This window comes from Homo sapiens, chromosome 13 (assembly GCF_000001405.40).
Source record: "Homo sapiens chromosome 13, GRCh38.p14 Primary Assembly".
NCBI lineage: Eukaryota > Metazoa > Chordata > Mammalia > Primates > Hominidae > Homo > Homo sapiens.
Genome location: NC_000013.11, coordinates 81,790,038 through 81,934,216, shown reverse-complemented (window position 1 = coordinate 81,934,216; position 144,179 = coordinate 81,790,038). Strand labels below are relative to the sequence as shown.

The 144,179-nt window shown below is 34.6% G+C and overlaps 1 long non-coding RNA gene across 2 annotated transcripts, besides 3 other annotated features; it reads right to left on the bottom strand.

The window, feature by feature from the left end:
* Nucleotides 44,641-45,141: an enhancer, noted in NCBI's record as "H3K4me1 hESC enhancer chr13:82463211-82463711 (GRCh37/hg19 assembly coordinates)". NCBI's record gives its function as "activates a minimal SCP1, AML or CMV promoter by ChIP-STARR-seq in primed H9 embryonic stem cells {active_cell/tissue: H9 hESC(primed)}" and the evidence as "EXISTENCE:reporter gene assay evidence [ECO:0000049][PMID:30033119]".
* Nucleotides 58,378-59,064: an enhancer, noted in NCBI's record as "OCT4-NANOG-H3K27ac hESC enhancer chr13:82449288-82449974 (GRCh37/hg19 assembly coordinates)". NCBI's record gives its function as "activates a minimal SCP1, AML or CMV promoter by ChIP-STARR-seq in primed H9 embryonic stem cells {active_cell/tissue: H9 hESC(primed)}" and the evidence as "EXISTENCE:reporter gene assay evidence [ECO:0000049][PMID:30033119]".
* Nucleotides 59,065-59,752: an enhancer, noted in NCBI's record as "OCT4-NANOG-H3K27ac hESC enhancer chr13:82448600-82449287 (GRCh37/hg19 assembly coordinates)". NCBI's record gives its function as "activates a minimal SCP1, AML or CMV promoter by ChIP-STARR-seq in primed H9 embryonic stem cells {active_cell/tissue: H9 hESC(primed)}" and the evidence as "EXISTENCE:reporter gene assay evidence [ECO:0000049][PMID:30033119]".
* LOC105370284 (uncharacterized) lies at nucleotides 85,379-129,251 on the bottom strand. 2 transcript variants are annotated; one of them, XR_942127.3, is made up of 3 exons: nucleotides 92,731-92,834; nucleotides 91,397-91,469; nucleotides 85,379-85,496 (listed from the first exon to the last, which is right to left on the bottom strand). It is a non-coding gene; the product is annotated as an uncharacterized LOC105370284 (long non-coding RNA). The 2 variants fall into 2 exon arrangements; XR_001750061.1 differs by lacking the exon at nucleotides 92,731-92,834 and adding an exon at nucleotides 129,174-129,251 and having other exon boundaries at nucleotides 85,468-85,496.
* Nucleotides 129,252-144,179: the final 14,928 nt, after the last annotated feature.

The following is a 144,179-nucleotide window of genomic DNA, read 5'->3' as shown; positions in this document are numbered from 1 at the left end:
ATACATGTGCAGAACGTGCATGTATTTACATAGGTATGCATGTTCCAGGGTGGTTTGCTGCACCTACTGACCCATCCTCTATGCCTCCCCTGAGCCCCCAACCCCTACCACGCCCTGGTATGTGCTGTTCACCTCTCTGTGTCCATGTGTTCTTAATGTTCAGCTCCCACTTATGAGTGAGAACACTCAGTGTTTGGTTTTCTGTTCCTGTGTTACTTTTCTGAGGATGATGGCTTCCAGCTTCATCCATGTCCCAGCAAAAGACATGATCTCATTCCTTTTTATGGCTGCATAGTATTCCATGGTTTATATGTACCACATCTTCTTTATCCAGTCTATGATTGATGGGCATTGGGGTTGATTCCATGTCTTCGTTATTGTAAATAGTATGGTAATAAACATATGTGTGCATGTGTCTTTATAGTAGAATGATTTATGTTCCTTTGTTTATATACTCAGCAATGGGATTGCTGGGTCATACTGTATTTCTGGTTCTAGATTCTTGAGGAATCACCATACTGTCTTGCACAATAGTTAACTAATTTACATTCCCACCAACAGTGAAAAAGTGTTGCTATTTCTCCACAGCCTCGTCAGCATCTATTATTCCTTGACTTTTTAATAATCACCATTCTGACTGGTGTGAGATGGTATTTCACTGTGGTTTTCATTTGCATTTCTCTGATAATCAGTGATGTTGCGCTTTTTTTCCTATGTTTTTTGGCCCACATAAATGTCTTCTTTTGAGAAGGATCTGTTCATACCCTTTGCCCACTTTTTGATGTTTTTTTTTTCTTGTAAATATGTTTAAGTTCCTTGTAAATTCTGGACGTTAGACCTTTGTCAGATTGGTGGATTGCAAAAATTTTCTCCCATTCTCTAGGTTGCATGTTCACTCTGATGATAGTTTCCTTTGCTGTGCAGAAGCTCTTTAGTTTAATTAGATCTCATTTGTCAATTTTGGCTTTTGTTACAATTGCTATTGGTGTTTTTATCATGAAGTCTTTGCCCATACCTATGTCCTGAATGGTATTTCCTAGGTTTTCTTGTAGGGTTTTTATAGTTTGGGGTTTTAAATTTAAGTTTTTAATCCATCTTGAGTTAATTTTTGGACATGCTTTTATTTTCCTAAACTTTGCATTGAAACTCCTTCATATTTTATGATGTGCCTAAACTATAGTTCCCTCTATCTTTGTTTACAAGCAGGGTCTCTCTTCATTGTCAAATTCTCTGCCTTGCCTTGCTTTTCTTTTCTTTCCTTCTTTCTTTTTCTTTCCTTCCTTCCTTTCTTTCTTTTTCTTTCTTTCTCTCTTTCTTTCTTCCTTTCTTCCTTTCTCTTTCTTTCTCTTCCTTCCTTTCTTTTTCTTTCTTTTCTTTCTTTCGTCCTTTCTCTTTCTTTCTTTCCCTTCCTTCCTTTTTCTTTCTTTATTTTCTTTCTTTCGTCCTTTCTTTCTTTCTTTCCCTTCCTTCCTTTCTTTTCTTTCTTTCTTTTCTTTTCTTTCTTTCTTTCTTTCTTTCTTTCTTTCTTTCTTTCTTTTCTTTCTTTATTTCCTTCCTTCCTTCCTTCCCTTTCTTTCTTGCTTTCTCTCTCTCTTGCTTGCTTGCTTGCTTGCTTGCCTCCTTCCTTCCTCCCCTCCCATCCCCTTCCGTCCCTTCCCCTCCATTCCTTTATTGCATTGGAGTGCAATGGCACTATCTCAGCTCACTGCAACCTCCACCTCCTGGGTTCAAGCAATTCTCCTGTCTCAGCCTCCAGAGTAAATTGGACTAGAGGCATGCACCCCTATGCCTGGCTATTTTTTTTTCTTTTTTTGTATTTTTAGTAGAAAGGGGGTTTCACCATATTGGCCAGGCTGGTGTTGAACTCCTAACGTCAGGTGACCTGCCTACCTCAACCTCCCAAAGTGCTGGGATTATAGTCATGGCTTTTCTTACCCACTGCTCTGCCTCTCAGTGCTTTTCTGATCTCTGTGCTGCCACTGTCCTTCCATACTTTTCCTTACTGATGAATGAAAGCAATGCAATTAGCCTGAGAGAAAAATAACTCAAAAAATGAGAAAGGTACAATTTAACGTGATGTATATTATTTAATTAAATGCATTATATTATTTCTCTGCTGTATTATATGATATTGCTTGTTGCTCTGAGATATCAAATCCCTGAAGGCAGGAATTATTCCATTTATTAATCTCTGCATAATTTATTTTGACTCTATAGGTGGTACATACCTAAAGAGCCTAATTTGGTAGTGACATCAATGAATAATACTGATTATTTTATTAATAATGTTATTATTGGCATTACCTATTCTGATATTATTAACATCATATTGAAACTGATGATATGAAGACCAGGAAAATTAAATTTCCTGGGACATTCTTGAGCAAATAAATAATACAAAAAATGACACACCAAAAGAAGATAGGTTATGAGTCAAAGTGAGATATTACTGAAACATAAACTGTTAGTCTAAAATTATTTAAAAATAAAAAAGTATTTTTATTCTCTATTATATGTAATTAGTTTGACACACAAGATTGGTTAAGATGTAAATGATAAGGTATTTTAGGAAAAAAGAGACAAGTCTTTATGTAACTCTTTCTAAAAGTAGATGTCCCTGGAGGGCAAATAGCTTAGCAAGGATTGCCAGTATGATCTTGGGATACCATTTTATACCTATTTCAGATGCTCTACATGCTGTGCTCATTGTTACAAACTTATAATCATGAAATGAGAAGATGCAATATTTTTCCTTACAAAACTTATAGTTATACTAACATCAAAACAGAATAAATTCAATAGACTTTAAGGAAAATCTGAGAGGAAATAATAGAAAATAAGTAGTCATAAAATATTTTTAGCAGTTACTGTAAACCTATACCATTAGAAATGCAAAGTTACTAAAATCTGAAATGTCACAATGTAACAGAAGAAAACACTGTTTTATTTGGAATGTATAACTATTTTGAAATGCCAAGGAAAAAAAAAAAGAAAACACGTAGAGCTTCTATAAGTAATGTAACCTTAAACACACTTTCTTGGAGGAAGTAAGGATTTGAAAATTTTGTTTCCAAGCTTCTTAAAACTGATAATTAAAACTTTAGTACTGGAAAAATATTAAAATACAAGATAACATGATCAAAAATGTGTTACATAGAAAGATTTTTTTAAATCTAAATTTCCCTTTTTTAAGAATAAGTGAATATTGGTTGCTTACGTCCATAAAATTGTGAAACATTTACATGATTTGGCATTCAATTATTCAATATAGAGAACAAAAAAAGTTCATATCTGAAGCAAACTTAATGGGCTTTTGTAAATATTTTAAAAGTTAAAAATGTGAACATTCTAGTGTTAGCATGTTAACACACTAATTAATTATTTAATATAGGTAACAAGTATATGGAAAACTAGATTAGTATAATAAATTAGTAATTATATTATAAAAATAGGTCATCTTTTAAAACTATTATAATATTCACTAATTATATTCATATGAATATATTTTATAATATTCTATCACTAATTGTATTGTCATTGTCTACCAAAGTGAATTAATATTATTATTCATGTTAATATTAGTATTTGTATTATTAGTCATTAATTCATCTTTCAGTAACATTCATGTTGTTGACAATTTATATTTCAATATTGTCTAATTTTCTCGTGAAACTTTATCTTTTTACCTGATGGATAACTAAATATGTAGATATATAAATATATACAGAAAAAAATGACGCAAAGAATACTAGGTGACTTACTAGTGATGATTCACAATATGAAAGATTTTATGCTTCAATTTAATTTCATATATACTAGAAAAGTACATTCATTTTGTTCAACAGTGTACAGAAAACTATGATGCATGTTTGAATATTTAAATAAACAGTTTTATTCAAACACATTAGAAACCAGCTGAAAAGAACATATAAGCAAATGAAATGGATAATGGCCTATTTAGCATCTGAAGTGAGCAGCGAGCTTTCATAGCAGAAGAAACCAAGGGAAGTACCTTTGGTTGAAAACTCCTTTTTGGTTACTGCCATCTAGAGGGCTTTAGCAGATAGTTGTAGTGGCTTCCGGGACATTCCAAATTCCAATTCCTTCTCTAAGTTTCTACTAATACCTCAGCCTTGTGATTTTGGTGTGATAATTCCTAGGTCAGTTGCATTGGGTTCCACACAGCCATCCACCGGAACACAGAGTTAGGATCATTTATGGTTATTTATCTCACATCACAACAAGAAGTATAGATAGACGAAAGTTAATATGGAACACTCTGAGCTTTGGGGAATATAAAAATTGCATTTTATTCTAAATAAGATTACAGTTGCTTGCAGCCTCAATATTTGTAGCATTATCTGGTAAACAAGAGAGGAGAGCATGCCGCAAATAAAGTGAAAACTTCATAAGGAACATAGAAATTAATTTGAACTCTGAAGACTTTGTTGTACCTAAGTACAAAATAATTTCATAAAATAAAGTCATAAATCTCTCATAGTAATTAGTCTCTCAAAGTAATTTGATGGTACAAACAAGAAGTTGCATTGATTCCCTTTATGTAAAATGCACTCTGTCCCCTTTAATAATTTATACACTAAATAATAACCAAATAATACCATGAATGATAAAGTGAAAATAACAATTATTTTGAAACCAACAAAATACAATCCTCATGAAAAATTGAAAAACAATGGAGTCAGCTGGTTGTCTAAAAGACAATTAAGAGCCCTAAGAACTAGAAATACACAACAATATGAAAGTATCCTCTATTGATATGTAATAAGATTACTGAGATAAATGAAAAGAAAATATTATGAAGAATAGGAAAAAGGAGAAGCAACCTAGCTCTAGAAAATAACTAGAAAAATCAGTTAGCAAAAGACAATGGTGAAAAATATTAATGACATTAAACTTAGATAGCTAAAAATCAGCCAAAAAGAGGTTAAGATACACGTAGGGAAGAATGAGAAGCTCTAACTCATCTGATAGTAGTTCAAAAAGGAGTGAATTGATAGAATGGGAAAGGAATGGTTTGACCTATTGGACCTGGCAATATATATAATCCATCAGATTTCAGAAGCAAACCAAGTCCCAGACTTATTTCTAGATTAATTTAAACCATAAAAATGTATCATAATAAAAATTATGCATATTTTAGAGAGATAGCCTCTCAAGAACTATAAAATTCAATCAAGACACCTTGGTAGAGATAAAAGAGACATACAAATTGCTTCTGCTTGCTTTTCTGTAGGCTCTTGACATTTTAGCAGATGAATCACTCACTTATAAAATGTGTAATATTCCAGGACTTTATTTTATCATCTAATTTTGCATCATTTCTTAAGAAACATAATAGAACTATAAGACGAGATATACTAAGAACTCATAGTTATTGATTAATAATGAACTGGCAAAGTGCAAATCAATACCACCATGAATTCAGTACAGATTATATTCTCATTGACTAAATAATACATTTTAGCTTTCTATATTCATTGGACTGTTCAGAGCATGTGGTAAAGCTCTTAAAACCAAAAAGTCTCACATGTATTATTCGACTTCTTAATTAAGGGAGACATACAGGAGATAATTTAGCATCAAGGATAAAAGGGAAAAGAATTACAGGTACAAATACTATTTGTTTACATGCTAATTTTGAAACTAGAATTACTTGGCTTCACTGATGTTTTCAGTCTCTCTAATATTTCTGTCTTCTTTCTTTTATTTGGAAATTTTAATGTATTTATTTATTTTGAGGCCAGGTTATGAGACTGGCTAGTTTTTATATTTTTGGCAGACAGGATTTCACCATGTTGCCAAGGCTGGTCTGGAACTCCTGGACTCACCCTCCTGGGCTTCCTAAAATGCTGGGATTACAGGAGTGAACCACTGCACTCCACCTTTGTATTCTCTTTCAATCAAACCTGCACATTATCTGTTTACTATGGCTGTGTAGCAAACTACCTGTATGCAGTGATTGCAGGCTTCATTTTTTTCCCCTTTTGAAAGGAATTGTGTGAAAGACAACAGGAGCAAAGACATTAGTGGCTAGACTGCCACATTATGGTAAAGACACTAACTACTAATTTCCATTTCCCAGTATTGCTGTGGGCGGCAATAAGCTGGGGCCAGTAACACCGGTGGTGAAAAGAATTTACCAAGACCATTGTAGGTAAAAAAAAGGCAGATTTATTAGATAAAGTAGGAAAATATGTTACAGAAAAGCAATAGGAAGATCAGCAAGAGAGGTGCTGACTGCAAACAGAAAAAGGCTTGCTGGGGATTTTATACGACAGTGCTTGTGCTGGAGAGGGCTATGTGTAGTACTGATAATGCCAAGGTTGCAGTGAGCTAACTTGAAATTTTCTATCAGCGGAGGATCTGTTGCAAGTCGAGTGCAGGAAGATTGTGAGTTATTTGCGCAGGAGGGCTATGTGCCCTGGAACATGAAGAAAGGCAGACTTAAAACAGCTTATCTGCTCTTTCTTTTTGCTTTCCTCTGCTCCTGCCAGCCTGACTCCTTTTCCCTTATTAGGGCTCCACAAGTATCTCTTGCAGTTATGTTGAAGCCAGAAGGACTTATCTGGCTAGTGAATGGTGAGTATGTCACTTCAGGTTGAGACTCTTAACCACCAGTATGCTTGGCCTTTATCTCCTCTCCCCTTGCAATGCCTATGGTGGCCATGTGTGGAGATGGTGGAGCCATAATTGTAAAACATGTTGGAATAACAGTTACTCAATAGGATAAAGATGTCCCATGTAGTTACCAGATCTAAATCAGTTTTCTTTAATGAGAAATATACTTTGGTTTAGTTATGTTACTGAGATCTTAGTATTTGCCATTAAAGTAGTTAACATTAACTATCTTCACTGCAAGCTTTTACATAGTGAAATCTTCAAAAAGTCCCAAATTTATCCACATTTATAAATAATACATGCAATTTTGTAAGCTCACAAAAGCATTATCTTTGTAAAACCTGCATATTATTTCTAAAGTTTTACATACATCCCTAAAGTTGCTGCATTTACAACCATCCTGAAACTCAAAATATTTTCTCTTACATTTGGAAAGAATGTAAAAAAATGCTAAAAAATATTTACTTTATCTTTTAAATGTTTTATTAAACAATTTCTTACTTTATACACAAAAATAAATAATTGATAAATTGCTTAACAAATATCTCCCAGTTGGGCACTGTCACTTCACAAGTACCCTGGTTATGACATAGAATATTATTCAACAACTCTGACCTTCTTTGTTCTTCCTCTGTCACTATCAGCCTCCAAAAGTAGTAACTGTCCTGATGTCTTAACACTGAGATTAGCTTTACTTGTTTATATGCCATATATGTGTATATATGCCATATATACATAAATAAATGTACATAAATACATAAATATGGATATATGGCATTTACTTGTTTGTGTGACATATATGCTAATCTAAATATAGCATATATAGAGAGAGCTATATAGCATATAGAGACATATATATATAAAGCTAATGTTTACATATGGACAAAGAGTCCATACTTTATGATTACACACACATATATGTGTATATTATATATACACATATATGTATGTATGCATATATACACATATATGTATGCATATACACACATATATGTATGTATGCATATATACACATATATGTGTGTATGCATATATACACATATATGTGTGTATATTATATACACATATATGTATGTATATTATATACACACACATATGTATGCATGCATATATACACATATACACACATATATGTATGTATGCATATATACACATATACCCACTTACCTACAGGTGTATATGTGTGTGTGTGATCAAAGAGTCCATATGTGTGTGTAATCACAAAGAGTCCATATGTGTGTGTGTGTAATCATGAAGTATAAGTTCTTTGTGTTTTGTTTTGTTTCTCCACATATTGAGAAATGTGTTTGTATTTTTCTATACAATTATAGTTAGTTCAATTTCTAGATTTTACTTGTTTCATAACTGTTTGTAGATTTCGTCATAGGCTCTGGGCTGAAACTAAAGAATATGTGCAGTAAGGTGGAAAGTCCAATTATTTTGCTTTCATAATGATTCAAAATAATGCTTTAGAATATTTGACATAAACTGGAATAAAACTTCAAATCCCCCTTGAAGGAATTTATTTTTAAGATCTTTCTCTAAGAAATCAAAAATATATCCATATCAGGTGACTCATTACAGTGTTGTTTTGTAATTGCAAAAGATTGGAAGCAACTAAACTCTAATACATAGAAGATTGCTGGAAAAAAGGTTATATTCACACGATGTTGTGCTATGAAACTGTTAAAAAAGAGAACAATTATATACATTATATATATATATATGTTTGTGTGTACATATATTATAATATGAATTGATGCAGAATGAAAACCCAAGGAGAAAAGCATATATCTTAAAATCTAAAGATATAAAAGAAATAATAATCTTGAACTTGACTTAGTAGGATTGTTTTTCACAGTGGTATCAGTGTAGCATTTACATAAAAGCTTTCTGTACATTGCAGAATGATGTTAGGGAAGAGTGGTACAACTATGAAATACAGGAAGGCTAGAAAGAGCTTGTGGGCTGTATTAGAGATGGGATTTTCAGTATAAACTCATGATTTTAAAACACACACACATACACATCAATATACATCTTTGTAATGTATGCAAACATACATACATGTGCTGTATATTTTGAACTCTATTTGCTGAATGGGCTTTGAAACAAGACTTCCAGTAGCATCAATAGCGATGAATATATCTAGACCCTGATTTTGATTTTAAATACCATTCCCTAATAAAAATGATGAAGGTACCTCAGAGAAGGACAGCTGATCTCAGGCAGAGATTACAGGCAACAGAAGCACAAGCTGCAACTGCGACATCCTGTTGTGCTAGAAAGTAAGGGAGTGTTCAAAGTATTATGGGGTCATGTAAATTAACACATGAGCTGTATTGAAGGGGTCCCTACCTAGCCAAATCTAGAAAAACTCGAACATTAAAAAAAAGGTGGCAGTTTGGGATTACAACTCACTCTATAAAAAGGAAACCCATGAGTCCATACAGATAATAAATAAGAATAAATAATAGATATATGATAGCTAGATAGATACGTAAATGCATAGATAACAGAGAAAGGTCAGCTCCCCGTTACAGAAGAATATCAACTAACTATTTTTTTCTTTTTTCTTTTTTTTTTTTTTGAGACGGTGTTTTGCTCTTTTTGCCCAGGCTGTAGTGCAATGGTGGGATCCTGGCTCACCACAACCTCCGCCTCCCGGGTTCAAGCGATTCTCTTGCCTCAGCCTCCTGAGTAGCTGGAATTACAGGTATGTGCCACCACGCCTGGCTAATTTTGTATTTTTAGTAAAGATGAGATTTCTCCATGTTGGTTAGGCTGGTCTCGAACTCCCGACCTCAGGTGATCCGCCTGCCTCGGCCTCTCAAAATGCTGGGATTACAGGCATGAGCCACCACGCCTGGCTCAATTAACTATTAAAACACTTAGAAATAATAAAGTTAAAAATCACATTTGAAACAGTGATAGTAATCATGGATTCATGCAAGCATTATTTACGGGTGTTAAAATTTGTGGATTAAACATTAATGAGGAGAATAATATTTACGTAGTTCCGAAGTACATGCTAAGTGTAGAGAGAGACAAAACAATTAAGAAAACATAAAAATGTACCAGTTAACTAATCTGGGTGAAAGTTGTAAATTTTGTGATAACTTTGCAAGTTTTCTTTAGGTTTGAAGTGATCTCAAAATAAAAATTTTTATAAAATCATTTTATGAACTTTGCCAGCATCAATTATAATTTGTATTAGAACCCAGGGTCTAAATATCGAGTGAGGTACAGAATAGAAAACAAAAAGATTTCTATCAAAGTGACATCAGGTGAACACAATCCAAATTGAAATAATAAATCAGGAATCGTGATGTGATTGCAAAAATATGCAGGAGCATGAGAAAAGAGTTTTCCATTTATACTCTGGGTGATGGGGTAGGACGGTTTCTAATAGATGTAGGCTATATTGATGACTTGCTTCTTGTGAACAGCAGTGATTTTCACATATTTGAATGATTAATATTCACATTAAAACTACAGGTTCAATAACACACTCTGTTAATTTTGTGCTTCACAAGATTTTAAATTTACTTTACGTCATAGTTTCTTAGTTTCTTTGAATTATTTTCTATTAATAGTAGTTTGTGTCATCAAATTTAATAAAATGGTTTAAGCAAAATATGTTCTTCCTGTGGAATATGTACATTCAAAAAGATTTATTAAAATTATATCTATCCTAAAATAAAATTCAGAATGTCATGTAAGTAATTATTTTACTGAAGTCTATAGTTTTACAGAAGCTTACTTGACTTTTTTTAAATTATATCATACTCAGAAGTGTTAGTTTTTATTTATCTTTGCAAATCCACTATTACACATATAAAGCAAATTATTTGCTACTTTCTCTTACAATTTTCAAAATCATAACCCCCTCCATTATAATTTATTATCTATTAAAATTCATATTGAATTTAAGTGCAGTAAAATCAACACAGTTATTTATACATAGTTATTTATATATTAGTATATTCTGGGTATTTCAACATTTAACATTTTCTTCTTTCCTTTTTATCTATTTTGAGTTGTCTAGAGGTAGGTGAGATATTCTTGTATATAATTTGTAATAATATTTTGAATTGCCTTATGTGGACCATGAAGTTGATAGGTGTATGCTAGGTAATTAGTTAAAAATCAGTTTTAGTATTAATTTTACTGTCTGATTATGAAATGCTACCCACATGCTTTGCTATTTAGTACTCCCAAATCATCTATGAATCATTGCTGTTTTTATATGCTAAGGAAATTGGGATAAATAAAATGCTCCATTTGTTCAAGATAAGTGGCAGAGATGAAATCAGACTCAAGTTCTGCAGGTGTTAGTGTGCAGTGCAGTAAGTTCAAGGACTCTGTGTCTAAATTTCTTCAAGGACTGAACACTACATTACCATCACATAGATAAACTTTTATTCTATTCTCTCCCATATTTCCTCTGCATGTTGCTGTGGGCTTTCTTTTTTTTCAGATAAAATTTTACCTTTCTATTTCCTGAATCTACTTACTATATACAATTCCCATTACATGGGTTTATACATTTTATGTGCTCTCACTGAATATTCATTTTATATCTTATTTTGAAATCTGAATTTTTATTGAGACAGACATTTCCAATGATTCTTATGTCTTTGAGCCATATGGTTTTAGAAACCGATTAGAGGGGTTCTAAAACCTTCTAGTCTGTCACATGTTATAACTAAAATTTATATAACTTATTTCAAAGATTTGATCTGCTCACAGCTTTCATTGCTATTCTAATTTGAAAATTACCTTGAAAGATTTAGAAATGAGTACAGTAGTTGACCCCTTAGTTTTTGGTTTGATCATTATCCTTAAACTTGCCACTGTCTTTTGTAGCTGGAATGATTTAAAAGAAGTTAACTTATAGGCTTTTGGCTAGATATCATGCAATCAGGAAATGAACATTCCTGAATATTATTCTATAATTGATATTTAGAGCAGAATATAAACTGTTAAAGCAAAATCCTTCTTTCATTGTTATATCTTCAAACTTAAGAGATGCATCCTTGGTCCATCTTCCCCTCAGTACTATAACAACTTTCCACTTTAGAAGATATATATTATCTGGAAGAATGATAGTTCCTTAAGGGTGTCTTAAAATATTATTCACTATAAACATTCTCTAGTTGTTAGCTACTGCTGTATAACAAACTATTCTCAAACTTATAAAGTAAAAACAGTGAGCTTTTACATTTTCTCCCAAATCTACCAATAGCCAAATGGGTGTGCTGATCCTGACTCTGCCCGTTTGTGAATATGCAACTAACTATTTGGTAAGGTGAGTGAGCCTAATGGCCTTAACTCCAATGACATTGCTTTGTTCTCCATGGTCTCTCATATGTCAGTAGGTTTGCCTAGGCTTTTTATCATGATGTTGACAGGGGCCCAAGGAAGTAAGCAGAGACATAACACAAATTTTCAAGCTTCTGCTTACATCCAATATGCTACTGTCTACTTACTGGAAAAAGAATCAGAAGGCTAAATCTGTAGTTAGTATGGCAAGGCACCATAAGAAAGATGTGTATATAGGGATGCATGAAAAATAGTGGCCAAGCTTTATATCAAAATCCTCCACTGGACATGTTTCTTGAATTCCTATTGCTAATGAATTAAGTTCTGACTGCTGGATTTGGATGATGAGATCTCTTACATTGGCTATTTTATCAGATTTAAATTAATTTCATTGTATCTACAGCACTAGAATTTGGTTACTAAAGATCATACGAAATCATGTAAATATTGTAAATCCAAGAATGTACTAAGTTGCTCCAACATTTTCTGTTAAACCAGCGAGAGGTAACTAAACCAATTTTGAGGTAAAGACAAAAGCAGGAAGGGTTTGACAGCAGGAAGATTCTGTAATTTACTTTTGTGTATGTAGCATCAACTGACATCCCAAATAAGCAGGGGAAAAAATTGAGAGCTAAGATGACCATAATTTTTTTTAATTAAAATAAACAAGAAGTCTAGGGAAAATTACATTTTCTTCATCATACCTTGGAATGAAAAGCAGAGTAAATTCTCTGGTTAAAATGACCAACTAGCCTGCATAAAGAGTAGAATGATGTGACATCCCAGCTTTAAGGGAAGCAAATGGCAGCCTTTCTTGTTTGTACATGTATGAAAGTGCTAAGTATTAGAAATGACTATTGATGGTAATTTTTGATGAATGTTATTGGCTATGACTATCTTCTTGTCAATGTAGAACTCTTCCCTTTTATATCATTTTTGAACCTCTAACCATATTGTGATAATCAGCTATATATGTTATTATTCGGCATTGTTCCCAAGTAAGAATCATTACCTGATTTTTCACCCAGAAGTCAGAGATCCTAAATGCCAACGAAGATTAAAATAAATTATCAGATAAAAGTAATAAAGGTTGACATATGGTATCTCTAATAATCTTAATTAAATGAAGGGCGAAAATAATCAATTATTGCTTAATTTTGAAGTATTTTTAACAGCAGTAGAATAAGGATCTCAGAATAAATCAACAATTCTGATTTTATCCAAATTCAGAATTATGTAAAATCTTGGCTCTTGGTTCCTTAATCTTTTCATCTTTATGTTTCTTAAACTTAAAAATTTATGAGTGGCCCTAACCTATAATAATAGACTAGACCTTATTAGAAGAAGAAAATAATCTATTTCTGAAATATTAAAGTTAGTCATTCAATAAAGCTTTATTTTGTTCCAAAATGTATGCTAAGTACTTCTACTATGTCTATTAATTGAACTTATCAAGAAATCCAATGGTGTTCTAGAACTCTGTTGTATTCCTATATTTCTTTCCCACTTGTCTTTATTTCCCTCCTTCACCCCTTTGTTGTGGTTCAAGTTATCACTCCTAAAACTCTTTGGAAAGGTTTTCAACAACTCCTATTACTATCTCTCATTTACACACTTAGTAAAATCCTAATGCAACTCAGTTCTCCCATTTTTTTCCCCCAAGCATAAACCCAGGCTGCTTTTCACTACTGTAGAAAATCATAAAGCCGTGATGAATTTCTCTAAAACTACTTGGCTCCCAAACTCAGTTAAATACACAGTGCGGCCTAGGTATCCTTATTCTACTAGACAGTCCAGGAGACCCACTGCTTATTTCAAAAGTTTTAATTTCTAGTTCTTTGTGTCTTTGTGTAAGTAAAATTTCCTGAATCTTATATTCCATATCTGTGAAACAGAGGTAATAACAGTGGTCTTAATGTTAATTATAAAGAGATATTTGCAAGAATGTATACACAGTAGCAGTTTTCTGTTTGTTTTTGTTTTAGGGATAGCTGAATCTATATGCAACAGAAAAAGTGAAAATATTGGAGATGAAGATGAGATTCTATGGGGTTAGAATTAATATACTTGAGTTATATAAGCAGAGCTGTCCATCTTCTAATTAAGAAGAAAATGGGTAGCATGAGCAGTGAAGATATAAGCGAGAAGATGAACTTTGAAGAATTACAAGTGGCAGCTAGTCAGACATGAACAGAGCAGGAGAGGGCTCCCTCGACCCAATAAGTAATGTCAGGCTACCATCAGGTGATGGTCAGGCAGTCGTTACACTGTTTCTCTAAAATAATAATTGGTCCTGCCACCGGCACCGGGAAAGGCAGTCTCCCAATAGAAAAAACCTGAAACTGGTGATCAGCAGCTTCCCGATAAGATCCCAGGAATTGGGTGAGTGGGCTCGAGCATGCACACTAAGAGGCAAAAATATCAGGGTTTAACTGGTTTATGGCCTTCCTCCAGGAACTCTCAACTGGTAAGGGAGGAACCCCTCAAGTGAGTGTGTGCACAACTTCAGTAAACGCACTGCGCATGCACCCCCGCTCTCCCCGCAAGAGCTGGCAGGCCACTGCACATATGGATAGCCAGCTCCAAGGGAAGAATCAGGAGAAAAGTAACACAAAACCCCAAAAACATGCCAACATATCAAATCCCAGGTTAAAAGGTCAAACCATGCCTTGATCTTTAAAGTCACCTATTTGTCCCTCTTCCAAGTGTACTTTACTTTCGTTCTTGCTCTAAAACTTTCTTAAAGCTTTCCCTCCAGCTCTAAAACTTGCTTCAATCTCTTACTGTGCTTTATGCCCCGTGGTCAAATTCTTTCTTCTGAGAGGGCAGGAACTGAGGTTGCTGCAGACCTGTACAGATTTGCTGCCTGTAACAGAAACAGGGAGGAGCTAAGCAACATAGAGAAAGTTGGAAAGTACTTTTGTGATTGGGCTGGTTGAGAATATTAACGGCAGTAATATCAACTTTTAATTGTAAATGTTGTGTGTATTTGTGGTATCATAGAGAGATTTTTAAAAAGTGTAAATAAAAAATGTGGGAACTTAACATTAGATAGTTCTATATTCCTAAATTTGCAACTTAACAGCATCATGACCTTGGAACCATATTACTTAAACTCTTTGAAGCAAAAGAGAAAATGGAAGTGAATATGCATTAAGTACATTTAAGGGCTATAAAGACTTTAGTTAATTTGATCTAATGACTGAACATCAACTAAAATAGAGCCAAGGAGAGTTACAAAAATCTATTAATTAAAGTTTAATTTATAGCTCTGTTAAGAGGCACACGTGCTGTGTGTTAATTTACGTAAAACTTATGTTTGATTACATAAGTCATTGAGAGAAAATAATGAATTTTCATCCTTCATGTTTACAGTTAATAAAACTGAAATAAAGGAATAACCCAGAGCAAATCAAGTATATTTAATTTGCTCATTAATACTTTTAAGAGGTAAAAATGTTGACAAAAAGCATTAAACAGTAAAATATTTAAAGAGGCTTATTCTGGGCCAAATATGAGTGACCAATACCTGTGACACAGCCCCAGAGGTCCTGAGACATTTGCCCACTGTGATTGGGTTATACCTTGATTTTATACATTTTAGGGGGACAGAAGTTAAAAGCAGACATCAATAGATACATGTAAGGTGTACATTGGTTCAATCCAGAAATGCACGACAACTCAAAGTGGGGGCTTCAGGTCACAGGTGGATTCAAAGATTTTTTTTGATTGGCAATTTGTTGGAAGAGTTATGTTATTAGCCAAAGGCCTGGAATCAATAGAAAATAGTGCCTGGGTTAAGATAAGGAATTGTGGAGGCCAGGGTTCTTATTATGCAGAAAAAGCCTCTTAGGTAGCAGACTACAGAGAGAATAGATGGTTAACATCTCCAATCATAACTAAAAAGATGCCATAGTTAATTTCTCCTGGATCAGGAAAAGACCTAGAAAGAGAAGAGGATTTCTACAGAGTGTAGACTTTGCTCACAAGAGACAGTTTTGGGCCTTTTCAAAATACATCAAATATATTTTGGGGTAAAATATTTCAATTTCCTTCAGTGCCTCCTATTTGACATGCATTTCTATACTTGAGTCAGGTTGGAATTTGGTACCTCATGGTTTAAAAGAGTCTGCTTTATTACTCTTAAGATCTCTGTTTTAATGTGAATGCTGGTCAGTTGTGCCTGAATTCCAAAGAGAGAAGTGAGGTGTGTCGGACCCTCCTTCCCATCATGGCCAGAACTAGTTTTTCAGGTTTGCTTTGGAATGCCCTTGGCCAAGATGAGGGATACATTCAGTCTGTTGGGGAGCATAGAATTTTAATTTTGGTTTACAAAAAATATTTTAAAAAATAAAATGGCACATACGTAAATGAGTAACTAAGTAATGAATTCATTAGTTTCTTTCATGAAGGTTTATTATTCTGTGTTTTTGCTGCCTGACCGACAGAAATGCAGCAGAACTGCTGTGAAAGTAAAGTGACAGTATTAATGATTTCATTTGATTTCACTCTTTGCTTTAAGAGATTTACACATATACAACCTAGGTTAAAAATCATAAAACATTTTCTTAATTTACTTCAGTAATAATACCTTTTTATAATTCCTAACAACAGATAGATCACCTTGAAAATATAATCTTGCTACTAGTAATCTTAACGAAGAATTTGAAAAACTGTTCAAAAGACCAATTCAGGGTCACACACATTTAATAGGGGAAATGTTTAAGTAACTGGTTCTAAGCTAAGTAGTGAACATTTGACATTGATATGTTGTGATTCCAAGTGATTTCTCAAAATCAAAAGAGTAAATAAAACATTTGTACATCAAGTTAAATTTTCTAAATCAGTTCTTCAGAAATATTTACCAGTCCTGCCCAATGCAGCTACCTTTATACTTAATATAAACAGCATATGTTTAAATGACGACCACTTGGCCATCCTGAAAAAAACGGGCCTTGCAAAGCTGTCTTAAGTGAGAAAAATTTGCCTCTGTAGAAATCTTCATTAATGCAGCCATGCCCCCTCCCTTTCTACCCCTTTCCCCAGGTCCAGAAGAGATTAAGAATCTGACACCTTTAAAATTCTGAAAATAGAATTTGCTATCTATTCTCCCTGAAGGAGGCTTCATCTAAATAACAAGGCCACCCTTCCAAGCCAGGCCTCTTCTCCTTCTCTCATATCCCATTTTACCAGAATCTAAGCCTCCATTTTTTCTGTAACCTTAAAATGGTGTATAAGTTTCTGTAACTCATTGGGAAGTTGGGTCATCATTCTCAAGACTCCTGTGTATGAACAATAAGTAATTTGTTTTTTCTAGCCATAAATAAATAATAGTATATTTCCAAAGTTGCCTCTTTTTCTCTTTGTGTCTTTCTTCCCCGCTCTCTCTCCAATTATACCATTACTTATTTTTTGTTAATCTTTGTTTTTGATTTATTTAAGCTGTCTGATATATTGGCCAATCATGAATCAATTTTGGTGGAGGTAGAAAAGTAAAATGGCTGAATATGCTGTTAAAAGAAAACTCCAGCCAAATTAAATTTAAAAGAATTTGATTGAGCAAAGAATGATTCAAGAATTGGGCAGCCTCCCAAGCCAGAGTAGGCTTAGATAGTCCAGTGCAGCCATGTGGTAGAAGAAAATTTATGAATAGAAAAAGGAAAGTGACATACAGAAAACAGAAGTGAGGTACAGAAACAGTTGGACTGGTTACAGCTTGGCATTTTCCTTATTTGAACACAGTTTCAGCACCCACCTTTGGTTGGCCAAATCTCAGTAAACAGTTTGTTTACAATTACATTTAGGTTAAATTCATAATGTACAGAGAAAACTTTAGGCTGAACTTAAAATACATAAGGAGGTAGATTTAGGCTAAACCTGATTTAACAGTGCCTACATTTTCTCTGGCATATTTTAATACCATGTTCTTATTTGAAGCATATTAATGACTCATCCTTATTTATCTTATTTATGCTTAATAGACATTTTATGTACTCATTATATATTTACAATTATCAGTTATTCTAAAGTGAGTCCACATGGCATCATCTTAAAGGGGGCATATATTATTTTTCTTATTGGCCTTCTTTGGTCATGCACTCATGTGTGCTTTAAATCTACTTTAATGTAATGAGAGGAACCCTCAGGAGGCATTTCATCCACTTTGGTCTGAGCCCCTTTATTTCAACAGTGAGGATAATTTCATAATTATAAATTGGGGTTATAATTGTCAAGATCTTTTTTGAAGGATCTTCACTGTTAGAAATAAGGGCACTTGGCAACTTAAAAATGTTATTCTATGAAATTACAATTTCCCAAGTTCTGACAAGGCATCATGACAATTAATTACTCAAAACCTCATGATTGCATGACCGCTTGATTGAATGATCAATTTTTCTGATAGTTCCATTTTACCAGCCTCATCTTCCTTTTGGGCAAATCTTGTCAAAAGTTAACGATCACCTTTAAGACAAAAGCATTGCAGCTTTTTTGGCCATGATCACTAAAAAGTACTTGAAAACTGTAACTCAACGTTTTTTTGTTTTTTTTTTTTTGAGACAGAGTCTTGTCACCCAGACTGGGGTGCAGTGGTTCCATCTTGGGTCATTGAAACCTCAGCCTCCTGGGTTCAAACGATTCTCCTGCCTCAGCCTCCTTTGTAGCTAGGATTACAGGCACCCACCACCATGCCCAGCTAATTTTTGTACAGGGTTTCACCATGTTGGCCAGACTGGTCTCAAATTCCTGACCTCAGGTGACCCACCCACCTCGGCCTCCCAAAGTGCTGAGATTACAGGCATGAGCCACCGTGCCAGGCCTGTAACTAAACTTTTTGTCACTCCAAAATAATACATTTACTATTTACTTCGGCCAAGAGTAAATATCATCCTCTACTCCATTGAAGTCAGCATTTCAAAATATTCTGAAATTTTACTTCTTTCTTATTCATTTTACATTGTAATATGTTTTCTATTTTATTTCATTCTTCAACAATTCTAGTGAATTTTTGTTTGCTTTTTGGTCAGCTAATAACAACCAGCAAAATATGCAAATTTCACAAAGTAGTCTTTGTATTATATGTATTAAAAGTATCAAGAATATGTATAACAATTCAAATTGGTTGAGCAATAGAAATTTAAAATGTTCAACTAAATGAATTAATATGCATTTTCTGTTCTCGGGATAATCTAGTGGACAATAAAATAAACAGAGGCCATTAGCCTTTGCTTAGGCCTTTTAGCTTCTATATAATTTAAAGCATTCTATTAAATTTTTGTTCATTAATGTTGAAATATCTTCCGATAGGCAATAACATTCAGCAGCTCTATATTTTAAAATAATTAATTGCATCATTCCTAAGTGCGGAGAGATTTATAAGAGGAGTGTTTTCATGATGACATATATGACATTTAGTTTATTTTCAATATCTTGTAAGGACAATGAAACCCAAGGACTTACGATTCTGTCTTATAAATTACCAAAATATGTTACATTACAACTCTTTTCACATGTGTGTAAATTGGTGAACGCAGGCTTACTGAGAAGATGTCAGGTTAGAAAACTCCTCCCACCATCAAAACCATTTTTATCAATTTGCACTACAGATTCTCTTTGACTTATGATGGGGTTCTGTCCCACTAAACACATCATAAGTTGAAAATATTGTAAATCAACAATAGATTTAATATGCTAACCTATTAAACATCATAACTTAGCCTAGCCTACCTTTAAGGTGCTCAGAACACTTACAATGGCTTGCTCTTGAGCAAAATCATCCAACAGAAAGCCTATTTTATAATAAAGTGTTAAATATCTCATGTACTTTATTGAATGCTGCTGAAAGTGAAAAACAGAACAATTATATTGGTACTCAAAGTACAGTTTCTATTGAATGCATATTGCTTTTGCACCATCATAAAGTTGAAATATCTTAAGTTGAATTATTGTAAGTCAGGGATTGTCTGTATTTATAAAAGCATATAAAATTGGTTATATCTTCACAACATTCTCCATACTAGTACTATGAATTATTTTAATTTAATAATGTTAGTTAAAATTAGTATGTGTAAACTTAATGTGCAATTACTAAATCAATAAATTGATAAACTTTTTATATATAGTGGCTTCCATAAGTTGGAAATTTATAAACTTTGGTCATTTTACTTCTCATTTTTCTTTCTGACTCATTTATAAAAACTGTCAAAAATGAAAGTTTTATTATAACGTGTAGCAGCTAAACCATGACAAGTTGTGAACTATTCTGTCCTAAGGCTATATGCTATCTTTAAAAAATTCTACTGTTGGTAAGTATTCATGGATTTCAATGCAGAAATATAAATGTTTTATATTACACATGGCTGTAATCATTGCTGGGGATTTTATATATAACTTTTCTAAAGCTCACCCTCAAAACTTATTTTGAATTCCAAAACATATGGTCACTGCATGATAATGTAACCTATCATTACTCATAGGTAAACATATAGCCATTAATATCATCATCCCCATTTTACGATAAGAAAATTAATGGTAAGATGTAAGCTAATGTTATTAATCAGAATTTAGATACATATTGCAGTGTAGATCTAGAAGTCATTGTTACTTGAATTTGTTGTTGAGTCTGTAATTCATGAAAAAGAATCAGGCACACTTAAGAAATGGATTTGTTTGCTCATAATGCATAAAGTAATAGATTATTAAAAAATAAGTTATATCCTGCACTTAAAAAATCTATAACCAACTTGAGCCACAAAATATAAAGTATAAATGAAAATATAAAATATAAATGAAAATTAGTATTTAAATAACAATTTGCAGTAGTGAAAGAATAAAAATAGAGAAGCAGTGTATGGTCAAACTATATTCACATTGCAAAGTGGATTGAAGTTATGTCTTCTTTTTTTTTTTCATTTGACAAATATTTATTTAGTGCCTGTTATTTTGGGGGTACCTTTCTTGGCACTAGGACTTGGAAGTGACCTGCAAAGAAAAATTCACTACTTTTTTAATTTTTAGGAGAAAGAGAGATGAACAATGAACAAATAAATATGCATGCAAACCATGATTGGTGTTATGAAGAAAGATAAAGTAGGGTAAGAGGATACAGATGATAAGGCTTCTAATTTTATATAGAGTTAGAAAAGTGACCCTTCTTCTGAGATTGCATTAAAGCAAAGGCATGAAGAAAGTTGAGAAATAACTGTTAAGGTATTTAGTAGAAGAGTATTTCAGAGAGCTGTACTATGGTGCTTAAGTATAGGAATTCTAGGCCAGGCAGCCTGTAATCAAATCTTGGTTCTTTCATTAAGAATGAATTTTAGAGTTAATATGCTTCTTTTCATCTCTCAAAATTATTCACTATGCTCAAACATGTAATATCTATTTTTTGAATATGGTGATTCATATTTTCAAGCATAGAATAGTGCCCTGCTTTGCTCAAGCAACTTTTTTTTACCTTTTATAGATATGCACTTTCTTGCAAGACCATTTTGATCATTCCAGCTTGCCAAACTATTTTATCAAATAATAATACAAGTCTTTATAATTAAGACTCTTGCTATCTTGGCAAGGGTTTTAATGTTCTCTGTCTCAGTTTCTCCAAATGGGCAGTATACCTTATGAGTTGATTTGCAGTTTACATTAAAAATTTTAAAGCTCAGTGCCTGTCACCTACTAAATACTCAGCAATTTCAGCAGTTATTACTGACAGAGAAAACAACAAAAGCAAACACTCCAAGGAATGTGTGTACTAATCCAGGAACATTAAGGAATCTAGCACCATAAAACAGGGATGGGGGAAGAGGTGGGTAAAAAGGATGAGAGAGAAAGAGGGAGAGAAAGTGAGAGAGAGACACCAGTAGGGATAGAATCAGACACATTACAGAGGCAGAGATCATTTAGAGTTTTGCAGGCCAAGGTAAAGATTTGGATTTAGCTTTGAATAATAAGAGAAAACATTGGGAAGTCTTTTGTTTTTTTTTAGACAGTCTCACTCTGTTGCCAGGCTGGAGTGCAGTGGCGCGATCTAGGCTCACTGCAACTTCCGCCTCCCAGGTTCAAGTGATTCTCTTGCCTCAGCCTCCGAGTAGCTGGGACTACAGGCGTGGACCACGCCCAGCTAATTTTTGTATTTTTAGTAGAGACAGGGTTTCACCATGTTGGCCAGGATGGTCTCGATCTCTTGACCACATGATCCACCCGCCACGACCTCCTAAAGTGCTGGGATTACAGGCATGAGCCACCGCGCCCGGCCAACATTGGAAAGTTTTAAGCAAAAATGTGACATGATCATTTCTGCCTTATGCATATGTGAATGGTTTTCACTGAGTTTTTCATCGTTGGAGTGTAATATAGGTTCAGTATATTTAAAACCTGTCATAAAATCTATAAACATTCAGCTTTCTTATCTCTGATAAGAGCACAGCTTTCTAAAGTGCTGTGTGATAGGCCCATTTAAATGACAAAATGACAGAAGACATATAATAAGCCAAAGGACCCCTATGATTGCTCCCATGTTCATGAATCCCTGCTTTGGTTATTGGTTTCTAAGGCCACTACAAACGTTAGTGACTTAAAACACTAATGCATTATTATCCGACTTACTTGGGCAGTTCTGCTGTTTTTGCCTAGGGTCTTTCATGTAGTTGTAATTAGATGGCCACTGGGACTGGGATGTCCAGGATGATTCCACTCATTTGCCTGGCTCTGAGGAATGAAGGGCTGGAAGGTTTGGATCATCTGGGAAGCTGTGAAGTCTGCATCTCTTTGTATGGACTCAGGACCTCTTCCTCTTCGCTTGGCTTCTCCACACAGTCTATCCATTTGTATGTGCAATAAAGAAGCTGAACTTCATATTTGGCAGCTCAGGGCTCCCAAAAGTGCAAAAGCAGCTTCTGCCAAACCTTCTTAAGACTTAGTCCTAAAGTTGGCACTCTTAGGTCTGCCATTCTATGACTTAAAGTGAGCCTCAGGCTCAGATCTATTGCAATGTAGGGAGAGATCACAAAAGGATGTGAAAAGTGGGCGATGTTTGTTAAGGCTCATCTTGGAACAAGAGCTTCTACAGTCACCATACACCTCAGGTTCTCTTTTTTTTTTTTTTTTTTTTTTTGAGACGGTCACCATACACCTCAGGTTCTCTTGTTTTTTGAGACGGTGTCTCGCTCTGTCGCCCAGGCTGGAGTGCAGTGGCGCGATCTTGGCTCACTGCAAGCTCCACCTCCCAGATTCACGCCATTCTCCTCCTGCCTCAGCCTCCCGAGTAGCTGGGACTACAGGCGCCCACCACCAGGCACGGCTAATTATTTTTTGTATTTTTACAGACGGGGTTTCACCGCATTAGCCAGGATGGTCTCGATCTCCTGACGTCGTGATCCGCCCGCCTTGGCGCCTACCAAAGTACTGGGATTACAGGCGTGAGCCACTGCGCCCGGCCTCAGGTTCTCTTTTTATCAAGACATATTTAGAACCTCAGTTTTTCATTAACACTGGGATTATCAAACCCCTGGGCAGGGGTTAATCCTTCATTGCTAAATGCCCATGAGTATTTTATTTTTATATGCTTGGAGGACTCATTCTTTGTTGATTAGATACGCTCAGAAAAACAAAGGATATGTCAAAAAGCTGCTTGATAAAAATTATTATGTAAGGAACAACAACAATAAAATAAAATAAAAAAGTTAAAAATACAAATACTTGCATCTCCATCTCTCCCATTCCATTCTTTCAAAATAAATGTGTCAGCAGAAGCCTGCATGTGTTAAAGGCCATTTGCTTAAAAAATTAACTTTACCACAACTAAGTATAGTTAGAATTGAGCAGAGGAGCATGATTATTCACCTTCATGCTGAATAGTAGATGGGGAAAATTAATTTTAGAGTTAATATGCTTCTTTTGATCTGTCCAAATTATTCACACAATATTTTAATTCTTCAATATGCTGATTCATATTTTCAAGCATAGAATAGTGCCCTGGTGTGCTCAAGTAACTTTTTTCACCTTTTATGGATATGCACTTTCTTGCAAGACCATTTTGATCATCCCAGCTTGCCAAATCATTATATCAAATAATAATAACAGGTCTTTATTATCACCCACAGTGAGCTACCTATGCCAAAGAAAGCTACATAAATGTATTTTCTTCTTGGTGGGTTCAAATAAAAGAAAACTGATATCTTCAAATTCTCATCAGAAGACTACTGCTGACTAATCTGGTGAAGGAAGGAAATCTCTGAGGGAAATGCTAATTGGAAGGGTAAAGCTCTCAGTAGGATGTACTATTTTCTTTAAATGTCAAGAGAGGGACTAACACATTTACTTTTTTCATGGACTGATGTGAGGGAATGGGAACAAATGGCGGATGTACTATTTTCTTTAAATGTCAAGAGAGGGACTAACACATTTACTTTTTTCATGGACTGATGTGAGGGAATGGGAACAAATGGCCACTGATCTAGACATCCTATTTTTATCATAAAAAATAGAGGTTTACTTGTTGACCTAGTTCAGTAAAGTTATTTTGTTCTGAGTGCTGAAATACTGATAGCCCAAAAAGAGCAGGACCTAGAGTATTATGATGCATTAGTATACTAGAAATAACTCAATTTATTTGTAGCATTATTTGCAATAAAAAAGAAAAGGTTAAATGTTTAGCAGAAGACAAATAGTTATGGTATAAGTAAATAATGAAATGGTAGGAAGCAATTACAATAATAAGTGATACTAATACTATCAGAATTTTCCACTTTATGTATCATAAAAAACATCAAGGCTGGGTGTGGTGGCTCATGCCTGTAATCCCTGCACTTTGAGAGGACAAGGAGGGTAAATCACTAGGTCAGGAGTTTAAGACCAGCCTGGCCAACATAGTGACACCCAGTCACTACTAAAAATTCAAAAATTAGCCAGGCATAGTGGTGTGCACCTCTAGTCCCAGCTACTTGAGAGGCTGAGGCAGGAGAATTGCTTGAATGCTTGAATCCAGGAGGCAGAGGTTTAAGTGAGCTGAGATCGCACCACTGCACTCCAGCCTGGGCAACAGAGTGAGACTCTGTCAAAAAAAAAAAAAAATCAAAATATAGACAAAATTATTTTAAGTTTCAAAAGATAAAACTGTATTATCTTAGCAATGTTAAATTGATGTGTGAAAAATAATACAGTAAAATAAATTGTAGGTATTAATTTTCTCTAAGGAAGAAATATAAATGTATCTCATTTTTATTTTTAAACGTTTTAAATATTTCCTAATTAAGAAATGACACAATAGAAAACAAAAGCTATTGTATTAGTTTTCTATTGCCACTATAACAAGTTACCACACATTTAGTGTCTTAAGAAAACATCTTATTTTACTATTTTAGATATCAGAAATCCTTAATGAGTCTCCCTGGGCAGAAATTAGTGTTGGCAGGCTGTATTCTTTCCTGGAGGCTCTAACAGATAATCTGTTTCTTTGCCTTTCCTAAATTCTTGCTCTGCCCATGTTTCTTGGATTATGGTCCTCTTGCTTCTTCAAAGCCAGCGATCCTGTCACTCTGACCTCTCCTTCCAGCATTGTATCTTCTCTAAATCTGACTCCTTTCTCTCCTTCTTTTACTTATAAAGGTGCTGAGATTGCATAGGGGCTACCTGGGCAATCCAGGCCATCTCTTCATCTCAAGGTCCGCTGATTAGCAACCTTAATTTCATCTTGCCACATAAGGTAATATATTCACAAGTTGTGGGGATTGAGACATCACTGGCAATGGGAAGGATTATTTTGCCTACCACAGCTATTAGCTGTGTATCCTAGTAAAGTTTTCCTAGGAAGGTTAATAGAACACAGTCTCATTTATTGTTTATAATCGTCCCTAAGAAATCACCTTTCGTGTAGAAAATACTTCCTTTTATTCCTTTCAAAATTTTGAATATTCCCTTCATCCCTTTAAATTTCTCTCTTTCCTTTTTTTTTTTTTACCCCATTTTCTTCTGTGGCTTTCATGACTTCATGCTGTTTGTTTATTGTTCATTACCTGTCTTGCCTCACTAGAATGTACATTCAGATAAGGTGGGGAAGAGAACAGCAGTGCAGTATATTGATTACTGGGTAATTTGTTTCCTCTATATGTCACTAAACCATTCGCTGAGCAAAACCACCTGACTTAGGATATCAATATTTGGTGACTGGCTTTCATATCAAATTTACAAGAAAAACATGTCTTGTGAGTAAATGCTTCAGGAGAAAGAACAGTGCACAGGGGTCAGAGCACCTGGGATTTTGTTCAGCCTAGTTTACTGGCTATAAGTAATAGCTTTTCAATGTCAAAAATCTCTGAGTCATATTCTATCTTTGTGCAATAAGGACTTATAATTCATGCCTACTTCAGATAGCACAGTTATCACTAGTATAGTAAGACTCCATTCCATGCTGGAAAAAAGAAGTGTTGTCTTTAAATCACATGATTACTTTTATTTTATATGTATCATCTATAATCTTTTAAACTCTAAGATGTGTTAAAAACATAAATGCGAATAATAGTTGCCATATATTTGTTTGATCATGCAATGTGATAATGATAAGTATATTTTGTTTAAAGTTCCCTATAACTGAAAGTATAAAGCAAGACAGAAGACATCTATAGAAAGGCATCTCTTTTACTTTGCCTGAAGCTACATATTTCAATGCCTTTAATATGCAATATTTTAAATATTTCAATATTTTGTTATAAATAACTTTAATATTTAATAATAAAATACCATTTCATATACTCTTAGTATGAAGAAAGCATAGGTGCTATAGAAGACACCCTAAATATTCAATCATCTTATCGAATTTTTAAGCTAAAAAACTGTATTATACAACTACTTATTGTGACAGTATGAGTCCTACATAAAAATGAAATTGAATCATGGTTTCATTTTATTCAACAAATTCGTATTGAGCCCTTACTATATGACAGGTACTATTTTAGGCATTGGATATAAATCTTTGAACAAAGTGAATGAAAGTCCTCCATTATAAATCTTATTTTTTGTGTCTAGACATGTAAGCAAGTCAGTAAATAGGTTAAGTATTATATAGGTAAGATGAAGATAGATTTTATGGGAAAACATTGCTTACAGTGATGGTGGATGTGGACGAAGACTTGTAATTTGAGTAGCCATAGTAGACTTCTTTGAAAAATGATTCATGATTTGAGAGAGATTAGGGAGCCATGGTGATTTTGGGAAACAAGAACATTTTAGGAAAAGGGAACAGCCATACAAAAGCATGTACAGAAAGTGTGAGGAATAAAGACAAGTCCAGTGTAGTGAGACAGAGTATGCAGTTCAGAGAGTAATAGGATGTGCAATCTGGGCATTAAAGGAAAAGGGTAAGATGCTGTGGAGACTTACAGGCCATTGTTAAGGCCTTTGATTCTAGGTGAAATGCAGAGCCATTGCAGGGAGAGCAGAGAAACGGTTTTCTGACTGATATTGTACAATTATTCTGGCTGTTATTATGATAATGAAATAGAAGGTGGAGAAAGATTCAAAGCAAGGAGATCAATTAAGAGGCATTTAAAACAATCCAGGCCAGAAATAAAGTTGGGAAGTGTTAGGGAAAAAGCAATAGAAGTAGGGAGAAGTAGTTGAAATCAGGATAATTTTTGAAGAATGCAAGAAAATGTTCTGAAATAGCACATGTGAGTTGAAAGAGGAGTCAAGACTAGCCATTTAAAAAAATAGACCCATTTAAGTGGAAGAAGGCATCATTATTGACTGAAAGGGGAACACATCAGGAGGGCAGGTCTGGGACTGAAGATCACTTGTTTAGTTTTGCCTTTTACAGTTTGAGATAGATCAAGCTTAACGTACACAACATCGAAAGTTTATGAGACAAATCAGAACTGTAACAAGCTGAGGAGTCTTCTATCATATAAATAGAACACAAAGTACTGACACTGATGGAGATCTCCAGCATATCAGGTGCACATATGAAAAGAAGTGCTAACACAATCAAGATTTAAGTCACTCCAGTGTACACAAGTCAGGGAGAAGAGCAAAAAACAATAAAGAAAAACAGGAAAGCTGCTACTACTGACGTAGGAAGAGCATAAACTGTACTGTACTAGCAGTAAAGAGTGAGAAAGATGGGAAAATCAACTGTATGAAAGGCTGCTGGCAATAAGATTTCTGAGACTAGACGACTGGACTTACCAAAGTGGCCACTGTTGGTGACCTTGACAAGAGCATTTTTAGTAGGATCAAATGCCTGATAAAAATGGGTTTTATAGAAAAAAAATGGAGAAGAATGAAGAAAGCAGTATAGAGGAATCTTTCAAAAAATGTACTATAAAGAAAAAAGGAAACATAAAAGCAAGAAATGATGTCGATGGAAAAAAAAGTAAAGGTGACAGAGGTACAGCAAGGTGACATGCTCATGGGGATGGCTCACTGTGTTTGTCGTAAGCCCTCTAAGCTGAGTTATGGTGCAAAATATTGTTTTGTTTTGTCATGTATGAACAAGGTAGGATAAAAGAAAACTGTAAATCATGAGTTGCCTTATCATCATTGACAATATAGAACTCAAATACTTAATGAAGGATATTCTAAGTACCTATAATAAATACATTTTAAATTAGTTATGTCACCGAGCTTCCATTTGTTATTTGTCATTAGATATTTAGTTTTACAACAATTGAGTCTAAATTTCTATATTGACCACTTTTTAACCTTCAAAAGTAATTTAATTTTATGGCTTAAATTCTTCATCTGCCAGATAGCAGGAATACCTGTTCTACCCAATTATTGTTTTTCTAAAGGAAAAATAATATAAAGGATAAGGACTTTTATTTTAAAAAATGCAAGGTTAGACACTATGTATTCAAGTGGTAGATTACCGTTGTATTTGCTCAAGACTAATCCAAAGGAAAATTGTTGCCAGAACAATCTGTATATTGGTTATTTGTATGTTTAATAGAAACCAAGTAAGTATGTTTGACCTATTCTGAGAATACATTCCTGTAATATGTTTCCTATCCTTAAATACAAACACTTGAAAAATAGCAGAGGCTACTTTTTTCAACTTTATTTTTAATAACTTCCACGGTATTGTTGAATCAGGATCCCAAATAAACTCTGTCACAGTAGGTTTCTGATGTGATATATGGCTGGATAGTAACATACTACAGGATATAAAATCTCTTATGGAAAGGGAATTCATTATATATTAAGTACTTACTATATTCAAGCACTGGGAAAATTGCATATTCTCTGCTTCCTAATATTATAAAATACAGTAAAATATAAAAGAACAAACATTGATGTTGCACAATGTAGCAATAACCATGGGAGAAGCAGCACTTAAAACAGATGACTGGAAGCAGAGGATATCTTTAGACAGAGCACCAGAAATAGGGGTGAGTCTCTGGCCTTTTCATTGAACCTGGCATCCAGATCCATGTAGACCCTCAGCCCCTAATGATGTGGTACTACTGTTCTCGCTGTGTTCTTAGTCACATCTACTAAGGTGCTCAGGTGTCTTTTCTGAGGTGCCCAGGTGTATTACAGGCACCTCATACAGTTGGCATTCTGTATGTTTTAAGATATTTTTTAAGAAGCCTGAAGCTGCAAGGGTCTCTGGAAGTGGTAGCCAGAGGTGAGGTTAGCCTCGTAATGCTAAAAGGGACACTCTTGCTCAAATTTTCTCATGTTCTAAATGTATACTTTTTACTTTAGCTCTGACCTTAATTGTTAAGCCAGAGAGAATTTCCCCAAGATGAAGACAGGAGAGTTGCATGAATCAGTAGATTCAAAGATACAAGTAAATTTAAGCTTGCCAAGTCACTGTCATGATTCTCTTCCTCTCTCTCTCTCTGTTTCTGTTTCTCTCTCTCTCTCTCTCACACACACACACACACACACACACACACACACTTCAGAAGATACATAAGCCTATATGTGCCCCCAGAAGGGTGGATTTATTTCAAAGAACAGATCCATTTTATAACCAAATTATTATTTTTTCTTAACAGCTTCTACTAGAAATAAACCCCATGAGGCAAGCAATTTTGTCTCTTTTTTTTTTTTCATTACTGTCACTCACTTTGCAAATTAGACCAGTGTTTGATGCCTGCCTAATTGTTTCTCAATAGATATTTACTGACTAGACTGATGAAGAAATAGCTAAGAGGAGCTTAAAACAATGTACTCTGGGAATGTAGAAGGAATGTAGAGACAGAAAGACTCCTATCATCTGGGATTCAAGGAGTATTTCAAGAAAGCAGCTCTTAGAGCTTGGTTTGCCCCTTAACATGTATTTAAAACTTATGTTTACCACTTTACATTTTCTTATTCAACTTATTCCACTCTTAACTATTGAAAGCTTCATTATGTATGAACTGCTTAAGCATCAGAGATTCCATAAATGTTCAGATTATTATGTCCTGCACTAGAGAATGTCACCAATATTTGCATTTTCTCAAAGTGTAATGGGCTTGATATTTGTATTTTACCTCTTTACTTCCCTACTTCTACTCCCTGTCAACTTACTACTTATGCTTTTTACAGCTGGATTCTTGTTCAATACACTGATTGTATTCATCCAAGAGCTCCAATGGTTAAGCTACACATCTCTGATTCCTTAATCAAAACTTAATCTGGATTCACAAAAAACCTCATACCTGACTCTTAATGGCACTTGTGTGTGGGAGAATGGAGGTAGGTTTTGGGTGGTTAAATCTTATGAAATTCTAACTAGTGAAAATTTTGTGTAATTTCTGGAATATATTTCAGAGAAGGATAATCTCCACAGAATGTATGTTCAGTGTTCTCATATTAGCTATTAATTCAGCCCAGAAAGCACAAAAATAAATGTTTGTATTAACTACCTCCCCATAAGACCTTATTATCATGTTATGCAAATATATGCAATTTGCCAGTAAAGATCTTATGTTTATACTGACTCTAAATGCTGCATTATTAATATACCTCACAGCTTTCAGTAATAAGAACAACATTAATCTATCCATTAGCCTAATTGTTGAGAGGTCCATATGAATTTACTAGAAATGGTTTACACCTTTGTGGGTTTTCATTGGACAGTTTCTAATTTTCTGCTATGTCTTTTCACTCAAGAAGAAAAGAAGAAAGAAAATTGTATATGTATCCAAAATATTGTAATATATTTCACTATATACATACATACACACGCGTTTCTGTTCAAACACTTTTAGCTATCATTGTAGAGGTTAACTTTTAATTTTTTCTCCTGCAGTCACTTTATTTTAGCTTTTTAAACTCTTTACTCAAAAGGAGACACAAAGCCACAAAGAAGTCAAAATCTATTATACATTCTTCAAATTTCAGTTAATATTCCACTCTAATATGCATTGGGCTGTCAGTTTTAATCTGCTTCTCCAGATTTGAAGAAATAAACAAAATTAAAAATGAAATATTATAAAATTTAATTTCAGTTGATTTTCAGTTCTTTCCTTCTGATGGATCTTGATACCATTCTGAGTTATGAACAATATTATGTCACTAATGAACGATTAACAGATATTAAAAATAAAGCACAGATAATATTTCTACCAAATAAAAAGTTAACATATTTGACTTAAAGCACCATATCTTTTAACTTGCTAAATGTATGATTGGTATTTCAGTCATCTTTGTTTAAAGCAGGCAAACAAATTAGAATTATATTTGACAAGCAAGTTAGGCCTTTTCCACCTAGCCAAGAATTTGTCTCTAATAGCCCTAAAATAATTTGCCAAGGAGGAAAAAAAAAAGAAATGATGAAGAGTTTATTGGCTCTTGCTATTATTGTAGATAAGAAGAATTATTTCTTACTAAGAGTCAATTAGTTTGAATTAACAAATTTCTTCATTCTTTGCCCATGTTTTAGCTGCCCTTGCCCCACTACCCATTGAGTTTCTCCTCTAGATCTGTTAGTGAAAACTGTCTTATACATAGTCAAAATTTAATCAGTAGTAAGCCATTAGCTTTATATTGTTTGTTTGCTTATTTCACTAAACTTGCATATGCTTGGGGCCAGCACGGTGGCTCACGCTCGTAATCCCTGCACTTTGGGAGGCTAAGGCAGGTGGTTCACTTGAGGTCACTGTTTGAAACCAGCCTGGCCAACATGGTGAAACCCGTCTGTACTAAAAATACAAAAATTAGCTGGGCGTGGTGGTGCACACCTGTAATCCCAGCTACTCCAGAGGCTGAGGCAGGAGAATCACTTGAAACCTGGAGGCAGAGGTTGCAGTAAGCCGTGGAGGTTGCAGTGAGCCACAGAGATCATGCCACTGCACTCCAGCCTGGAGCAACAGAGCGAGACTCTGTCTCAAAAAAAAAAAAAAAAAAAAAAAAGCATATACTCTATGGATACACCAGTAAGTGAACCGTGAACAACAATTGAACTTGATAAATATGCAAAAAAAATTTTCAGGTTTTTCCCAAATCTGAGCCCTCCAAATTATCAAAATGGATAGCTGGAACAGATATTCTGTCAAAATATGTGGGAGAGATTAAAGAGAGAATATGTGGGAGAGATTAAAAGAGAGAACATGTACTTAAACAGAATTTTAAACAGTAAAAATACTGTGATGCTATTACTGTTGATTAAGCACATATTTTTTCTGTTTAAAATGGTATAATCTATTTAGTGAACAGTAATACGATATTTTTCAATTGTGACAGGTTTCTACGTTTGTAATTTTTATAACAATTTTATGTTAATCTGTCATCCCATTGATGGTATTGTTTTCCTTCAAGTTATTTCTTCACCTGCTAAAGAAATCTCAACTATCACTTTAGGTTAATTAATAGAAATAATAAGAAGAAGAAAATTAAAGACCCCTGTGAATAGCCAACCATATTTTCAAATTAGAACCTTAATTAAAATGTTATGGACTAGTAATTACAGACTCATTAGTTAAATCCCCCATAGCATTCCATAATTGTTTTTGAAATTATCATTTTTATTTATGTAATTCATATCTCTTTCACATCTGCCCTTTAATGTAAGGGAAAACATAAGATTATCCTTCCATTGAATCATTATTCCACAAAATGTCACATAGAAACCTATTATTTCTTTTCTCATTTATAAACAAAAAACACTTTGAGTAACAGAATCACTTACATTAATTTAAAAATATCAACTAATTATCTGGATAAGATCCTTCAACCAACTAAATCAATGAGTATCAAGATAGTCATCACTGATTGATAAAGAGCTTTATATTAGGACTAGTAAATAAGCACTTAATGTTTGACTGAAAATTGATGTGATCTCCTCTATTAATCTCTTTCTCCCTCTCCTCCACTCTCTTTTCTTCCCCACCTTTCATCTGTTTAATTGGAGCTAAATAGTGATGCTTGCCTTTCAATGAGTTCAACAGGGGCAAGAGTTAAATTGTTTGAGACTATTTGAACACTAGGTGATGTTTCAGATTTACCATCATCCTGTGTAGTCAGTGAACTGTATCTGTTCCAGGTTTTTTTTTAACTCTTAAAACAAATTGACACTTAAACCACAATCAAGGAATTTGAAAAATAATTAATACAAACATGATTTTAGAGTCACTTTAATCACATCACAAATCTATTGTCCTGCAGGAAAACAAGCAAACAACAAAACCTAATCTTGAAATTTGTAGACTTTGAAATTGGGTTTCAACTCTTTAACTTACTGTCTGTTGGGCACTGCCTAAGATAATCTGTTTGAGACATAGTTTATTGCCTTACAATGGAAACTAGTTAACTGGTTAGCTCTTAGTACACCCAATAAGGGGTAGAAAACAGACAATTAAGTTTGGTTTGTGTGGGCAGTGGAGGGAAGAAATTTATGGATCTTGTTTTTTGTTTTTGGTCATATTTATTGGAGCTGCTCTTGAGAGTAGTTGAATGTTGGGCTTCATTAAAATGTTATGGATTAGAGAAGTAGGTTTTAGAATGAATAGACAAGGACAGTATTCAAATTATCAGTGACTATTATTGTCTGTATGGTACAAGTTCTCAGTGTTATATACATCGTATAATTTAATAATAAGCAAAAATAGTTGAGCAACACTGCAGATCAATTAAGAAAGAATTTCCAGAATGAGATCCCAGGATGTACATGTTAACAAAGCTTAAAATAGCCATTATATATGTGCTTCTGGATGAGAACTACTGACAAAGGAAGGAGAGCATATACAAAATAAAAATAACACTACTAATAATAACAAAAAATCAATGGTAATAAAGGCTGAGAATGAAGCCTTTAGAATTTCTGATATTTCATAGTGAAAAAAGTAAGATACAGTGGAGGTAATGAAAATATATGTACAGAAATCCAAGAGGCCAAATAGGAGCAGAAAAAACATAGGTCAAAAGGTGAGAAAGTTCCTAAAAATTAGCAGAATAGAAATATTTCATCTCATGGTTAGCTGTATTCCTAGGTATTTTATTCTTTTTGTGGCTATTGTGAATGGAACTACATTCTTCATTTGGCAATCAGCCTGAATGTTATTGGTATATAGGAATGCTACTAATTTTGTATATATTGCTTTTATACCCCCAAATGTTGTTAAAGTAGTTTATCAGATCAAGGAGCTTTTAGGAAGAGACTATGGAGTTTTCTAGGTATAGAATCATATCGTCTGCAAACAGGGTTAGTGATATGGTTTGGCTCTGTGTCCCCACCCAAATATCATCTTGAATTATACTTCTGTAATTCCCACTGTTGTGGGAGAGATCTGGTGGGAAACAATTAAATCATGAGGGCGGTTTCCCCCATACTGTTTCCATGGTGGTAACTAAGTCTCACAAGATCTGATGGTTTAATCAGGCATTTCTGTTTTCGCATCTTCCTCATTCTCTCTTTGCCTGCTGCCATCCATGTAAGAAGTGGCTTGCTCCTCCTTGCCTTCTGCCATGTTTGTGAGGCTTCCCCAGCCATGTGGAGCTGTAAATCAAATTAAACCTCTTTCTTTTGTAAAGTGCCCATTCTTCGGTATGTCTTTATCAGCAGCGTGAAAACAAAATAGTACAGTTAGTTTGACTTTCTTTCTTCTTATTTAGATGCCTTTTACTTCTTTCTCTTGCCTGATTACTCTGGCTAGGACTTCCAGTACTGTGTTTAATAGTGAATGCTTATACACTGCTGATGGGAATGTAAGTTAGTTCAGTCATTGTGGAAAGCAGTGTGGTGATTTCTCAAAGAACTTAGAACTACCAGTTGTCCTAGCAATTTCATTATTGAGTGTATATCCAAAGGAACATAAATCATTTTACCATAAAGACACATCCACACGGATGTTTATCACAGCAACATTCACAAGAACAAAAACATGGTACCAACCTAAATGCTCATCAATGGTAGACTGGATAAACAAAATGTGGCACATATACACCATGAGATACTATGCAGTCTTAAAAAAAGAATAAGATCATGTCCTTTGCAGCAACATAAATGGAGCTGGAGGCCATTATTCTAAGTGAACTAAACGTGGAACAAACAACCAAATATTGCATGTTCTCACTTATAAGTAGGAGCTTAATATTGAGAACACATGGACACAAAAAAGGAAACAATTGATAGCAGGGACTATTTGAGGGTGAAGGCTGGGAGGAGGGAGAGGCTTGAAAAACTACCGTTGGGTACTATGCCTATTACCTGGATGACAAATAATTAGTACACCAAAACCCTGTAACATGCAATTTACCTATATAACAAACCTGCACATGTAATCTTGAACCTAAAATGAAAGCTAAAAAAATTAGTGAAATAGTCAATACTGTGTTTGTTGAAAATGTTTCACATAAGGACTGAGAGCTCTTGACTGAATTTGTCCACAGGAGGCCATTTATTTAATAGATTCTGAGAGGTAGAGTGACCACAGAAACCTGACTTAAATAGGTGCTAGTGAATAGATGATGTAGCCCTAAGGGCATAGACTGAATGTAACAGCATAGAATGAACAGCATAGACTGTTCCTTCAGGAATGGAAGTGACCTTTGTTTACATATAAAAAATAAGAAGATTTTAATCCATCTTGAGTTAATTTTTGTATACGGTATAAGAAAGGGGTCCAGTTTCAGTCTTCTGCATATGGCTAGCCAATTACCCCAGCACCGTTTATTAAAGAGGGAATCTTTTCCCCATTGTTTGTTTTTGTCAGATTTGTCGAAGATCAGATGGTTTTATGTGTGCAGTCTTATTTCTGAGTTCTCTATTCTGTTCCATTGGTCTATGTGTCTGTTTTTGTACCTGTAACATACTGTTTTGGTTACTGTAGCCCTGAAGCATAGTTTGAAGTCAGCTGGCATGATGCTTCTAGCTTTGTTCTTTTTTGCTTAAGATTGCCTTGGCTATTCGGGCTCTTTTTTGGTTCCATATGAATTTTAAAATAGTTTTCTCTAATTCTGTGAAGAATGTCAGTGGTAGTTTCATAGGAATAGCATTGAATCTATAAATTGCTTTGGGGAGTAGGGCCATTGTAATGATACTGATTCTTTCTATCCATGAGCATGGAATGTTTTTCCATTTGTTTGTGTCATCTCTGATTTCATTGAGCAGTGGTTTGTAGTTCTCCTTGTAGAGATCTTTCACCTCCCTAGTTAGCTGTATCTCTAGGTATTTTATTCTTTTGGTGGCAATTGTGAATGAAAGTTCATTTGCGATTTGGCTCTCAGTTTGCCTGCTGGTATATAGGATTGCAAGTAATTTTTGCACATTGATTTTGTATCCTGATACTGCTGAAGTTGTTTATCAGCTTAAGAAGCTTTTGGGCTGAGACTGTTGGGTTTTCTCGATATAGGATCATGTTGTCTACAAACAGGAATAGCTTGTCTCCCTCTCTTCCTATTTGGATGCCCTATATTTCTTTCTCTTGTCTGATTGTCCCAGCCAGAACTTTCAATACTGTGTTAAATAGGCGTGGTGAGAGAGGGCATCTTTTTCTTGTGCTGGTTTTAAAGAGGAATGCTTCCAGTTTTTGTGCATTCAGTATGAAGTTGGGTGCAGATTTGTCATATATGGCTCATTGTGTTGAGGTATGCTTCTTTAATACCTAGTTTATTGAGTATTTTAAACATGAATGGATGTTGAATTGTATCAAAAGCCTTTTCTGTATCTATTGAGATAATCATGTGGTTTTTGTCTTAGATCTGTTTATGTGATTAATCACATTTACTGATTTGGAACCCAAAACTATAAAAACCCTGGAAGGCAATGCCATTCAGGACAGAGGCACAGCAAAGATCTCATGACAAAGACACCAAAAGCCATCGCAACAAAAGCAAAAATTGACGAACTGTATCTAATTAAACTAAAGAGTTTCTGCACACAAAAAAACTATCAACAGAGTAAACAGAAAACATACAGAATGGGAGAAAATTTTTGCAAACTATGCATCTGACAAAGGTCTAATATCCAGCATCTATCTATAAGAAATTTAAATAGGTTTACAAGAAAAAAAAACAGCTCTATAAAAAAGTGGGCAAAAGACATGAATAGGCACTTTTCAAAAGAAGACATAGATGCAGCACAACATCACTGATCATCAGAGAAATGCAAATGAAAACCACAATGAGATACCCTGTCACACCAGTCAGAATGTCTGGTATTAGAAAGTCAAAAAATAGCAGATGCTGATGAAGTTGTGGAGAAAAAGGAACACTTGTACACCCATTGTTGATGGGAGTGTAAATTAGTTCAGCCACTGTGAAAGATAGTGTGGTGATTCCTCAAAGACCTAAAGACAGAAATATCATTAGACCCAGCAATCCCATTATTTGGTATACATCCAAAGGAATATATTCTATTGTAAAGACACACGTACATGTATGTTCATTGGAGCACTGTTCACAATAACAAACACATGAAATCAATCTAAATGCTTATCAATGATAGACTGGATAAAGAAAATTTGGTACATATACACCATGGAATACTATACAGCCATTAAAAAACTACCTGAATGATGAAATAATTTGTACAACAAACCCCCATGACACAAGTTTATCTATGTAATGAACCGGCACTTGTACCCCTGAACTTGAAACGAAAGTTAAAAAAAGATAGAGTTAAAATTAATTTTAATAATTTACTATATTTTAAACCCAATATATAAATAATTGAAACATGTATCAAATAAAAATATTAGTAAACTATTAAAAAATAAAATAAAAACTTGCTGAAGATGAAAATAAGCTGCAGACTATTATGTCATAGTAGAACTGGTCATACCTATTCCATGAAAAATATGAAGCCAATAACAGTTTTACGTAGAATAATACAAAAATGAGATTTATATTTCATAAGAAATGACTTCTTTATAGAGAATGAATTAAATAAAGCAAGAATCAAGAAATAAAGTAATTTAGAAGATTAATGGAGGCTTGGTGACAGGTTAAGTATGGCTTGATGAATTAGAGGTGAGGCTGAATAGAAATAAAGAATGAAGATAGTGCATATTTTGGATGAAAATCAATATTTTTGGATTTTGTAGAAAGTCTCAGGAATGTAACACACCAAAAATTTTTCTTATTATTACTGTTTTATAAGTGACTATATATGATGGGACCCTTTACTGAGATCAGGAGAGAATTCCCGACATAAAAATTATATAAATATAAAAACCATCTCTTTTCACAATCTTTCAGCTGAACCAAGCAATAGAAGTAAAGAAACTTACAATATATATAAAGTTTCAATCATTCTAGTAAATCTCTTGTTTCCCGTAGGAAAGTGATGGAGGGGACCCTAAAAATACTCACTCAGAGAGTAAGGGATGAAAGTGAGTAAACTTCAGGAGGAGTTCTTGAATCACAACAGTCTCCTCATCTGGGAATATTAATGCATTTGAATCCCAGAATGGTATAGGAGCTTACTTGTTTAGATAACAGAACCAAGGCTAGACAAAAAAACTCTGTTGAAGGGAAAAAAACTTTGCAATAACTTGCTATGACCAGTTACAACTTTTGTAAAGAGAATATAGTTGGATCATATTTTCATATCCATTCTGCCAAGCTTGTCTTTTTTTACGTGTTTAGATCAATTATATTAATTATTGCTATGTTAGTGCTTAAGTTTGAGATTTTATTTGTTTTCTGTGGTTCTCATTCTGCTGTTTCTTTTTTAAAAAAAGTCTTACTTGTATAAATTTAGCAGATATAAGTGCACTTTTGTTACATGGATATATTTCTTAGTGGTGAAGTTTGGGCTTTTACTGTAGCCAACACCCACATACATTGTACCCATTAAGTATTATCTGATCCCTCATTGCTGTCCCACCCTCCTACTCTTCCAACTCTGCAATGCTTATTCTACTTTTCATGTCTATTTGAACACATTATTTAGCTTCAGCTTATGTGAGAACATATGGTATTTGACTTTCTGTTTCTTAGTTACTTCACTTTACATAATCTGTTTATCTTTTATTGCCTTTCTTTTCGTTTATTTCTATATGGAATTTGGATTCCATCTTGATTAATAATAGCATTTTGAGTATATCTCCTTTGCATATATTTTAGTGGTTGCTCTGAGTTTTAGAATATATGCATGTGACATATCAGAGTCTATTGGTAACAATATTTTTTCATTTTGAATGTGTGCATGTGTATGTATGTGTGCGTGTGAAGTGTGGAAACCTTACATCAGTTTAGTTCCCTTTACTTTGGCCACTGGTACATATCATAGCCTTAAAATCAGATGGTGTTATAGTTTTTATTTAAATCACCATATGATTTGTGAAACTCAAGAGGACAGCCTCTTATAAATAATCATTTTTTTCTTTTTCTATTTTATTTCTTCCTTCAATGTTCCAAGTTTGCTGCTTCTACCACTTTCTTTCTGTTAGAAAAATTTCCATTAGCCAGTCTTCAGGCCTACTACCAAGTATTTTACATCTTTGTTTGAGAATACCTGTATTTTTCTTTCTTCCCTAAAGTACAGTGATGTTGGATATACAATTTTCAGTTGACAACACTTTTCCTTAACCATTTGAAAAATATCTTGCCACTTCCTGCTGACCTCCATGGTTTCACATAAGTGCAAACCCAGGAAATTTGAGACAGATCTCAGTTAATTTAGAAAGTTTATTTTGCCAAGGTTGAGGACACGCTTGTGACGGCCTCAGGAGATTCTGAAGACATGTGTCTAAGGTGTTTGGGGCACAGCTTGGTTTTATACATTTTAGGGAGACATGAGACATCAATCAATATATGTAAAAACGATTTTAGTTCCATCCAGAAAGGCTAATACAACTCAAAACAAGGCCCTCCCACTGGAGGCTTCCAGGTCACAGGTAGGTGAGAGACAGATGCTTGCATTCTTCTGAGTTTCTCATAAGTCTTTCCAAAGGAGGCAATCACAATATGCATCTATCTCTGTGAGCAGAGGAACTATGACTTTGAATAGAAAAGGTGGATTTGTCCTGAATGGTTCCCAGCTTGAAGGAGCCCAAGATATATATATTTTTCACATATCTTTTGAAATGATGATTCCCTATAGATAATATGTTCTTTCTCTCAGCCTGCTTTCAAGGTTTTATTGTTGTTTTAGTTTTCTTTAATTTTCTACAGCTTAATTATCATTTTTCCTGGCATATATTTGCTTTACAAATGAAATTTTAAACAGTAATTTAAATAATACAATTTGTGAGTGTGATGAGGTGGGTCTTTTTTTTACAATTACAACAAAAATTAGATACTTAGGAAAATTCTGAGATATGGAACACTTTTTTTGAGAGAGACACACGTAACTTTACTGAAGGACATTAGACAATGTTTAATTTGAGGCATGCAATCCGATAGTAATTTTTCATATCAAATATATTTAAATATTCCTAAATTGTTCTATATATTAGATAACATTTAAATCAAAATAACATAATTTATTCCAAAGCTATAGTAATTAAGACAGCATGACATGACAAAGAAATCAATGATACAGGAAATGAAGCCACTATTGCATGCATTCAGATCATAAACTTGACATATGCCAGAACTAGCACTTTCAATTTCTAGTAAGCATATTGCTGTTTAATAAATATTGTTAGTACTATTGGCTATGCATGAATGACAATAGTTTATGTCACTACCTTACACTAGATCTAATAAAAATCAATTACAAATAAATTAATGGTATAATTGCAAAAAGAAAAAAAAATAACATGTTTGAAAAAAAGTAGGACAATCTACTAAATATGTCAAGGTAGGGTTTTTTAAATCTAAAAATATCCTAAAACATAAAATTTTGACTTAAAATCCCTTTAATTGATAAACTTTTTGTATGTTCATATCAATACCTTTTTTTGTACTTATATCTAGTTATTTAAACCTCAATAAAGTGAAAGAATACAATATTTCAAATATGGAAATTACATATTCAACACATGTAATAAAAGCATTGTTTTCATAATATAAAGTACAAAGATATTAATGGAACAAAAATCAAAGATTCGAACACGAAGAAATGTTTATGGAAATGGCTAATAACTGTGTGAAAAAATTATCAATCAGAATAGCGATCAGGTAGGGGCAAATAATATACCCAGTTATTACCACTTTATACCAGTAGTAGTATTTACTTTTTAATTTTCAATTTTGGTGAGTATATAGTAAGTATATATATTTATGTGAGTATATAGTAAGTATATATATATATAATTAGATGTTTTGACACAGGCACGCAATGTGAAATAAGCACATCATGAAGAATGGGGTATCCATCTGCTCAAACATTTAGCCTTTGAGTTACAAACAATCCAAGTACACCCAAGTTCTTTTAAAATGTACAATTAAGTTATTATTGACTATAGTAACCCTGTTGTGCTATCAAATAGTAGATCTTATTCATTATTTCTATTTTTGTATGCATTAATTATCCCTACTTCCCCTACACCCCTCCCACTGTTTTACCAGCCTCAGTAACCATCCTTCTACTCTCTGTGTCCATGAGTTCAATTGTTTTGATTTTTGGATCCCACAAGTGATAACATGTGATGTTTGCCTTTCTGTAACTGGCTTAATTCACTTTAAAGAATGATCTCCAATTTTGATCTCATTTTTTCAAATGGCTGAATAGTACTCCATTGTGTATATGCATCACATTTTCTTTATCCATTCACCTGCTGATGGACACTTAAGTTGCTTCCAAATATTAACTATTATAAACAGTGCTGCATCAAACATAGGATTGCAGATATCTCTTTGATATACTGATTTCCTAGATTCATAGTTTCAGGTCTCAGATTTAAGTTTTTAAATCATTTTGATCTGATGTTTGTGTATGGCAAGAGATGGGGGTCTAATTTTATTCTGCATATGAATTTCCAGTTTTCTCAGAACCATACTGATTTCATTTCTTTGGGACTGGAATTGCTGGGTCATATGGTAACTCTATTTGTAGTTCTTTGAGGAACCTCCAAACTGTTCTCCATAGTGATTGTACTAATTTCCACCAACAGTTCATGAGGGTTCCCTTTTGTCCACATCCTTGCCAGCATTTATTTCCTGTGCTGTGGAAATAAGCCATTTTAACTGGGATGAGATAATAACTCATTGTAGTTTTCATTTGTGTTTCTCTGATGACCAATGATATTGAGTACCTTTCCATATCCCTGTTTGCCTTTTTTATGTCTTCCTTTGAGGAATAATTATTCAAATCTTTCACCCATTTTTTGATCAGATTATCAGATTTTCTCCTACAGGGTTGTTTGAGCTCCATATAAATTCTGATTATTAATTCCTTGTCAGATGGGTAATTTACAAATATTTTCTACCATTCTGTGGGTTGTTTCTTCACTTTGTTGATTGTATCCTTTGCTGTGGAGAAGGTTTTTAACTTGATGTGATCCCATTTGTCCATTGTTGCTTTGGTTGCTAGTGTATTGCTCAAGAAACTTTTGCCCAGACCAATATCTTGAAGATCTTCCCCAAAGTTTTTTTTTGTAGTAGTTTCATAGTTTGAGGTCTTACATTTAAGGCTTAGATTTGATTTTTGTATACAATGAGAAATAAAGGTCTAGTTTCTAGTTTCATTATTCTGCATATGGATATCTAGTTTTCCCAGCATCATTTACTGAAGATACTGTCTTTTCCCTACTGTATGTTCCTGGGACCTTTATAAAAAATGAGCTCACTGTAGGTGTGTGGATTTCTTTCAGGTTGCTCAGTTCCATTCCATTAGTCTACATGTCTGTTTCTATGCCAGTACCATGCTGCTTTGGTTACTATAGCTCTGCAGAATAATTTGAAGTCAGTAATGTGATTCTTTCACTTTTGCTCTTTTTGCTTAGGGTGACTTTGACTATTACAGGTCTTTATAATAGTCGCATAAACTTTAGAATTTATATGGGGTTTATATCGGTTTCATATAAATTATAGGATTGTGTTTTCTATTTCTGTGAAGAATGTCACTCGTATTTTTACAGGGATTGCATTGACTCTGTAGATTGCTTTTAGTAGTATGGACATTTTAGCAATACTGATTCTTCTGATCCATAAACATGGAATATTTTTCCATTTTTGGTGTCCTCTTTAATTTCTTTCATCACCGTTTTATAGTTGTCATTATAGGGATCTTTCCCTTCTTTGGTTAAGTTAATTTTGTCACAGGATCCTTAGGATGTCACTTCACCAGCTAGGAACCTCTGTGGCTGGCATCGCCTCTGCTTGGGTTTTGCTCATGCCCACCGGGCTCATTCTGCCCACTTGGCCCAGCAGGCTGCATTCAGCTTGCACCACTCATCTGGATCCCGCACCTGAAAAGGGCAAACCAGGCACAGAATGGCAAGGGGTGTATGCGCAAGTGAGTGCAGGGTCCAGCCACTGCACACAGCCAGGTGTGCCAGCTGAGGAAGGGTGGGCAGCTCCAGGAACTGGCACAGGCACCAGCTCTGTGTGAGGCTGCAGTTGAATGAGGTGTACCAAAAGTGGCTTCCGCCATGGGCACGAGGAAACATGATGGCACCTGAAAGCTCAGAGACACCAGGAACCACAGAGTCCAAAGAGGGTTTTACCATGTGTTACAGCCCAGGCTTTAGGAGCCCCAAGGTCTGGGCCTCCAGAAAGCCTGGAACTCTTCTCTCCTTTCAACTGCCTGAATTGTGACAAGCGGGGTGTGGGGGTGTTTCAGTGGAGCATGTTTTAGCCCATTTGTGTTACAGCTTTTTCAGTCCTGCTGTCCTGTTCTGACCCATGACTCCTGGGCTGGCCCAGCCCTGCCACTACTTCCCATTATGTAGGGCAGCCACCCAGTGCCAGCAGAGGGCAAGAGGGTTATAGTGTTACAGTAGATCTGGCCTGGGGAACCCTGAGGTCTGGGCCCCCAGAAGTGTCACCGCTATTCACTCCCACAGTCTGGAAGTGTGTCACTGACTGAAGCTTGGTGAGCCAGCCAGAAACTTGTTACAGCTCCTGCCGTTCATGAGTTCCTAAGTTCTTGTCCAATGTGCAGGAAGAATGAGGTTACAAGGGAAAACTAGGGGATGAGCAAAGCAGAGAGGAGCTTTTTTGAGCAACAGAACAGCTCTCAGGAGACCCAAAATGAGTAGCTCCTTTCTGCAGGCAAGTTTTCCCAGAGAGTGTCTGAGTATGGTTAAGTCTGGGTTTTTTATGTGCTCAGAATGGAGGAAGTTCATGCTAAATGGCCCATGAGCAGCTATGAGCAGGCCTGGAAAAAGCACCATTGGCTGAAAGACATCAATGAATTTCTTACTCTGGGTTACAGACTCTCCCCAGATCTGGCAGCCTGGCCCAAAGGTTTCAGTCCATCCTGGCTTGAAGGTGGGGTTTCACCAGAGACCAACCTCTTACTTCCTATGAACCTGTCTCCCTTCCGCTGACATCAACATGTCATCCACAGTGCCCAGGCTGTCCATGACGAGGGGCACTCAGAGGCCTGTGCTGAGCTGCTCTCAGCTCCCCCGCCTCTGTCCCATGCTCATCACTGCCCAATGTCTGGTGTGGCCAAGGGGGCCAAGGTGAGAGTGGGCTGTCATGTCAGAAGTGCCCTGAGTGCGTGCACACCCAGCTGGGTCTCAATAGTATCCAGGCTCAATCACAACTTGCTCCACACCAGAGCAGGTGCCTGTAGGAGGAAGAGGCCAGACAGTGGGAGCAGGCACTTCTGAGCCTATGGGAGCAGGCAGCTTCCTGGGCCTCTAGGGATGGCCTGGGTCTGGGCCTGCAGCTGGGCAGCTGCAGCCGTGCCCAAGAATCTGGGCTCCTGCCCTGCAGGGCTCCCACTGGGATCACCTGTTTCTTGCCCCTGCCAGCTCTTCGGAGTGTGTAGCCCAGGCTTTGCCTCCCCTGCTGCAGCTGGTGTCTTTGCAGCAGCTGCTCCAGATGGGCTTCTGCCACCTTCAATCTCTAGATATTTAATTTTATATGTGTCCATTGTAAATGTAATTACTTTTTAAATTTATTTTTCACATTGTTCACTGTTGACATGTAGAAATGCTACTGATTATTATATGTTAATTTTGTATCTTGCAACCTTACTGAATTTATCAGTTCTAATAGTTTTTATGGTGGAGGCTTTTAGTTTTTCCACATATCAGCTCATATAATCTGCAAACAAGGATAATCTTACTTCTTTCTTTCCAATTTGTATGGCCTTTATTTTCTTCTCTTGTCTCATTGCTCTAGCTAGGACTTCCAGTCCTATGTTGAAAACAGTGGCGACAGTAAACATCCTGGTTGCATTCCAGATTGTAGAGAAAAGGCTTTCTGTTTCTCCCCATTCAGTATGATACTAGCTGTGGGTCTGTCATATATGCTTTTGTTATGTTGAGGCATGTTCCTTCTATCCCCAGATCTTTGAGGGTTTTTATTATGAAACAATGTTGAATTTTATCAAGTGATTTTCCAGCATCAGTTGAAATGATCATATGATTTTATTCTTCATTCTGTTGATATGATGTACCACACTGATTGGTTTGCATATACTGAACCATCCTTGCATTCCAGGGATAAATTCCACTTACTTGGTCACAATTTCTAATGTATTGTTTGCTAGCATTTTGTTGAGAATTTTTACATAAATATTCATGATAAATATTGGCCTGTCATTTTATTTCTTTATGTGTCTTTGTGTGGTTTTGGCATCAGGGTAACCCTGGCCTCAGAATGAATTTATAAGTATTCCCTTCTCTGTTTTTGGAACACTTTGAGTAGAATTGATACTAGTGCTTCTTTCAGTGTTTTGTAGAATTCATCAGTGAAACCATCAAGTCCCAAGCTTTTCTTTACTGGAAGAATTTTTATTACAGCTTTGATGTTCTTATTTGTTACTAGTTGGTTCAGATTTTTAATTTCTTCCTCGCTCAATATTGGTATGTTGCATGTGTCTAGAAATTTGTACATTTTTTCTGGATTTTCTAGTTTATTGGCATATAGTTGCTCACAGTAGCCAGTAATGATCCTTTGAATTTCTGCAGTATCATTTGTAATGTCTCCTTTTTCATTTCTGATTTTATTTATTTGGATCTTCTCTTTTTCTTAGTCTGCCTAAAATTTTGTCAATTTCATTTACCTTTTCAATAAATAACTTTTTGTTTCATTGATTTTTATGTTGTTTTTTTCATTTCAAATGTATTTATTTCGCTGTAATGTTTTTTCTTTCTTTTCATCTACTAACAGTGACTTTTGTTTGCTCTTGCTTTTCTAGTTCTCTAAGATGCATCATTAAATTGTTTATTTGACATTTGCCTCTTTTTCGATGTAAGCACTTATAGCTATTAACTTCCCTATGAATACTGCTTTTGTTGTATCCCATAGGTTTTAGTGTGTTCTCTTTCCATTATATTTTGTTTCAGTAAATTTTTCCATTTCCTTCTCAAGTTCTACATTGACCCACTGGTCATTCAGGAGTATATTGTTTAATATCCATGTATTTGTATAGTTTTCAAAATTCCTTTTGTTATAAATTTCTAGTTTAATTCCATTGTGTTCAGAAAAGATGATTAATATTACTTTATTTTTCTGAATATTTTAAGACTTGTTTTGTGATTTAGCATATGATCTCTCCTTGAGAATGATCCACCTTCTGAGGAGAAGAATGTGTATTCTACAGCCTTTGGATGAAATGTTCTGTAAATATCTACTTGATTCATTTAGTCTATGGTGCAGCTTAAGTCAGATATTTCTTTGTTGATTTTCTGTCTGAAAGGTCTGTCCAATGATGAAAGTGGGTTGTTGATGTATCCAGGTATTATTATATTGGGGCCTATTATCTGTCATTAGCTCTAATAATATTTGCATCATATATCTTGCTGCTCCACTGTTGGGTGGATATATATTTAAAATTCTTATAGTGTGTTGCTAAATTGTACCCTTTATCATTATACAGTAACCCTTTATCATTACATAGTAACCTTCTTTTTCTCTTCTTATAGTTTTGTTCTTGGAATCTTTTTCTAATATAAATATAGCAAATCCTAATCTTTTTTATATCCATGGGCATGGAATATATTTTTGCATCCCTTTATTTTCAATATATATGTGACTTTATAGATGAAGTGTATTTCTTGTAAGCAAAAGATCAATGCATCTTAGCTTTTTATCCATTCAGCCACTCTGTCTTTTGATTGGAGAATTTAGTCCATTTATGTTCAATGTTATTATTGACATGTAAGGACTCATTTCTGCCATTTTGTTATTTGTCTTCTGGTTATTTTGTGATCTTCTCTTCTATCTTTTCTTCCTGTCTTCCTTTAGTGAAGGTGATTTTCTCTGGTGTTATAATTCAATTTCTTGCTTTATATTTTTTTGTCTCTGTTGTATGTTTTTTGGTTTAAGGTTACTATGTGGTTCACAAATCTTATCTTATGACCTGTTATTTTAACCTGGTAACAACTTAACACTGTTTGCATAAACAAACTGTCAAACGAGCAAAAAGAAAACTAATAAAAGCTATACTGCTTAACTTTGTCCCCAAGCTTTGTAATTTTTTTGTTTCTATTTATGTCTTATTGTATTGATTATGTATTGAAGAGTTGTTGTAATTGTTTTTGAATGGTTCATTGTTTAGTTTTTCTACTTAGAATAAGAGTAGTTTACATACCATACTTACAGTATTATATTATTCTGTATTTTTCTGTGTACTAATTATTACCAGTGAGTTTTTTTTATCTTCAGGGGATTACTTATTGCTCATTAATATCATTTTATTTCAGATTGAAGTACTCTATTTATTGTTTATTGTGAGACAGGTCTGGTGTTGATGAAATCCCTCAGCTTTTGTTTATCTGGGAGTCTTTATTTCTCCTTTATATTTAAAGAATATTTTTACTGGATATACTTTTCTAGGGTAAAAGTTGTTTCTTTTTTTTTTTTTAGCACGTCATGCCACTCTCTCCTAAACCAATAAAGTTTCCACTGAAACATCTGCAGCCAGACATATTGGTGCTCCATTGCATGTAATTTGTTTCTTTTCTCTTGCTATTTTTAGAATCCTTTCTTTTCCCTTGACCTTTGGGAGTTTGATTATTAGATACCTTAAGGCAGTGCTATGGTTTGGATCTGTGCTCCCATTCAAAATCTCTCTCAAATGGTAATATTCATAATCTCCACATGTGAAGGGTGAACCAGATGGAGGCAATTGGATCATGGGGGTAGTTTCCCTCATGCTGTTCTCATGATAGTGAGTGACTTCTCATGAGATATGATGATTTTATAAGCATCTGGCATTTTCCCTACTTGCACTAGCTCTGTCCTGCCACCCTGTGAAGAAGGTGTCTGCTTCTTCTTTGCCTTCTGCCATGATTGTAAGTTTCCTGAGATCTCCCTGGTAGTGCAGAGATGTGAGTGAATTGCACATCTTTCCTTAATAAATTACCCAGGCTTGGGTATTTCTTCATAGCAATGTGAAAAGTGACTAATATGGTAAATTGGTACTGCAGAGGGTGGGGTGCTGCTATAAAGATACTCAAAAATGTGGAAGCAACTTTGGAACTGGGTAATAGGCAGAGGTTGGAACAGTTTGGAGGGCTCAGAAAAAAATAGAAAGACGTGGGAAAGTTTGGAACTTCTTAGTGACTTGTTGAATGATTTTGACCAAAATGCTGATAGTGATATGGACAATAAAGTCCAGGCTGAGGTGATCTCAGATGGAGATGAGGAACTTGTTGGGAACTAAAATAAAGGTAATTCTTGCTATGCTTAACAAAGAGACTAGCAGCATTTTTGTCTCTGCCCCAGAGATCTGTGGAACTTTGAACTTGAGAGAGATGTTTTAGGATGTCTTGCAGAAGAAATTTCTAAGCAGCAAAGCATTCAAAAGGTGATTGAGTGCTCTTAAGAGTATTCAGTGGTATGTATTCACAAAGATATGGTCTGAAATTGGAACTTATGTTTAAAAAGAAAGCAGAGCATAAAAGTTTTGGAAATTTGCAGACTGATGATGCAATAGAAAAAAAAAACATCTTCCAGGGAGAAATTTAAGCCAGCTACCAAAATTTGCATAAGTAATGAGGAGCTGTAGAAGAAAGAGTTTTGTAGGAAAAAGTGAAAAGTTCAGTTTTGGCATATTTACTTTAACATGTTTATTAAGAATGGAACTTAGAGGTGTCAGGCAAGCATTAGCATATTTTCTGTTGTTTTTTAAATTAACAGAATTTATTTTTTGAAGCAATTTTAAGTTAACAAAATACTTAACAGGAACTAGATGTATTTTCTCCTAAGTACATAATTTATCAGTGTTCATTATGGTTAATATTTCCACAATTATTTATTTCATGTGGAAGTAGTAAATAAATCACTCACAAAGATGGTTTTGTTAAATAAAAACCTATAAACCAAGTAAATTTGCATAATATTTAATCTGTAGCAAAACGAATTGCTAAGAATCAGGATTTAAGTTCAAATAAATTACATACTGTGTTAAATATTACAATTAAAGACTCACTCATAAAATGATTCATTGGCTAAATAGCATACATTTTGAGTAAGATATCACTTGACATTATAACTTGTATATTACTAATTTCAAAATCTCACTTTTTTATAAGTGAGCTAAAAGGATTATGATACATCTCAAGCATTTCTTATTTTAACAAAAATTGTCAAATTAGGATAATATGGAAGTGAGTTAATTTTTTGCAGTTTTAATGAACTCATACATTAATTCATTGTGCCAATCGTAATATTTTGATAGTGTACCTATTTTGAGATTTTTTTCATAACTTTACACTCAGTGTTTGACATTTCTTAAAAATTGTGTGATGTAAAATGTAAATATCATCATCAAGAAATACTTATTTTCACCTATATTTTCTACACACTCAACTAAAAATCATTGGGAATATGAAGGCTTTTTGTAAAATTAACACAGAACTTCGATCATAGGAAATCTGGTGTAATGTAAAATGTGAATATGATATTAATTATCAAAACAGATTTTCAATTTTTATTTTCTCACAAGCTTGTTTATAAAAATATATAAATTGATGTGTGTGTGCTTTGTTTTATTTCTTTTTTTACATGCAAATAGAATCATTGGCTCAGATAATCCTCTTCTTTTTTATAACATTTTCATCTATTAACATTAATAGAAACCTTCCTTTAGTAAACTCCTGAAAGCCTCTGATATTTTCATACCGAAAAAGGAATGTTTCACCCTTTCTTTGTGTGGATGTATGTATTCACTAATTGGAAGAACTGAAAGGATTGAACAAATAGGCAAAACTAGATCCTCTTAATTAAGTGCAGTTACTGTTTGTCAACCTAGGCCTGAAGCTATGTGATCAAACAGACTAAATTATAATCCACACATTCTGCTTTGTTTCAGTTTATAATCCCTGTGCTGTTTGTTATCTTACATTGTACACATAAGAATGTAAAAGAATATATAGCGACAATTTTTACTTACTCTTTTTAATATTAAAAAATAGCAGCAGAAAAGGTCAATTACTCAGGAGCTGGAATTGGAATTTCTTTTTTAATTGGAATGCATTCCCTCTCCAAAGAAAAACAATATCCGATTTCTGTTAGCAAGAAAAAAGAACAGAATAAATATCAAATGGCAAGTATGTGTCCACCTATGTTCCAAATCCTAGATTACAACCCCAAATACTAATTTGCATAAAAATTAGAACTCTTGAAATTCCTAGTAACTTTGCTAGTGGCCTACCGTGATGAATTTTATAACAGATTTCACTTTTTTTGTTTTCACTATAATTTTTCCTGCAATATCTTTATGAAGTCTTAGAATCAATACTGGAAAAAGTCTACTCCTCATGTTTTGTTGGGATTGATATAAAATCCATATGATTTTGCTTTGGATTTTTATCTATGCTTATTTATGTCTCCACTGTGCATTTTCAATTCTAGCTTATTTTCTTACCCTATACCCTCATCAATACCATCAATATTTATTTTGATTGTTTTATTTCATAAAATTGTATTCATTTCTGTATATTATTTTACAATTTTTCTGGAAAAGGGCAGAAATAAGTACATACACAATATGGGTAGATATAAATTTGTGTTTTTAAATAACATATGCACTACTATCTAATTGGACTATATTTAATAAAGATAATCTAATATATCATAATACAGTAAAATAATTTTTTTATTTTGTATATAGAAAATATGTATCTTTAATTATTTGCTTATGCTCCATAGACTAACATTGAGGAACTATAGATTGAGTGGAAACCTGATAACACAAAGATTATTTTATAATTTTTTTCCCCCCGAGACGGAGTTTCACGCTTGTTGCCCAGGCTGGAGTACAATGATGTGATCTCGGCTCACTGCAACCTCCGCCTCCAGGGATCAGGCAATTCTCCTGCCTCAGCCTCCCGAGTAGCTCAGATTACAGGTGTGCCCCACCACGCCTGGCTAATTTTTGCATTTTTTTTTTTTAGTAGACATGGGATTTCACCATGTTGGTCAGGCTGGTCTCTAACTCCTGACCTCAGGTGATCCGCCTGCCTCAGCCTCCCAAAGTGCTGGGATTACAGGCGTGAGCCACCATGCCCAGCCTATTTTATAAATTTGATGTAACATCTAAGGACACCTGATGGCTGTTATCTATTTATGAGGTGAATAATAACGCTAGCTATTTTTTAATAATTTTTGAAATGCTAAAATGAATTATTATTTCAAGTACAAAACAATGAAGTTAAGTAAAGTTATCATTGTCTAATATATTAATTCATTTTCAAGTTTGTCTAGAAAATGTTTATTTTGTGAAACATAATTATAACTTTACTTATTATCTAAACATATTATGTATTATACCTCATTTTACAGGTTATGTGACTCAGACCATATTTAAGGCTAGCCAGAGACAAAAATTAGTCTCCCTGTGTGTATTAAACACATACTGTCAGACTTTGCAGCTGAATCATACATATCATATAAGATTTAGAATTTTCTAATACCTTGGTTGTGTCATTTCCTTTGAACAATATTTCTGATGGTCCGTATTGATATCGAGTTGCATATTAAAATCTATAGCCCAGAATGCAAATCCATAATTGTCTTGGTTATAGATGTCTTAGATGAAAGCATAAAGTGGACAAAAGTTATTAAAGTATTACAGATTTTAATCCCAAAGATGAAACCCTTAACTTAGCTGAAATGGAAAAGAGAAGTATATGGCAAGGAAAGATATTAAGCGTTGTGATGAGATACATTTCAGTGTTGGCATACACTTGGAAACTAGCCATGGAAAGAATGCAAGTGTGTTTGGCTGTCATGTGGGAGTTTTATAAAATGATTGAAAAAAGAAAATGCATCTTGAACCTGTCTATGAAAGAGATAAAGCCAGGAGGGTGTCACTGTGAAGTTCCCTCTCTTCCTATTTCCTAATTTTGACTGTCCCTTGACAGCTACTCAGGACACCAGATGCCATTTATCTTGAGCACAACTTAAGACAAAGGTTCAATTGCAAGTGGCTTATGTTGAAGGTTTGAGACCCAGTAGAGAAGTGTAAAGTCAGATAGAGAAGTGAAATCAGCTGATAAAGAGTATGTTGTCATAAGCCACCATTAAGCAGGACTTGATTTTTTTAATCCTTGACAGAATTTGGAAGAAGGAATGTAAAACTCATATCACAGCTCATAGCTATCCCAATCAAAGAGGTATGTTTATTTCCATCAGTGTTTTGTCAAAGTCTGCTTGGAGGGGAGAGGGTAGTAATTCACTCTGGTCTCTCACATATGCAAGAGGATAGGAAAGTGGTGTGTCTGGTACACCACACTTTCTGCTTTATAGTTTTTCTGGGTTTGAAAGCAGAGTGGTGACCTGGCATAGGTGGATAATCAATTAAAAAAGAGAAAGACAACAATGGTTAGGAAAAATGAGGAGCACAGGCTGTATCCAATGTATCCATCCCATGTTCTACTTAGGTCCTTTTTTTTTGGCCCCTTCTTTATAATTAGGTGACAAACTATAAAATCTGGCCTCAATTATTTCCTATGAGGATAAAATGTCTTTTATTCTTCCAAAGGGAAACAAAAAGTTTTAAATTTAAAGGATTTCCCTCAAAGTGATGGTCATGTGTAATTTTCTGAAAGGCTAAGGTGAGAGAGCTAATAACAAAAACTACAGCCTCCATTGCTGCATCTGGTCCTAAGGCTGCAATTAATACTAATAATCTTCTTTCTCTATTGCACCTTTAAATGCCATTCGCTCTCCATATTTCACCTGATAAGTTGTTTGCCTGGCAGGATAATCCAGACTATCATTCTCCAAGTGCTCTCAGTTGTACTTGGTTTTGGGATTATAATAGTTTGGCATACCTAGTCATTATCACATATGGAGGTAGCAGTAATGTTACAATGAATCTCGGGTTTCACATTTAATCCTCCCAGCTTACATTGTGTAATAGCAACCATATCTCCTCCTGGCAATCAGAATCAATTACTTCAACCAATGCAGTGCTGGGCAGGTAATCTTCATAACTTCCAGTTTGCTGAAACCATTATTGTGTATTCTGCTAGAATCATCCCTAACACCACCCTCAGTAATGAATATATCTAAAATAGCAAAGACTGAGATTATAATATTTAGAATAAAAATCACCAGATGCTTTAGCAAGAGGACATATTACCAATTCCACATCTAAGTTCCAGGAACTATGTATACTAGCTCTAAGTAACACAGTGACTTTTATTTGATCCCAGATGCATGCTGTATCCTGAAAGATAATGCCCCCACAGTGCAGAGTCCCTTAGCCAAGTCTTCAGAAGTGTAATCCAATGTATATCAGGGTGGTTATTTCTGTGTTACTGGCTACATTGAAACACAAGAAAATCAGATTTCTATGATCTTATTATCACACCTCCTTTTCTGTAAAATGGAAAGTTTGGTCATAGATAATGTGTAGAACACTGTGCTAACAGATAATCCTAATGTTTAGATGGTGCTAACAGCAAAGGCGTCACCTTTTAAGTCTTGATTATAGACATTCATATTTCCACTCAGCCCTTTGACTCAGTAAATCAGATAGCATCTACTTCCTAATAGGCAGCACAAGGAGTATGGTCAGTTAACATAGCATTATTATTTCATCAGCTGTACTGAGGTCCTACTGGAACACCATATTCATTTTTTTCACAGAAGATATTTCTCTACCGCAGAAGTCATGATGGCTTTGCCCCCAAACCCTAAGATATATGTAGCTGGTAGCTTCTAAGATGCCCATGAATGATTTATGTCTCCTGTTGTTCCCAATGTCTAATCCTATCCCTTTGAGTGTGGACTGGATCTTGTGACTCATTTCTAGAAAATACACTGCTTTGACAGTTATGAGATATAACATCTGAAATTGGGTTACAAACCAATTCTGGCTTCCATCTTGTGTTCTCTCTCTCAGTCTCTTTCTCTCACTTGTTCAGAAGAAAAATTGTCTACCATGCTGAGAGCTGCCCTCTGGAGAGACCTGCATGGCAAGAGAGGTCTTTGACTAACAACTAATCAGAAACTAGGATTGTCATTCCAAAAGCTAATAGGAAACTGGCAATGGCAGTGTACATAATCCTGAGTACATCCCTTCTTCTACTTGAGCTTTCAGATGTGACCAGCCCTGGAACCTTGTGAGAGAAAGAATAAACACCTAGCAAAGCCATGGATAGAATCCTGACCCAAAAAAAAACACTGAGATAATAAACATTTATTGGTTAAAGCTACAGAGATTTGAGGTAATTTTTACACAGCAACAGATAATGAATACAAGTTCTGTGCTTCAACTCTTCTGTTGGGATTTGCCAGAAATATCACAATATCTTATCTACCGATTCTTTTAGTTACCTCACATCCATGGGATCATAGTACTCCAAAAGTAAAATGACTTGCACTGCAGCCTGGACCTGATATAGAGTCATTTCTTGCTCTTAACTCTACTCAAAACATTAACTGTCCAGATAACTCAATAATAGGACATAGCATATTCAACATCAATGTGTCATACATCTTAAAGGCAAGGAAATTCAACAGTTGTTGAGCATCTTTCTTAGTGGTATGATATACAAGAATCAGCATTGTATTTTTTACCTTAGCAGAAATATCATTATATGTTCCTGATGACTGGATCCTAAAACTTCACCTAATGGCAGACATCCTAATCTCCATGGGTTTATTTTCCAACCTCTGCTTCACATATTTCCTACAAAGTTTTCTTGTTTAATTACAACTTCTGAGTTATGAGTTAATATTATCAAATTAACATGATATTCAATTAACATGCTGTCATAATTTCAGTTATCTATTGTAAAGATCTACAGAATGATAATATAAATAATATCCCTGTGAAGTATATGAGCACAAAAACCTGGAGAGCTGATAGTACTGACTTAAATGAATAAAAGTATATTGCTGTCTCTGTCACATATTTTGATCATTCTTAATGATGAGCATGGACATGAGAGTATTGTGTAAATAAATACCAATATATCAAGTACAGTGCAGTAATTGAAATTTGTGAATTACTCCAGTAAACATATTACATTCTCCACAACAGTTAAATTTGAGATTACAACATGACTAAATTCATGACAATATGTAGTCATTTGCTATGATACAGCTAAATTTATAGAGAACAGATAGATAAATTCAACAGAGATGAGATAGGACAATTGCCTTTTCAGATTTCACATCTATGTTGGTAACATTTACCTCTACAATCCCTTCCATAACACACCAGCGATTTTTGTTACTATCACGCCACAATTGGTTTACAGTCTTAAGGGCTTCCATTTGTTCTTCCTACTGCAATAAGCTTTCTTCTATAGATCAAGAACAAATGCTAGTATTCAACCTTCTGGTAACTATGTCTGTCCAATTATATGTTGATGAACCAGGACAATTAACTCAAGATCCCTTTAGGCACCTTCTGAAAACTTTATTTTTTAATATTCATTAGTTTCCACTCTAATTTTGGATTGTGATGATGTTTTGAGTCACTAGGCATTAGTGTTAGTTTGGATTTTATATGTTGTAAGGATCGGAATCCTTAAAAAGTCAGGATATTTACTTTTCTAAGTATATATTTGCCTTGGAAAACCATTACCTATCTATTTGAAAAGAATTGGAGAAATAATTAATACATAGATTTAGGTGAAGTTGCAGAGATCTTCCTCAAAGTGCTATTTATTCCACAAATATTGATCTCTGGCACTGTGGGTTCTGACCTGAGAAATAAGTGGACTGTGAGTTTTGTCATGGGTAATATCAGATACCTGCTTCTTGGCTGTCAAGGCTTTATAATTATGCAAATTAGGGAGCACTTTGGGTGGCTTCTATTTATGATGCCTCTGAAAATCCATGATCTATTAGCAACCACTTAAGTTATGATTCTACCTGGCTTTGCAAATCAGATAATATGCTAGAAGATAAACACACACACACACACACACACACATACATTTGGAGTAGAGGAGAGAGAAAGAGAGGAGAAAATCAGACTTGTAGCAGTAGCAGTAGTGATAGGTTTTATGAGTGCTGGCTGTGTAAAATAGCCAGACTAAGCTTCATGGAAAAAGTAACATCCGAGTAAAGATTGAAAGGGAGGAAATTGGTCAAGTGATAAGTAGCTATCAGGAGTTAGAGGCTTCCCAACAGACAAACAGCTAAAGAAAATGTCCCAAAACAGGAATTTTTTTTCACATTTGCAAGATTAGCAGGACCAATATAATCACAGTGACTCCACTGTGATAAGCAAGATAACAGGCCATGAAGGGAGATGATGCCAATTTGTGTACTACCTTGCCGACCATTTTAAGGTATTTGAGTATAATGCTGTCTTAAAATAATAATAATACATCTGAATGAGAGATAGAAGAGACAGAATTGTGCTTAATAGCAAGAACTCTGTAAGCATTGCACCCACCTCTAAACACTTGATATTTGCTTATCAGCTGAGCAACTTTGAACAGTTTTTATTTAAGAAAAATATGTAATTGACAAAGATTGAATATATTCAAGGTGAACAATGTGATGATTTGATATATGTGTATACTGTATAATGATTACCCTCAACAAATTTATTTAATGCATCTATCACCCATGCTGTACATTATAGCCCCAGAAATTGTTCATCTTATAACTGAAAATGTGTGCTTTGAGTAACATCTGTTTCCTCCATTCCTCATCCCCTGACAAGGACCACTCTATTCTTTGCTTCTATGAGTTATACTTTTTAAGATTTTATATAGAAGTTATGTTATGCAATATTTGTCTTTTTGTGTTAGCATAATGTCCTCCAGGCTCATCTATGTTGTTCCAAATTAGTTTTATTCTTTTTATGGCTGAATAATATTGCATTGCATACATATACTATGATTTCCTTATCCATTCATTCATTCATTCATGGACACTTGTTTCCGTATTTTAGCCATTCTGAATAATGTTCCAATGAACATGGGGATGCAGATATCCTTCTGAGATACTTATTTGATTTTCTCTGGATATATACTCAGAAATAGGATTGCTGAATTATATAGTACTTCTATTTTTATTGGGTTGAAGAACCTCCATATCATTTTCTATAACAGGTGTATCAATTTAGATTTCCACCAACAGTGTTCAAAGATTCCCTTTTCTCCACACCCTCATCAGTATTTGTCATGTCTAGTCTTTTTCATCATAATCATTCTAACAGGTATGAAGTAATATTTCATTGTGGTTTTGATGTACATTCAGTTAGTAATGGTGAGTACCTTTTTATATACCTATTTGTCATTTGTATATTTTGTTTGTATAAATGTTTAATCAGGTTCTTTGCCCATTTTAATTTAGGTATTTTTTTTTTTTTGCTGTTAAGCTGAGTGAGTTTCTTTTATATTTTTGTATTAGTACCTTATCAGATATATGGTTTGCAGATATTGTCTACCATTCCATAGGTTGCATTTTCTACCATTCTATAGGTTGCATTAATATTTTATGTAAAATAATCCATGATCATTCTTTCTGTTTTTCCATACATAATTTTGAACATCTGCTTTAAAGAGCTTTTTTTTTTTTAAAAAAAAAAAAACAGCTTAAAGCATATAAGTGTAACCTCCTGAAGAGTCTTCCTGCCCACTGTACAAAAAGCACAGCAATGCAGTAAAGAAAGAGTTTACTAGACATGAGGCCAGCCAGGCCATGTGGGAGATAAAGTAATTACTCAAATCAATCTCAACAAAAGCTCTTAGGTTACAGGTATTTTCAAAGGCAGTTTGCAGGAAGGGGTGAGGTGGCTAGGAAATGAGTGCTTGCTGCTGATTGGTTGGGGCAGAGATTAAATCACAGGGGGTCAAGGCTGTCTTCTGGAGATGAGTCACTCCTGGGTGGGGCCCCAGGAGTGGTTTGCCAAGTCCAAATGGAGCCATCAGGTGTCAGCCATGCAAAAAACCTGAAAAGATTTCTCAAAAGGCAGATCCACAATAGTGATGTTATCTGTAGGGGTAAGCAAGCGGGGAAGTTGCATATCTTGTGAGCAGTCTACACCCTAGCAGAATTCTGGCTCCTGAGTTCCCCCTAGCCTGGTGGTCTCTCATTAGCTTTACAAAGGCAGTTGAGTTTTGGGGAAGGCTATTATCATTTAAACTATAACGTAAATGTCTTCCAAAGCTAGCTTGGCCTAAGCCCAGAAATAATTAAGGCAGCTTGAAAGCTAAACGCGAGAGACAGGGGGTTGGCTAGATCAGATCTTCCCCACTGCCATAATGTTCTCGCTGATAGAATGTTTGCAAAGGTGGTTTCACAAGGGCAGTTTTGTTACATGGACATATTGTGTAGTTGTGAGGTCTGGGGTTTTAGAGCACCCTTTGCCCAATTAGTGAATATTCTACCAGATAGTAATTTTTCGATCTTCACCCCTCTCCACCCTCCTACCTTTTGGAATCTCCAGTATCTGTCATTTACTCTGTATGTCTAATTGTCATGCACGTCCCTGTGAAGAGACCACCAAACAGGCTTTGTGTGAGCAATAAAGCTTTTTAATCACCTGGGTGCAGGCGTGCTGAGACCGAAAAGAGTCAGTGAAGGGAGATAGGGGTGAGACCGTTTTATAGGATTTGGGTAGGTAGTGGAAAATTATAGGCAAAGGGGGTTGTTCTCTGGCAGGCAGGGGCAGGGGGTCACAAGGTGCTCAGTGGGGGAGCTTCTGAGCCAGGAGAAGGAATTTCACAAGGTAATGTCATCAGTTAAGGCAGGAATCGACCATTTTCACTTATTTTATGATTCTTCACTTGCTTCAGGCCATCTGAATGTATACGTGTGGGTCACAGGGGATGTGACGGCTTAGCTTGGGCTCAAAGTCCTGACATCTATGTGTACCCATTGTTTATATGTCACTTATAAGTTCAAACATGCAGTGTTTAACTTTACTTGTTTTTTTATTTATTCATTTACTCTGTATATCTATGTATACCCATTGTTTATCCACCACTTATAAGTGCAAACATGCGATGTTTAACTTTACTTGCTTTTTTATTTATTCTGTATCTCTATGTATACCCATTGTTTATCCACCACTTATAAGTGCAAACATGCAGTGTTTAACTTTCCATAATTATTAGCTATACTCTTTAATCTTGCTAATTCTGTTTAATCTATTCCTATTTATATTTTTAATATGCAGATTTTAGATTTTATAAATTCTAATGCATTATATTGTGAGATATTATAATTTCCTTATAACTAATTATATTAACTTGGCTTTAGATAGTAGACTTAAATAACTATCATAATGAAATGATCAAGTGGTTTTAAAGAATCACTTCGAAAGGAACCACAGGTTGAATGTAATTCTAAAAATACAATAAAACATTTAAATAAGAAAATAGCTGCTTTGAAACGTCTCTGCTACCAAAAGCTTATCATCAGCTCTATCGTGAAATTTAACCATTATAGGTTAAATTTATTGTAGGTTTAATATCATGTGAACCTAATATATAATAGGTTCACATGATAAATTAAGCAATTATTGCAAATTCATGAGGAAGGCTATTTAAAAATTGATTTCATTCAATATCTGTCTTCAACAGTGAAAGTCTTTTGTAAAGCATGTTTCTTTGAAAACATCTAGGATTAGAGAACTGGTGCTTTTGTAATACTGTGCCAGGTCATCCTGTTAGCACTAAGAATCATATCCAAGTCACGTCACCAAAGCATGTCACTGATCGCAAATCCATATGGTTCTGTAGCAACCTCAATCCTTGATTTCTTAGAAGAAAAAATTCAACTGAGGGGCATAAGGCATAAGGAGAGACTGAGGCAGGTTTTGAGCAGCAGTGATAGTTTATTAAAAAGTTTTAGAGCAGGAATGAATGAAAGTAAAGCCCACTTAGAAGAGGGCCAAGTAGGCAACTTGAGAGATCAACTGTACTGTTTGAATTTGGACTTGGGGTTTTATACATTGGCATACTTCTGGGGTCTTGCGTCTCTTTTCCCCTGATTCTTCCCTTGGGGTGCGCTGTCCGCATGTGCAGTGGCCTGCTAGGGTTTGGGAGGGGAACATGTGCAGTGTGCTTACTGGAGTTTTACCCATGCTCACTTGAGGCATTTTCCCCTTACTAGGCCAGTGTTCCTAGAGGAAGGTCATCCACCATTTTGCCTCTTAGTGTGCAAATAATTTGGTAGGTAGGGGGCCAGTAAGTCAGGAGTGCTAATTGGTTGGTTCAGAGCTGAAATCATAGGGAGTCAAAGCTGTCCTCTTCCACTGAGTCAGTTCCTGGGTTGGGGGGCCACAAGACCAGATGAGACCATTTATCAGTCTGAGTGGTGCCAGCTGATCCATCAAGCACAGGGTCTGCAAAATATTTCCATAGTGTGCAGGCTTGAGCCCACTTACTCAACTCTTGAGATTTTATCGAGAAGCTGCCAGTCACCAATTTCAGGATTTTTTATCTATTGGGAGACTGCCTTTCCCTGGTGCTGGCTGTGACAAATTATTATTTTAGAGAGACAGTTAACAATTGCCTGACCATCACTTGATGGTCACCCGACGTTCCTGGTGTGTGTGTTTGGGTGGGGGAAGTCCTCTCCTGCTCTGCTCATATCTGACTAGCTACCACCTATAATTCCTTTGTGGTGCTAATCATGAAATGAAGGGTAGGGGGCAGCAAAAGTCTTTCACGTGTCTGTGGTAGGTAAAATTTTGAACTAATTGAGAGATGAATGTTACAGATGCTCTATCTTTCATACATTAGTCTCTCTAGTACCTTATGTTTAAGACCTCTTAAAAGCAGCATAAAGATTTTATTGTGATTTGTTTTATTTTCTCCTTTCTATAACTCTTCTGATTTAATTCGAGTATTATTAGTTTGCTCACATTTACTGAAATTATTGATATATTTAGATTCATGAGGGTTATTATTCTTTGTTCCACCTGTTTTCGTTTCTCTTTTTTTCTCTTTTACCTTTTCATGCGCATCCGTGTGAAGAGACCCCCAAACAGGCTTCGTGTGAACAATAAAACTTTTAATCACCTGGGTGCAGGCGGGTTGAATCCGAAAAGAGAGTCAGCGAAGGGAGATAGGGGTGGGGCCATTTTATAAGATTTGAGTAGGTAAAGGAAAATTACAGTCAAAGGGGGGTTGTTCTCTGGCGGGCAGGGGTGGGGGTCACAAGGTGCTCAGTGGGGAGCTTTTGAGGCAGCATGCGCCAGGAGAAGGAATTTCACAAGATAATGTCATCAGTTAAGGCAGGAACAGCCCATTTTCATTTCTTTTGTGGTGGAATGTCATCAGTTAAGGCAGGCACCAGCCATCTGGATGTGTACGTGCAGGTCAGAGGGGATATGATGGCTTAGCTTGGGCTCAGAGGCCTGACATTCCTGTCTTCTTAGTGGTAAAGTGTTGGGACGGTGAAAATTTTGGGGGATGGTATTGAGAGATAATGGGCAATGTCTCTCAGGGCTGCTTTGAGCAGGATTAGGGGCAGCATGGGAACCTAGAGTTCCCAAGCTTAATCTCTGGAGAGATTAAGCTGAAGGAAGATTTTGTGGTAAGGGGTGATATTGTGGGACTGTTAGAAGAAACATTTGTCATTTAGAATTATTGGTGATGGCCTGGATATGGTTTTGTATGAATTGAAAAACTAAACGGAATACGAGAAGGAGAAAAACAGGTATTAAAGGTGTAAGAATTGGGAGGACCCAGGACATCTGATTAGAGAGTGCCTAAGGAGATTCAGCATAGTCCTGCCAGTAAAGATTATTTATTTACTTCAAGAGTTAAGAGTGGCAGTTTGGGGATAGCACCGGGAGATATCAGCTGTGATGGCTTGGAGAAACAGTGTAAACCGGCAGTGTAAACAAGAGCAGGGCATGTATGAGTAGTTGAGAACGGTGAATAGGAGTATGACTAGACAGAAGATAGTAGGGATGACAAGTTTTCTGGGGCACAGTCCAAGTTGGTCTGGTGTCTGGAATGAGACTGGGGCTTAATAAAAAGGAACATCTATACAGGAGCTCAAATGGGCTGTACCCTGTAGCATTCCAAGGACAGGCCTGAATTCTGAGAAGGGAAAGTGGTAAAAGTATTGTCCAGTCCTCTTTAAGTTGGTGGCTGAGCTTGGTGAGGTGTGTTTTTAAAAGACCTTTAGTCTGTTCTACTTTTCCTGAAGACTGAGGACCATAAGGGATATAAAGGTTTCACTGGATACTAAGAGCCTGAAAAAACGCTTGGCTGATTTGACTAATAAAGGCTGGTCTACTATCGGACTGTACAGAGTTGGGAAGGCCAAACCGAGGAATTATGTCTGACAGAAGGGAAGAAATGACAGTGGTGGCCTTCTCGGACCTTGTAGGAAAGGCCTCTACCTATCCAGTGAAAGTGTCTACCTAGACTAGGAGGTCTTTTAGTTTTCTGACTCGGGGCATGTGAGTAAAGTCAATTTGCAGTCTTGGGCAGGAGCAAATCCTCTAGCTTGATGTGTAGGAAAGGGAGGAGGCCTGAACAATCCCTGAGGGGTAGTAGAATAGCAAATGGAACACTGAGTAGTGATTTCCTTGAGGATAGATTTCCAGGATGGAAAGGAAATGAGAGGTTCTAAGAGATGGGCTAGCGGCTTGTAACCTACACGGAAGAGGTTATGAAATGACGACAGAATAGAATGGGCCTGTGAGGCTGGAAGGAGATATTTTCCTTGGTCTCAGAACCATTTGCCTTGTGTGGGAAGAGATTGATAGGTGGAAGTTTCAGCGGGGGTGTAGGTGGGAGTGACTGATGTGAAGGAGAAAATCTGGCTGTGAGGGACAGAAAGTGGAAAGCTAGCTGCTTGTCAAGCCACCTTATCAGCATAAGCGTTGCCTAGAGCAATGGGATCTGATGCCATTTGATGGCCTTTGCAGTGAATGACTCCAGCTTCCTTTGGAAGTAAAGCAGCCTTGAGTAGAGTTTTTATTAAAGAGACATTAATGATGGAGGACCCTTGTGTAGTGAGGAAACCTCTTTCAGCCTATATAGCAGCATGGTGGTGCAGAATATGAAAGGCATATTTAGATTCAGTGTAAATATTGACGCGTAGTCCTTTTGCAAGAGTGAGGGCTTGAGTTAAGGCAACTAATTCGGCTTACTGAGAGGTAGTGGAGGGGAACAGAGCGGTAGCCTCAATAACAGATGTGGAAGATATTATTGCATAGCCTGCCTTTGCTGGTGAGTGGCGATTAGGCCTGGTGGAACTGCCATCAATAAACCAAGTGTGATCAGGTTTAGAAACAGGGAAGAAGAAAATGTGGGGAGTTGGGGTGAACGTCAGGTGGATCAGAGAGATGCAGTCATGAGGGTCAGGTGTGGTATCCGGAATAACGTGGGAGGCTAGATTGAAGTTCATGCCAGGAACAATGGTAATTGTGGGAGACTCAACAAAGAGTGAGTATAGCTGAAGGAGCTGGGGAGCAGAAAGTATATGCGTCAGGTGTGAGGAAGAAAATAGATTTTGGAAGTTATGAGAAATGTAGAGTGAGTTGAGCATAGTTTGTGATTTTGAGGGCCTCTAAAAGTATTAAAGCAGCGGCAGCCGCTGCACGCAGACATGAGGGCTAGGCTAAAACAGTAAGGTCAAGTTGTTTGCACAGAAAGGCTACAGGGTGCGGTCGCAGCTCTTGCGTAAGAATTCTGCCCGCACTAACCATGCCTAGGAAGGAAACGAGTTGTTGTTTTGTAGAAGGGATTGGGGTTTGGGAGATTAGCCGGACACGATCAGCAGGGAGAGCACATGTGTTTTTATGAGAATTATGCCGAGATAGGTAACAGATGAGGAAGAAATTTGGGCATGACTGAAGTAATGGGGGCTGTCTGTGAAGACTTGCGGCAGTACAGCCCAGGTAATTTGCTGAGCCTGATGGGTGTCACGGTCAGTCTAAGTGAAAGCAAAGAGAGGCTGGGATGAAGGGTGCAAAGGAATAGTAAAGAAAGCATGTTTGAGATCTAGAACAGAATAATGGATTGTGGAGGGAGGTATTGAGGATAGGAGAGTATATGGGTTTGGCACCAAGGGGTGGATAGGCAAAACAATTTGGTTGATAAGGCGCAGATCTTGAACTAACCTGTAAGCCTTGTCTGGCTTTAGAACAGGTGAAACGGGGGAATTGTAAGGGGAGTTTATAGATTTTAGAAGCCCATGCTGTAGTAGGTGAGTGATAACAGGATTTAATCCTTTTAAAGCGTGCTGTAGGATGGGATATTGGCGTTGAGTGGGGTAAGGGTGATTAGGTTTTAATGGGATGGTAATGGGCATGTGATCGGTTGCCAGGGAAGGAGTCGAGATATCCCATACTTGTGGGTTAAGGTAGGGCGATACGAGAGGAAGACACAAATAAGGCTTTGGGTTGGGGAGAAGGGCGGCAATGAGATGCAGCTGTAGGCTGTAGTCCAGGAATAGTCAGGGAAGCAGATAATTTAGTTAAAATGTCTTGGTCTAATAAGGGAACTGGGCAGGTGGGGATAATTAAAAAAGAGTGCATAAAGGAATGTTTTCTAAGTTGGCACCAGAGTTGGGGAGTTTTAAGAGGTTTAGAAGCCTGGCTGTCAATACCCACAACAGTTATGGATGCAAGGGAAACAGGCCCTTGAAAAGAAGGTAATGTGGAGTGGGTAGCCTCTGTATTGACTAAGAAGGGGACGGACTTACTCTCCACTGTGAGAGTTATCCAGAGCGTCTGTGATGGTCCTGTAGGCTTCCAAGGCAATCAGGCACTGTCAGTCTTCAGCTGCTAAGCCAAGAAGATCTGGGAAGGAGTCAGTCAGAGAGCCTTGGGCCAGAGTTCCAGGGGCTCTGGGAGTGGCTGCGAGGTGAGTTGAACAGTCTGATTTTTAGTGGGGTCCTGCACAGAGGGAACATGGCTTAGGAGGAATCCCGGGCTCTGGGCATTCCTCGGCCCAGTGGCCAGATTTCCAGCACTTGTAGCAAGCTTCTGGGGGAGGAGGTTCTGGAGGAACCCCTGGCAGCTGCGGTTTGGGCATTTGGAGTTCTTGTGTGCTGGAGATGTGGATGGGGTTTGTCTCACAGTGGAGGCAAGGAATTGCAACTTAGAAATACATTGCTACTTGGCTGCCTCTACTCTATTATTGTACACATTGAAGGTGAGGTTAATTAAGTCCTGTTGTGGGGTTTGAGGGCTGGAATTTAATTTTTGGAGTTTTATTTAATGTCAGGAGCAGATTGGGTAATAAAACGTATATTGAGAATGAGATGGCCTTTTGACCTTTTAGAGTCTAGGGCTGTAAAGTGGTCTCAGGGTTGCTGCCAAAGGAGCCATGAACTGGGCTGGGTTTTTCATATTTGATGAAAGATCCTAAATGCTAACTGATTTGGGAGAGGTCGGATAAAGAAAAAGGAGCATTAACCTTGACTATGCCTTTAGCTGCAGCCACCTTTTTAAGAGGAAATTGCTGGGCAGGTGGGGGAGGGCTAGTCGTGGAATGAAACTGTAAGCCGGACCAGGTGTGAGGAGGGGAGGTGATAAAAGGATTATAGGGTTGGGGAGTAGAGGATGAGGAAGAATTGGGACCTGGCTTGGCCTGGTGAGGGGCAGCCTGGGGAGGAGGGGAGAGGTCAGACGGGTCTGTAGAAAAGGAAGATTAGAAAGACTCAAGGACACCTGGGGTTGGGACTGAGAGAACAGGCGGGAGAGAAAGAAGGAGGATTTGGGATGAGTCGCATTGGGAACAGAGAGTAGGGAGGGAACAATGTGTAATAGAATGCCTGGACATCAGGCACCTCAGACCGTTTGCCCATTTTATGACAAGAATTTTTTAGGTCTTGTAGGATGGAGAAATCGAAAGTGCCATTTTCTGGCCATGGAGAGCCATTGTCAAGTTTGTATTGGGGCCAAGCAGTGTTGCAGAAGAAGATAAGGCATTTAGGTTTTAGGTCAGGTGTGAATTGAAGAGGTTTTAAGTTCTTGGGAACACAGGCTAAGGGAGAAGAAGGAGGAATAGAGGGTGGAAAGTTGCCTATAGTGAAGGAGGCAAGCCCAGAGAAAAGAGAGAGACATGGAGGGAAGGGGTTCGGGGGTTCTTACCCTCCAGAAAAGCGGGAAAGGGGTCAGGATGTGGAAATAAGGGGTTGGGGCACAGAGATAAGAGTTTGGGGTGCAGAGATAAGAGGTTGGGGCACAGAAATAAGGGGTCAGGGTGTGGAAATAAGGGATCGGGGCACAAAGATAAGAGGTCAGGGTGCAGAAATAAGGGATTGGGGTATAGAGATAAGAGGTCGGGGCATGGAAATAAGGGAACGGGGTTCTTGCCCCCTAGAAAAGTGTTACTTGCTGCTAAGGGTGAAGGAGAAGGGGTTGGGGGGTTCTTGCCACCCAAAAAAGCAGAAAAGGGGTAGAGACCCAGACAGAAGGGGTCGGGGTTCTTGCCCCTCCCCCAGAAAAGCGGGACTTGCCGCTAAGGGTGAAGGACCAAGGCAGGCGTCCCCGCGTGGTCAGACACCTCTGAAACGTGGGTGAATAATCAGAGAGGCGTCCTTGCAATGATTAAACACCAAGGGAAGGCTGCCTTCCCAAGTCCGTGACCGGTGCTGGAGTTTTGGGTCCATGGATAAAATGCGTCTCCTTTGTCTCTACCAGAAAATGAAAGGAATTGAAATTAAGAGAAGGGAGAGATTGAAGGGTGGCGCCAGGATTGAAAGGAGAAAGTGGTTGAGGGATAGTGAGAAAGGTTGGAGAAGAGAGTAAGAAGAGGCCGCTTACCTGATTTAAAATTGGTGAGATGTTCTTTGGGCTGGTGGGTCTGAGGACCCGAGGTCATAGGTGGATCTTTTTCACAGAGCAAAGAGCAAGAGGACAGGGGATTGATCTCCCAAGGGAGGTCCCCAAATCCGAGTCACGGCACCAAATTTCATGCACATCCATGTGAAGAGACCACCAAACAGGCTTTGTGTGAGCAATAAAGCTTTTAATCACCTGGGTGCAGGTGGGCTGAGTCCAAAAAGAGAGTCAGTGAAGGGAGATAGGGTTGGGGCCATTTTATAAGATTTGGGTAGGTAAAGGAAAATTACAGTCAAAGGGGGGTTGTTCTCTGGCGGGCAGGAGTGGGGGTCACAAGGTGCTCAGAAGGGGAGCTTTTGAGCCAGGATGAGCCAGGAGAAGGAATTTCACAAGATAGTGTCATCAGTTAAGGCAGGAACAGGCCATTTTCATTTCTTTTGTGGTAGAATGTCATCAGTTAAGGCAGGAACCAGCCATCTGGATGTATACGTGCATGTCACAGGGGATATGATGGCTTAGCTTGGGCTCAGAGGCCTGACATACTTCTTGTAGATTAGTCCAGCATGTTTTTATTCATGAATCTTTCCATTTATTTTCTTGTTTCATATTTATTTTATTTTATTCATTTGTTCTAGAATTACAATGCTCATATATGACTTATGGAAATCTTCCTTAGAATTATGTTTATTTATTTTTCTATATGTACTTTCCTTTCAATACATGCAAATCAATGATTATATTTTATTCTTTGTTCTACTGTTATGTAAATTCTGAATGTTAAATAGGTTAATAATTTTTTATTTAAGCTGACCATATTCATTTAGAATTACCCACAATTACAAATTACATTTTTTTTTCTTCTTTCACAAATTATTGCATTTCCAGATGGGATCATTTCCTTTTGCCTGATGAAATATTTCACTTTCATTTTTAATGCATGTTTCCTGGAAATAATTTCTATCATATTTAGTTTATGTAAAATGTCATTATTTCACTTATACTTTAAAGTGCATTTTCCCTGGCTATAGATTTCTAGCTGTCAAGATTTTGTTTTTCTGGCTTCTTTTTGTCAGCATTTTAAAAACATCATTTCATTTTTCTCCTGGCTTCCATTATTTTTGTTGTAAAGTTACTCATTGGTATCATTTTTCTTCCTTTTCCTATTTCTCTGATTTTTATCAATGTTCTAATGTCATTTTTCCATACTTTTCCTATTTGAGTTTCAATAAGTTTTAAAAATTAGTGAATCATGGCTTTCATAATTTTCAAAAATTTGTTATTTCCTACAATGCTTTTGAGTCATTCTCTGTGTCCTTGCCTTCCAGAATTTCAATTATATGCACATTACACCTTTATTTAAAATATGTATTTAATATCATGTTTCTGAATTGTATTTCTTTTATGTTTATATACTTCAGTTTTAGTATATTATAATGACTCTCTTACTCTCACCAATCCTCTCTTCTGTTATGTCAAATCTCTTATTAAATCAATACATTACATTTTAAATCTTATATTTTCAGTTCTAGATTTTTCATTTGACTCTTTCATATAGATTTTCATTTTCATTGGGACTTCTTCATCATTTCCTATATTTCGTTGAACATGTTGGTATTTTAAAAACCCTTTGATATATCTAAAATTTGGATTACCTTGGTTGCTTTGTTTTTGCTTTGTTTGTTTTAATTATGTTTATTTCTTTGATAATCTATCACTTGGTCATTTCTCGTGATCTTCAATTGACTGCTATAGTTTATATGTGAAAAATTATTAATGCTCAGGTTATAGTAGTATGATAGACTATTAGAAATCCATCTTGATGTGTAACCACCCAATAGGTTCTCCTTGCCCACTGCCTACACAGAGCCAGTTTATCAAGACAGGGGAATTGCAATAGAGAAAGAGTAATTCATGCAGAGCCAGCCACATGGGAGACTGGAGTTTTATTATTACTCAAAGCAGCTTCCCTGAGAATTTGGGGATTGGCGTCTTTAAGGATAATTTGGTAGGTAGGGGGCCAGTGAGTAAGGAGTGCTAACCGGTTGGGTCAGAGATGAAATCACAGGGAGTCGAAGCTGTCCTCTTACATGGAGTCAGTTCCTGGGTGGGGGGGGCACAAGACCTGATGAGACCATTTATCAATCTGGGTGATGCCAGCTGATCCATCAAGTACAGGGTCTGCAAAATATTCCATCGCCAATTTTGAGTTTCTCAATGGTGATGTTATCCCCTGGAGCAATTTAGATATTGAGAATTTTGCAGCCTCCAGTCTGGACAGCTGGACAGTCAAGGAATCCAGCTACATGACTCCTAAACCATGATTTCTAATCTCATGGTTAATTTGTTGGTCCGGCAAAGGCAGTCTAGTCCCCAGGCAGAAAGGGTTTTATTTGGGGAAAGGGCTGTAATCATCTTTATTTTGAAGTTAAACTATAAATTAAGTTCCTCCCAAAGTTAGTTTGGCCTAAGCCGAGGAATGAACAAGGACAGCTTGAAGGTTACAAGCAAGATGGAGTTGGTTAGGTTAGATCTCTTTCACTGTCATGATTTTCTTAGTTATAATTTTTGCAAAGATGTTTTCACGTACAGGTGAACATGGTTTTTGTACTTTGTTCAGATTTACTTCTGTTGATTTTTTCCTACCTTTGGAAACCTCTATTCTTCCAGAGAATTTTTTCGGTTCTCCTGTGAAAGTAAGTTTCTGGTATTACTAGGATTCCTGCCATTTACTCATACTTGAATTCCAAATTCTGCCTTCTCAGAATGACAAAACTGCTGAAATCTTTGTCGGAGTTTAGCCTCCAAGAGGTGTTGGTTAGCTAGCTTTCATAGAGTCTTATCTTACACACCTTTAGCATAGGCACTAGAAAGGCTTGAAAGTAAAATTGCATTCAGAATTTTAGTCATACTTTTCTGGAGTTCTCTCTTCCCCTTTAAGTTTTAGTTTCCTTGGGAGTTCTGAACTCCAACCCATATATCAACTCCCTATGAGATGGCAGCAGGTTTCATCACTTTCTGTTTGTCTTTTATTCACTGAACTACACATTGGAAAAAGCCTATGTAAAAAGGATGGAATGGAATGTGGGTCACTGTGGTGCTCAACCATTCTCTCTCAGACTTCTAGACACCAAAGTCATAATGTCCTGCTTTTTCGCTGAACCCCTCAAAAAGTTGTTTCCCATATTATTGAGGTTTCACAGTAGTTTGGCATACAATTGTTTATCTAATGCTAGCTCTTTTGTCATAGTTGAAACTAAAATGTCCCAAACCCCAATTTTTATTACCTGAGACTCTTGAAATTACTGAGAGCTTTCCCCAGATTCTCAGAATCACAAAGCTACTTAGGCTGGGGGTAAATAACAATCATTTGGTCAGAGATTAAGTTAATTTGAGTATCAAGATTATCATTTATAAGACCGGATCCATTTACAGTTGCCTTTACTTTTACCCTTTAGCGTTGTAGATTGCAACTGAAAGCCTAAGTAGCCCACAGACTTACAATTTTTTTTTTTTTTGACACAGAGTCTCATGTTTTTGCTGAGGCTGGAGTGCAGTGATGCTATCTCGGCTCACTGCAAGCTCTGGCTCCGAGGTTCACGCCATTCTCCTGCCTCAGTCTCCCGAGTAGCTGGGACTACAGGCACCCGCCATCACGCCCGGCTAATTTTTTTTTTTTTTTTGTATTTTTACTAGAGACGGGGTTGCACCGTGTTGGCCAGGCTGGTCTCGAACTCCTGATCTCAGATGATCCACTTAACTCAGCCTCCCAAAGTGCTGGGATTAGAGGTGTGAGCCACCACTCCCTGCCCACAGACTCTTGATATTGTTACAAGAATTATGATTTCTGTCTTCCCTGCAAAGCACTGTTATGTTTCTCAGATTCTTTTTTTTTTTTTTGGCCTTTATTTTTTTTTTTTTAATTTTTTTATTATGCTTTAAGTTCTAGGGTACATGTGCACAACATGCAGGTTTGTTACATATATATACATGTTCCATGTTGGTGTGCTGCACCCATTAACTGATCATTTACATTAGGTATATCTCCTAATGCTATCCCTTTCCCCTCCCCCCACCCCACAACAGTCCCCGGTGTGTGATGTTGCCCTTCCTGTGTCCAAGTGTTCTCATTGTTCAATTCCCACCTATGAGTGAGAACATGCGGTGTTTGGTTTTTTGTCCGTGCAATAGTTTGCTGAGAATGAAGGTTTCCAGCTTCATCCATGTCCCTACAAAGGACATGAACTCATCATTTTTTATGGCTGCATAGTATTCCATGGTGTATATGTGCCACATTTTCTTAATCCAGTCTATCATTGATGGACATTTGGGCTGGTTCCAAGTCTTCGCTATTGTGAATAGTGCTGCAATAAACAGATGTGTGCATGTGTCTTTATAGCATCAAGATTTATAATCCTTTGGGTATATACCCAGTAATGGGATGGCTGGGTCAAATGGTATTTCTAGTTCTAGATCCTTGAGGAATCGCCACACTGTCTTCCACAATGGTTGAAACAGTTTACAGTCCCACCAACAGTGTAAAAGTGTTCCTATTTCTCCACATCCTCTCCAGCACCTGTTGTTTCCTGACTTTTTAATGATTGCCATTCTAACTGGTGTGAGATGGTATCTCATTGTGGTTTTGATTTGCGTTTCTCTGATAGCCAGTGATGATGAGCATTTTTTCATGTGTCTATTGGCTGCATAAATGTCTTCTTTTGAGAAGTGTCTGTTCATATCCTTTGCCCACTTTTTGATGGGGTTGTTTTTTTCTTGTAAATTTGTTTGAGTTCTTTGTAGATTCTGGATATTAGCCCTTTGTCAGATGAGTAGGTTGCAAAAATGTTCTCCCATTCTGTAGGTTGCCTGTTCACTCTAATGGTAGTTTCTTTTGCTGTGCAGAAGCTCTTTAGTTTAATTAGATCCCATTTGTCAATTTTGGCTTTTGTTGCCATTGCTTTTGGTGTTTTAGACATGAAGTCCTTGCCCATGCCTATGTCCTGAATGGTATTGCCTAGGTTTTCTTCTAGGGTTTTTTGGTTTTAGGTGTAACATTTAAGTCTTTAATCCATCTTGAATTAATTTTTGTAGAAGGTGTAAGGAAGGGATCCAGTTTCAGCTTTCTACATATGGCTAGCTAGTTTTCCCAGCACCATTTATTAAATAGGGAGTCCTTTCCTCATTGCTTGTTTTTATCGGTTTGTCAAAGATCAGATAGTTGTAGATGCGTGGTATTATTTCTCAGGGCTCTGTTCAGTTCCATTGGTCTATATCTCTGTTTTGGTAGCAGTACCATGCTGTTTTGGTTACTGTAGCCTTGTAGTATGGTTTGAAGTCAGGTAGCGTGATGCCTCTAGCATTATTCTTTTGGCTTAGGATTGACTTGGTGACATGGGCTCTTTTTTGGTTCCATATGAACTTTAAAGTAGTGTTTTCCAATTCTGTGAAGAAAGTCATTGGTAGCTTGATGGGGATGGCATTGAATCTATAAATTACCTTGGGCAGTATGGCCATTTTCACGATATTGATTATCCCTATCCATGAGCATGGAATGTTCTTCCATTTGTTTGTGTCCTCTTTTATTTTGTTGAGCAGTGGTTTGTAGTTCTCCTTGAAGAGGTTCTTCACATCCATTGTAAGTTGGATTCCCAGGTATTTTATTCTCTTTGAAGCAATTGTGAATGGGAGTTCACTCATGATTTGGCTCTCTGTTTGTCTGTTATTGGTGTATAAGAATGCTTGTGATTTTTGCACATTGATTTTGTATCCTGATACATTCCTGAAGTTGCTTATCAGCTTAAGGAGATTTTGGGCTGAGACGATGGGGTTTTCTAAATATACAATCATGTCATCTGCAAACAGGGACAATTTGACTTCTTCTTTTCCTAATTGAATACCCTTTATTTCTGTCTCTTGCCTGATTGCCTGGCCAGAACTTCCAACACTATGTTGAATAGGAGTGGTGAGAGAGGGCGTCCCTGTCTCAGATTCTTGACCACCACTTGTGATTTGCTTCAAGGTGAAAAGTGGCTCTGAATTTAGTGCTTGCCTATTTGTGTTCTATATAATGATTATCACCTAAAGTTATTGCTTTGTTGGGTTGACAAGGTTGTGTTTTATTTACTAGATAATTATTTTTTAACATAACAAAACAATTGGAGTTGGATTGCTAATATTTTTGTATCCCTACAATCTCCACTTTTATTATTGGTTATCAGTTTTACAAAATAAAAAGAAAAAGTCATTAAAGCAAATGTTTCCATTCACAATTTTATTAAACAATATTTTTCTGTTCATACATCACATTATATTTGTAGCAGATTAAATTCTGAAAAAGGCACAGAAGAGATAATATGTCTTAAATTAGTTAAAAGCTTTTAAGTTAAAAATATATACATATAATATACAGTATGAGATGTGTGAATTGGAATTATAAAACAAAAACATGTAATTATTTCAGAGAGATTAATTATGAGGCACCTGAAATATTACTTATTTACTAATACTTTAAAATTCATGTCATTTCATTGTATGCTTAAAAATAATGAAATTGTGGGAGCTTCAAATTTATACAAACTTCATGAATAACAAACATTACTGCTACATCAATATTATTTTTCGTTGTCATTATTTAATTTATCATCCAAAACAGAAAATTTGTGAATATGAAAAGGGGTGCTATTAATAATTTCTGGGGCCACAGACTCAAACCAGGACTATATTGGGAAAATTGAAAAAAATTGCACCCCCTCATCTTATACTATGTTCTACTGCCGAGTGAAGGTTTCAAAGGAAACTATCACTATTAGCCTCAATAAAGAGTAAGATTTGAATGTTACAAGAAGAAATTTTAAATGGAAGACTATGAAGATTAAAAGATCTGAAACTGAGAAGAACATTAGCATATTCAGAGAATAGAAGCCATTAGCAAGCCTAAAATTATTCATAGTAATAGAGTCAGTGTTGGAGAATAGAAGCTCAATACAGGAAGCTGAAACCTAGCTCCCTTTGATAGTTTTTCTGTGTCTTATTACCCCTTTAGGTACCGTCACAGGTTTCTAATATTCATTTCCCACTCTGTGTATCAGTCCCTCAAGTAAAATGCCAGCAGCCTTTTGTCATAGGACGAATACATATTCTATTTAGATATGAAATGTGTAGAATTGGTATCAATTTAATATCTATATTATCTATCAAGTTGATATAATGGTCAAGAGTTGATGAGGGGCTAAACAGTCCCAAGTGTGTCCTTGGGACAAGATTTTGAGAAATATTGGTGAACATTTCTGAGAGTGTTCATCCCTAAGTCTTAGGCAAAGGTACACTTTGCGTAACTGTCCCTCTAAATAGCTTTTCTCACAGCTTACAATGACAAGTGATTTGTTAAATCAGTAGGAGGAAAGACAACACAGAAGTAACTGAAAAATGTTGCTTAACAAAAGATAGTGTAAACCAAAATCCTCTTTTTAAAAAAAAAAAAAATGTCCTGTTTTGAATTGGAGTTGGGGCACTGTAATCACAACTACTGGATTCCTGAGATGAATGAAGTCTCCTAAGGATCCCCCAGTTACAGGAAAAGTGTAGGCTCATCTATATGGGTAGCAGCAACTGTGCCACCCAGAGCCAAAGGAGCATGTTTAATGATCTTTGAGATATTATTTGAAAATTTACCTTTGGGGAAAAATTACAGGGAATCTTGTTCCACATTTGAATTTAAAAAAATAAAGTATCAGTGGAATCCTAAGAATTTCTGAGAGCTGTCAGACTACAAAATTATATTTTAGAATATTAATTTTGCTGCAGCACAGTAGATAGATGGAACAGGGAGGGAAGCAGGGAGTCAAAAGAAAAGTGAAAAATTAAGGGCGATTAATAGATTGAGTCATTTTAAACTGTCTTTTCTGAGGATGAACAATTGTCAAATATTGGCAATTTAATATGGTTAAATGTAGTATTTTACAGATAATTGAATTGTGTAATAAAGTGATGTTAGTGAGAGTAAATAACATAAGAGACATAGGTGTAAGAATATTTCCAATTTTTAGAATGTTATTTCAGTGAAGGGACAACATGAACACATTGCTGGCTTTGAAGAATCCTAGGTTTCAACCATACATCCATGGCAATAGTTGATCCTTACTGTTCAAGACAAGCTAAACATTGGTTTAAGTGTCTTACCTGCATAAGCTCCTGGAATTTTTATAATAACCTTTAAGGTAGGAATTATTATACTCACTCAATAGATTAGGAAACAAAGGTAGAAAGAGTTATTTCCAGTTTGCTCAAGATAAACACAGTTAATAAGGCATTCCCTAGTATTTGAATCCTAGGTTAATGTGTAGTTCTTACTTTCAGTGGCTCAACTATAGTTTGGATTAAGTTAATCTCCATATTTACTCCACATACAGCACTAATTCTTATGTGTTTTTCTTAAGGACCTAGTTTAAGTAAAATTGAGAAGTATGCATAATTTGTTTTCTATAGCTAGAAATGATCAAATTTGAACAAGAATATCAAGATTCTAATGTCTTTAATATGTCTTTGGTACATCCACTAACTTCTCCATAGTTATTCTCCAAAATTATTATACTATATTAAAGCTTGCTGTTTCATATTCTTTCTCATTTCAAGCTCAACCACTATGATCAAACATAAATTATTCAAAGGTACGTTTTAAATGATCATAATAGCTTTTATGTTTCTTTATAGAGAACATTTGCTTTTTAACTTGGCTTTGTTGGACTTAACCCAAAGAAGTAACCTATATATTAAGTTCAGAAAATATAAAAGAGGGTCACTTAAAGGCAGGCTATATTACCAAAATTATGGAATCTTGTAATAGAGATGACTGGCATTTCCTTATAAAATTCTGCCCTTTTAGCACTGAATTTTCTAATTTATAAAATCAATCGCGATTTTTAAAATCGTGAGTATTTTAGAAGTAGCGTCCATGTGAATGCAGTTGAATAGATCACATGCCTGAGGAATCTCTGCCTTTCTTCACTGTATCTTCTCTCATAAGCACAAAAAAGAGGGGGGCTAACATATGAATAGGTATATTTTAATAAATCACTTATAATTTATTTTGCAACAGAAAATTTTATTTATAAAAATATCAGGTTTTAACTGTAATTACTAATGTAAACAGTAACATAATTAATAAATTTCAACTCATAAAAAAGAGATCTTCATTGTATGTCAGTTCTTACTGTCCTGTAGATAACTCCATAAGTTATCCTTGGTATTATTTTCTTTCAATTTTAATTTTTATGGAGAAATCACTATTTGTTTTAATTCAAATTTATGCAACTAATCATTTGTTTAAATACTAACAACTACACTAGATCAGGCATATTCCAATTAGAGTTACAAGAAATCTGATTACAGAAGGATCCTTAAAGTTATCTTCAATAATGCTAACTGAGGATTTCAACAATTTAGCCCAAGCAATGTCATCTTTGTGTTGTTAGTAATAAACAGCATAATTTTAGGTGTAGATGTTATGACATGTATAAGAACAATCAAGTTACCAACTTTAAGGAGAATTGAAGATAAAAATGTAATTTATTTTTGAGTCTCTTTGCTAAATGATACTTCATAAAACTAGGCAAACTGTCTGAATAAATGCTGTTTCACACAGTTAATTTAGCAGCAGCTGCTAATGTGAATGCGTGATTGTAAAAAATATTCAAAGCTATAGTTCTAAGGCTGTTCCACACTTGCTTAATTTTTGCTTTACCAAACAATTACTCATTATATTATTAATACATTAATAGTAGTAGTAATAGTAATAATAATAATAGAACAGACATATTTGTATTGAATGTTATGGCTTATGAAGCATTTTAACTTAGAAATCATATAGCATTTTTTGTAAATAAGAGACAATGATTGACAGTACATACAGAAGGCTCTTACTGGTTCCACTATGGTGCTAGTGACTAGAGAGAAGAAAAACACTTTTTTTTTTTTTTTTTTTTTTTTTTTAGAGAATGTTAACAGAGAAGATGGTGAGACACAGCTGTTTTAGTTGCTAACCATCCTCAGATTTCTACTCTGTATTAGCCTTTCGGTCACTAATTTTCTGCTATTGATAGCCATAAAATTGAAGTCATTATTCATATCTTCCTGGAGAAACGGCAATAGCCGCTGCTTTTTATAGGAAGGCCCAATGTGCCAGCCTGGAAAAGGCAATTCTTCTTTAGACTTTGAGGTAGGGAGTGGATTAGAAAAGAGCTGAGTCAATTAAATTCAACAAGCATTTAATGAACTCTGACTTAATGTGAGACTCCTCATGTCAGGAACCATGCCCCCCAAAAAAAACGAAAAAGACAGGTTCTTTGGTCCTCAAGCAGAGACGTTTTAGAAGAAGTTAAGAAGTGTTAGTTCTAATCTTTGCTCTGCTACCTAATTATTGCAAAATAGTTGGAAAGATAAGTATTTGTCTTATTTGTTAAAGGTAGGGGATTGATAATGATTTATTTTGGGTTTTCTGAGAATTAAATAAAGTGAAATATAGCAGTGTCATCCTATTTTAAAAACATCAAAAAACAAATGCAGAAATATTTTTAAAAATATGAACAGAAGGAGAGAAAACAACAGGGAGAGAGGATGAAGAGTTAAGAAGATCTTAATGCTGGAGATGCAGCTTGTGATTCATGGGTAGAATGTGATGGTAGTAGTGGAGAAAATGTATTCCAAATATAAAAATGTTTAGAGATACAGGAATACAGAGCACATCTGAGCAATAAGAAATTAGTCTGGAATGACCCAAGATAGTTTATACTCACAAATCTATGAGTTTATATTAATAAAACTCCTGCATATTCATCCATAACTTTAGAAATTGTTAACTATCTGCGTTATGCTAAATGGCTTTCTTTCTGTCATTAAATTATTTCACTTCCTATCCCCATTGTCTGGTATGCTTTAACTACATTAAACATCTACTTATTATTTATCATATCACTTATAAGATTTTTCATTACCATCTCAGGCATAATGAGGTAGATTCATTCCATCCTGTTCTACTATAATACTGTGTACCCACACGTATTACGGAAGGCATTATAAGGACTTTAGGAAATAATGGCAAACGAGGCTGATGTAGAAGTGTCCCTTTTCTACTACAAATACACACAGTTATAGAAAATATCCTGAAACTTCAACATATATGTCAAGCACAAAACAAAGAAATGGAAACCTCTGTGGCAAAAAATATAAAAGAACGCTGTGCCACATTAGTAAAAAAAAAAAAAAAAAAAAAAAAAAAAAAAAAAAATCTAAGTCTTTCTGGACCACAGGAGTATTAGATACAGATATAACTGATTGGAGGTAAACATTAGGATTTTAAAGCCTCCTTGACCTAAGATTTTTAGAACTTATGTAATGGGTGTTAGAGAGCTACAACTAACATACACTGTGTGCAACACTGGAGCACTGACGTATTTTCCAGAGTAAATAAGGGGGTTGGGAGATAAAAGGACAATGGCCAGGACTGCAGCCCAAGGCTTGCTATTTTCCAACTGTCAAGGTAGACAGAAAAAACTACAGAAAATTGAAATCTCAAACCGGTGCGAAGTATAAGGTTGATTTCTGAAATAATATTTTATCTTTGCTACGAGAAAATACAACTTAACATTTAAAATAAAATATAGCCCAATTAGTGTGTAGCCCTTAATCCCTAACAAAAACATCTTCAAAATTCTTGCATACAGGTGTTTTTGTACCCAAAAGCATATAGGATAAAGTTGAACAAAAAATTAACAATTGGAAAGCACAATTGCAAGTTAGAGAAGAATTATCAGCATAAGTAAATGCAATAATTCGCACTCAAATATACTGAAAGCAAATAGAGCAACATGATACTCGAAAGCATATATTCACATTTAATTGACTAAATGATTACAAAGAAGGTTTATGAAATATAAGAAAAACATATTCAGCAAATATTACTAAATCAAAGGAATTTTAGCAATGTCATTGGGAAGCTGGTGATCCGATGAATGCATTCATGTTCCTCTCAATTCTTCACTTCTGAAGGCAAGAAGCTGCTACCGTAAACAAGAAGCTAGGTATTCATTTACTGCAAGAGTAATGCCCAGAAGAATGGTCAATTATAAAGGGTTCTTGGGCAGCCGCGGTGGCTCACACCTGTAATTCCAGCATTTTGGGAGGCCAAGGTGGGCAGATCACCTGTGGTCAGGAGTTGGAGACCAACCTGGCCAACATGGCAAAACCCCATCTCTACTAGAAATACAAAAATTAGGCGGGCGCTTGTAATTCCAACTACGCAGGAGGCTGAGGCAGGAGAATTGCTTGAACCTGGGAGGCGGAGTTTGCAGTGAGCCAAGATCACCCCACTGCACTCCAGCCTGGGCCACAGAGCGAGACTTCATCTCAAAAAAATAAAAATAATAATTAAAAAAAAGGTTTCCATGAAAGTTCATTTCTCTTCCACTCTTTTTATTATCTTCTATTAGAAACCAATGTAAAAAAGGTTTTTTTCTATTTCTTATTTCTAAACCTTTCTTTCATGTTGCATTTTTTCATGATTTCTTCATGTGAATCTCTCAGTTTACTCACAGAAACGCATTATGTGTGTGTGTGTGTGTGTGTGTGTGTGTGTGTGTATTCCTTTGCCCATTTTGAAATTGTTGGGGTTGTTCTTGAGTTTTAGGATTTCTTTATATATTCTGAATGTTAATCCCTTACTAGATACATGATTTGGAAATATTTTCTCCCAAACCATAGGTTGTGTTTACTTTATGCTGTTAGCATCCTTTGATATACAAGAGTTTTAAATTTTGATATAGTCTAATTTATTATTGTTTTATTATGTTGCCTGTGTTCATGGTGTCATATCTAAAAAATAATTGGCAAATTCAGTGTCACAAAACTTTTCCCATATTTTCTTCTGAGAATGTTATAGTTTTAGTTTGTATGTTTAGGGCTTTGATGCATATGAGTTAGTTTTTATATATGGAGTAACCTGAGTCCAACTTTACTCTTTTGCATATGACTATCCAGTTTTCCCAATACCATTTGTTGAAAATACTGTTTTTTGCACACTGAGTCATCTTGGTACCCTGTTAAAAATCATTTGAACACATATGTGAGGGCTTATTTCTGGGCTATCTTGTTCCATTGGTCTATATGCCTGTCTTTTTATGCTAATATGACACTGTTTTGATATCTGTAGCTTTAAAGTAAGTCTCAAAATCAGAAAACATGATTGTTCTGATTGTCCTTTTTCAAGATTATTTTGTCTATTTGGGGTTGCTTGAGGTTCCACATCAATTTTAGAGTAATTTTTTTTTAAATTTCTGCAAAGAAAGTGCAATTGAGACTGGGGCTGAAAGCAGAATTTAAATAGGGCCTATTATGTAGAAGAAAAAAAAGACAATGTGCAAATGCAGATTAGAGTCTGACAATTATTGCAGGCTCATCTAGCAATTTATAATTGGGATTACAATAGATAATGGACTGAATCTGTAGATTACTTTAGGTAGTATTGATATTTTAACAAATTTGTCTTTCAATCCATAAACATAAGTTGTTTTTTCATTTGTTGATGTCTTCTTTAATTCTTTCAGCAATGTTTTTTAAGTTTTCAGTGTACATTGCCTCCTTCAGTTTATTCCCAAGAAGTTTGTTCTTTTTGATGCCATCGTAAATGGAATTGTTGTTTCAATTACCTTTTTAGAATTATTCATTTTTAGCATATAGAAATGCAACAGATATGAGTGTTATTTTGTATCCCAAAATTTTGCTAATTTTTAAAATTAATTCTGACAAGCTTTTGTGTATTTGTGAGGGGGTATGAAATATTATATGTATTTTTACGATATATAATATAAAGTAATCTGTGAACAGAAGTAATTTTATTTTTTCCTTTCAAATTTGGAAGGCTTTTTAAAATTGCCTAGTTGTTCTGGATAGGAATTCCAATGCTATGTTGAGTAGAAGGATTTAAGATGGTCAAAATTGTTTCATTTTCAATCTTAGAGAAAAAGCTTCCAGTCTTACATTATTGAGTATGATGTTGGCTGTGAATTGTCACATACAGCCTTCATCATGTCGACATAGTTTCCTTCTATTCCCAGTTTTTTGAGCGAATTTATGATTCGATTTTGTTGACTTTTATCAAATGTTTTTCTGGATCATTTGAGATGTTCATATGTTGTTATCGTTGCTTCTTCCCTTTACTAAGTTAATGTGGTGTATTCCATGGAATGAGTTTTGTTTCTTGCACAATGATGGCATTTTAGGAATAAATCTGACTTAGCCAACTAATATTGTCTTATAGTCTACAAAATTTTCTGTGTATTTCACACATTGAGTTCCTGCACTCAATTACTAAATGTTTCACTTCACAATATTATATTTTTCTCTTTTTCAAATCTGCTGAGCAAATTTTAATAATTGGTCATTCTTAGTGATAATATTGATATTCTTTTTTACTTCTATCCCTTTCTTTTTATATGAAATTCTCCAATATTTGTTATATATTCACTCTCTGTGCATCCAGTTTTGTAATTTTCTTTGTACTGACTTAGGTGACATTATTTAAACTTTATGGTAATGTGTAAGAATTGTGTTAAAATAAAATTCCTACATGTGTTTGGACCTTTCCATACTACCACCTCAAAACTAATTTAAAATATATCTGTTGGGCCGGGCGCAGTGGCTCACACCTGTAATCCCAGCACTTTGGGAGGCCAAGTTGGGTGGGTCACCTAAGGTCAGGAGTTTGAGACAAGCCTTGCCAATATGGTGAAACCCCATCTCTACTAAAAATACAAAAATTAGCTGGGGGTGGTGGCACATGCCTGCAATTTCAGCTACTAGACAGGTTGAAACAGTATAATCACTTGAACCCAGCAGGCAGAGGTTGCAGTGAGCAGAGATTGTGCCTCTGCACTCCAGCCTGGGCAAGAGAGTGAGACTCCAGCTCAAAAAACTAAATAAATAAATAAAATAAAATAAAATGTATTATATATCATATATAAAATATATATTAAATATATTTTATATATGATATATAATATATATTTTTTATATATATGGCTTTATTGTAGGGGAAGGGGTAATGGTTTGTACGAGCTATCTGAACTCTTTTCCAGTGTCATTCTGCTTTTGTCCCTTTATCTCATCCTTTTTTTTCTTTCTTTTCTTTCCTTCTTTTCCTTCCTCCCTTCTTCCTTCTGTTTTCCTTATCTCTTCCTTCTTTCTATTTCAATCTATGAACAGTCTAGGTTGCAAAAAATAACTGTAACTTTTTCCCTCTGAGAGTCCTGTATTTTCTTTGTATTCACTTAAACTGTTAGGTGAGCCTGAATTAATTGTTGAACTCTAATCTGCAATTACATACTGTCCTTTTTTCTTATACATAATAGGCCCCATTTAAATTCTACTCTCAGCCCAGAAGTGATGAGCTGTCCCCAGAACAAACACCAACTTCAGAAATTACCAATCTCTTTGTCCCCTCTTTCTCATAAATTTAGGCATCCAGTGCATTGTTTAAGTATCTCCAGTGAAACTATATATTACAAACATATTTTAAATATTTGTTGTTACAAGAATTTTGCTAGATATCTTGTGTATCACATTTCTAGAAAAATACACTATTTTTCACACTATAAAATAAATGTGTCTCTAAAAAAAAGATGACAGTTGATAAGACAATGGAAAAGTAGATTTGAACATTCTTATTAATAATGAGAAAAAGAGAATAGCAACTTTACCCATCCAAAAATTACAAGGACATAGTATTTAAAAAGAGAACAGAAAGACTATTCATACATTTATATCAATTGGATAGCATTTAGCTATAAAGTCATAAAATATTAGACTTCTATCAAAAAGCATACAAATTTTTATTTCTCACATGAAAGTATTTCGGAGGTAGGCAGTTTGTTGTGTTGTGATGGCTACATGGTGTTAAGACTGCGACCCAGGAATGAGCCAATCCTTCAAGAAGCATCCTAAGCGGCTAACTGAGTCTAAATTTAAATTTGAATCAAATGGCCATTTGCTGACTAGAGGTGACACTCATACTTTGAGTTCCTAGAAAATCCACAGGCCTGCTAAAGTTTGAGGCTTTCGTAGCTGCCTTCTCTTGTTCTCACCACCTAAACCAATCAATAGACTGTGATCTGTGTCGGTCAATCAGAACTCAGCAAGCATCAATCATTCAGAACTAAGCAAGTTTGCATGTTTCATTTGCATAAGCAGACCTGAGTGGACACCTGGGCAGAATCATTTCTGAAAAAGAGAAATCCTCCCTTTGTTTTCTGGACTGTACCTTTATTTTACAGGCTGTGTATCTCTGGTTTGCAAGCTCTTAACTGAAATAAAGTCTATTTCCTCTAAATTACTTTCCAGAGAACTTTTATTTACAGGACCCAGGCTCTCTCTTTCTTTCTACACTAATATTTCCAATAATGTCATAAGCCAAGATGGCTGCTGGATCTCCATTTTCTACCTGTACATGTAAGAAAACAGGAAAAATAGCTGATAAGGGCACTTCCCTCAAATTTTAGGGATTTTTTTTTTCTAGAATTACATAAGGACACATCATTTTACATGTCATTGCCAGAGATTTAGCTAGATAGGGAAATCTGCTGGCAAAGAAATCTTAGAAATTTTCAGCAACATAAAGGGTTATGGTACTAAAAAGACAGGAGAGACACAGATAATCAGAGAAAACTATGAAACTCAGCCACAATTGCAGTACAATATAGATTAATAAACTCATAAATCGATATGCTTTAAACAGCATAACACCCAACTGACTCCCTGCTCTCCTTTTCTCTCTCTGTGTGTGTGTGTGTGTGTGTGTGTGTGTGTATATATGTGTGTGTATATATATATATGTATATATGTCTGTGTGTGTGTGTATATATATATATGTAAAATTTTCACAATGTAACTGAACATATAAAAATGAAAGGATATTTTGATAAAATTATATTTGGTTATAATAATGACTTCAATAAATCTATTATTTGTTTTCTATTCAGAAACCACTCTTCACTCCTTTTACCTCAGGAAAAGTGATGACAGTGCTCAGCTTGGGGGAATAAATCACAATTTATTTGAGTCTGTCATGAAAAATGGTATTTCTTTTGCCAGACACTCAATTTCTTGATTGCCCTTCCAGTAGAAGAAATCAAATATCCTAGTTCTAGTCTAGAATAGAAAACAGGAAGTGTACTGTCAACTTCTATTAAATATTTTCTTGGTTTAACAAAAAGAAGTCAATTTCCATTCTCATTTGGAAGAAGGGATTAGATATTTTAGTGATTTGACATCTCATTTTGAGATAAGAATAAACCTACACTATTTTCTTTTTTTTTCTTTTTCAAGTAAATGCATACATTCTATGCTCTTGAAGTATAGAGCCATGTTCTATGAAGTTCGTTGCAAAAAAGATAAACAAGCCTGGATTGTTGCAAATAGTTAAACAAGAGCTAAGAGCTAAGAAGACAAAAGGTGCTGTAATGGCCTGTGAGGGGTGGGGGTGGGGCACAGAAAAATAAAAATAAAAATAAAAATATAGTGAAGTGTAAATTAAAAGTTATCTCTTATTACAGAATTTAGATATTCTTATTTTGAAACAAATTCATATAAATCAGGCATGATTTATACGTGAAGCAAGTTTATAGCAATTTCATTCACAAACATTTCCCAACTGGAAAATAATTTTCAAAGGTTAAGTAACCTTTAAGCATATATAGAAACATTAGAATATAAAACATTAGAATACAAAAATTAGCTGGGCATGGTGGCACGCACCTGTAATCCCAGCTATTTGGGAGGCTGAAGCAGAAGGATGACTTGAACCTGGGAGGCGGAGGTTGCAGTGAGGCGAGATTGTGCCAATGCACTCCAGCCTGGGCAACAGTGTGAGACTCTTTATCAAAAAAAAAAAAAAAAGAATTCATAAGAATATAAAGAAACCATATAAAAAGAAACTGTTTTCCTAGTAAAGAAAATGTTACTATTTCATTACTAGCAATGAAATTGGTGTCTCAAGAACTGAACTTAACATAGATACTGTAAACTGTAGAGGCATATACATACAAAAACAAAATGCCAAGCCTCTCAACCCATTTTCCTCCATCCCTTTTCTCTGTGTAACATGTCATGTTCATCTGCCTCTTAGTTCCTTTTTAGATATGGCACTTTCTCTTCTCAATTTAATCATGCATCTGTATATAGCTTTTTATGAGTTTCTTCATTTGCTTGATTTAGCTTTTGGTCTTTTTCAATCTTTCATCCCTTGATATTTTACTTCAGAATTTTAAAATTTGCCTAAATATGGTTATTTTTTCTATGTCTATTGCAGAAAAAAGCAATATTTTGCAAGTCTTGAAGGTAAAGGAAAAACAAAACAAAACATAAAATGAGCTACTTTTAATTTACTTTGATCCTACCTGTGATTAACCTAGATAAACTAGTAAAAAAAAGTCCTTAAACATTGATTAATTAATATATACAGTTAAACTATGGAATGTATAATGTAGTTATATATTTGACATAAAAACCAATATTTATATACTGCTTTAGAAATTCCAAGAAGATGGTCACAGGCACTTTACTTATAATTTATCTTAACAAACAGAAAAATTTGAATTTCTCCCCCACATCCAATGATTGCTATATAATTGTTTTCTGTTATTATTTTCAAAAGAAGTATCATCTAAAGGATAGAGTCTAACCTATTAATTTTATTTACTCTTTAATTTTGTTTATTTTTCACTCTTACCCAACCAAATGTCTTCAAAATTTTTAGAATAAGGATTTTTCTTTTCAATGCTATGTCTTCAGCAGTCAGAAGCATATTGGTACATAGGTAGAGATCAACCAATAGTGACTGAATAACTATAAAATAAAATTATCTCAAACTTGACTTTATGAATGAAGGAAACATATTCAGAATATACAGTTTTGGCCGGGCGCGGTGGCTCACGCCTGTAATCCCAGCACTTTGTGAGGCCGAGGCAGGCGGATCACGAGGTCAGGAGATCCAGACCATCCTGGCTAACACGGTGAAACCCCATCTCTACTAAAAATACAAAAAATTAGCTGGGCGAGGTGGCGGGTGCCTGTAGTCCCAGCTGCGCAGGAGGCTGAGGCAGGAGAATGGCGTGAACCCCCGGGGGCGGAGCCTACAGTGAGCCGAGATCGAGCCACTGCACTCCAGTCTGGGCGACAGCGAGACTCCGTCTCAAAAAAAAAAAAAAAAAAAAAAAAGAATATACAGTTTTACTAAAGCTATAAAAATATGAAATCACAGAGACAGTAGTTGAACTCATGTCTCTTGCTTCTAAATCCAAAGTCTTTCCAATAAGTGGAATTGCCCATCTGTTAATTTTTTCATTTAAATGATTAAAAATGTATTTCTCAAGATGGCGAAAGATATCTCTAGTTAATGAAAGTAGTTGAAAATAAAACACAAATAATTTTAAGTATTTTAACTTGTTTCCACTAGAAGAGATTTCATAGTTACTAAGAACTTGAGTCATCTTTAGAAATCATTCTAAATTAAATTATAGAGCATTAAAATACTGATAAAAAGAAACACTTGAAATTTGCTGAAGTGACAGATGGAACATAATTTCCAGAAATGAGTTGTAAGTTCCATAAAAGTGCAAAGTCTTTCTGTTTTATAAGTGCTAAATTGCGATTGAGGTTCTTAGAATGTAAAACTCAAATAAGGAACAAATTTAAGACAAAGAGGTATAGATTTAGTAGAGAGCTTAAATGAGTCAAATGTATTTTAAACATTTCATAAACAATGAAAAGAAAGAATTATGCATGTAACGCAATCTGCTATGCAAAATTTAAACTATTTGACTAAATTATATGTAAAATGAGCATATTTTGAAAGAAAATAGCACATGCCATTCAGACAGTTACCAGTATGTAACTGCAAACAGAGTATCCAATTCATATTCTAGAAAAATATTATACTTGTAAACTAAGTATACCCCCCACAGCCTGTTAAATTGCGCACTACCAAACTTCTTTTATAGTTTTAGAAAGTGACAGAAAGCAGACAATTGAAAAGCAAAACTAATTTTAAACATCAGCCTCCTTATTAAATTTTCTACATATAAATTTTAGTTACATTATGATTGTAATTACTATCAGCCTTAAGAAATATAGCTTAGTATATCAGAAACTACTTCTATGTTTAGATAGTATATTGCCTGTAGGAATATTTGGCTGATATTATTGTGAGCCTCTTGGTTGAACAGAAATTTGTCAGATTTCCAAATCTTGATTTAATGAAGAATATTAAAATATTGTGATCAAATTTCGTTTATAAAGTCAAGTTTTCATGATTCTTTGCAATAATATTATGATATTTTTAAGTGAACATACTATGGGTGCATTAAATCTACAGTGTTGCTTTTGTTGTTTTAATCACCATAAGAAATAATCTTGCTATTGTCATTTTTGCCTGACTGAGAAATGATACGAATATTTTAGTTACGAAGTAAGTGGTAGAAGATTTGAGCCACCGCGATTTTGTGTTTTTCCTGTAGTTAAAGGACTTGCAAAGAGTTACTGAGAAATAAACAAATGAAGTAATACTTCCTATCTTTGATGAGCATCAGTCATTGAAGTATATTTTGTGCAGGCCTCAGTGTGGGGTTGTGGGTGAGTGAATTGTCAGAGGCAGAGATAGTGATAATATTTTTGGCATATTGAGATTATATGCAAAGGGAAATGCAAATATAAAGCCAAAGTCCTCCTCATACAGGTCATGCCTGAATAAAGTTTTATCCATTTGATTTCCATCTATTTTTCTGTACCTATTTATTCAATTAACATTTGCATTTCCCTTTGCATATAATTTCAATATGCCAAAAATTACACTGGCATATTGAGCCAATGTAATTATATTAATTAAATTATATATTATATATATAATTGTTTCAAAACCATGCCTGTTTTTGTTTTAGATAAAACTTAAAAATAACAACCCTTATGATTTTATCAAAATGAATTGCTTTTGAGTTAGTACATACATATCCTGTTCTATGTTACTTTTATTTTTAGAAATTATAAACAGCATACATTTATTGAATTGTTACTGTGTCTTGGGTATTTTTTCAAGCATTTGACATAGTTAAATGCTTTTGAAGCACATGATAAACATATTAAGTAGAAGTTATTTCATGTACTGTGTTTTCTCATAGAGATAGTTAATACCTTACTCTAGATCACACTGATAGGAATTATCTAGTGAAGTCAGAAATTAAAATAAGAAATTTTAAAGCCACAAAGTTAAACAGCCCCTATACCAAAATCCCTTGAAATATTAAGATAAATATTCCCACAGTCAAATATTTTGATCATACTTATTTAATTAATACTTTATATAAGAACCAACTTAAATGAAATATACTTTTCTTTGGAAACTCTCATTTTCTAGTACTCTTCTTTGAGACCAGCAATTTGATACTGCTATCATATTTTAAAATATTATTATTATTTCTAAGACATTTAGGGATGATTTTCTATTCTGTGCAGTAATTTAATTCCCAAATAATGCCAGACTACATTCTCATTGTACAAATTTACACATTGAATATAAGGTCAAAGTCCTCTGGCTGTATAAAGCTTTATGCATTTGATTTCAATCTGTGTCTCTGTATTTATTTATTCAATTTTTATAGGCCTCCACGAAAATACACAATGGGGTTTTATGCATATGTATATTCGTATGTGAGATCCTATTTCAATATGTGTCTGGAATTCAATTCACCCTATTTGTTGTTTTGCACTAACCAAATTATCTTTTCATTCTAGGCCATATATTCTAGTATATTTTTAAATTGCTGTGTTGCGATTTACTTTTTGAGTCACCCAATTCTGTTTTTTTACTCTTTGTTTTTGTTCTTTTCTCTGTACCACAAAGCTGCAATATTTTCTTGTACATGCATTCTTTGCTTAACTCACTTATTTTAGTTATATACTAAGAATTGGCTTTGCAATATCATGGTGTTTTTACATGAATAAGGCGAAATTACACTTCAAATGTTGATGTGATAACTTTTGTTCACGATAGTCGATATAATCATTGTTAAATATTTTCCAAACTTTTCTATGTATTATTAGTTGTAATTATTTGAATGATATACTTCGCTTTGTTTTTGCTTATTTGCATTGCTTATTTATAAAGCATGAGCTTCCTTTTTAAATATTTTGTAACCAAGTTGCTCTTCTACATATTACCTCTTCATATGTTTTGCCCGGCTTCCTTTGCAGACTTCTACTTTTTGTCTTATAGATATAGTCAACATATTCTTTTTTCCTTCTTCCTTTTTTTTTTTTTTTGAGATGAGTGTCTTTGAACTCCTGGGCCCAAGTGATCCTCCTGGCTTAGCATCCAGAGTAACTGGGACTACAGGTGCACACCCCCACTCCCATCTCACTTTTTTATCTTTTGCAGAGACGGGGCCTTGCTATGTTGCTCAGGGTGTTCTCAAACTCTGGGCATCAAGTGATCCTCCTGCCTCAACCCTCCAAATGGTTGAGTTTACAAGCATGATCCACCATGATAGGCAATGCCTTCTTACATATGTGTGTATGTGTGTGTATGTGTGTGTGTGTGAGCATGTGTGTATGATATATTTTCTTTTAGGTTGTCTAATATTTATTCTATTTGTATAACATCTTTTTAAGTACAGAAGTATTAAATATTTGGTTTGGTAGTTTTCTTTAGATTCATATTTTTAATGACAGCAAGGATAATATGTCTTATAAGTTTCTAGTGCTTATACTAGCCTCCTAAACAAATTAAGCACACAAAATATATTTTTATGAATAAAATAATAACTGCATTAGCCTACATTTTTATAATTTCATGAGTTTATTTAGCATTTATATTTTTAACTTACTCGGATTTTATTTTTGCAATTAGTGTGAAACAGAAATATTTTCTCCAATTGGATACCCAATCTTCTCATGCAATTTTATGAATAAAGAATCATAGAATTTTATAGCTTTGTAATATCACTGCCATCACATACAGTTTCATTTGTCAAAGAGAAATTGCAGGAGAGAGTTAAGCAGGCAAGGAAGACTTCAAGGCTATTTCAGTTGCAGTCAAGTCTATCCTAATTGGGAGACAGAACCCAATTCTTCTGGAAAAAAAAATGCAGGAGAGTTTTTAAGCACCGAAGTGCCTTAGTGAGAAAATAACTGGAGGACATTAAAATGAGGGTTGGCCAGTGAAATTAGGCCAATGTGCTTGTTAATTGACGTTTACTGAAGTTAGGTCCTTATCTTCCCACAGACGGAGGAAGATACAGGCTCTACTGTTCTTAAAGATTACATTTTAGAGGGATAATTCCAAGGTCCAAGGCATTCCTGGGTTGTAAAAATGGCAAGAGTTTTGGAGATAATTTACATCTCAATGTAGCTGAAAAATCATTACAGGTTTTCTAAAACCAGCGCTCAAAAAATGGAGGGACAGGGGCTTAGAGTCGGGAAAATATCTTAGTCAAGCCAAAAGGAGTGTCAAGGCTTCTAGTTCACATTAGAATTATAATTTTTCTGGACCATATTGTGTCATATTAATAAATGTTTATAACTGAAGCATTTCTCATTTAATTACTATTGCTTGCTAATACTTTAATAGCCAGACACTAAATACACACATGTGTTACCCTTTTTTTATTAAACATTTTTTCTTTGGCAATTTTCTTGTCTATAAGAGTTTTAACTCCAGCTTGTCAATTTCTAAGAAAGATTATTTTGAGATAATCATTGAATATAAAATAGATGGCCTCTTACCCACAAAAATGTCATTCTTCTCTTCTTCCTTGCAACAAAACCACAATCTTTTCCAGGGCAATAAAATGCTCAACTAGAAAAAATAAAGCAAAACATTTGTTAGCATTAGATAAAATGGTGGCCATTGAATATCCATAAATGATATTTGCTGAGAATATCTGGGATAATTTTGCTTTCCTGACATAAACGCTATTGTTTTCTCACCGTTATTTCATTATATTTTCCCTTGCCAGGAAGGCAGGAGAAAAACTGAAGCGGAAATAAACAACAGCAGCCAGTGTGGAACCATTCAAAAATTCACACCACTACATCTACACATATATTGCTCTCAGCTATTAACCTACAAATATGAATGCTCCCATCAAAATCAAGTCGTTCTATATGTACACTAGATCCTAACTCCTTTCAGCTATGGAAGAACATCAATTAACACTCTTTTCTCTCTGCAACATCATGGATTTAGTTTTTACTAAAGATAGACAGATATTTGTCTATATATATAGAGAGATATATAGATATCTATATCGATATAGTGAGAGATTCTCCAAGATTATTTCAGAGCTTTAAGATTTAATTACTACTTTGTTGGATTTCAGACTTGCATGGGGCCTGTAGCCCCTTTATTTTGGTCAATTTCTTCTGTTTGTAACGGGTGTGTTTACCCAATGCCTATACCCCAATAGTATCTAGGAAGTAACTAACTTGCTTTTGATTTTACAGGCTCACAGGTGGAAGGAACTCATTTGTCTCAGAGAGAGAGAAAGGGAGGTTTCTAAATATCTACCCAGCTACAGCTATATTTACTTGCTCCGCCTTGGACAAAATACTTCAAAAAATAAAATAATTATGTAATCTCACTGGCTCAAATCCCATTTTCATTCCTGTCTGAATCAAAACAATCTAGCTTTCACCAAGCTATCAAAACTATAGCTCTTGAAATTACCAATGAGTCAATGTCGCTAAAACCAATGGTCTATTTTTGATCTTCATTTTCTGCTTGATCTCACAGAAACATTTGACATGAGCTCTAAGTTTATCCTTTTTTTAATGTAACAAAAAAAATACATAACATTCAATTTACCATCTTAACTATTTTAAGTGTTGTAAACCCCCAAAACTTGAGACGGGTCTCAGTTAATTTAGAAAGTTTATTTTGCCAAGGTTGAGGATGCACCCGTGACACAGCCTCACGATGTCTTGACGACATGTGCCCAAGGTGGTCGGGGCACAGCTTGGTTTTATACATTTTAGGGAGACATGAGACATCAATCAATCTATGTAAAAGTACATTAGTTCCATCTAGAAAGGGGGAAAGAGATCAAAGCAAGGCCCACCCCACTGCCGCCAACTGGGGTCTTCCAGGTCACATGTAGGTGAGAGACAGATGGTTGTGTTCTTTTGAGTTTCTGATAAGTCTTTCCAGAAGAGGCAATCAGAATATGCATCTATTCCTGTAAGGAGAGAGATGACTTTGAATAGAATGGGAGACAGATTTGTCCTGAGCAGTTCACAGCTTGAAGGGACCCAAGATACTTTCCTTTCAGTTTACAGTTCAGTAGTAAGTACATTCACATTTTGCGCAGAAGAGCTGTATAATATTTTTCATTTTGCAACACTGAAACTTTGTACTCACGACACAATAATTCTTCCCCCTCTATCCAGACCTCAGTAATCATCTTTCTATTTGTGCTTCTATAATTTTTATGACTTTACATGCTTTATGTGACTGGAATCATACAGTATCTTTCCTTTTGTGACTGGCTTATTTCTCTTAGCTTAATGACCTTGAGGTTCATCCATATTATAGTATGAGACAAGATTTTCTTCTCTTTAAAGACTGAATACTATTCTATTATATATATATATATATATATATATATATATATATATATAAACACATTTTTAAACCCATTCATTCGTCAGTGGAAATTTGAGTTTCTTTTGCTTCTTGGGTATTGTGAATAAGGCAATAGTAGACAAAAGTATGCAAATATCATTTTGGAATCTGCTTTGAATTACTTTGGATATATACCCAGTAGTAGCATTGCTGGGTATATTCTACTAGTGGGGCTATATCCAAATGGTAATTCTATTTTTAATTTTTAGAGGCACCTCAATCTGTTTCCTATAATGGCAGTACATTTTACATTCCCACCAACAGTACATAAGGGTTCCAACTTCTACACATTCTTGCCAACCATTATTATTTTCTATTTTTATAGTGCCTATCTTGACGGGTGTAAGGTGATATCTCATTGTGGTTTGTGGTTTTTGAATTGCTTTTCTAATGATTAGTAATGTTGAGCATCTTTTCATGGGCTTGTTGGCCATTTCTATATGTTTTTTTAAGAAATGTACATTTAAGTTTATATGGTTTGGCTGTGTCCCCATCCAAATCTCATCCTGTAGCTGGCATAATTCCACCTGTTGTGGGAGGAACCCGGTGGGAGATGATTGAATCATGGGGCGGGTCTTTCCCATGCCATTCTCCGTGAAAGGGAATGGGTCTCACAAGATCCGTTTTAAAAATGGGAGTTTCTCTGCACAAGCTCTCTTCTTGCCTGCTATCATCCACATAAGGTGTAATTTGCTTCTCCTTGCCTTCCACCACGATTGTGAGACCTCCCCAGCCATGTGGAACTGTAAGTGAATAAACCTCTTTTTCTTGTAAATTGCCCAGTCTCGGGTATTCAGCAGCGTGAAAACAGACTAAAACAGAAAATCCTTTGATAATTTTTAATTGGGTTGTTGTTTTCAAGTTGTAGAAATTCCTCATATATATTCTTTATGTATTATTACCAAATATATGATTTGCAATTTTTTCCTTCCATTGCATTGGTTGCCCTTTCTTTGTGATAACTGCCCTTAATTCATTCTTTTCAGTTTTTTCCAAATCACCTTATTCTCCTATGTTTTCACTTGATTCAATAGGCACTACTTTTAAGATTCTTTTGCTTGTTTCTCCACTCCTGTGCTAACTTATACTGTTGGACTCTTTCAGGGCTCAGTCCTTGGTCCTCTTTTCTATGTGCATATATTCCTTTGAGGATAAATTTCAGTATCATTACATTAACTCACATCTGTGTATGATTATGATCCCAAATTACATCTCCAGAATAGACATGTGAGGCTTGTACATGCACTTTCCTACATAACTACTGATAATGAGCTACTGATCTACCCTATTTCTACCAGCATCTTATCAATCTCCGTTGATAACAACTCTGTTCTTCAAATTGATACTCAAAAACTTGTAGTTATTGATATTTCTAGCTTTCATTTATAGCCGCATATCTCGTGTTCAATAAAATTATGTTTATCTTCAAAATATGTTCATGCTAAGATTAATGCAAGAGAAAGATAAAAGAAGCCTGAGATATTGATGAATTCATTGAGTAGCTTCACCAAGCCATGAAGGTTCTGACCAAAAATTTTGAATGAGTAAAATAGACTCTGATGTTAATATGTTTCTGTGTACACATCGGTTTGGCTATGTCCCAACCAAACTCTCATCTTGAATTGTAGTTCCCATAATCCCTATGTGTCATGGGAGGGACCAAGTGGGAGGTAATTGAATTATGGAAGCGGTTACCCTCATGCTCTTCTTGTGATAGTAAGTTCTCATGAGATCTGATGGTTTTATAAGGGGTTCCTCCTTCACTTGGTTCACATTCCTCTCCTTCCGGACACCATGTGAAAAAGGACATGTTTGCTTCCCCTTCTGCCATGATTGTAAGTTTCCCGAGGCCTCCCTAGTCATGCTGAACTGTGAGTCAATTACATCTCTTTCCTTTATAAACTCTCCAGTCTCAGGAATATCTTTATTAGTAGTGTGACAATGGACTAATACAGGCATCAAATCCAGTTTTAACTGGTAGAGATAATTGTCATCTGTACAATATTCAGTGCAAATTTTCATGAATGTCTTATGTTGTTCTTTAGTAACATTTATGCTTTTCTGTATGTTCTAGTACAAATCTTATAAAAATTATCCCTTGAAATCTTATAAACATTATGACTGTGAGTATATATTTTGTTCACTGTATTTTTTTCTGTTAGATTTTTTTAAGTAGTTAATAGTATACTGGTAAGGTACTAATGGTTTTGCTTTTATCTTTCAGCATAATATTAAATAGAAACTTCTGTAATAGAAACTTCATAATATTAAATAGAAACTTCTGTAATTCTGAAGTAATTACAGAAGTAATTAATTAATTATAATTAATATAATAAATTATAAATGTAGGGGGCCCAAGTGCAGTTTTGTGACATGAATATGTGAATAGTGTACATTGTATCCCTAAATTTCTCATCCCTCACCCTTCTCCCACTCTCTCACACTTCCAAGTCTCCAATGTATAGTATTCTACACTCTATGTCCATGTGTACATATTATTTAGCTCTCACTTATAAGTAAGAAGTTGCAGTATTTGACTGTTTCTGAGTTATTTCACTTAAGATAATTGACCTCCTGTTCCATCCATGTTACTGCAAAAGACATGATTTTATTCTTGTTTATGTCTTAGTACTATTCTGTTACATATGTATATATCAATTATTCTTTATCCAGTCTTCCAGTGATGAACACTTTGTTTTAGTCCATACTATTGGTACTATAAATAGTGCTAATATAAACATACTATCTTTTGATACTATACAAGTATCTTTTTAATACTATACAGCTATCTTTTTGACATAATAATTTATTTTCCTTTGGATAGTTACCCAGTAACAGCATTGCTGGTTCGAATGGTAGATCTGTTTTTAATTCTTTGAGAAATTTTCATACTGTTTTCCAGAGAGGTTGCACTAATTACATACTCCAAGATAGACCATCTGTTAGGCTACAAAACAAGTCTCAATAAATTTTAAAAACTCAAAATCAAACCAAGTATTTCATCAGACAACAGCAAAATAAAACTAGAAATCAATTTCAAGAGGAACTCTTGAAACTATACAAATATATATAGTTTAAACAAGATACTCCTGTACTGTCTTTTAGTCAACAACAAAATTAAGACAGAAATTTAAAAAATAATTAATGAAGATGAAAACATAACATACCAGAACCTCTGGCATACAGCAAATTCAGTATTTATATTATTTAACTTCAAAGATATTAAGTCTGATATTAATCACAATGCTTTGTGTATCAATACTTAATCAAATTAAGATTTCTTTTACTAGCTAGTTGTATAATATTTTGTTTTCTTCAATTAATTTGGAATATTTAAATTAAATAGTTTTTTATACTTTAAGAGAATTACAACTTATTTTTCTTTATCCTGTTCATAGGATAAATACTAATTACTATCTTTCTTCTTGAGAGTTACTTACTCTCAATTATACTTTGAAAATAGTAATCTCAGAGATAACCTGAGTATGCTTATACTACTTTGGATTGAAGTTCTTTATCCAAATGTATTGTCAAAAGAATCTAGCATACATGCATTCTCCTCTCTTACTCATCATGTATTCTGCCATTGCCTTAAGGATGGAACAGTGGAAGAAAACTCAGTACTGTGGAGGACGGCTTAGAAGTAGAACCTTATCCCATCCCAATTCACTAAGTGAAATACTGGTGTCGGTGGACATATCTCTTAATGGAAAATTGTTTAACACTTTACAAAATTAGGAATAAATTAGAATTTCTGTCTAAATGTCTTGCTAGTATTGAATATTCATGTGATTGAAACCACATGTTCTTTGGTTGCTGATTGTAGACTAGTGCTAATGATAGAATAAATAACAATTTAGACAGTTATTTTTTCTCATGCCCCATTTATAGAGTTATCATGGACAGTATTTCATTATCTGCCTGACCCTTACCACTTCACACTGGATCCATCCTTCCAACACTTTTTATGCCATTTAACAAACAGATCAGACCCATCCTGTCTTTTACAACTGCCTGAATATAGAAATATAAGTATGTGTTATGTGTGTATGTGTGCGTGCCACATGACTAAAAGAAAGAGGTTTCTGTTTTCACCACAAGTTCTTAGGATAATTTTAGTAATTTTACTTTTAACCAATTGAAGAATTAAGACTTGCTCTCAGCAATGAAATAAATTAATCTTTAGTATTTATACTAGACACTATTAAAAAGTTTTGCGTATTTTCTTTTTTTGACTGTAATGAACACATGGATTTAACTTTGCTTCAATGAGAAATGCAAGCAGTTTCTAACGTAATCTTCCTAAACTGTTCTCACTGGTGCATAGTACATCTCCTAGGGCTAGTGGTTTTAAACATTTCAAAGGCATGGAAATCTCAAGTGTAAATACGTCTCTTAGTAATTTAAAATTCTTCACTTACCTAGTATCTTTTTCTTAAACTAACACTTCCTATATTGATGATTACTTTAATACAGCAGACCATTTGTTAGAAATTGAAACCATTCTGATGGGAAATAAAATGTTAGGATGTCTAAATTCCAATTAAATGCACTGCTGAACTCTATTCCTTTAGCTGAGAAACTGGAAATAAAAACTTCAGGCTGTGACCGTGACTTAAAAGATGCATTGATTGATAAGGCATGGTCCTTAATTTTTAAACATTTAACTGGATGAAAAGATATCAGAATAATAATCAATCTGTGCTTATAAAATGAAACACACTTAGATGTAAATGTGACTTGAATTTTTTTTTTCAGGAAACATATTGCATATTTAGTATGTTTAAGTTATTGGAAGATAATGCAGCAACCCAGTTTTGTTTTAAGCCTTATGATTAGAACCTTGCATTGCTAAAGTTCTTTTACCATCAATGGAAAATGAGGTGGCTGAACCTAGTTTGTTCTTTCTTTCATTCCTGGAGACTTTGAATTAATTAACTCAAGGCCAAAATTGTTAAGACCACTGAAGAAAGATGAGACTCACTGGGTGAGACTTAGTGAGTAAACTGTGAAATGATACCAAAAAGAAAAAAACCTTTTGATACATGATCTTTTAATTAATAATAAGCTATTAATTTAAAACTCAGTCAAAACCTTAAAATAAAATTTAGCTTGAATACAAATTACTAATATTTAAGGAAAAAAGAAAAAATTTTAGAGGAAACTGTCAAATTTCATAAACTAACTTTTAAAAGTTGTTTATTTTGATTTATCTTTTAAAAACATTTTAAAGACATTATTTTGAATATCTCATGTTGAAAAATTCTAATGGATATAAATCCTAAAATTCAATAACATGCAATTTGAGGTGATCTGCATAAAAAACCATGCCTGTAATCCCAGCACTTTGGGAGGCCCAGGCGGGTGGATCACGAGGTCAGGGGTTCGAGACCAGCAGCCTGGCCAACATAGTGAAACCTCATCTCTACTAAAAATACAAAAAATTAGCCAGGTGTGATGGCAGGCACCTGTAGCCCCAAATATTGGGGAGGCTGAGTCAGGAGAATCGTTTGAACCTGGAAGGCGGAGGTTGCGGTGAGCTGAGATCACACCACTGCACTCCAGCCTGGGCAACAAGAGTGAAGCTCCATCTCAAAAAAAGAAAAAAAGAAAAAAAAAAAAGAAGTATGCTCTTCACATCTCATGCTAAAAGTGAAAATTGTCTAACCAAAGCTTCTTGGCTAATAGTAGATCAGAATAAGAGCAAATGCTCAGCCAAATCAATCAACCTCCTCACTCCCCTCTTCATTTTTTCCGCTAAATTAACCTATCTGGTATTTCTGAAAATATTCACATCTAGGAATACTGAATTTGATATTAGATAGTCTTTCTTGTATTATTACATTTAGCTATGTGAGACCATTTTAATGAGCTCTATCCCAGTAATACATATGAGTGAATTGCCCATGGGTCTGTGTATGTCTGTGTGAGTGTGTATGCATTTAATTTTTTTGCCTTATCCTTTTATTATTTGACTGAAGGGGCAGTAGGCTGGAGGTTCATTTATGTTAGATTGTAGTAAACCCATACTTAATATATCATCAATTCAATATAGTTATAACAAGTTATCACTATTCAGCTGAACTCAACACATTTACTTATCACCAACATTTTGCTAGATGATTGGTGTCCAAAGAGTTTTTTCCTGGTGACTGGCTGAATTGATAAGTTGTTTAAGTTTGGCTTACCTCAACTATAACATTTATAGTTTTACTTATTTCATAGATGGAGAGAGATATAAAGTATAACTAACATTTTTTAAAAATACAAAATTATTTTTGCTATATACTAAAATGATTTCTACAAAATTTTTATGCTCTATAAAGAGCTAGCTTTTAGGAGTGTTGTACTAAGGAAATTTTGACTATAATTATCTAGGTATTTGGTGCCAATTATGCAATAATTTTGACCAAACCTTTTAAATTTTCTCACAGTTCTGTTATGTATTAAAAACTATGATTTTAGCTTTCAAATTTACACTGCATGAGTTTCAAAGTTTTGGCCATGTGCTCCCTTTTTGAATATACATTCAGTCCAGGCATAGTGGCTCAAGCCTGTAATCCCAGCACTTTGGGAGGCTAAATTGGGAGCACTGCTTGACTCCAGGATACCAGCCTGGGTAACAAAGTGAGACCTTGTCTCGACAAAAATTCAAAAATTTAGCCAGGCATGGTGGCACGTGCTTGTAGTTCCAGCTGTCCAAGAGACTGAGGCAAGAGGATACCTTGAGCCTAGGAAACCGAGACTGCAATGAGCCCTGTAGTAAAATCATGTAAGAATGTAAAAAAGTGTTTGCATTTTCCAAAATGGAATTCCCAAAAGGTTTTCCACAAGTATTTTGGATTAAAACAACAATTTACCCCATGAAATGTGATTAGAACATAGATGCTTACAAAAATTTCAGCACCCACTTTCAGTGGGACTGGAATTCTTAAAAATGACAGGCTTCGACGAAATAGATAATTGTTCAGCCTCTGTTTTAGCCATACATATTTTCAGGAGAATATTTTTACATGTACATGTTTCTTTATTTATAAAAATTCATGTTCATCCATAAAAGCAGCACGATGTTTCTTATTTTACATTATTCTACAATATAGTATTAGTTAACTCTTAGTATCATTATTTATTGGTGTAAAATAAGTCATGATTGGAAGTCCCATTTTGTTAATGTGAAAATTGTTGGGCAAAATCTAGGCTTAGATGACAACTCTAATTTCGTTTAATACTAAGTAATATCTTTAGGTCACATAAACCCACTAAGCTTGATTGTCAAATGAGATTAAAGTATTTTGTTTTTATTTCACATGGTTTTTTGAGCATCAAATAATGCCAATACAAATGAAAATTATTTTCATTACTAGAAACTAAATATGCATGTTAAGTTTAGTTTAATCGGTGATGGAGTTCAGGACACACTACCCCAAAATATGGCACATTGGCATGTGAGAAAGCTGCAGAAGCCAGAAGGTGGCTCTCACCTTCTGTTTATCCTTTCTCTCCTGAAGCAGATAATAAAATGTGAGAAGGTCATTCTCTGACTTTCTCTCACCCTTCTCCTTTGAAACAGATCATAACAATGATATAGGAGTTAAGAAGGAATAACTTAGGCAAATAGCAAGGGCATGGGAATCCTTGGTAAGGCTTTTCTTTTTAATGAAAAGCAGTCCCAAATTATTTTTCTTTCTAACAAAGAGCAGCCTGTAAAATTGAGCTGCAGACATAGATACCGGCAGTTGTGCCAATCATGTTCAACAAATCATGTTCAAGATGGCAGCTCCATCTTCCCTTCTCTTTGTCAGCCACGTGTACAGTAAGAAGCAGACAAGATGGCACTGATCAACTGGAAAGCCCATTGCATAATAAGATTAGGGTGGGCGACCAGGCTTCCCCAAGAACTATGTAGATGTCATACCTGATTGAACCAATCTGTGAGCCTTACGTAAATCAGACACTGCTTTCTCCAACCTGCCTATAAAATCTGCTGCCGTCTCCCGCCTCCCACCTTTTTGGACATTCCTCTCTTGCAAGGAGCTGCTTTCCTCTGTCCTTTCTTCTATTAAACTTTCCACTCCTTAACCCACCTACATGTGTCCATGTCCTGAATTCTTTCTTGGCACGTTACAACGAACCCCAGGATATATACCCCAGACAGCAGAGCAGTTTCAACACCCTCCTTCGAACAGTGCACTCACCATACCCAGAGGAAAGCCACATCCTGATCCCTGCAGACACAGGTACACAGAAAACTCTGAACAAACAGAACTTGCTAATTCCCATTAGTGTGTTATCATAACATCATGCCTCCTTTGTCCAATCATGCTTCCACATGACTGTCCATTCTTCATCAAACCTAGGCATAAAATTACACACATTTTCCTGTTTCATTGAGTTTTTATTTCCTTATGAAAGCTCCTGTGTCATACAAACCTTATATTAAATGCTTCTGTATGCTTTTCTCTTATTAATCTGTCTTTTGTTATAAGAGCCTCAACCATGAACATTGCAATGGGTGAGGAAAAACATCTTTCTTCTTCTACAATTAATATAAATTTTCTTAATATATTTCAACTAGCAACAGACATATACACATACAAATATTTTCATGAATTATAATTACTTTCAAAACATTGTTGGCAAGGTCTATCCTAGTTATAAGCATCAAACAGAGAAATACATTGGTGTTTACTGCCAAAAAAAAGTTCCCTTTGAAAGTGGCGGTGGCTCTTTTTCTCTCATCATGAAGGTCCCCTGGTGTCTGTGCCTGTATGTTGGAGTGAGGTCCAGGAAAAGCAAGGGAAGACTCCTCTTATGCATAGATGTGCCTAACTTGCACCATTTTATCTTTCTCTCCAACTATTTTTCTTGTGCATTTTTTTCATTCACACCCAGTCTTTAATTTTAGTGCATACTTCTAGTTCTAAAGTTGTTGATTGCAGAGAGGTTTCCCACTGCATCCACATAACACGAACACATCCCTGACACCATGGTGGATTCAGTTCTGGCATCGAACCTGGTCATCTATTTACTTGAATTAATTATTCCTAGAAATTTATTGATATTTTTTCTGTACTCAAATCCATGCTAAGGTTATCTCAAATATCAGAAATATTTTTATAATTTCAAACTTAAGGAGAGAAGTTAGCTAAAATTCTTTTTTTTGTAGAAATTTTATTTTATAAGATTGGACATTCATCAGCCCCTTTTGGGCAAATTAGAAATCTACCTCCTGAAGGGTGAAGGGGTGAGATAAAATTTACAGTGCAAACACATCCCTGTAATATGTGTTTTGTAAGAGAATTTAAATACATTTTCAGCCACATATGTTTTTCTCTTTGAATTTATTAAGAATTTTAAAACAACAGAATTATGGACTTTGTTTATATCCTTTCTTTCCCACAAAGGCATATAAATGCATCAGAAAATAACCAACAATATTAAAAAATAGATTAGATATATGGTGCACATAAGAAAAATAAGATAAAGCCAGAGGTAGTGATAATATGCAAATCCTACAGTTATAAAACATTCTACATATCTGCTAAAATGGACAACAAATTTGAGTCTAAAATTTCTAACTTTCAAAGCAAAGATCCTTGCAGAGATATAGAATATCCTAAGGGGCTAACAACAAATGGTTCCTCAAGAAAAAGCACAGCTCTCCTGATTCTAAGACTGAAATAAATTTATCCTGTGAGCTCCATAACTGAAGGCTCTTAGAAGTGGTAGAGATATTAGTGTTCAGCCAGTCCAAGAACCTATTCAATGCCTGTATTCATTCTACTCTATCCTTTCTAAAAGACCATATCTCTACTGGAATGAGTCCATTGGGCAGAAAGCTCAGCACTAATATGGCATTTTATTATTTAGCAGACAATTTCTAGTTTTTTAAAACAATGTATTCCATTTGTTTAGCCTCCTTTTATGTATAATCCTCTGGTCATAATTCTAATTCTCTGGAGCAAAGTAAAACAAGAGTACTCTTTATTCCACTTTTAAATAATTTAAGAATTATTGTCAATGCTTCCTTATTCATACATATTTTTATTTACAAATTTGCATTGTGTTGCTACAATTTACTAGGCACTATGCTATAAGTTCAGTGTATATAATTATGAACAATGAAAAACATAGCTCTCTAAGTTGCACAAGATTTACAAAAAAAAAAATTCTTTAACTTGTATCTGTATTTTTCAGTTTCTCCTATGGGCTAAATATCAAGCATCTCCCTCTTCAGAGGTGCTCTTTATTCTCCACTGCCCTCCTCTGTTCCCGGGTAGCCTGACTCTAATGGATTATATTAATGGGTCCTTTGCCTTTTGGGATTCTAAATGGTTGGGGTTCAGCCAGAGGTAAACAATAGAAAGGGGGAAAGACAGTTAAGTGATGTCATTTACTTCTTCAGTTAACTCCCTATCAGGGCACCATCAGTTTCACCCATCAGCCAAAGGTCACAGCTTTTGTAAGGTAGTTTTGCTTCCAGTGTCTTATTTTTTTTTAATTTTATTTTTCCATAAGTGATTGGGGTACAGGTGGTATTTGGTTACATGAGTAAGTTCGTTAGTGGTGATTTGTGAGAACTTGGTGCACCCATCACCCAGGCAGTATACACTGTACCATATTTCTTGTCTTTTATCCCTCTCCGTCTCCCATCCTCCCCCCAAGTCTCCAAAGTCCGTTGTATCATTCTTAGGCCTTTCCATCCCCATAGCTTAGCTCCCACATATCAGTGAGAACATGAATGTTTGGTTTTCCATTGCTGAGTTACTTCACTCAGAATAATAGTCTCAAATCTCATCTAGGTCATTGCAAATGCTGTTAATTCATTCCTTTTTATGGCTGAGTAGTATTCCATCATATATCTATATCTACATATACACATATATGATGGAATATATACATATTCATATATATATGATAGAATATTATATATATTCATATGTATGATAGAATATATATATTCATATATATGTGATAGAATATATATATTCATATATATATGATAGAATATATATATTCATATATATGATAGAATATATATATTCATATATATATGATAGAATATATATATGATGGAATATATATATATCAGAGTTTATCCACTCATTGATGGGCATTTGGGTTGGTTCCACAACTTTGCTATTATGAATTTTGCTGCTATATTATGAATTGTGCTGCTGTAAACATGTGTGTGCAAATATCTTTTTTGAATAATGACTTATTTTCCTCTGGGTACATACCCAGTAGTGGGATGATCTTCAACAAAGCAAACAAAAATATAAAGTGGGGAAAGGACACCCTTTTCAACAAATGGTGCTGGGATAATTGGCTAGCCACATGTAGGAGAATGAAACTGGATCCTCATCTCTCAGCTTATACAAAAATCAACTCAAGATGGATTAAGGACATAAACCTAAGACCTGAAACTATAAAAATTCTAGAAGATAACATTGGAAAACCCCTTCTAGACATTGGCTTTGGCAAGGATTTCATGACCCAAAGCCCAAAATCAATTGCAATAAAAACAAGGATGAATAGCTGGGACCTAATTAAACTAAGAGCTTTTGCACAGCCAAAGGAACAGTCAGAAGAGTAAACAGACAACCCATAGAGTGGGAGAAAATCTTTATAATCTGTACATCTGACTAAGGGCTAATATCCAGAATCAACAACGAACTCAAACAAATCAGTAAAAAAAAAAAAAAAAACCCATCAAAAAGTGGGCTAAGGACATGAATAGACAATTATCAACAGAAGATATACAAATGTCCAACAAACATATGAAAAAATGCTCAACATCACTAATCATCAGGGAAATGAAAATCAAACCCACAATGCGATACCACCTTACTCCTGTAAGAATGGCCATAATCAAAGAATCAAAAAATAGTAGTTGTTGGTGTGGATGCGGTGATCAGGGAACACTTCTGTACTGCTGGTGGGAATGTAAACTAGTACGGCCGCTGTGGAAAACAGTGTGGAGATTCCTTAAAGAACTACCATTTTTTTCCAGTGTCTTATAATCAGTTTCTCTCTCCGTTTGCCACTCGGTTTGCCTAGGATGTCCAACTCTTTCTAGTTCAATGGTACTGAACATTCCCTGTGGTTTTCTTATACCATGGGCATTTAAAAAAAAATGATTTCTCATAAAATTAATTATTTTATTTTACTGTATTTGTTTCCTCATAGAACTATGACAAGAATAATTTGCCATACAGAAGTAATGCCAAGCATATAATAAATGTATGTAATAAATATCAAATAAAGAATGTTTTGGAACAAAACCCTAAAAGTTGATGATACAGAGTTCACCTTATTGTAGGTCTTTTCATCTTTCCCCTCCTCCTCCTCCTCCTTCCCCTCCTCTTCCTTCTTTGTTTTTCTCTCTCCGTATATTCTTCCATTCTCATACACAGAGAACCTTTGTAATTCTTGGAATCCATATATTTGTGATTCATGAATTAATATAGCTTTCATTAGGCAATTTTCTATGTGCTTCTAGACAATAAATTTCACTTCTTATTGACATTAGGAAATTATAGAGACAACTAAAATAGTTCAAAATTATATTAATATAGTATAGTATATAGTATATTTATGTAGTCATAAAAACAATAACCTTTAAATCCTATTATGTATTTTTCCAGGAATACTTTAATTTGTCAAGGATATGATTAAAGTGTGATGCCTAATGTTGTACAGTACATATATACTGAAAATACACCAATAGTTGTTTCATTGTCTTTATTTTATTGTAAATATATTTCGTAATTAGTTGCCATTCTTATTTTGATATACTAGCATAAATATGGCCAAACATGGTAGAAAAAAAAAAAAGACATCTGTACTCAGACCAATGATAATGCCTTCTGATTGATTTCAACTTTCTTTCATTCACTTGTAATAGTATAAATTACTGAAGGAGATACTTGAGTTTTTCCCTACAAATATCAAATTACATTCTAGTTATTTAATCTTAACAAGTAATGTGATGGTTGTCGTGAGTACACAGCAAGTAACTTCTTTGTTATTAGTTCTTTCATAGTGGAATATCTATGTTAGATGAAGACATATGTGATGAAATTATAAGACACATTAATGGAGATACTCCCATGTTTTATAAGAGCCAATGTTGTATGCTATATACTCAGACTAGAATTTAGAATTTATTTTATGCTCTATAAATATTTTATAACTGATTCATTAATGAATGATGGATTTGTAAAATGATATCCATGCAGTGTGGAGGTTACTAAAAATATGGACTGCTCACTTGAAACAAATGAGGACTTAACAGTCGACCCTACCACCATAATAGTTTGGAAATGAACAACACACAGAGGGAGAGTAATATTGTCTGAACTTTCAAGAAAGCAGTAAGAGTGAAAAGCAAAACGAAAAATAGAAAATCAAGAATTGATATCTTATCCGAAAGAGAAATGTAAAAGAGAATACCAATGTTATTTTCACTAATCAAGTAAATAGGAAGTCAAGAATTATGGATGTAAAATTAAAAAATTAAAACATATTACCCATTTCCAAAACTTTTAATTAGGATTATCCACTATTTTACCATAGGAAACCCCTAAACTGAGAACATTTTATTTTGATTGGTTAACAGCAGAAGCAACAGCCCTCTTGGCAGTCTGCTTTATGATGGTTTCATTACCATGTATGGAGAAGGTGATCGCATTATCTTTAGCAAAGCAAAGAAGGCTGAAATTTTGGAGCCTAGGAGTTGGAAGAATCATTGAGAGATAGAATAACAGCCTTCAGGGCCTCTTGAACCTTGACCAGACATGCTTGAAGTCCGCAACTTCTTTGCATTTTATGGAAATTATTTTTCAGACATGTGACCCAGTAGTGTCCTTGCTTTTTCTTTTGACCCAGAAGAGCCTGGGTTTTGTGTTATTGACAATTGGAAGCATCATAATTTATATTTGTGATCTCCCTATTATAAGCCTCTTAAAATTTTTTAATAAAAGAAAAAGCAAAACATTTTTTCCAGGTATTAAATTTATATAATAATTTCTTAGCCCTTGAGGTTAATTGTACCCAAATACTATAGCTGCTATATAAGGGAATGGTGTTTGTCAAATGGGAAGCATCAACAAAATTTATGTTTCAGTGTCTATACCTATAATTCATGCCACTCATTCACTTGTTGCACTCTCAACTAAACAAAACCTATTCATCTTTTCCCAAAAGAAAACATCCCAACATTTCTACCTCTTACTAAATCGTATCAACTCTTTTTGTCAGTTCCAGATGCATTACTTTATGGAACAGCTATGACTAAGTGATGTACACAAAAACATAAAAAAAAAATACAATGGTGGATAGAAAGAGAGGCGACAGAAATAAGGATTACTATTTGCAGAAAGATCAGAAAAACTTATATCACACCTTACTTCAGGAATAGCAAAGGATTTTTGAATTAGAGTAGGCAGTTTTGAATTAGAATAGTTAGAATAGGCAGTTACGTGAGCTGCTTGGTTAGCCAAACCAGAGGTACTCAGGTATACCCTCTTGTGAGGTTCTTATATGTGGAGTATCCTCTGAATACCCTTTGTCCATTTGAAGCAACTGCTCTGTACTTTACAGTCACATTCATAACATCACTTTAGGGGTTTGTATAACCTCATCAGCCAAATCCATATTGATGATAATGTATGTGTCTTGGTAAATTTGTCTTTTAAAAATCTGTTTAAAAAGCTTCTGCTAGTATGGCCAGCATCTGACAACAGAACCCCTGCCTAGCCATAGTTTCTAGATTAGAAGCAGGCATAGATGTATCTTGTTGCATATGGAATTGGTCTTGGTGCCTTAGTGACTTGTCTGTCGCACCGAGAAATGGCTTCACATTTTAGTCAAATTCAATCTGTCTTGTGGTATGGAGACAAAGTTATATTTATTCTTTCTCTTAAGAAATGTAAGCATGTTATTTTTAGGTGTAGAGAGTCTTGGCATATGAGAATTTTCCTGAGTCTCCTGCTAAGCTTCTCACCTCCATGTGTGAGCTAGCACCAGCTTCATATTTTATAATGCTTTTGTTCATCTGGATGAGCCAGATATGTCCAAGCTCCATACACCATTGAAAAAATGTTTTAATTATTATTAGTACAGAGAGTTTGCTTTTATTCAGATACTTTTGAAGATTATTCCTGCTCTAAAACCCACTCACATCAATCAATATGTAGAACTGTGTGAAAGAAGGAGGAGTTATTTTGGGAGCAGAAGGGAATTTCTATAATACCTTGAAATTACACTAGTTAAAAAACTATAATGTCATGTTATAAGCTTAACCATGTTAAATAGAAAATGACATTTGAAACGGTGACAATATGTCTTCCAACTTTGGAAAGCTCTTTTATGAACAGTTATTTTATTATATGGATTTGGCTTTGGAATAAGAGGTTCATGAATGTAGAGGATATGAGTTCATTTGCAAAGACTAATTTCTGTATGCGGTTAGACAGAAGTGAGTTTCTACCTCACAGGAGTGGCAACTTCACTGAAATATTAAATTCAGAGGGGACAATGACTCCTTTTTTTTTAGACGGAGTCTCGCTCTGTCGCCCAGGCTGGAGTGCAGTGGCGCAAACTCGGCTCACTGCAAGCTCCGCCTCCCCGGTTCACGCCATTCTCCTGCCTCAGCCTCCCGAGTAGCTAGGACTACAGGTGCCTGCCACCACGCCCGGCTAATTTTTTTGTATGTTTAATAGAGACGGGGTTTCACCATGTTAGCCAGGATGGTCTCGATCTCCTGACCTTGTGATCTGCCCGCCTCGGCCTCCCAAAGTGCTGGGATTACAGGCGTGAGCCACTGCGCCTGGCCGACTCTATTTTTCATAAAGTCAGCCAGTATGTTCAGACTAATATCACCTTGTAGTGTACTTGTTATAAAGCTAACTAAATAACTCATTAAACTACTAAATGAATTAAAAGTCACAATCATAGTGGAGGATTATTCCTACACGTATTATCTGGTTATTCTACTATTTTTTGTCTTGCTTTAGGATATCCCTTTCACTAATGAAATCTCAAATTTTGGAACACTACAAATTATCATCCTGGTTGTCTACCTTTAAAAGTTATGAAATATACTATCATTACTACAAAAATAATTATTTTGCTCACTTAAAATACATATATATGAATGTTTTTCTACTATTATGATAAATATTTTTTTCAGAAAGAGGCATTCTAGTTTGAATAAAATCTTATTATATAAGAAACAAGACGAGGATTAATGAATTTAAATTTTATTGGGAGCAGAAAGAGAGGAAAATAAATTTGTAGTCACCACTCATTAAATGTTAAATCACTGGTTAATTATTATATCTTACTGAGTTTCATTTTCTTCCTTTATAAAATGGAAATTTTCCTAATGTTTTTGCAAGACTGTACTAGAATATTAAGTGCATTGTATGTTGCCTCTCACAAATATGTCTTTAATATATGTTTTTCAGCTGTTCTCCAATTAAGTCAGAATCATTTGCAGAAATATTCAAAATAGTATTGCATAAATAAAAATGCATATCTTTATGTGTATTTAGAAATAATCACTGTATTTCTTGCTAAAGTCTTTTAAAACCGTATTTTTCACTAATTAATATGGCAGTGTTCAACCTTCAGTAATCATATGAATTTTTATTATGATTTAAGTGTAAGTATTTGTATCTTATTAATGCAGTAAGCAAATTGAAATCAACCAGCTTTTAAAAAATTGCTCACTTTACAATCTTTTATCATTGTAACACTCCTTATGAAAAATATATTAGTCATTAAAATAATTGACAGTTATAAAATGTGCTCTTTATTGCCTAACTTATCACAAAGTTTTGATGCACTTTATAATCTATAAATATTTAAATTTCTAGTGACCCCTTTCTTGCAATGATTCATTGTTTATGCATCATAAAGTTGTTCTGTTATCTATCATTATAAAACAGATATGCATACTTTTTCAAGAGTTAACTGAGAGTCAGCTTGTAATAATCAATAATATTCATTAGTCATTGTCAAAGAAAAGCAATATTAAATTCAAGAGCAATGTGATTTAGTTGAAAGAGCCAAGATATATAAATTACCTATCACGGATTGTGCTTCTGGTTTTTCAGCCAGAAGCAGAAATGAAAAGGATGTTAAATTTATCAAAATCCCTTTTGAAAATATGGAAATGCAGGCCTAGTGGATAAGTGATAGCTCAGGATCCTAACAGAAATTATGAAAGCAGAATTTAAGTTTAACTTTTTTTCTGGCTATACAATGCTTTAAAAATTGTCTTTATAAATTACATAATAAAACAAAAAACAAAAATTAAATGAGCTTCCTTCAAGCTCATGCATCCATCTAAGTATACTCCAGACTTCCTAAGCAAAGGATATTGAGCAAGTTCAACCCTCACTGTCTCTTGTTGTAGTCTTCATTTTTCAATTAACCACAAAATACAGATTTACAATCATACTTTTCCAAGATTGCTGATCTTTTCAATTCAAATTGTTAATCCATATGTAACATTTCAAATGTTTTTATCTGCTACTAAACTTGGCTCATTGTGACTTATATAAATCCTTACTTTTTATTTTTTCTGGTATTCTTTTTCTTTTCTAATCCCTCTACACAGATTATTATTTTTATTTATATTCTCAAAATGAGATTCTTACTACAAAGAACAAATTGGGAAAATGCTGTCAGGCAGACAACTAATAGTATTCTTCTACATAAAATTATTTCTGGATATTATCTTATTAGACATTTCTGCAGCATTTATTCATTTACCTCATTAAAATTCTCCCATTTTACAGTAAGTGGTTCCATATGATCTTTCTTCCCACTTCCCATGTTGATCTCTGTAATTTTTTTATGGACTTTAATTTTCTATTCATTTCTAATATATTTTTCCCTGAAACATTTATTTTTTTTCTTTTCACTCTTCATTTGTTATGAAACTAATTCCAATAGTTTCAGTTTTATATGCTACATTTTTTATATTTACATTCTATATTCAGCCTATTCTTTTTCATTTGTTGGTTCCCTTACACTCAGGCAAGAGCATCTGCTGACATGGATCCCAAGCCGAAAAGGGCCAGTATATCATACACACATGTATATGAACATATACACACAAATAGTAACACACACACACACACACACACACACAGAGAGAGAGAGAGAGAGAGAGAGAGAAATAAATTGCTTGTTCTATTTCCTAGGAACGAATGCTGCCATAAGAATGCTGTGAAGAGACATTGGTTGTATCTTTGCCAATGATGTGGAGAGACACCACTTCAGAATTCAGGACTAGTTTAATTAACAAAGTGAAAAGGCACATATTTTAACTTTTCAAATATTTCCTCTTAGAGCAAACAAATTAATAATTCTTGCAAAACAAAGTATTATTTTCCAGTAGAGTCAAGCATCAATTTTCTTGATTATCTCCATGCTCTACTTATTGGTTCCAGAGACACTCAATGAATGTAACATTTATAAACATTGAACATGATGGCTGGGAAAGATTTTGGAATTTTAAATAATTTATAAATATACATGTGTATATATGTGACTGTGTATATATACATATGCATATATATAGTTATTTGAGTTTTTTCTTTGACAATTACATGATATTAAATATAAGAATTGTGAATAGTTTTATATTCAACAAATTATGTAATACATTAACATTTTATAAATTACAATTTTAGTGTTGTTTAAATAAAAGTCTTTCAAATTGTATTAATGGCTCTAAGGGAGATGGTAATGAAAAATTAGTGTTTTAGTGTCAGTTAAATTTTGGCAAAAAGTCCAGAAATTTTTTTTTTCATTGTCGGCACATAGTTTAAATTTGTCACTATGAGACATAAGATCAATAGATGAATAGCCATTGCAATGTTTATATCAATTAAAAAATTACATAGGATATTTCTGGACCCACTTACAGTCAGAATATCTTTATGATCACATCATATCTCAAAAATATTATAAAAACTCAGAGAGGATGCCTTTTAAATACTCTTGACTCAATAGGATTTACATTAGATGAGACACTAAATAAACTAAAGGATTTAAGAAAAAAAAACTATCCCTTATATGAAGAGAGAATTATAAGAATTCTAAATGAGATTGTCTTAGATTTACACTACTCAATTAATGACTGTGACGTAGTTTTGGAATATGTATATAACACATATATCATTTACATATATTATTTATACTATATATTTAATGATATAGAATATTATATTTATATATATGCTAAATATATTGCAATAGCTTAAAATGACTATTCTAATGCGGATATTTTAATTTTAAATAATTTTTAAAATATTTGTTAATCTTGTAGAAATTAAGTTTTTGTGAATCAAAAGAGTTACATATGAAATGTGCACCAAGATTTTATTCCAATAACATTTTTAAGAATTTAGAAAATGGCCGGGCGCGGTGGCTAACGTCTGTAATCTCAGCACTTTGGGAAGCCGAGGCGGGCATATTACGAGATCAGGAGTTCGAGACCAACTTGACCAACATGGTGAAATCCTGTCTCTACTAAAAATACAAAAAAATAGCCAGGCTTGGTAGCACGTGCTTATAATCCCAGCTGCTCTGGAGGCTGAGGCAGGAGAATCACCTGAACCTGGGAGGCGGAGGTTGCAGTGAGCCAAGATCATGCCACTGCACTCCAGCCTGGGTGACAGAGCAAGACTCCATCTCAAAAACAACAACAACAAAACAAAACAAAACAAAAACAAGAATTTAGAAAAGAAGCCAAAATGATGATGAAGGAGAAATTAAATGTAAACTAGACTGCAGTCTAGTTAGAAACTATATCTGAGCACTATAGATTAAGGTGAAATCTCAATGGGAAAATATTTGAATAAGTTCAGAAGTTTTTAAACCAATGAGTAATATAGTGCTATTATCTTTGTTAGAATAATGATTAAAATATTATAGAAGATAAACCTAAGGGATACTATATAGATCTAAATAATCCAGTTGTCTTCACAATTTTGCCAGCTTTGGCTATATACCAAAAGCTTATAACTCATTCTTTCTATTTTCTTTATTTTTGTGTGTGTATACAGCAGGTATATAGATTTATGAGTTACATGAGATACTTTGATACAGGCATGCAACATGTAAGAATCTGGGTAAATGTTTTGAGGCATTCTGAACAAAGAATAAATGATATCCCACCATGATAAACAAGGTATCCATCCCCTCTAGTACTTATCCTTTATGTTGCAAACAATTCAGTTATACTCTTTTAGGTATTTGAAAGTGAACAATTAAATTACTATTGATTATAGTCACTCTGTTGTACTTTCTATTTTTCCAGTGCGAATGTATGGTTGTCAAGTTAGGAGAATAAAACAAATATTATTTAGTTGTTGATTAGTTTAATATGCAAATTTTAAGCATTTAGCACGTTATATTTTAAACACTATTTGAACTCTTGCCCTAGTTAAAAGTATAGAGATACATACACATTTCATAAGGATGACACTTTTATAATACATCTAAATGTGAGTTTATGTTTATTCTTTCCAGAATTTTCTTCCTGTGTATCTTGGTCCAGTGAATGGGGCCATTATTCATCTAGTTAAGTGAATCTGAAAGATTGAATTCATGTGACTGGTGCACTATACATCATCCTCTCTTACTGATTCAAAGACATTGCTTCAACAGTTTTTCCTTCTCACTCCCTTGCATCTTAATTTTTTTATTAACCACTTTATCTTTTCCATATGCACAAAAAATTATATTCTTACTCATATTTTACCAGAGAAAAGGCATTCTCTTAACTGCAGTTCCTTTTTAAAGGTCCCACTCCATTACTTTTCTCCCCATTACAATAAATTCTTTTGAAAGAATTGTCCATATTTCGTGAGACAAACTCTTCTCCTCCCAAAACTTTTAACCTTAATGTTATTTACTTGTTCTTTGCTTTCGTGCCTGTATTGCTTATTATTTTCAAATGTATTATTGATTTCTATCTATTATATATATTATCTGTATTTCCCTAAAATACAACTCTCATGATGTCAGCGATTTTTTTTCTCTCTCTTGTTTATTCATGGTCACCATGTGTCTACAAAGTTGATAAGCATAAAATAGGAGTTCAACAGATATTTGTTGAAGGAATTAATAAAGGAATTCATGATTTTCACCTGTCCCTCAACACCCTGATGTGCTTAATATTCAATATCTGTGTCAGATCTCTTTATTCTGTCCACTTCTTTTTATTCTCACTGACTGCACTTTCCTCTAAGCCACTGTTATTTTTTGGCCTAGTTTATTTAAAGTGTTTCCTAATTGCTCTTCCTATCTTAATCTCATCTTTCTCTCATTCTGTCTTTACATTGGAGCATGAGTGACCTTTCAAAAACACATGTTTTATCCACTAATCTTTGTACGTAAATATAGAATACTTAACTGCTGTCTATAAAATAAAATTTCCTGCTACGTTGTACAGGGAACTTTTTAACATGGGCACTGCTACCCTTTTTAGTCTTAACTGTCACGTGCTCCACATGTCATTATGAGTCTCACCAATTCCTGCTGTTCGACACTTACTCAGTTCCCTTTTCTGTTTGAAACTAAAAAGGTATGCTTGAAGTTACCCATCCTGTCTTTGCTCACTTCAGAAAAGAACACATCCAGGTCTACTCATTAAAGAATCTGATAAATTAATAAAATAAATATTTGTGATGAGAATATAGTTGTCTTAGCAGCTTTCTTCACATTTTCCCTTTTTTTATTTTTCATCTCACTGCAACCTCCACCTCCTGGGTTCAAGTGATTCTCCTGCCTCAGCCTCCTGAGTAGCTGGAACTACAGGCATGTTCCACCATGCCCGGCTAATTTTTTTGTATTTTTAGTAGAGACAGGGTTTCACCATATTAGCCAGGATGGTCTCAATCTGACCTCATGATCCACCTGCCTTGGCCTCACAAAGTGCTGGGATTACAGGCGTGAGCCACCGCGCCCAGCCACACATTTTCCCGTTTTCTTAAAGAAACCCATAGCGGTTTCATTCATCTCTTAAGCAGTTGAGTTGATAAAAATCCAGTCATATTTCAAAGGAGATATATTCGATTACTTACAACCACCAACTGGAAGATTAACCATTACTTTTGAAGCATGGTTAGGCAGGTGTCTGTATGGTAGCCAAGTAAACAAGACTTCTATGTAAGGTATGCTGGTTCTGGATGCTCTCCTGCCTAGCTCTTGTTCTGATGTTCCGTGATACAACACCTTAGCTGGTCATTTTCCTCCAAGAGCCACTGGATGGTCTCTTGATTGACTTTGCATTGCCCTGTAGCCAGTCCTGTTAGAAGGCCTCCAAGCTCTTGAATTGTTCAGAACCCAGCCTCAGACCATGCAGACAGAGTCAACAAAACCATAAATATTTTTGAATAAACAAATGGTTCTTTGATACATAAATTGTGTGCTTAAGTGCCACATAAATGATTGGTTTATATAGACAACATATATTAATGTTTTCCACTACTATTCTTATTATATTAATGTCATTTTGCTGTATATTTACCTTTATGTTTCCTCTTTTCTGTTAAATTTAATTCCCTTTGCACTTGTCTCCATCAAATGCGCTAGACTTCTCTCAGATAGTCCTGCCTAAATCTGTTCATGTTTTACTTCTTTCTTTTTAATAATTTCAACTTTTATTTTGGATTCAGGGAATACATGTGCAAGTTTGTTACATGGGTGTATTGTGTGACACTGAGGTGTTTGGGGTGTGAATGGTCCTGTCATGAAGATAGTGAGCATGGTACACAATAGATAGTTTTCAGCCTTTGCGGCCATTCCTCTCTCCACTTTCTGGTACCCTTGAGTGTCTATTGTTCCCATCTTTATGTCCATGCCTACTCAATGCTTAGTCCCTACTTGTAAGTAAGAACATGAACATGCAATGTTTCCTTGTCTGTTCCTGCATTAATTTGCTGAGTATAATGGCTTCTAGCTGCATCCATGTTGCTGCAAAGGGCATGATTTTATTCTTTTTTATGGCTGCATAGTATTCCATGGTCTATATATAAGCAACATTTTCTTTTTTATCCAGTCTACTGTTGATGGGCACTTAGATTGGTCCTATTTCTTTGCTTTTGTGAATAGTGCTGCAATAAACACACAAGTACATGGTCTTTTTGGTAGAACAATTTATTTTCTTTTGGATATATAATCAGTAATGGGATTGCTGGGTCAAATGGTAGGTCTGTTCTAAGTTCTTTGAGACATCTCCAAATTGCTTTCCACAGTGGCTAAACTAATACACATTCCCACCAACAGTGTGTAAGTGTTCCCTTTTCTCTCCAGCCTCACCAGCATCTGTTGTTTTTTGACTTTTTAATAATAGACATTCTAATTGGTGTGAGATGGTATCTGATTGCAGTTTTGATTTGCACAAAACAAATGATTAGTGATGTAGAGCATGTTTTCATATGCTTTTTGGCCACTTACATGTCTTCTTTTGATAAGTGCCTGATTATGTCTTTTGCCGAGATTCTATATATTGTTTGCAACTATCTTCTCTCATTCAGTAGGTTGTCTGTCTACTCTGTAGATGGCTTTTTTCTTTTTTGTTACACAAAATTCTTTAGTTTAATCAAGTCCCGCTTGTGAATTTTTGTTTTTCTTGCTATTACTTTTGAAGACTTAATCATAAATTATTTTCCAAGGCTGATGTCCAGAATGGTGTTTTCTAGGTTTTCTTCTAAGATTTTTACAGTTTGAGGGCTTACATTTAAGGATTTAATCCATCTGGAGTTAACTTTTGCATATGGTGAAAAGTTAAAGTACAGTTTCAGTTTTCTGCATAGGGCTAGTCAGCTATCCCAGCGTTATGGAATAGGGAATTCTATCCCCATTGCTTATTTTTGTCAACTTTGTCCAAGACCAGATGGCTGTGCAGATCAGATGCAGTGTTATTTCTGGTTTCTCTATTCTGTTCCATTGGTCTATGTGTGTGTACTTTTGTTTTTGTTTTTGTTTTCTACCAGTAACATGCTATTAAACCTGTTTAAAACTAAGACCATTTGATATAGTTTTGCTAATATGAAATTCTTCTCTACTTTTCAACAATACTAGGTGCTTAAGTATGATATATATACGTATATTTTAATACATTCACTATTTCATTTACTTATCCTTACCCCAAAAGGCACAATTGAAAATCTTTATACATGCATTTTGTAGCTGAAGATAAACTTAGCCAAGCAATATTTGTTGTGTAGAAGCGTGACATCCCAAGTTTCCCAAAAGAAACTATTATTAACATTTAAAAAGATGAGTAGCTTCAGATGAAGTAAGATATTGTATTTCATTGCCTAACCTACTTGTCACATTATATCGTGGCGTACCTTCAAGCACTATAATCTTTATGGTGTCTTAGAGATTGAGTTTGATACATAGCTCTGAACATTTTAGTATTTTATTTTAACTTACATAGGTTTATGTTTCTAATATATGAAATTGGCCTCTAATGAGTACTGACCCCATCAGTTGTGATATTACATGAACTAATTCACACCAAATGCTTTCACAGTACCTGATACTGAGTATGGGCTATACATTTTAGCTATTAATATAGGCCTATATTCTTTCAATCTTTGAATAATTTTTTTCACAAAGACTTTGAAAGTATGTATATGTATATGCATATCTAATTTAAAAATAAAAATAAAAAAAGCTTTGACTACACAGGATATATAAAGCCAGATTTTGTATCTCGTACTTCTACTAAACTTATAAATAATATTGAGGTGTAAGACAAAATTAGAGTGTTGCTTAGGAGAAAAGAGAAGAGATGGCTGTGCTTTCCTACCTAGGGAAATTAAGAAAAATTTAGGGATTATTGGTTATAGGGTTAATGTCATTATACGATTAATAAATAATACAAATAAGGGTTTGTGCATGAAAATTTTCAGAAGAAATGACAAAAATTTGTACTCTTTTACAAACTTATGTACACACATACATACATACGCACCATCAATTTTCAAGGCATGTTTTGGCATGTGATTCAAAGTCTCATGTGCCATTGTCTTGTCAATGTGTGTAATAGCTTCAGGTAATAGCACATGATACCTTGGGATTATTTATGGAGTAGCACTCTAGAGATAGACATTGTCAAAGATATTCCAGATTAAAAACTGGATTATAACATCCTGTTACAACTTTATCAAAACAAACTTCATCAATGCATGAGGTTAATATGCATTTTAAAGGTTGAAGGGCAAGGGTTTAGAGCAGACGTCATTGAAATATGGACCATATACCAATTCCTGTCTGTTGCCTGTTTTTGTAAATAAAGTTTTATTAGACCAGAGCCATCCTTATTGGTTTACAAGCAAGCAGCCATAGACTGCTTTCCTGCTGCAAGAGAGTGTTAAATACTTTCTGCAGAAACCATAAAACTCACAATTTTAAGATATTTACTACTTAGCTACTTAAAGAAGCTTGTTGACCTTTTGTATAGAAGGCCTGTAACTTCTTATGGTTTGTGAGGAATGTGTGCCATGCCAACGTTTTGGAGACTTGGTGAATGTTTTGAGGCATTCTGAACAAAGAATAAAAAGAAGCTTAAACAAACTTATTTAATAAATTAATTCCCACATGCAATTTAGTTAAAATAATTTAATAGTTAAAAATTTTTAATTAATTTTTGTGGGTACATAGTAGGTATATTTATGAAGTACATGAAAACTTTTGGCACAGACATGCAATGTGTCATAATCTCATCAGGGTAAAAGAGGTATCCATAACCCCAAAAATTTATCGTTAGTGTTACAAACAATCTAATTACACATTTTTAGTTATTTGTAAATGTACAATAATTTTTTTTTTACTATAGTCACCCTGTTTTGCTAGCAAATGGTAGGTCTTATTCATTCTTGCTAACTACATTTCATACCCATTAACCATCTCCACTTCCTTCTCGCCACCACCACAATACCCTTTCCCAGCCTCTGATACCCATCCTGTTACTCTCTGTCTCCATGAGTTTAATTATTTTAATGTTTAACTCCCAGAAGCAAGTGAGAACATGTCAAGTTTTTGTTTCTATGGCTAGATAATTTCACTTAACATAATGACCTTCAGTTCCATCCATGTTGTTGCAAATGACAGCATCTCTTTATTTTAATGGCTGAATAGTACTTTGTTGTGTCAATGTACCATATTTTCTTTATGTTTCCTTCTGTTGACGGACACTTAGGTTGCTTCCAAATCTTGGCTATTGTAAACAATGATGCAATAAATATGGTAGTGCAGATATTTCTTCATGATGTTTATTTTCTTTTTTTTTGAGTATATATCTAACAGTGGAATTGCTGGATCACATGGTAGCTGTCTTTTTAGTTTTAAAGAACCTCCAAACAGTTCTCCATAGTAGTTGTACTAATTTACATTTCCACAGTGTATGAGGGTTCCCTTTTCTGCACATCCTCACCGGCCTTTGTTATTGCGTGTCTTTTAAATAAAAGCCATTTTATTTGAGATGATATCTCAAATGATATATCTTTTTGAGATATATCATTTGAAATGATATCTTTTTGAGATATATCATTTGAGATGATATCTCATTGTAGTTATGATTTCCATTTCTCTGATGGTCAGTGAGGTTGAGCACCTTCTCATATACCTGTTTGCCATTTGTAGCTCTCCTTTTGAGACATATCTATCAGATATGTTGCCCATTTTTTAAAAAATCAGATATCTTTTTTCCTATACAATTGAACTCCTTATGTATTCTGATTATTGATAATTTGTCAGATTGGTAGTTTGCAAATATTTTCTCTCATTCTGTGGGTTGTCTCTTCACCCTGTTGATTGTTTCCTTTGCTATGCAGAAGATTTTTAATTTAATAGGATCCTGTTAGTCCATTTTTGCTTTGGTTGCCTGTGCTTGAGGTTGATTCCTCAATAAATCTTTGCCAAATCCAATGTCCTGGATAGTTTCTCCAGTATTTTCTTCTAGTAGTTTGATGTCTTAGATTTAAGTCTTTAATTCATTTTGATTTGATTTTTGTATAGAGAAAGAGATAGAGGGTCAACGTTCATTCTTCTGTGTATAGATATCCAGTTTTCCCAGCATCTTTATTGAAGAGACAGTACATTCCCCAATGTTTGTTCTTGGCACCATTGTCAAAAATGAGTTTACTGTAGATGTATGGATTTATCTCTTGGATCCGTATTCCATTCTACTGATATATTTGTCCATTTTTCTTCCAGTACCATGTCATTGTGGGTACTGTATCTCTGTAGTATAATTTCAAGTAAGGTAATATGATTCCTTCAGTTTTTTTTTTCTCCTTTGTTTAGGATAGCTTTGGCTATTCTAGGTCTTTCATGGCTTCATATAAACTTTAGAATTTTTTCTGTTTCTGTGAAGAATTTCATTATTTTTTTAACGGGAAATACAATAAATCTATAAATTGCTTTGGGTAGTATAGATATTTTAACAACATTGATTCTTTCAATCTATAAACATGGAATATCCTTCCATTTTTGTGTGTTGTCTTCAGTTTCTTGCATCAATGTTTTATACTTCTTACTGTAGAGATCTTTGACTTCTTTAGTTAATTTCTAGAAATTGTATTATATTGCAGCTATTGTAAATAGGGTTATTTTCTTGATTTCCTTTTCAGATTGTTTGCTGTTGGCATATAATTAGAGCTGAAGAGAAAGATAGACCTCAATTTAAAAAAATATCTGGAGATGTCAACACCCTGTTTCATCATTCTATAGGTCATCCAGACAGAATATCAACAATGAAATATTAGACTGAATCAGCCCTACAGACTAAATGGACCTAATAAATATTTACAGAACATTTCATCTAATGGCTTCAGAATATTCATTCTTTCCCTCAGTACCTGGACCATTCTCAAGGCTAGAAATCCTACTTATTTTTGTTCATTGAATGGTATCCTGCAACTTTACTGAATTTATTTATTAGTTCTAATTGTTTGTCTTGGTAGAGTCTTGAGGTTTTTTCAAGTATAAGATTATATCATCTGCTAACAAGGATAATCTGACTTCTTCCTTTCCAATTTGGATGCCCTTTATTTCTTTCTCTAGCATGTTTGCTCTAGCTAAGACTTCCAGTCCTATGTTGAATAATAGGGGTGCAAGTGGGCATTCTTGTCATGTTTCTGACCTTAAAGACTTTCACTTTTTCTCCATTCAGAATAATACTAGCTATGAGCCTAATAAAAGCCAGGTGTGGCTTTCATTATGTTGAGATATGTTCCTTCTACTCCTAGTTTTTTGAAGGTTTTTATCATGAAAGGATGTTGCATTTTATCAAATGCTTTGCAGCATTAATTGACATCATATGGTTTTGTCCTTATTTCTGTTGATATGATGTGACACATTAATTGATTTGTATATGTTGAACAATCCTTGCATCCCTGGGATTAATCATACTTGGTCATAATGAATAATCTTTTCATTATCTTGTTGAATTTGGTTTGCTAGTATTTTGCTAACAATTTTTGCATCAATATTCATCAGGGATATTGGCCTGTAGTTTTATTTTTTAATTATTTTTGAGGTGTCTTTTTTTGGTTTTGGTTTCAGAGTAATACCAGTCTTGCAGAATGCATTTGGAAGTATTCCCTCCTCTTCTATATTTTGAAATAGTTTGAGTAGAATTGGTATTAGTTCTTCTTTAAATATTTGGTAGAATTCAGCAATGAAACCATCAAGTCCTGGGCTTTTCTTTGCTGAGAAACTTGTTATTATAGCTTTGATATTGTTACTTGATATTGGTCTGTTTAGGTTTTGAATGTCTTCATCATTTAATCTTGGTAGGTTCTGAGTGTCAAGGAATTTATCCATTTCCTTTAGATTTCCCAATATATTAGCATATAGTTGCACATATTAGCCACTAATGAGTCTTCGAATTTCTGTGATATCAGTTGCTATTTCCCCTTTTTCATCTCTTAATTTATTATTTGGATCTTCTGTATTTTTCTCTTAGTCTCACTAAAAGTGTGTTAATTTTCTTTACTTTTTCAAAAAAAAAGTTTTTGTTTCATTTATCTTTTGTATTGTTTTCTTCATTTCAAATTCATTTATTTCTGCTCTGATCTTTATTATTTCTTTTCTTCTACTAATTTCATGTTTGGTTTGCTCTTGCTTTTCTAATTCTTTACAATGCAGTTAGGTTGTTTATTTGATGGTTTTCCTGTTTTTTGATGTAGGCCCTTACAGCTATTAACTTCCTTCCTAGTATTGCTTTTGCTGTATCTCATAGGTTTTGGTATATTGTGTTTCCATTATAATTTGTTTCCAGGAAATTTTCAATTTTCTTTTTAATTCTTCATTGACCCACTGGTCACTCAGGAGTATATTGATTAATTTCCATGTGTTGGTATACTTTCAAAAATTGCTCTTGCTATTGATTTCTAGTTTTATGCCATGGTGTTTAGAGAAGATACTTGATATTATTTCAGTTTTTTGGAATGTCTAAAGACTTGTTTTCTGGCCTAATATATAATCTAGCCTTGAGAATGGTCCAGGTACTGAGGGAAAGAATGAATATTCTGAAGCCATTAGATGAAATGTTCTGTAAATATTTATTAGGTCCATTTAGTCTGTAGGGCTGATTCAGTCTAATATTTCATTGTTGATATTCTGTCTGGATGACCTATAGAATGATGAAACAGGGTGTTGACATCTCCAGATATTTTTTTAAATTGAGGTCTATCTTCCTCTTCAGCTCTAATTATATTTGTTTTATATATCTTGGTGTTCCAGTGTTGGGTTCATATATAATTACAATTGTTACATTCTCCTGCTGAATTGACTCTTTATTATTATATAGTGACCTTCTTTGCTCTTCTAATAGTTTTTGTCTTGAAAACTGTTTTGCATAAGTATAATTATTCTTGCTCTTTTCTGATTTCCATTGGCACAGAATATCTTTTTACATCTTTTTACTTTCAGTATATATGTGTTTTTATAGGTGAAGTGAGTTTCTAGTAGGCAACTGATCATTGGGTCTTGCTTTTTATCCATTTGACCATTCCGTCTTTTGATCTGAGAGTTTAGTCTATTTACATTCAATGTTATTATTGATGAGTAAGAACTTACTCCTGCCATTTTGTTATTTTTTATTGTTTTGTGGTCTTCACTTCTTTTTTTTCTTCCCTTCATGTCTTTCTTTTAGAGAAAGTAATTTTCTTTGGCAGTATGATTTAATTTCTTGATTTTTATTTTTTGTGTATCTGTTGTAAGTTTTTTGATTTGAGGTTACCATAAACCTCGCAAATACTATGTTAGGACCCATCACTTTAACCTGATAACAAGTTAACACTGTTTGTATAAAAAATAAACAAGCAAATAAACTAATAAAAATTGTACATGTTAGCTTTATTTTCCCAGTGTTTAACTTTTGTTGTTTCAATTTATATTTTATTGTATTGTCTATGTCTTGAAAAGTCATAGTAGTTATTTTTGATTGGGTTATTGTTTAGATAAGAATAGTTTAGAAACTACAGTTACACTGTTGTACTATTCTGTGTTTTTCTCCATACTTACTATCATCAATGAGTTTTGTACCTCTGGTAATTTCCTTTCACTTATTAACATCTTTTTTTTTTCTGATTGAAGTACTCTCTTTAGTATTTCTTGTTGAATAGTTCAGTTGTTGATGAAATCTCTCAGCTTTTGTTTGTCTGGGAAAGTCTTTATTTCTCCTTCATATTTGAAGTATATTTCCTGTGGATATATTATTCCAGGATAAAGAGTTTTTTTGTTTGTTTGTTTTCCTTCAGCACTTCAAACATGTTATGCCACTCTCTCCTGGCCTGTAAGGTTTCCACTGAAAAGTCTGCTGACTGATGTATTGGAATGGCATTGAAAGTTATTTGTTTCTCTTCTCTTGCTGCTTTTAGAGTTCTTTCTTTATCCTTGACATTTTGGAATTTGATTATTAAATACCTTGAGGTAGTCTTCTTTGGGTTCAATCTTTTTGGTGTTCTATATCCTTCTCATACTTGGATATTGATATCCTTCTCTAGGTTTAGGAAGTTCTTTGTTATTATCCCTTTGAATGTACTTCTACCCCTATCTCTTTCTCTACCTCTGCTATTAGGCCAATAACTCTTAGATTTTCCCTTTTGAAGCTGTTTCCTAGATAAGATAGGCATGCTTCTTGGCTTTCTTTTTTCTTTTGTATTTTCTATGTATTTTTAAGTAGCCCATGCTCAATCTCACTAATTTTTTCGTCTGCTTGACCAGTTTTGCTAGAAAAATATTCTGATGCCTTCTTCAGTATTTCAATTGAATTTTTCAGTTTCAGAATTTCTCCTTTAAACCTTTTAATTATTTTAATATCTGTGGCAAATCTATCTGATAGAATTCTGAATTCCTTCTGTGTTATCTTAAAATTTCATTGAGTTTCCTCAAAACAGCTGATTTGAATTCTCTGTCTGAAAGGTCACATATGTCTGTTCTCTAGGATTGGTCCCTGGTACTTTATTTGGTTCATTTGGTGAGTTCATATCTTCCTGGATGATCTTGATTATTGTGTATGTCCATCTATGCCTGAGCATTGAAGGGTTTGGTATTTACTGTGGTCTTCACAGTCTGGGCTTGTTTGTACCTGTCCTTCTTGGGAAAGCTTTCCAAATATTCAAAAGGAATAAGGTGTTGTGTTATAAGTTGTGTTTCTATTGGGGGCCACCCCAAGCCCAGTTATCCTGTGGTTCTTGCACAGTCATAGAGGTACCACCTTGATCGTCTTGAATAAGATCCAGAAGAAATCTATAGATTGCCAGGCAGACACTCTTATTCTCTTCCCTTACTTTCTCACAAAAAAATGTTTCTCTCTCTTTCTGAGCCACCTGCAACTGGGGATGAGGTGACACAAGCACCCCTGTGGTCACTGGGACTGTGCTGGGTCATACCTGAAGCCAGGATCTTGCCCAACACCTGCTGAAACAACTACCTGGCTACCTGGGCAGTTATTTCCCCCAGGCCCCAGGTTATTCATGAGGTGCTAGCCACGAACCAGGGACTGGAGTCAAAATGTTAGCAGTCTATCTATTGTCCTATTGTGCTATGGATGAGCTGACAAACAATGAGATGCAGTTTTTCTCACTTTTTTTCTCCCAGTTCCACAGGCAAAGGAGCTTTACCCACCACCGCAGGCCCACAGGGAGTACTGCCAGCCTACCGCCAATGTTCCCTTAGGGTCCAAGGGTTCCTCAGTCAGCTTGTGGTGAATGCTGCCTGGCCTGGGATTCATCCTTCAGGCTGAGGTCTCCTCTCTGACCCAGAGAAGGTCCAGAAATGTCTTCCAAAATCCAAATCCTGGCTTTGGAAATCCCAAGAGCCTCCTTGGTGCTTCATCCCACTGTGGACAATCTGGTACCTAAGGCGCAAGACAAAGTTCCCTTCCTTTTCTATCTATTGTCTCAGGCAACGGTTTTTGCTCATAGCCACCACAGCTAGGAATATGCCAAGTTTCATTTGAAGTCAGTTTGTCTCAGTTTTACCCAAGGTCCATGGCGTACTATTTAGGGGCCAAGGGCACTTTAGCCTGCAGGCAAAGAATTCTGCTAGGACAAAGTCCTTTTCCTAAAGGCAGTGGGCTCCCTTCTGGCCAAAGTGTATCTAGAAATGTCATCTGGGAGCTAGGGCCTGGAAAAGGGGCCTTATGACTCTGCCTAGTGCTCTATCCTAATGTGGCTGAGCTTGTATCCAAGATGCAAGACAAAGTTCTCTTTATTCTTCCTTCTCATCTCCTCAGTTGAAAGGTAGGCATCTCCTTTGGAGGCATGAGCTCTGAAGCCTGGGTTTGGAAAAGGGGTGACATAGCACTCCTTCATCCACCCTGTTTGATGCCTCAATAGTCACATACCACCCACATCCTCTGGCTCTGAGCCCAATTCAGCAGTAGGACTCATCTAGGACTTGTAGTCCTTGTGGCCTAGACTGCATTTGAAGTTTATTTAGGTCCCAGTGCACTTTTGACCATGGTGGCAGGTCTTGCTCAAACTCAAGTTCTGACTGCTGAGGTAAACAATTTCCCTCTGGCTAGAGCTGATTTAAATACTCCCTCTGTGGGCAGGCATCAACTGATTTCAGCTTAGTTTTGCTTTCTACCATGACAGGGTAAGTTCAATGCAATGTCTCAGAATCCCTGTCCTCTCCCTCTCTCACACACACATTCTCTTTCCATGCCATGCAGCCACTGCTGGGGTGTTTGGGGCAGGTGGCATCAGTGATTCAAGACTCTTCAGATCAAGCTAACATAGCCATCACTTCACATACTTGTCATTTATTTGTGATACAAATATTTAAAATTCATTCTTTTAGCAATTTGGAAACATACAATACACTATCATTAACTATAGTCACCATGCTGTTCAATCAATCACTAGGACTTATTCTTTCTAACTGAAACTTTGTACCCTTTTACCAATACTCTCCTTTCCTGTACTCTCCTCTCCCCCTTAGCATCTGGTAACCAACATTCTAGTCTCTACCTCTATGAGTTCCATTTCTTTACATCCCACATGTGAGATCAGGTGGTATTTGTCTTTCTGTGCCTGGCTTATTTCACTTAGCATAGTATCCTCTAGATTCATCTGTGTTATCTCAAATGACAGAATTTCCTACTTTTTAAAGGCTAACTATATATACACAATGGAACACTATATATGTGTGTGTGTGTGTGTGTGTGTGTATATTTATATATACAAAACACATTTTTATTCCATTCATCTATTGATGGGCACTTCGATTCTTTCCATATCATGGCTATTGTAAATAGTGCTACAATGAACATGTGAGTACACTTATCTTCTTGATGTACTGATTTCACTTTCTTTATGGATATATTATAACCAGTAGTGTAAATTTGCTGGGTCATATGGCAATTCTATATTTAGTTTTTGAGGAGCTTCCATAATGACTATAATAATTTAACATTCCCACCAACAGTGCACAAGAGTTATCTTTTCTCCACATCCTTGCCAACACTTATAACTAATCACCAGGAAAGTGTGAGTTAAACCATAACTAAATATTACCTCAAACTGGTTAGAATGGCTATTCTTAAAATATTTAAATTTTTCTTAGCTTTTCCATTACAAAAATTTTTCTAAAATATTTTAAATTTAAAGAAATTCTTCAAAGTGTCTGGTGTGTATTACAGTTAATATTGGCTACATTTTAAGAGATGGTTAACACACTATTTCAGAAATAATTGAATATTTAAAGTCAAAATAGAGTAAGCTGTATATCCTGAATTTCAAAAATATGGAATTTATTATATTAATATAAGAAACCTTTATATGTAACATATCTAAATGTCTGTAAATTTTATTTAAACATTATTTTAAATAGCAATTATTGAACCTTAAATAGTAGAAGAGACATTATGACTAATTACTCAGCTGTCCCACATTCTTATCCAGATGAATAAACTTGGGAAAGCTTTGGCATTATTTCAGTTGGGAAGGGTGTGAATGACACTATTTAGCTGTTTAGTGATGTTATGAGAGACGATGATGGTGCACAGTCTTTAGGTAAGAATTGGGAACCATTTTACGTTGAGCTTATTGCTCTAGAGAAATGAAATCCCTACCATCCCCACATCCCTCTTTGTGGCAATACTGCTCTGCAACCCATGTATTGCCTGTGATTCTTGCTGCTCAGGGCTTAATGTCTGCTAGTGAGGAACTGCCTTTTTCTAGCCTTTAGTGGCTAAAGTACTCTGGAAAAAGACAATAGGTATATAAAACAAAGATGGAAGACAATGAGAATGTAAGACAAGAGTGAAATATCTGGGTTTCTACAGAACAAATGATTTAGTAATATTAGTACATTTCCTGAATGCCCTATAATGCCAAATATCTATAGTGAGGAAGCATTAGTCACCTTTTCGTTTATTATTTGCATTTCTTACATAGTAAAATACTTTTATACAGCAAGATAATTCTGGAATACATGGATACTGTGAAACACGTATACTCTTATATGTGTTTTGCTAGCATCCTAAAAATATTTCCATGTTCTGTTTGGGTTTTGATTCCCTAAAATAATAACTCTGCCTGACTGCTGAGGATGTGGTATGCTCAGGTCATTTTCCTACAAGGGAAGCTGCTAAAGATAAAGTGGATCACAGGGTGATGATGAAAGGACACAGTTATATTAGCATCCCTTAGGTCAAACTCTGTAATGTGTAGATCAAACTCTGTTTTCTTCTTTCATAGACCTTGCAGCAGGAAAGTTGACCATAGATAAAATATCTCTCAATTAAATTTTGTTTTTTGTTTTCTGTTTTAGATAAGGTTTGGAGGGAGTAATCTCTCGGAGAAATCATTTGAAAATGGATGTTATTTCCAAGACTTTTAGATCTTCTGAACTACCATTATAATTATTCTGTGATCACTCCAAAAATTACTTATTGATGCTAGGTGAATACAAACTCTATGCTGGGCAACACTATGAGGAAGAAACAGTTCAGAATATAAGAGGAAATATACATTTATAAAATATAGTATTAGACATCAGTATCAGATATTACTATCAGAGTATGAGTCTCCCTTTCAGAGTCATTTAAACACGAAATATTTATTGAGAACATTCATGTGCCTAAAGCTTTTTCAGAATTTAGGGTATCAAGGATTCCCCATACATAACCTCTAAAATTCATAACGTTATAGAATAGTGGGAGGGTATAGGAGAATAATTAGAGACTGAGAAAAGGATTACAGGAACCATACAAACACAACCACCCTATCATAAAGGCTACCATAATTACATCTATTTTACAGGTGAGGAACATGAGAAATAAAAGGAAGGTAACTTGCCCAAGGTCACTGGGCTACTAAATACCTGAGGTGAGCCGAGCAGTTTAGTTTCAGATTGTGCAGTCTTGACCATTAAGCCATACTGCCTTCACAAGGATGAAACAGCATGCAAGCTGGGGAGTGGAGAGAGACAGAATTGTTGATAAAAGATCTTGAAGAGTCTTGTGAGCATAAAAAGGGACTTTGAATTTTGCCATAGTATCAGAGAAGCTATTGAAATCTTAGAACGACAGTTTTGTTATGCAACAAGCAGAAAAGCTACCCAAAAGAAGTGATATCCAAACTGAGCTTTCAAGGTTTAAGGGGGATAGAAAACAGGAATGCTTAGTATTTACAAATGAAGTAGTGATAAACTCCAACAGACAATACCCATAATAAGGAAGGGCAAAGGAGACCTATATCACCATCTTGATGTTCCATAGTATGGAATCCACAGAGGGACAATAACCCATGCCAAGTTCCCCCAGTTCTCCTATGATGCTGGAGCCCTACGTAAAAGAATTTGTTCCCATGGTTGTAGTTCCAGGAAAGTGAGAGAATATATAGAATATATTGGTTCTGTGACCCTAGGTGTGTGATGCCTTGTTTGCATGTGTGTGTGCATGTTTGCATGAGCAGCCATGTATGTGATTCTATACCTATAAATTGCTGAAAGCACAAAACTCCACAAAGCTAAATAAATAAATTCAAAGGACTTGTGCTTTGAGGGTTCTGAAATATTCACCTCTCCTCACTCAAATAATTTTAATCATTTTAAACACAGTTAACCATTTTAAAAATATTTAACACAAAGTCTTTTGTTCTTTTTTATTTTTTGTATTTTTGTATTTTGTGATTGGTAAAATGAGCTTGGCCCCAAGGGCAAATGGCTCCATTTGCTACTCTCCTTTATCCCAAGTCTGGCTTATAGGAAATGCCTCTGTAGGGATTTGGTACTGGAGGGAAAACACACACAAATATACAGGTAGTTCGATGAAGAAGCAGAAATTATTAACAAATCTGTTGTCTTTAGATAAGAAAAAATAGAGTTTAGAAGAGAAATTTCTCACACATACCTTTCAAATATACACATTTGTGTTTTGTTTTGTTGTTTGTTTGATTGATTTTGTTGTTATTTTATTACATAAGGCCACGGAGCTAGTAAAATAAAGACCCAATTTGATTTTGCAGTATATATTGAAAAAATTTTCTAATCTGTTTAATCCCTAAAGTTACCAAAGATGTAAAAGAAATTACGTACCTTTTGAATAGATAAATATTTATAAAAAGGGCATCCTGTTTGAGGGTTCTATCAAATGCATTAGAATGTCCAGAACAGAAAGATTTTTTTTTGTATACTTTAAGTTCTAGGGTACATGTGAACAAGATGCAGGTTTGTTACATATGTATACATGTTCCATGCTGGTGTGCTGCACCCATTAACTCGTCATTTACATAAGGTATATATCCTAATGCTATCCATCCCCCATCCCCGAACCCCACAACAGGCCCCGGTGTGTGATGTTCCCCTTCCTGTGTCCAAGTGTTCTCATTGCAGAACAGAAAGATTTTCTGTTACTTACAAATTTCCTGAAAGACATGTTTCCTTTCTCTTCTATGTTAAAACTTGTGTTTCTAAGTAATTAAAAAAAAAAAAAACTACATCCTTAGAAAAAGTTAAATTCAACTTCCCAAGCCATCATCTTTCTTATGAACATTTTGGTCACTAACCCCCAGCATCTCAATGACCTAGGTTAACGGTAAATTCCAAATTATGCAAAAAAAGAAAGCAAGAAATGTATTTTCTCACATCATTCAAGGTCATAATGTTGGACACAGAACCCAGAGTTAAAAAGTTCAGATTATTCAGTTTTACATTGGCAAATTATTGTATTCCTATTCTTATTTCCCTAACTCTTAAGCGTGGAGTTTAAAGATGTCATTAATATTTAACATTCTAATGAGACTTTTCTACAACTTCACTAACTTTCAAAAAAGGTTTTCTCCAAGTAATTGAAACACAAGGTAAATTTTGTTTTCAAACTGCATAGTAAATAAACTAATAGTAATAATGCCATAAAAAGTTCTTACCTGATGTTTTTAGGCAACCAGATATTTTTAGTATTATGTCTATTGAAGTTTTATACTACACTACTTTCCAATAATCTGAAATGTGTCAGGAGTATAACTTACTTTGAAAATGAAGAATGTATTTTGAAACATGTCATAATTACCATGCATATTAATGCAGTCCTCTTCATTGCATTTTAACTATAATGTTGCTGTTGAATGATGAAGATATTTATGTACATATTAAAATACAGACATTCAAAGTAAGTTTTGCAACACAAGAAGTCATTTTTGCTAAAAAAAAAAAAAAGGAAACTGAACACAGTTCTATATTAAATGAGATTAGGTTTTAATCCTTAATTTTGTTAGATGTGATAATATTATTAGTATATATGAAAGATAGGTATGTTGTTGTTATTGTTAAAACATTATATATTTTTATTAATATGTAAGAAAAAAGGTTAATATAGAAGAAAAAACATATTTGTGTATTAGAGATAAATATTTGTATGATGAAATTATTGGTTTGGCATTTACTTTAAAACACTCCAGAAAAGAAGTTTTAAGAGAAATAATTGAGACAAAAATTGTAAAATATTCATAATTATTATAACTGAGTTGTAACTTACATATGATTAATTAGTTATTTCCCTTCTTTTGTGTATGCTTGAAACTTTCTGTAATAAAAAATAACAAATTAAAAATAATCAGTTTATTATTTAGTCTAGAGAAAATTGAGGTTTCACCATCAATATAATATTCTTCTTATTTTAATTTTGGTGATTTTCTCCATTTCAATACAAAAGAGATGTTGTTCCATTAGTAGTGAATATCCTCGTTTTAATGGCTAAGTAATTTTTAATGAAATTAAATATTTAAAGTTGAATAACGATTTATTCAATATTAATATAGATAAAACAGTACACTTTCAAATACTAGTAAATTTAGTAGTTATCATAAACTACTACTATAGTTAGTATAATGTCAAGATAAAGTGAACTTTTACTTAGAGGTATAAATTGATACTTTCTTTAATCTTCTTCATGTGAAAAGTCAATCTCTCGGCAATTTATGTTTGCTCTCACCTTGTTCGTTTATTATCATTTGAGTCATATTTTAATATCACTTAAATATTTGTGAATAAAAATCATATATTTCCTGGAAAATTTTTAAGTGTAGACTGAAGAAAAATATGTCAGACATAATATCAAAGACATAAAGATGTACTGATTCTGAGGCAAATAAGATAGTCTCCCAATGAAATTAACTAGAAAAATATAACCACACACATAAGACTATACTCATTTATCTGTTTAATTTGTAAACATATTAAATGAAATATAAGAAATTAAATAAAGAATGGAAACTTCTTAGGAATGGCAGATAATTTAACAATGCAGAGAAATTAGCCATTTTTTTAGAATTGTAAAGAGCAACAAAATATAAAATTATATGTGACACTTGTGGTTAAAAATACTTTACTTTTATTAGTTTATTTTTTATTCAGAAACATAAAAGGAAAATAACACTATAATACATAGTTATGCTAGTAATAATAATATCATCATTAAATGGGGTTGTGTGGTCATTGTATTTGGGTTGTATGTTTAGTCCGCAAACTGTTATGTGGACTCATACACACTTCTTTGAACCCTATGTTGTATCAGCTTTGCACCAAACAGAATTATAAACCAAAGACATTGGAACAGTTAAAAACTGGAAATTATATACATGACTCAAAGACTGACTCAAGCTTCTTGAATTTCCATCATAAAGGGACAGGGAAATACAGTCTATTTTTACCTGTTCTTCCATAGTTACCTTCACATATCTCCATCACAATAGAGTTATTGGAAGGGGTATTAGAGAGAAATGCAAAAGTCTGGTGGGAGATCTGTATCTTCTGTGTCACACCTCTCAAATGCTCACTTTGCTGAAGGGTGCAAGTAAAAGTTTTTTCAGACATCCCCGTGGAGCTTCAGCTCTGGACAATACCTTAATTGGGCTACACCTTACTCCATGGGCCTCTTGTGACAGTGCCCCAATGAAATTCCCTGCCTGCAATGCATCTCACAGCCCCTTAAGCTGGGTCTTCTTGCCCTCAGAGACAATCTCTTGGGCTTGTATATTTCAAGACAGCTGAACCAGACCACGAGATGTATAGATTGCTTCACCCTTTCCTAGAACAGGCAGGTGAAGTAATGTTTGTCCCTTGATTAAACTCTAGTCATCCTCTGATTTCCAGATGCTGCATCCACAATTCAAATTTAAGTTTCTCCAATAAGAAAGCAAGGTTTAGCCTTCAACTGTGATCATCTACACTTCCAGGTAAACTTTGGGAGCCTTCCAAGGACTTTCTACCTACACTCAGTGCAGGAGGGAAAGGCTGTGAAATTTGGTAGGTCAACAAATATCAAGTACTTTCTAAAGACAGAGTCCTTAGTGAGTGTTTCACAACACTTGCTTTCCTCCCATTCGCTCTGGGGGAAGGAAGGAAGAAAATACAAAGAACTTACTTTTGATATTACTAATATTACTAACATTTTCACATTAGTTTCTATTTCTAATTTCTTATGTGTATGTTAAAAGTGGTCATGCATAATTGGTAATCATTCCAGGCATGTTTGACAATATTTTAAACAGTATTAAGATAATGTAGCTGGTAGTGCCCTTTAAAAATGTGTGGGTACTTAGCAATCTGTTGTCTTCAGCCTTGAGGTTTCACAGAACTCAGAGGATAGAAAAGTTCATCTAATGTTAGTTCCATATTTTTAGTTTGTATATGCCATGTATAGATGCACAATGATATACATGTGTCTAATTGTGAGGAAGAATATATGTGTGGGTGTTTGAAGAGTATAGAGGAGTTTAGAAATGTGTTGATGTGGGAAGACTATGGGCTTCCATTCAAGTCCTTTTCAGAAAGCTTGCTTATATGAGACATTTAATTGAAATTATTTCTTTCTTGCAAAACATATAATACTGACTACAGAGGTATTTGTGATGAATTAATAACTTTTGAAAAATTTCTTTATATACATTCTACAACATAGTAGGTGCTCAAATAATTTTAGTCTCCTAGTCTATGATGTACATTGGTAGCCTTGGAGATGAGATAAGTAGTCACAGAAGCACATCACAGGTGCATCAGTATTGATAATCTATTTACAAATTACTGGAGATAGGCTCTAAAAGTATTAGAGGGCTATCTCAGGATGAAGAGAAATAGAGGGGAGAGGTCTTAGAAAGATGCCAGAGATTACATTAGTATTCCTGCTTTTCTTTTTTTATTGTGATCTGTTTTTATTAACGATTTCATTAACAAGCTCTTCAGCTTTTTGATTCACTTTTCTCTTGCCTTCTTCTTTATTTCTTCTTCTTTATCATTGTCTAATTTTAGTTTACCATGCTTATGGTAACTAGAATGTTTTTATAAGTTTCAAAAAGAAGCAGAGTTCCTGACCATTCTGGGAAGTGCCAAACATATCGCTGTCTACATCAACATTGTCTCTTGGGGTTTTATGCAGAGTTTAACAGCTAAACATGGTTGTGCCAGCACAATATACTGTAAATACAAAAATAAAAATAAAACATAAATACACACACAAAAGAAAAAAATAAAAAGATATTAAATAGGTGAATGAATAGTGTACTCAGAGAATAAAGCAGATCTCTGCAACAGGCATTAGGAGAATAGTTCCAAATAAATATTTGAAGGATAAGTAGGAATCAGTCATGGAAAAGTGCAAAAGAATAGCTACCATTGAGTACAGGAGAAGAGAAAAATAGAATATATGTTACAAACCATAAGTATTCTATTGTGTTTAGAATTTTGAAATTAATCTATAATAGCAGTCATTAAGAGAAAAGAAAAACAAAACCCAACAGAATTCCACATATCCAAAGAAAAGCTAAGATCTTACTTTTTTCCAAAAACACTCTGATGTAGGAAATGATACCAAATTTTACCATGATAAGCCTAATAACATGTGAGTTTATAAATTGTCAAAGATCACATAGCTAATAAGCGAGGGATCTAGAAGAGAAACTTCCAGAAAAGGGCATAAGGAGAAGTTTGAAAATTGTGTCCAAGGAAATGGTGAAGCATTGAAGAAAAACAAGCTGAGAAGAAATGTATTTTATGTGCACTTTGGAAGGAATGCTTTGTAGACAATGTGTGGAATATATTAAGGGGATAAATTAGAAGTAAGAAAACCACTTAAGAAGCTTTAACATGAGTCTTACAAGAAATGATGAGAGCATGAACTAAGGTAATCACAGTGGGGCTTAGGAAATGAATTTGAAATATCTTATTTTTTAGCTAATTATGTATTATGAGAAAGAGAGGATTAGAAAGAGTCTGGGGTGCTTCTCACATTTCTGGCTTGCAGGCCTTGAGCAGTATTGCCATTGATTAAGTCGGATATTGTTAGGGGAAGAAAAGATTTAAAAGAGGTATGTTGCAGAATACCCACCCATCAGTGGCTATTAGCAGTAGTGGCAGCAGAGGTAGATGATCCAGAAGAGAGTAGCTGTCTCTAAATCAAGAGAAGAGAGTTTTCATGACTGACCAAGAGACATGTTTACTCTAAAGTATCCATTGTTTGGGGGAAATAACTCACAAATGACTGTGGCAAAGTTTCTATTGTGTGTCCAGATTTCATGGGTTAAGAAATTGAGTGTGAAGAAGGCTTCCATAGCAACTTCTTTTCTTAGTAACAGTTAAGAAAAGGCAACTTATTTAACTTAAGTTACAGGTGAGTTTTGCTTCAGACTGAAAGAATTTAGTAATATGTGCAGTTTGAAGGTAAATGAAAAATATGAAATAGAGATTGAAGCCACAGCAGGTGGAATGATAGAGTTGAACCAAGGTCTCACAATGGGTAAGAAAGTATGAGTTTCCAATGAAAGGTTATAGAATAAACCTCTTACAGGAGACGTTAAGATGTGGGAATGAGGTAATAATTACGCAGCACATGAAGTATAAATAGAAACTGGAAAGTTGAAGGTTTTAAACTATTATCTGTGAATAAAAATGAAACAATTATAAGGAAGGCATTTAAGAATATAGTTCAAATTTCAACCTAACTGCTGTGACAAAGCAAATGAAAATATTAAATTGAAAACATTGTGCAGAAACCTACAAAACTTGGATGAAAGAAATTAAAGAATATATGAAAATCGAGAAGTATATCTCATGTTCCTCGGTAATGATATCAGTTTTTATAACATATGATTCAGAGATTTAACGTGATATTCAGCAAGATCACAACAAGCTATTTTGTCAATATTGACACACTGATTCTAAAATCTATATGGAATGACTAAGGAGGTAGACTAGCCAACATGATACTAAAGAAGAAAAACGTTAAAGGACTTACACTATCCAATTTCAATAATTTCTTAAAAAGTACAATAATTTAGAGAGTGTGGTGTTGATGAAACAAGAACTGCAGGTCAACACAATAGTCCAGAAATAGAAGCATACTCATCTAGTCAACAGATCAGTAACAAAGGAGTAGAAGTAATCCAATCTATACCATCTGAAAATAAGACAAATTAGACAATCTGTCTTTTTAACAAATGATGATAGAATTACTGGATATGATTAAATGAATCAGGAAACAATCTTTACACAAGTTTACAAAATTAGCTTAGAAGGAGTCATAAACTTGTTATAAAACATAAAACAATAAAACGTCTAGACAAAAGCATAGGAGACAATCTAGGCGGTTGTGAGTTTGACAGTACATTTTTAACCATGAGAGGTATGATCCATAAAAGAAAAAATGGCAAGTTGACTTTTATTAAATTAAAAACATCTGCTCTGCAAAAGACACCATTAAGAGAATCTAAGGACAAGCCACAGATGAAATATATATTTGCAAAATGTGAATCTGACACTATACCATTATCCGAAATATAAAAAGAACACATACGTCTCAATAATATTAAAATAAACAATTCAATTTAAAAATTGGCAAAAGGTCTAAACACCTCACCAAAGAAGATATACAGATGGAAATAAGCATTTGAAAAGATGCACAACATAATTTGTCATTAGAGAATAGTAAGTTAAAACAGCAATGAGATACTTATACATAGCTGTTAGAATATCTAAAATTAAGCAAAAACAAACAAACAAACAATAAGTGACAATGCCAATAACTGGAGCAGATTCAGAGCAACAAGAAAGCTCATTCATTAATGGTACTGAACAAAGTTAGTTACTTTTTAAGATAGTTTGGTGGTTTCTTACAAAACTATAGTATTACCATAAAATCTAGAAATCATGCTTCTAGGTGTTTATTCAAGTGATTTGAAAACTTATCCCACAAAAATCCTGCAAGAGAATCTTTACTAGATTTATTCAAAATCACAAAAAACTGGAAGCAACCAAGATGTTTTTAAACAGGTCAGCAGATCAAACTACGGGTAAATTCCCACAATAAAACATTATTCAGTGAAAAAAGGAAATATGCTATCAAGAAATAAAATATTAAGCTATTAAGTTTTGCAAACAGAATAGCAGTATTATCACTCTTATATGCTGTGTGTGTAGCTTTATTATTCTGGGACCCAAGTTAACTGAGAGATGTCTTCAAACTCTTCTAGTAAGAACTTCCATTTTGATGAAGTACAAACTAAAAATTGATTATTAGGGAAAATATGTTTGGCAAGATTTCTTCATATATTAATTTGCTCTTTTTTTCTTGATTTTTCTCCTTACATTCTGGGCTTGAGTGTTTCCTGCTTCAGGGAAGAACTTTCTTACTGCTTGGAAATCAGCTTCATTCAGGGTCTTTGGTTTTTTTTTTGGCAGGTTAAGCTCCTTACTAAAGTAGGGGGAAGTGCTATTTGGTAAAATCCACAGACTAGAAACTGTATCAATACCCCAAGAAGATTAGATTCTGAGACTGACCCCCTAGAAGCAATATAATAAGGTCAAGAATAAATGATGGATATGGCAAAGATGGGGTATGCATAGAGAAAATGGACTGCTGTAAAGGGAACAAATCTGGTGCTTTAATTGTGTCTTATTACTAAAGTAACCCAGTTTTCAGATGCAAGCTAGGTCACAGTGATATTGCAGTACTGAACATTAAACGTGTTTTTGTCTACTTTTCAGGTGCTTTCCAAATTTCTTAGATTCTTATCTAACCCCTGAGCTGGGAAACCCCATCAACTAGCCACAAAATGACTAATATTAAATTTCTCAAGAGAACAAACACTTTCAATCATATTTTATTTAATTGTATTTATCATTTATTTAATTTTAGTAAAAAAGCAGAAAAAATATTTTATATCTGAGTTTGTTAGGTAATATTAATACTAGTGCGCCATGACAATAGGGTGCTTTTTTTTCTTTTGCCTCTCTCATCAGCGTTCCGTGACTTTTGCATTCATCTTTCCACCAATAATTCATAATGATGTTCTTTGTCATAATCACATGAACAACGTATAAGTTTGAAGTATGTGATACATCATTAAAATTATTTTAGATTTTATTTTTTAAATATAATTTATGTAAAGCATCATAATGTACTCAAACCCTTTGTTTTTTGAGACGGAGTCTCTCTCTGTCGCCCAGGCTGGAGTGCAGTGGCGTGATCTCGGCTCACTGCAAGTTCCGCCTCCTGGGTTCACACCATTCTCCTGCCTCAGCCTCCTGAGTAGAGTAGCTGGGACTACAGGCGCCCACCACCACGCCCGGCTAATTTTTTTGTATTTTTAGTAGAGACGGGGTTTCACCGTGTTAGCCAGAATGGTCTCGATATCCTGACCTCGTGATCCTCCCGCCTCGGCCTCCCAAAGTGCTGGGATTACAGGCATGAGCCACCGCGCCCGGCTCAAACCCTTTTTTGAGTCAGCATAATGTTGTTTTGTCTTTTCTGGGGAGGAGGCTGGCTTCTCACTCCCCATTTCTTCCTCATTATTTATTCTATCAACCCATGTTGACAAGCAACAACCTCTATTGTAATCTCCGTGCTCATGTAAGTATTTGCAGATGTATATGTGCACATATTTATATGCATGACCAGAGTGTTATTTTTACTAAAATGTAATCATACCTCCACCTTTCCGCATTCGTTTTACATTTTCTCACTCAACAATTGCCTCTGCAAATGTTTCTGGTAAATTTTAAATTTATAATTTTTAACTGAGTAATGTATATTGATTGGTATATAAAATCATTTCATAAATTTTATTGACAACCATTCCCTTTGTTTTGCAAGTTTTTGAAACTGTAAATCATACTACAATAAACATTTTGCGCATGCTAAAATATCTTATTTTTTACATTCCTGTGATTTCATTTCTAATAAAAAAATTTCCAAGAATGAGATTATTAGATTAAAAGGGTATGCCTAATGTTACCCTAAAAATATTGTTGAATTATATTTTGTAATTCATATGTATATGTATACATTTAGATTTACACTTAAACTGTTCTTATTAGCTTACTAATAACTAATTTCACTATTATAATTGCCACAGCTTGTAGGTCAGTTGTTGGTGAAACAGATCTGTTAATTACATGATAACTTCAGCATTAAATTGAATTTATAGAAGTCCTTTCTAAACTACCAATTTTTAATTTCCCTTAACATTCTGTTATTTTTAAAGGTAGAATTACATATTACCTGTCCAAAGTCGGTATTATGTTAAATATTCAAAGAAAAAAAAAAGACTTTTAGAGACTCATTTTGCTAGTAACTATTCTGAACGCTGAAATGGTTTCATTCAGTGAAATGTACACCTATCTTGCCATAATTAAATACAGCTTCCTTGGCTCTTGCTTCAAAAAGGATTCATTTTTAAAAATATAATGACCATTCTTATACAGAATACAAGTTATTAAGTCGCCCGCCAGCAATATTCTCTCAAGCTACCTAGTCATCATCCCTTTAAGCTTTTCATATCTTATAGTTCCAAGATTTGGATCATTAATTTTTCTCCCTTATGCATACATTGCATATTTTTCTACATCTTTTGGCCTTTAGACTTTCCATAAAAGTTAGATAATCTAGCCAAGTATCGCATAAGGCATTTTTACGTTTCCAAATGTTCTGATTCCAGTACTCAAAATAAAAATTTCTCTATCAACTGGAAGTAAGCTAATCATTTTTAAGAAGTGTATAATTTATTTTCATGAATCATTACTATATTCAATGAAATAAATAGAAAAAAGATCTCTTCCAACAAACCAAAGCTACTGAGTCTAGAAACTTCTGTGTAAATACTTGAAGGAACACACATTAAAAATAGAATAACAACTCTCTTCTTTCCCTTCTTTCCCTCTCTCAGTATTGCGATTCTCCAAAAGGTAGCTCACGGCTGTCCTCTCTCTGAACATTCTCCCTGGGTGTGCATATTTTTCATTGATGTGATTACCATGGTTATGCTCATGACTTCTTGATGGTTACCTTTTCATGCTTTAGAAAAGTCTTAACTATAATGAATATTTGAAAAAGTGTGTGAAAAATTGTAGAGTCCATGAATAATGTGATCTTTCCTCAAGGAATTTTTACTAAATCCACCAAACAGATAATTAGATTAGGGGCAATGTACCTCAATTTTCCCTCCTAGGCTTCCCAAAGCAGGAGATTACAATTATGAGCCACCTCACCCAGCAGACTCAATCCAACAGCATTTGTCTGATCTCTTTCCTGTTTTTTCCTGAACTTTTTGCATTAGGCCATCAGAGATTGAATTTAGAGTTTGAAATGTTGACCTTCTTAATAGCCTCTAAATTACAATTTTTGTCTCCTGAGAACCACTAGCATTTGGTATTTTCAGTTTTTTAAAAATATTTTATATTGATAGATCACTGTTGTTTCAATCTGAAGTTCTGTGAAAACACGATAATGAGCAAAGTTATGGTACAAATATGCTTCTTGTCTATGTGTATACTTTTTTGGTGACATGTTTTTCTGATCATTTTTATATTGTTAATTGGCGTGTTTTCTTATTTTTGAGTTTTAATAATTATTTTTATATTTTTAATTATCTTAATAGGATCATTGGCAGATTTAAAGTTTTAATTTTAATATAATCCAACTAATCAATTTTTTCATGGATCATGCTTTTGGTATTTTATCTACAAACTCATTGCCAAACTCACAATCTCTGTCTTCTAAGTTTTGTGTTTCTATCATTCACCTTTAAAGTAATTATTGATATAGTTGATTTTATATCTACCATGTTTATAAAAGTTTTCTACTTGTTGACCTTATTCTTTTTTATAAAAAAATTGTAATCTTATTTATTTTTGACCTTTTATTTTTTGCCTTCTCTGGTTTTAATTGAGAATTTTACATGATTCAATTTTCTCTACTCTCTTAGCATATCAATTTTACTTCTTTTTGTAGCTTTTAATTGATTGCTCTATACTTGAATTTACAACTAACCGAATCCCACTGTTAAATAACACTATTAACCCTTCACAAGTATTGCATATAGCTTATAACATACTATTTCCAATTCTTTCTTTCCATCCCTTATAATATTGCTATAATCATTTCACTTATTTATATACTACCATCACCCAATTCATTGTTACTATTATTAACAATGTATTGTTATTTGTTTATTATATGCAATGACTGTTATTATTATTTGTAAAGTTATACTATACAAATTACTATTCGTATGATCAAAGCAAATTCTCTTGGTTAAACTGTGTTCCTTGGATGTGAACTTAAGTTTCCCTGCTTTTCCTCCCTGAGGTGAGAAAGGAAGTCTAGTCAGAGACAAAGTTGTCTAACTTATCTTCCTTTGCAGACCATACATTTGTTGCTGAACACTTTGGGAGTATTTCACAATGGCTGCTATTCCCCTCACCCTGCCAGAAGTGGAAGGGTTTTTCTTGTATCTTTACCATCAAAACCTCAGGAGTAATAGGAGGTAAATTCCATAAAAGTATAGAGCTTTGTAAGACTGTGGCCCCAAGAAATTTTTATTCTTACAAGATTATATACCACCCCTAGTGATTTGTCAAAGTTACCATTCAGTCCCATCAGATCCACTAACTTCTGCTCCCTGTAAGCTGATTTTGGCTATGATTCTCTGTATTCTAGATTTTCAGCTGGTGTTTTTCCCTGTGACTTCAATTTTCTGAGTCCATAAAAAGTCTTTGATACTAGTGTTCTCCTTTCTTCTTGTTATAAGAACAGCAGTGATGACTTCCAGGCTCCTTTCATGTCAGAGCTGACTCCAGAAATTTTCCAGACTTACTTTTCTCATTTCAATGTGAGGCACTAATATTCGTCCACAAATATATAGCACACTTTTAAAAAAATACAATAGAACAAAGTATACAATTTTTTTAATTGCCATTTGGAACCTCTGCATCCAAATTTTCTACATTACTACAGTGATGCTGTGAAAAACCAGAGGAAATTAGCTAGTAGACATGCAGGCAAACAGAGTACAAGTAGAAAGTAATAAAAAGTTCCATGAGGCTGAAGTCAGGTATCTGATTAAAAACAAAACAAAACAAAAGCAAACCAAAAAACCCCCAAAAATATTAGTGTGCTACAATAAAATAAGAAAAATAATATAGATAATATTGGATTAAAAAAATCAAAAAAGTAAATAAGTGTTTTTATTTGGTAGTTTTTGGAGTTAAAATACATACATGATAAAAACACAAAATAAATTTAGAACTTGTGTCAAATGGTTCGTCAAATGGATCCCCAAGATAACAAAATATAATGACATGAGCCATTTAAATAGTATACCTTCTATATTTTTATTTTTAAAAAACCTATCTCTTTTACATGATGGCTCATCGAGTTAAAAATGAAAAACAAACTAAAAGTGCAAACAATTATTTTTCTGTTAAATTCAATACATGTTTATTTTAGTTTTTGAACGTATTGTCACCATTATTTGATATTAATAATTAAGCACAAACATTCTAACACACTTTCTCTTACTTGTACTCATAAGTTCTCACTTGATTGAAGACTAACCAGTGATGTTGGTTAAAGCAATTAAAAATATCTCTCATCACAGGATTGATATTTATAATATTTATACATATGTAAGAGTATTTTGGGATCATTAATTTAATCCAGGATTTAACAAGCAGTGCATGAAATGCAGATAATGGTGAGAAATTAAGTAAAATAAAACACTCTTAAGCTATCAAAAAAATGATTTTTACTGTTCGGCTTCATATAATTGCTACTGTAATTGCTTTTAAATAAATGACAAAAAGTCTGGATATTTTTGGTTTATAAATATATCAATCTTTTTAGCACTATATGGGCAAAGTAAGTTCTATCCATTGGCTGCATTTGGATCGAAGCCAAACATTTTGAACATCAGAATACTAACTGGTATTAGTCTTAATAAAATCATATTTATTAATTAATAAAATTATATAAACAAATAAATATACCTTTTACATAGATAATTTGGGATTCAGAAGTAATTTCCAACCCAATACAAAAAACGTCCAGAATTTATGAAGCAATCTTTTCCAACTGTGGTAGGCATTACTGATATTTATTGACATCTGTCTCTCAATTTTCTTTGAATAGACACAAAATCTAATTTCCCAGATACTTATATTTTTCACAGGAGTAGTCCTTGTAACTAAAACATGACTGACAGGTGTGTGTATTATACATGGCCTGAGACTGAGACAGTTTACAAGTTAGTCACCAGTCTCTTTCCCTTACCATGGATAATGTAAAATGCCCATGTTTAGACAGTAGAGTAGGAAGATTTAAACAGCTTGGGGGTTGACCCTGGGCACTTACCAAAAACTGCAGAAGACTCTGGGTGGGCAAGAAATTAACATATGTTCTGAAAAGCTGTTGATATTTTAAGCTTGTTTATTATTGCAGCGTAAGCTTCCATAGTTGGGAAAATATAGCAACAAATAAAATGATATTTGTAAGACAACTGTTTTGACCAATTCACCCAGTCCACATTTTCCAGCATCCCATGTTATAGGAATAAGGAAGTT